At 46.9% G+C, this 127,643-nt stretch overlaps 1 protein-coding gene across 1 annotated transcript; it reads right to left on the reverse strand.

Annotated features, from left to right (window-relative positions):
• Positions 1-42,803: 42,803 nt before the first annotated feature.
• PHF8 (PHD finger protein 8) lies at positions 42,804-98,379 on the reverse strand. The gene is made up of 22 exons (XM_073540963.1): positions 98,171-98,379; positions 95,255-95,496; positions 94,910-94,995; positions 94,331-94,448; positions 83,765-83,925; positions 82,973-83,114; positions 82,587-82,773; positions 81,902-82,064; positions 81,734-81,821; positions 72,794-72,900; positions 71,530-71,621; positions 61,293-61,382; positions 60,975-61,205; positions 58,196-58,308; positions 57,788-57,978; positions 46,875-46,960; positions 46,669-46,796; positions 45,891-46,240; positions 45,702-45,797; positions 44,832-44,941; positions 44,464-44,737; positions 42,804-44,385 (listed from the first exon to the last, which is right to left on the reverse strand). Exons 2-22 carry the CDS (start codon positions 95,350-95,352, stop codon positions 44,294-44,296), a joined length of 3,003 nt encoding a protein of 1,000 aa, XP_073397064.1. The 5' UTR covers positions 95,353-95,496; positions 98,171-98,379; the 3' UTR covers positions 42,804-44,293.
• Between the last annotated feature and the right edge of the window lie 29,264 nt (positions 98,380-127,643).

Raw genomic sequence — 127,643 nt, forward strand, 5'->3', positions numbered from 1 at the left:
GCACCGGATGCAGAGCAGCAAGAAACTGTTTGACCCCATCGGTTGTGGGATCTAGTTTTGGTTAAGCCATGAAATTGGTTAGGAATTTGGTCTTGTAGGGCACTTGGAAGAAGTATGTGGCAGCTTGGCATCAGTGGCAGGAGCTTAAGAACACAGTAGGGGAACAAGTTTTGTTGGTTGACAGGGATTACATGTTACTTTATATGAAAAAAAGATATATTTTTGGCTTGTCAAGTGCTTCATTTTGGAAAAATTGGCATCATCGAGTGTCTTTCCAGATTTTGAGTAATTGAAGTTGCCATTTAAAGGGGTGTTGCACAACATTCAATCTTAATTATGCCACACAAATATTTTCAGTGAGCGAGGAGACATGGACTGTTCGTATGAGGACCTATAAACAAAAATTTATATAGCCAAGATGTAGTAAAACTGTAAATCTTTATTAGTCAGAATTAAGGAAAGCATGCATATAGCTATAATGAGCAAGGTAAGGTGACATACAGCAGGGGGAGATGTACAATTGTATACACATGTGACACCTAAAACCTGATATGTAAATGCCTTCGGGAGAAGTCTAAGTGTAAAATCTTATACATACAGTAGACAATAGAGTACCTGTGGTCATTTCCTCCTGCTTGTCTGGCGCCAGACCCCAACACGTGTTTCGGCACGTGGCCTTCGTCAGGAAAGGTGTGGCATCAGACCAACAGGAGGCACGTTAAATACTGCCCCACGCCAATAGAAGGGAGCCTCGTGTCAAGGGTATAACGCAGGTCATATGTGACTCATGCTGCTAGTCAATGTCGCTCACAGTCCATCCTCCACAGCGTCATCCGAGAGGTGGTCGGGTGACTCTTGCGTAACCGCAACTACGTACATGTGACTGAGCATATAATTGTGGTCCGGTCACGTGATGTGGCACAAGCTCAGATAGAGACACAGTGAACGAAAGGACCTGAATGCGAGGACTATGCATGCGCATAGACCGAAAACAGGCAAGGACCTATAGGTGGAAATACGCTATCATACAGGTTTTTATCCTAGACACAAGCAGGAATAGTTAAAACCAAGGGGCATAAGATTACAAAACATTAAGTGGTAAGTTAAGATATGCATGTATAGAAAGAATAATTTATACAAAAATCCCAATATTATAGTCCTTTAATATTTGTTGTCCAGAGAGGATTCAGCCTATATGGAGGTGTTATCAAAGAGGCGAAACTGCACAAATGAATATCCAAATTCCACAAGCAGTACTATGCAAACTATAAAAATGCAAAAGTTAAAGAATAGATTAAAAACAAGAAGTACCTACAGTGGGGAAAAAAAGTATTTAGTCAGTCAGCAATAGTGCAAGTTCCACCACTTAAAAAGATGAGAGGCGTCTGTAATTTACATCATAGGTAGACCTCAACTATGGGAGACAAACTGAGAAAAAAAAATCCAGAAAATCACATTGTCTGTTTTTTTTTCATTTTATTTGCATATTATGGTGGAAAATAAGTATTTGGTCAGAAACAAGCAATCAAGATTTCTGGCTCTCACAGACCTGTAACTTCTTCTTTAAGAGTCTCCTCTTTCCTCCACTCATTACCTGTAGTAATGGCACCTGTTTAAACTTGTTATCAGTATAAAAAGACACCTGTGCACACCCTCAAACAGTCTGACTCCAAACTCCACTATGGTGAAGACCAAAGAGCTGTCAAAGGACACCAGAAACAAAATTGTAGCCCTGCACCAGGCTGGGAAGACTGAATCTGCAATAGCCAACCAGCTTGCAGTGAAGAAATCAACTGTGGGAGCAATAATTAGAAAATGGAAGACATACAAGACCACTGATAATCTCCCTCGATCTGGTGCTCCACGCAAAATCCCACCCCGTGGGGTCAGAATGATCACAAGAACGGTGAGCAAAAATCCCAGAACCACGCGGGGGGACCTAGTGAATGAACTGCAGAGAGCTGGGACCAATGTAACAAGGCCTACCATAAGTAACACACTACGCCACCATGGACTCAGATCCTACAGTGCCAGACGTGTCCCACTGCTTAAGCCTGTACATGTCCGGGCCCGTCTGAAGTTTGCTAGAGAGCATTTGGATGATCCAGAGGAGTTTTGGGAGAATGTCCTATGGTCTGATGAAACCAAACTGGAACTGTTTGGTAGAAACACAACTTGTCGTGTTTGGAGGAAAAAGAATACTGAGTTGCATCCATCAAACACCATACCTACTGTAAAGCATGGTGGTGGAAACATCATGCTTTGGGGCTGTTTCTCTGCAAAGGGGCCAGGACGACTGATCCGGGTACATGAAAGAATGAATGGGGCCATGTATCGTGAGATTTTGAGTGCAAACCTCCTTCCATCAGCAAGGGCATTGAAGATGAAACGTGGCTGGGTCTTTCAACATGACAATGATCCAAAGCACACCGCCAGGGCAACGAAGGAGTGGCTTCGTAAGAAGCATTTCAAGGTCCTGGAGTGGCCTAGCCAGTCTCCAGATCTCAACCCTATAGAAAACCTTTGGAGGGAGTTGAAAGTCCGTGTTGCCAAGCGAAAAGCCAAAAACATCACTGCTCTAGAGGAGATCTGCATGGAGGAATGGGCCAACATACCAACAACAGTGTGTGGCAACATTGTGAAGACTTACAGAAAACGTTTGACCTCTGTCATTGCCAACAAAGGATATATCACAAAGTATTGAGATGAAATTTTGTTTCTGACCAAATACTTATTTTCCACCATAATATGCAAATAAAATGAAAAAAAAAACAGACAATGTGATTTTCTGGATTTTTTTTTCTCAGTTTGTCTCCCATAGTTGAGGTCTACCTATGATGTAATTTACAGACGCCTCTCATCTTTTTAAGTGGTGGAACTTGCACTATTGCTGACTGACTAAATACTTTTTTTCCCCACTGTATATGCTAATCTAAAACAAGAGTATTTAAAACCATACTAAGCATAATAATTGTAAGAGGTCAGGGGGTCAACGAAACTAGAGAAATGGTACAAAACTGCACACTTCATTTAAACCATTGGGGTGTACTGTATCCAGAGTCCAGATCCATTTACATTCTTTTTGTGACAGATGTTTAGTCGTGTTTCCCCCCACTGATGCCAGTAAATATGTGGTCAATGCATCTAACTTTTAAGAGTAAGGCATTGCAATCATGATAGCTCCAAAAATGTCTGGGTATAGGTTTGAAGGATTCAATGTTGCTTTTTCTGCCGTCATAATGTCATGAACGTGTTCCCGTACCTTATCTCTGAATTCGAGTGTGGTGAGGCCTACATATATTATTTTTTTGGACAAGGGCAATGACAGCACGCATTGAGCAGGTAATATTATGCGTAATAGCATGTCTTAGTTACGTCCATATTCTCCATTTCGTCCCTCCGGACAGCACCATGGAGGTAGTCCTCCCTTGACCTATAGCGGGACAGGATCATAGAGAGGTTAAAAGGCCCCTCCCACCTCCACCCGCCAGTGTTTTTCCTGTCCCAAAGGGGACGGTTGTATGACAGGTTGCTCCATGAGGAGTGAAGATGCAAGGTGAATGTTTGACGGGGCCCAGGGGGATCGGGCGGCTGGTCCAAACCTTCCCCCTGTCAAGTAGCCCGGGGCTGAAACCCTCCTGGGTGGGGGTCCCTCAGCCACAGAGACCAGGGCCAGGGGGATTGGGCGGCTGGTCCAAACCTTCCCCCTGTCAAGTAGCCCGGGGCTGAAACCCTCCTGGGTGGGGGTCCCTCAGCCACAGAGACCAGGGTGCGGACGAGGCCCCTGGGTAGAGCTGCTTCCTCTTGCAGTGGAGGCTCTCGGCTCCGACGCCGGCCTGCAAGCCACCGCTACTTCTGGAAATCATGTGGCGGAGAAGGTTGTTGCTCCTCCGGTGATGCCAGAGCAGGTCGGCGTGCGTTCCACGGTAGAACGCAGAAGTGCAGTACGAGACAGGCAACAGGCTGGATTCCTGGATCTTGTGGGGCACAGGAGAGGAAATCATCGGCAGTAATGCAGCTTTCCTGACGTGACACCGCTTCCCTCTATGGTGGGCTCTCGGCGTTACCAGCTCCCCCCGGTTTTCTAGCAGTTATGGAGCCAGCACAGAAAAGTGCACGGTGGAATGCTGTGTTGATGGCCTAGGCCTCTGGGCTGATGCTAGTCTCATGCCTTTGTGCCAAAGCTGCTCATGTGCTGAGGTATATTTTCACATATATGCAGCTAAGCCTTGTACCTCGGGGCTATAATAAGGCCATATGTCCAGGTTACAGCCCATGATTTGACTTAACTACTCCATCCATAGGAGGACACATGGAGTTAATGCAGCACAGTGTCTCCATGAAGACGGCCCTCAAGCTGCAGCTCAGTAATTACCTCCTTCGGGTAGGGTCAGTCTGACAGGTGAGATGTTCCATTCAGAGCGGAGGTTTATCCAGAACCCTGAGAGATTGCTCTCTTGGATGTAACTGGGGGCCTGGTCTCTTGTTTGGCACCTTCAAGCAGAGCCATAGTCTTTCTGTGCCTCTGAACTTCATATTGCATCATATTGCTTCTATGCATTATATGTAGTGCCTCTATGCTTTATATTGAGTGCCTCTATGCATTACATTGAGTGTCACAGTGCATCAGATAGCTTTTATGCATTATATTGAGTGCCTCTAAGCTTCCTATTGCATTATAGTGCTGCTATTATTATTATTATTATTATTATTTATTGTTATAGCGCCATTTATTCCATGGCGCTTTACATGTGAGGGGGGTATACATAAAAACAAGTACAATAGTCTTAAACAATACAAGTCATAACTGGTACAGGAGGAGAGAGGACCCTGCCCGCGAGGGCTCACAATCTTCAAGGGATGGGTGATAATACAGTAGGCGAGGGTAGAGCTGGTCGTGCAGCGGTTTGGTCGATCGGTGGTTACTGCAGGTTATAGGCTTGTCGGAAGAGGTGGGTCTTCAGGCTCTTTTTGAAGGTTTCGATGGTAGGTGAGAGTCTGATATGTTGTGGTAGAGAGTTCCAGAGTAGGGGAGATGCGCGAGAGAAATCTTGTATGCGATTGTGGGAAGAGGAGATAAGAGGGGAGTAGAGAAGGAGATCTTGTGAGGATCGGAGGTTGCGTGCAGGAAAGTACCGGGAGACGAGGTCACAGATGTATGGAGGAGACAAGTTGTGGATGGCTTTGTATGTCATGGTTAGGGTTTTGTAATGGAGTCTCTGGGCAATTGGGAGCCAGTGAAGGGATTGACAGAGGGGAGAAGCTGGGGAATAGCGGGGGGACAGGTGGATTAGTCGGGCAGCAGAGTTTAGAATAGATTGGAGGGGTGCGAGAGTGTTTGAGGGGAGGCCGCAGAGCATGAGGTTGCAGTAGTCAAGGCGAGAGATGATGAGGGCATGGACTAGGGTTTTTGCAGATTCTTGGGTGAGGAATGAACGGATGCGTGAAATATTTTTGAGTTGAAGTCGGCAGGAAGTGGAAAGGGTTTGGATATGTGGTTTGAAGGAGAGATCAGCATCAAGGATTACTCCGAGGCAGCGAGCTTGTGGGACTGGGGAGAGTGGGCAGTCATTTACTGTAATTGATAGGTTCGTAGGGGGGGTCACGTGAGATGGGGGAAAGATGATGAATTCTGTTTTGTCCATGTTGAGTTTCAGATATCTAGTGGAGAAGAAGGATGAAATAGTGGACAGACATTGAGGGATTCTGGTTAGTAGGGAGGTGATATCTGGTCCAGAGATGTAGATCTGTGTGTCATCAGCATAAAGATGATACTGAAAGCCATGAGATTCTATGAGCTGTCCCAGGCCAAAGGTGTAAATAGAGAACAGCAGGGGCCCTAGGACTGAACCTTGTGGGACTCCGACAGATAGGGGGCGAGGTGAGGAGGTGGTGTGTGAGTGGGAGACGCTGAATGTCCGGTCTGTTAGGTATGATGAGATCCAGGAGAGGGCCAAGTCTGTGATGCCGAGGGATGAGAGGGTCTGTAATAATAGGGAATGGTCCACTGTGTCAAAGGCAGCCGACAGGTCCAGGAGGAGGAGGACAGAGTAGTGTCGCTTGCTCTTGGCAGTTAAGAGGTCATTGGTGACCTTAGTAAGGGCAGTTTCAGTGGAGTGGTGTGACCGGAAGCCAGATTGTAAGCGGTCGAAGAGGGAGCAAGAAGAGAGATGGGAGGACAGTTCAAGGTAGACGTGTTGTTCCAGTAGCTTGGAGGCGTATGGGAGAAGTGATATAGGGCGATAGCTAGATACAGAGGATGGGTCAAGAGAGGGCTTTTTGAGGATAGGTGTGATGGAGGCATGTTTAAAGCTTGAGGGGAAAACACCAGTTGTTAGTGATAGGTTGAAGAGATGGGTTAGGGTTGGGATGAAGACTGTGGTGAGGTTTGGGATGAAGTGGGATGGGATCGGGTCGAGTGCACAGGTGGTGAGATGTGATCTTGAGAGTAGAGTGGAGAGTCGATCTTCTGTAATGGTGGAGAAGTTGGTTTTGAAGGTGGAGGGCTGGGAAGTCGGGAGGAAGGGCTCTGGGGGTTGTTGACCAAAACTGTCCCTGATGTTATCAATTTTCTGCTTGAAAAATGAGGCAAAGTCTTCAGCTGAGATGAGTGGGGAGGGAGGAGGTGCTGGGGGGCGGAGGAGAGAATTGAAGGTTTTGAATAACTGTTTAGGGTTGTGAGACAGGGAGGATATGAGAGATGAGAAGTAGGTTTGTTTAGCTGTGGCGAGTGTGGTCTTGAAAGTAGTGAGGGACTGTTTGAATGCGATGAAATGCTCGTTGGAGTGGGATCTTTTCCATCTGCGCTCAGCAGCCCTGGAAGCTCGCCTCAGCTCTTTGGTCAGGCTGGTGTGCCAGGGCTGTCTGTTGATTTTGCGAGTTTTGGTATGTGTAAGTGGGGCAGCGGATTCCAAAGCTACAGCTATTGTGGTGTTATATAGAGCGGCAGCGTCATCCGCATTGTGTAAGGAACTTATATCTGTAAGAGGGAGGAGGGATTCGGAGAATGAGTGTAGGTCAAGGTGTTTAAGATTCCTGCGAGGGTGTGAAAGTTTGTGGGGTGGGGATTGTAGACATGGAGTGAAGAGGGAAGAGAATGTGAGCAGGTTGTGGTCAGAGAGAGGAAGAGGTGAGTTAGAGAGGTTAGATAGGGAGCAGAGGCGGGTGAAGATGAGGTCCAGTGTGTGACCATCTTTGTGAGTGGCTGTAGAAGACCATTGAGTGAGGCCGAAGGAGGAAGTGAGAGATAGAAGTTTAGTGGCAGCTGAGAGGGAAGTGTCAATGGGGATGTTGAAGTCGCCCATGATGATAGTAGGGATGTCCGCGGAAAGGAAATGAAGTAACCAGGTGGTGAAGTGGTCAAAGAAGGTGGTGGCTGGCCCTGGGGGGCGGTAGATGACAGCCAGTTGGAGGTTGGAGGGGGAGTAGATGCGCACAGAGTGCACCTCAAAGGAAGGGAGGGTAACAGTGGGTGGCAGTGGGATTGGGGTGAAGGAGCAGGTATCTGACAGGAGAAAACCAACTCCTCCACCATGTTTGCTGCTGGGGCGGGGGGTGTGAGAAAGGTGGAAGCCGCCATACGAAAGTGCAGCAGGAGAGGCTGTGTCAGAAGGGGTGAGCCAGGTTTCGGTGATGGCGAGGAAGGAGAGTTTGGTAGTAACGAAAAGATCATGGATGTAGGAAAGCTTGTTGCAGACAGAGCGAGCGTTCCACAGAGCTCCTGTTAGTGGGACTGGGGAAGCGGGGGCTGGGTGAATGGGTATAAGGTTGGAGAGGTTACGGAAGGTTGTGATAGAGCGTGGATGGGAGGTAGAAATGACTGTGGGAATGTGGTGAGGAGGACCAGGATTTGGAGAGATATCACCAGCAGTGAGAAGGAGCAGAGAAAGTGTTAGCAGGTGGGAGCAGGAGAGGGCATGAGGGGGCTGTCTGTGTTTGGAGACAGAGGATTGTATGTTAAGGAACAGTTTTGAGGCGGAGGTGAGGTGGATGGGGAGGATTGAAGAAGAGATGAACAGTTCCTTACTAGGAGTAGGGATTAGGGGAATTAGCAGAAAGTGAAGGATTATTGGGGTGAAAGTGAAAACAAACAGAAACATTGTTTACAGTGACTGTGTCCAGTTACCTTCAGTTCCCTTCTGGTTCAATTCTGGTTTTAATTCTTAAATTAATCTTCACACTTCTAGCACACACTTATAGCAATCACAATGCAGACTGAAGTCTATGCAGACTTGTACTCTGCAATATATGTACAACTAAGTGCAGTCAGGTGTGAAGCAGAGAGGAGTGGTCTCTGCTCATCTTGGCCAGACAATTAAGAGTGGACCAGATGTATATGATCAAGCCAGAGTAAACAAGGTCATAAATAACACTGGGGTAAGCTGGGGTTAGCTGAAAGGCATACCATGTGAATGCTAGGTGCAGAGGCAAGTCTATGTGCAAAGCTGGGTGACGCACTGTGTGTCCTTCATAGACAGACAGCAGGAGAGCTGGGTGGATGGACATACCTGTCGGAAGAATAGAGATGCTTGTTAGAGTGCGATGGTGGCAGGTAGCAGGGCACAGTCTGTATTCATCCTTCTGGTTTTAATTCTTAAATTAATCTTCACACTTCTAGCACACACTTATAGCAATCACAATGCAGACTGAAGTCTATGCAGACTTGTACTCTGCAATATATGTACAACTAAGTGCAGTCAGGTGTGAAGCAGAGAGGAGTGGTCTCTGCTCATCTTGGCCAGACAATTAAGAGTGGACCAGATGTATATGATCAAGCCAGAGTAAACAAGGTCATAAATAACACTGGGGTAAGCTGGGGTTAGCTGAAAGGCATACCATGTGAATGCTAGGTGCAGAGGCAAGTCTATGTGCAAAGCTGGGTGACGCACTGTGTGTCCTTCATAGACAGACAGCAGGAGAGCTGGGTGGATGGACATACCATGTGAATGCTAGGTGCAGAGGCAAGTCTATGTGCAAAGCTGGGTGACGCACTGTGTGTCCTGTGCTATGCTTTATATTGAGTGCCTCTGTGCATCATATTGCATCATAGTGCCTCTATGCATTACATTGAGTGTCTCAGTGCATCATATTGCCTCTTTGCATTATATTGAGTGCCTCTATGCTTCATATAGCATTATAGTGCTTCTATGATTTATGTTGAGTGCCTTTATGCATCATATTGCTGCTTCATATGGCATTAAAGTGCTTCTATCCTTTATGCATCATATTGCTTCATGGTGCCTCTGCATCATATTGCATCATAGTGCTTCTATGGTTTATATTGAGTGCCTCTATGGATCAGATTGCTTCATGGTGCCTCTGCATTATATTGCATCATAGTGCATCATATGGCATCCATAGTGCCTTGGGGCATCATAGGGCAGCATAGTGCCTCTGTACAACATATTGTGTTATGAATGAGTCACCGAAGGAGGAAAAAACAAAAATGCAAGCTAAGTCCAGAAAACCGGAGAGGTTGGTAGCTATCGGATTGCAGACCCCTGATCCTATTCACACAACTAACAGTAGCCGTGGGGGGTTCCTACGGTGCCCTAGACCCCTCATTCACAGCCGGAGAACTAAATAAGCCTAAAGAAAGAAAGGGGAAATCTAAACTGCCCCAGAGCAGACCCCAAAGCAATAGACAGCCCCCAACATGTATTGTCGGTGAAAAGCAGATGAAAACACAAACACAGACAGAAAGACAGGTTGAGCAAACGATGGGGCCCAACTAACTAAATAGGAAAGGACAGAAAAGATGCTGACTGCAATCTGCAAAAATACTGCCAAAATAATGTCCAACACGTCTGATAGAAAAAAAAGGCCCTGAAGTCACTAGACTTCAAAAACACTATATCAGCACTCAGGTATATTCTGAAGACTGGGCAAAAGATCAACTTGACCAGAGACAAAAATGGAGCTCAGCCTGTACCAACAAGGGCAGGCAGAACACAAACACTAAGTAAACAGACAATATCTCATGGAAAAATAAGAGAGCAAATACTTAGCTTTCAGAAGACAGGTACTGAACTGGTTTGCAAGAGCTCAGAGCAGAAAGGATCTCCAGCACCCCTGTAGGACATCGGCTGCCTTATATCCACTCAGTGATTTCGGGTGTCCAATCAGGCTCCACCTGTTCAGATGACAGGTTCTTCCCAACCCAATCAATTTCACTACCTCTCTTCACCAGCAGAGGGCGTTCATCAGACATCAACGGTGAAGGGGAAAATGAACTCACAACAGTACCTCCCCCTTGAGGAGGGGTCACCGAACCCTCATCCACGCACCCAGGACGATCAGGATGGGCCCGATGAAAAGCACGAACCAATCTTTCGGCATGAATATCGGATGCAGGGACCCAAGAATTATCCTCCTGGCCATAACCCTTCCATTTAACCAAATACTGGAGTCTCCGTCTAGCCAGGCAAGAATCCAGTATCTTCTCAACCTCATATTCCACATTACCTTCCACCAATACAGGGTCAGGAGGTGCCACCATAGGAACTACTGGCTCAACAAACCTCTTTAACAGAGACTTATGAAACACGTTATGGATCTTAAATGTAACAGGAAGAGCCAATCGAGAGACAGGATTAAGAATCTCCAAAATCTTGTAAGGTCCAATAAATCTAGGTTTAAACTTTGGAGAATCCACCTTCATAGAGATATTCTTTGATGACAACCAAACCATATCACCCACCTTAAACTGGGGACCAATGGTCCTATGATGGTTGGAAAACCGCTGGGCCTTTTCCTGGGAGAGAGACAACCTATCCACCACTTGGTCCCAGATCTGGTGCATTCTCTCCACCACAGTGTCAACACCTGGGCAGGCAGAAGACTCCATCTGCCCTGAAGAGAATCGAGGTTGAAACCCAAAGTTACAAAAAAAAGGTGACATCAAAGTGGCAGAACTAGCTCTATTATTTAAAGCAAATTCGGCCAAGGGCAAAAATGAAACCCAATCATCCTGATCAGCAGAAATAAACATCTCTAATACGACTCCAAAGTCTGGTTTGTTCTCTCCGTCTGCCCATTGGTCTGAGGGTGAAACGCAGAGGAGAAGGACAAATGAATTCCCAGCTTGGAACAGAAAGTCCTCCAAAATCTAGAAATAAACTGAACTCCTCTGTCAGATACAATGTTCTCAGGAATCCCGTGCAACGAACCACCTGTTGCAAAAATAAGGGCACCAACTCTGAGGAAGATGGCAACTTAGGGAGTGGTACAAGATGGACCATCTTAGAGAATCTATCACAAATCACCCAAATAACAGTCATTCTCTGAGAGACAGGCATATCAGAGATAAAATCCATTGAAATATGGGTCCATGGCCTCCTGGGCACCGGCAAAGGCATCAGCAACCCACTAGAGAGAGAACAAGGTTTAGACCGGGAGCAAGTCCCACAGGACTGCACAAAACTCCTGACATCACGAGACAAGGCGGGCCACCAAAAAGACCGACTCACAAAATCTCTAGTACCAAAAATACCTGGATGACCAGCCAAAGCAGAGCAATGAACTTCAGACATCACTCTCTTCCTCCACTGGTCAGGAACATACAATTTTCCAATGGGACAACGCTCAGGTTTGTCCTCCTGAAACTCTTCCAGAGCACGTCTCAAATCGGGCGAGATGGCAGAAAGAACTACCCCCTCACCTAAGATGGTAGCAGGCTTGGTCACAACAGGAGAATCAGCAATGAAACTCCTAGAGAGGGCATCTGCCTTGACATTCTTAGTGCCCGGAAGAAAAGAGACTACAAAATCAAAATGTGTGAAAAACAAGGCCCACCTAGCCTGTCTAGGATTCAAGCGTTTGGCCGACTCCAGGTAAATCAAATTCTTGTGGTCAGTAAGGACCATGACTTGATGTTTAGCTCCCTCCAACCAATGTCTCCACTCCTCAAATGCCCATTTCATGGCTAACAGTTCCCGATTCCCCACATCATAGTTACGTTCAGATGGGGAGAACTTTCGGGAAAAGAAAGCAAAGGGATTCATCTTAGATGTTACCGGATCTTTTTGGGACAAAACAGCTCCTGCACCAATCTCAGAAGCGTCCACCTCTACCTGAAACGGGAGTGAGACATCAGGTTGCCGCAAAACCGGAGCAGAAGTGAACCTTCGCTTCAGCTCCTGAAAGGAAGAAACAGCCTCCAGAGACCAATTCACCACATCAGCACCCTTCTTAGTCAAATCAGTCAATGGTTTGGCAATACCAGAAAAATTAGCTATAAATTTACAATAAAAATTAGCAAAACCCAAAAATTTCTGGAGGGCCTTCAAAGAAGTGGGCTGAACCCAATCATAAATGGCCTGTACCTTGGCCGGGTCCATTTCAATAGTTGACGGAGACAAAATAAATCCCAAAAATGAAATCCTCTGTACCCCAAAAAGGCATTTAGATCCCTTGACGTACAGGGAATTCTCCCTCAAAATCCGGAACACAGTCCGAACATGTTCCACATGAGAGTCCCAATCCTTGGAAAAGATCAAAATATCATCCAGATAGATGATCAAAAATTTATCCACAAAGTCTCGGAAAATATCATTCATGAAGCACTGGAAGACAGAAGGGGCATTAGTGAGCCCAAAAGGCATCACCAGGTATTCAAAATGTCCCTCTGGAGTATTAAACGCCGTCTTCCATTCATCCCCATGCTTAATGCGAATAAGATTATACGCCCCCCTGAGGTCAAGCTTGGTAAACCAGCAAGCACCTTTAACTCTAGAGAATAGATCAGAAATCAGGGGTAACGGATACTGATATTTAACAGTAATTTTGTTGAGGGAACGATAGTCAATCCAAGGCCTTAATGAACCATCCTTCTTGGCCACGAAAAAAAAAACAGCACCTAAGGGTGAAGAGGATGGTCTAATATGACCCTTCTCCAACGACTCCTTAATATAGGATCGCATGGCCTTGTGCTCGTTTACAGATAAATTGAAAAGTCGACCCTTGGGAAATTTACACCCAGGGCTCAGCTCAATTGCACAGTCATAACTCCTATGAGGAGGCAAAGACGCAGACTCATTCTCACTAAATACATCATAAAAATCAGCCAAATAGTCAGGAACATCATGCGACTGGGGAGAGGTGGAGAAAACAGGAGCGTCACTAAGGGCACACCGACAACCCCAACTCACCACAGACACAGATTTCCAATCCAAAACTGGATTATGGATTTGTAACCAGGGAAACCCCAGAACAATGGTATCATGCAGATTATGCAACACCAAGAATCTGCAATTTTCTTGATGATCTGGGGCGACCCGCATTACCACCTGGGTCCAAAACTGAGGTTTATTCTTCGCCAAAGGAGTAGCATCAATACCCCTCAAAGGGATAGGCGTCCGCAGAGGTGTCATAGGAAATCCACAACGTTTAGCAAAATCCAAGTCCATCAGGTTCAGAGCTGCTCCCGAATCCACGAAAGCCTTAGCGGAAAATGTGGACAGGGAGCAGATCAGAGTAATTGCCAGAAGAAACTTAGGTTGAACACCGCCCACAGCAAATGTGTGTGCAAAATGTTTCTCTCGTTTAGGGCAGACAGAAATAATATGCGAGGCATCTCCACAGAAAAAACACATCTTATTACGCCTTCTGAACTCCTGACGTTGCGCCCTAGACAAAACTCTATCACATTGCATAGGTTCAGACATTTGTTCAACAGGTGGCAACACCTCTCGTGCAGTTTTGCGTTCGCGCAAACGCCGATCAACCTGAATGGCTAATGACATAGAATTGTCAAGACGAGAGGGAACAGGAAATCCCACCATAGTATCTTTTACGGTTTCTGACAAACCCTTCCGAAAGAGAGCTGCCAAGGCACCATCATTCCAAGTAGTAAGGACCGCCCACTTTTGGAATTTTTGACAGTACAACTCTGCAGAATCCTGACCCTGGCTCAATGCCAACAGGGCCTTTTCAGCCTGATCAATAGCATTAGGTTCATCATACAACAGCCCTAAGGCTTGAAAAAATGCATTCACATTAGCTAGAATAGGATCATCAGGTTTCAAAGAAAACGCCCAATCCTGAGGATCGCCGCGCAGCAAAGAGATGACAATTTTAACCTGCTGCACGGAGCTCCCTGATGAGTTAGGCTTCAAGGCAAAAAATAGTTTACAATTATTCTTAAAGTTCAAAGATTTAGACCGATCCCCAAAAAACACATCAGGAGTAGGGATCTTTGGTTCAGCAACATGTGAATGAGCAAGGTAGGCGGAAATTCCCCGCACTTCAGCAGCGAGCTGCTCCACACGATCAGAAAATTGCTTCATCTCCATTGAGAAGAAAAAAATTCCCCCTGCGGCCTCAAAGACATAGAGGAAAAAATATACACACAAAAAAAAAAAATTCTGACACTTTTTTTACAATTCTTTTCTGCTATTGAGTACCCTAGAATCTGCGGTAAGGCTGGTGATTCTGTTATGAATGAGTCACTGAAGGAGGAAAAAACAAAAATACAAGCTAAGTCCAGAAAACTGGTGAGGTTGGTAGCTATCGGATTGCAGAGCCCTGATCCTATTCACACAACTAACAGTAGCCGTGGGGGGTTCCTACGGTGCCCTAGACCCCTCATTCACAGCTGGAGAACTAAATAAGCCTAAAGAAAGAAAGGGGAAATCTAAACTGCCCCAGAGCAGACCCCAAAGCAATAGACAGCCCCCAACATGTATTGTCGGTGAAAAGCAGATGAAAACACAAACACAGACAGAAAGACAGGTTGAGCAAACGATGAGGCCCAACTAACTAAATAGGAAAGGACAGAAAAGATGCTGGCTGCAATCCGCAAAAATACTGCCAAAATAATGTCCAACACGTCTGATAGAAAAAAGGCCCTGAAGTCACTAGACTTCAAAAACACTATATCAGCACTCAGGTATATTCTGAAGACTGAGCAAAAGATCAACTTGACCAGAGACAAAAATGGAGCTCAGCCTGTACCAACAAGGGCAGGCAGAACACAAACACTAAGTAAACAGACAATATCTCATGGAAAAATAAGAGAGCAAATACTTAGCTTTCAGAAGACAGGTACTGAACTGGTTTGCAAGAGCTCAGAGCAGAAAGGATCACCAGCACCCCTGTAGGGCGTCGGCTGCCTTATATCCACTCAGTGATTCCGGGTGTCCAATCAGGCTACACCTGTTCAGATGACAGGTTCTTCCCAACCCAATCAATTTCACTACCTCTCTTCACCAGCAGAGGGAGTTCACCAGACATCAACGGTGAAGGGGAAAATGAACTCACAACAATATTGCATCAAAGTGCCTCTATGCATTATATTGAGTGCATCACGTTGCATCATATTGCAGCATAGTTACTCTATGCATCATATTGCATCATAGGGCTACATAGTGCCTTTGTGCATCATAATGCTTCACGGTGCCTTTCTGCATCATATTGCATCATTGCTTCATAGTGCCTTTGTGCATCATATTGCCTCTCTGCATCATATTGCTTCACAGTTCCTCTGCATCATATCGCCTCATAGTACATCATATTGCATCAGAGTGCCTCTAGGCATTATATTGAGTGCATCAGGTTGTACCATATGGCTGCATAGTGCCTCTGTGCATCATATTGTATCATTGTTCCTCTATGCATCATATTGCATCATAGTGCCTCTCTGCATCATATTGCATCATAGTGCTTCACAGTGCCTCTGCATCATATCATATCATAGTACATCAGATTGCATTATAGTGCCTCTAGGCATTATATTGAGTGCATCAGGTTGCACCATATGGCGTCATAGTGCCTCTATGCATCAGATGGCATCATAGGGCCTCTTCGCATTATATTGCATCATAGTGCCTCTGCATATTGAATCATAGTGCTTCACAGTGCCTCGGCATCATATTGCGTCAGAGAGCTTCACAGTGACGCTGCATCATATCGCATCATATTGCATCATAGTTCCTTTGTGCATCATATTGCACCATAGTGTTTCACAGTGCCTCTGTACCATATTGCATCATAGTGCTTCATAATGCCTCTGTGCATATTTGAATCATAGTGCTTCACAGTGCCTCCGCATCATATTGCATCATAGTGCTTCACAGTGACTCTGCATCATATTGCATCATATTACATCATATTGCATCATAGTACCTTTGTGCATTATATTCCATCAGAGTGCTTCATCGAGCCTTTGTGCATCATATTGCATCGGAGTGCTTCCTAGTGGCTTTATGCAGCATATTGCATCTTAGCGCTTCATAAGTGCCTTTTTTGCTTCATATGGCATCATAGTGCTTCATAGCGTCTCTATGCATCAGATTGCGTCATAATACTTTGGTGCATCAGATGGCATCATAGTGCTTTGGTGCCCCTGTGCCTCATGGTGTATCATTAGTGTTTCATAGTGCTTTATAGTACATCATGGTGCCTCAGTGCTTCATAGTACTTCGGGCGTTGTGGCTTTGTGCCTCTGGCTGGGGCCTCTGGCTTGGACCATCTGACTTGTGCATTGTTGCGTGTCCACACCCTGTATTGTTGGCCTACCACTTTACATTTTGTCTCTGGTCCAGAGTCCTTGAGTTTTGGACCCAGATCCAACTTCTGTTGCTTCATTCTTGGCATCCGGGATAGCCAAAAAAAAAAAAACACCTATGCTTGAATTGGCCTAGTATAATAGCATTTCTTCCATCTGGAACAGAGCTACTGCCTTGAGTCCTAAAGGCAAGTATCTTTCATAATTAGCTTTAAAGGGAGACATACATCTTTGGGTTCATCCTACAAGGAACATACTACTGTCCTGGGAGCAGTAAATCCCAGGAGGGGGAAGGACAGAATCCTTCCCAGCTCCACATACAGCAATCAGACTAGTTGCCTTGATCAACATCCAGTAGACAGATTCTTGTCACATAAGTCTGTTGTATTATGTTTACCAGGGACTGCATCACTGTCTTTGTACCTTGTGGCGAAACAGCAGCACTGTGTCAGGTGGCAGATGATCCCACACCCACTGTTCTTACAGCAGTCAGGGCTCCGAAGATAAAGAATCGTTAACCAGGACTCTTAAGGGCATGTCACACTAAGAGATATCGCTAGCAATATCGCTATAACTAGTGACGTTATAGCGATATTGCTAGCGATATCGCTGTGTCTGATACTTACCTACGACCGGCTCCCCCGCTGGTTATCGCTGATCGCGCGAGAACGTTCAGGACTGTTTCTCGTCGTCAGCTTCCTGCGGCGCTTCCTGCTATGAGGACGAGCGACGTGTGGAGCTGGGCGGGAGGACATAGGATCGCCTGGTGTGACAGGTAAGTAGCGACCCCCGTCCCCAGCGATGTCGCTAGTGAGATCTGCCTATGTGGCAGCTCACTAGCGACCACTTAGCGATGTACCAGCGATTCTGACCGCGTCATATCGCTGGTCGGGATCGCTGGTACATCGCTAAGTGTGACAGTACCTTTACAGTCCATAGTCCCATTGCCTCACAGTAGGTAATCCCCCTCTGTGATGGGGAGAAAACAACTCTCTCTAGCTATAGGGTATGGTTACTCCCACCATGGCAGTCTGGGTGTATAAATATCACTGAGAAGATTGCCTTTTAGGCTATGCGGGTATATATGTGTGTGGATATATAGATAGATAGATAGATAGATAAGTTGACTTATATATAACGTCTGGACTAATGACTCGTATAGAGGCAGTTTGAAATAATCTCTAGTATCAGAGGATTTTTACCAACAACCCCCCACCAACACCACTTTCATCGATTCCAGAGTCCAGTCTCCCTGTGTCTAACATACTGTAGGTAAAACAGGAGTGATGTTCCACGTTTCTGGGTCGCCCTCCCAGGGCTGCGGGGTGCTCGGTACCGGGCCGGTATCGGTGGGATGTGTCACAGCAGCGGTGACCCGGACCATGGCCCTGGGCGCCCAAGTAATGGTGACAGGTTAATGGTGAATAGTTTGTGACGCCACCTGTGGTGTTCGGCAAGGGAGGTGTTAAGCTGATGCTACAGACAGCTCCTCTGGGAGAGATGGTGTGGTGCAACAGTGATGGTATAGCCCTCCACAGGCAGGGCTGTTGTCCCAGGGCAGTGTAGATGTGGGGACACTTAGATGGTGTAGTGGATGTAGCAGTGCCAGGCGGACGGACGCAGGAAGGAATGGAGGACACCAGGGCATGTAGTTCCAACGCTTTACTCACAGTCTGTAGTGCCCGCTTCCGTGCCGTGTCCTCCGGGTCAGGGACTCAGTCAACCTCCAGGCAAGATGGAAAGCTCCCTTCCACACTCCGCCAACTTATGTGCCTTTTCTGAACATCTCCTCTATAGCGCCTTTAAGTGTGAAGATCTCCTAATACTGAGTTACACTGGAGTTCCTCCTGACAGATGTTCCCAAGAACTCTACTTGCACGGCAGACAGCTGTAGCCTGCTTCGGGGACTCTCTACTACTAAGTCCCGGCTCTCTATCCATGTTGCTGTTGTGCCCTCAAGTCTTAGATGGGAGTAGTGCATTTACAGCCCACTACTCCACCAGTGTCTGCTGCAGAACCATTAGTGTTCATACAACCTCGGGGACCGGGCCCCGGCCTTGCGCTTAGAACTTCTAGGCAGGGTTCTTCCTCTAACGCATGTCCTCTGTGTTCCCTTTTACGCCTACGTTCCATACTTGTCTTTCCCTTCTATGGAAGTTCAGGTTTCAGTTCTATGTCTTTCTCCTCCTTTCCTTTCCAGTGCTAGCTGGCTCAGGTCACTGAGGCAGCTGCAGCACCCATTCCTCCATCCCTTCTTCCAGGGATCTCCTTTCCTCACTCCTCTCTGAGTGACTTCCTCCCTTCGACTGACCTCCTGTCAGACAGACCTGTAATCCTAAACCATCCCTCTCTTTTATGTATCCTAAACTCCACCCGCCTCCCAGCACGTTTAGTGTTCCACATACCCCCCCGTTAAAAACAGCACGTCTGCGGGCTGCAAGGTAAACAAAGTTGACAGTACAGGAACATACAAAATTTTATAATGCTGAATAAACATTTCTTATATTATACTTCCCAATATGAGAGGCACTCATTCTTGAACGTTGCAAACAGTTTTAACTATCTAAAATTCTAAGTCAAAAAGTGCAATTTTTCATACTATACGTAATTCTAAGTGCTATTATCTGTTACTCACTATCACTTCAGTATTCTGCATCTCTCCATCTCTAGTACACATTTCTTTTCCCTTTCTAGTGCACATTTTCTACTTTCTTTCAAGTGACAACCGTGATACCTGGTTCACCATATACATATTCAAATCTCTCATCTCTATCAAAACATTTCTCATTCTATATAAAAGCTATCATAAAACACATTATCAAATACTTCAAATAAAAACTTTCAACAATAATTCTTGTAAGTACTGGACACCGCTCCCAGCCGGGATCTCTTGCAGTGTCCTTTGAGGTAGATGAAATCTTTGCAAAGTGTCTATATGTAGAACCAAGAGAGGGCACCTAAAGAGGTGCAACTATTTACAAGTAAGTTTTTGGATCACTCCAAGTTCATAATCGCTAGTTCACTAGGGAAGCTGCCAACAATACAGGGCAACACTGGGAAAACAAAACTAACCATGATGGTCAAAAATGGAACAAAAAGGCACAACGGTGCAAATAAACCCTCCTGGGTCACGAGAGTTACTGCAAATTTTGGTCCCCTCCTGGGGTTCTGCTACCAGATGAAATACTTTGGGTGTCTTCATCCTGCTGGATACTTGCTAGTCGCATGTACTCTGCTTCCCAAAGGGTGAGATAGGGACTGGTCGGGGTAATGGAAAGGGCCATGGAAACGCCCACTGCCTGCGGAGACGGCATGTCCGCTACCTCCGGTGGCACTTCTGCCGCTGTCGGAGACTCAGCCGGCGCTATCGCTGGTTCCTCGGAATCCGATTCTGCAGTGTCCATCGGGACCTCGGCGGGCAGCACAGTAACTTGGGGCTGCCGGCGGAGGTCAATTGGGCCATTTCTATTTGTGTGTTCCGTTCCCCAGACTAGGGTTAGGTCGGGAAAAGTGGTCATACCTTGTGCCTCCAGGCGAGGTTCCCGTCCCGGCACCTGGTAGTGGACAGTGACAGTCGCAACTCCCGGGGTTGTTGATGGGGTGGGCCGCAATTGGATCCGTGCGGGGGCAAGGCCCGTCTCGGCTGGGGTCGTCGGCGGAGGCTGGTGCAACAGCGCCCGGTCCAGACGGAGACGCGGTCCCGGCCCTCCGTTCTGCTCCAGAGCCCTCATATACCTCCTCCGGACGGGACTCACCCAATGGTAATACCGGTTGTAAGGTGGTGGCGGACGCTGCAGAGGATGTATCAGCGGTCGCAGCCTCCGCAGGGGCGGCCTGGGGCGAGTGGCTTCTCCTCCCCCCATTCTTCTGTCTTCTCTTTTCATCATGGCGTTCTGGCGTTCTTCTCCCTCCTCTCTCGGCCCCTTTCCCGCCACTGGCTTCTGCCCCTCCTTCTTGGGGCGGCGTCTTCATCCAGCGCCTCCATACCAAGCCAATATACGAACCCCTCAGGGGGTGGGCCATGTTGCTGTCACATAGTAATTAAGGCAGGGGAGGCCCAAGACTCTTCGCAGTCTTTTCCTAGGACTTCCCATCTCTTCACGCCCTTCTCCACGCCAGCGGCCATTTTTAATGTTCATTTCACAGTCTATTAAATTGGGTCTTCTGCACATTCTCACAAGTTTTAAGTCCAACAAATCTCAGGCACACAGAACCCGATGACATCGGGTCTCGTTATCCTGTTCGTGACGCCAAGTTGGGTCACCCTCCCAGGGCTGCGAAGTACTTGGTACCGGGCCGGTATCGGTGGGATGTGTCACAGCAGCTGTGACCCGGACCATGGCCCTGGGCGCCCAAGTAATGGTGATAGGTTAATGGTGAATAGTTCGTGACACCACCTGTGGTGTTTGGCAAGGGAGGTGTTAAGCCGATGCTGCAGACAGCTCCTCTGGGACAGATGGTGTGGTGCAGAAGTGATGGTATAGCCCTCCACAGGCAGGGTTGTTGTCCCAGGGCAGTGTAGATGTGGGGACACTTAGATGGTGTAGTGTCCGGCGCAGGGGATGTAGCAGTGCCAGGCGGACAGACGCAGGAAGGAATGGAGGACACCAGGGCATGTAGTTCCAATGCTTTACTCACAGTCTGTAGTGCCCGCTTCTGTGCCGTGTCCTCCGGGTCAGGGACTCAATCAACCTCCAGGCAAGATGGAAAGCTCCCTTCCATACTCCGCCAACTTATGTGCCTTTTCTGAACGTCTCCTCTATAGCGCCTTTAAAGGGGTTGTCCGGGCTTTTCACATAATCTCAGTACATATCTGGGCTGCAGAATTATGACAATAAGTAAATTACTTCTGTCAATAGTTTGCACGGTTTTCTAGATATTCTGAACAGAACGTCCAAGGGGGGGTGTTATGGCATTGAAATGAGAACTAGTCATAACCTCCTATTCTACTCCAAACATGCCCTCTATAGCGACAACCACACCCTCCATAGCTACAGGCCCTCCCCATCCACATGAAGAAGCCCTCAACACACAGTAACAAATCCTCCCCCTCTAGCAGCCTCACTGCAGAGAGCAGAGAGCTGCTCCTCCCCCAGACACACACTGAACAGTTATCTATGGAAAGTGAATCTAGTGAGGAGGAGGGAAAATCGTCCTGTATCCTGGGCCACTCCATGATTACAATACATAACTCTTTATCAGTAATTCCTTCCTTCACGGTCCCAGGCTGCTGGCAGCAGTGAGAACAGACTGTGTGATGGCCAGTGATGGGGGTCTGCAGCTTCTAATCTGCACAAGGGATGGCAGTCACTGATGTAATCTGTTATGTGACAAAGCCTCTGCTGTGTGAATGAGACAGCTCTGTGTCACTGATGTCTTCACACAGCAGCAAATTTGGTGCAGTGTATGTGGGAAGCTCCACCAAATTCCCAGCAAGCTCCTGTGACCAGCACCACCCACTGCCCACTCATTGACTGGCAGTAAACTGCACCAGCACTCATCTTTATCATTACTCCAGCATTGGAAAGAACACAGCAGTGATCCTGTATTTGTGAAAGCAGCACAATAAATACATACACCCCCCAACACTTCACACTGTTACAGCTGCTGATTGGACAGGCTGTTCCCATCAGTATTTGTGTCATTAGAGACACAGTGCTCACACATACACTGCACCAAATCTGCTGCTGCGTGAAGACATCAGTGACACAGAGCTGTCTCATTCACACAGCAGAGGCTTTGTCACAGAACAGATTACATCAGAGACTGCCATCCCCTGTGCAGATTAGAAGCTGCAGACCCCATCACTGGCCATCACACAGTCTGTTCTCACTGCTGCCAGCAGCCTGGGACAGTGAGGGAAGGAATTACTGATAATGAGTTATGTATTGTAATCATGGAGTGGCCCAGAATACAGGACGATTAGAACTTCTAGGCAGGGTTCTTCCCCTAACCCACGTCCTCTGTGTTCCCTTTTACTCCTACGTTCCGTACTTGTCTTTCCCTTCTATGGAAGCTCAGGTTTCAGTTCTACGTCTTTCTCCTTCTTTCCTTTCCTTTCCCGTGCCAGCTGGCTCAGATCACTGAGGCAGCTGCAGCACTGCTTCCTCCATCCCTTCTTCCAGGGATCTCCTTTCCTCACTCCTCTCTGAGTGACTTCCTCCCTCCGACTGACCTCCTGTCAGACTGACCTGTAATCCTAAACCATCCCGCTCTTTTATGTATCCTAAACTCCACCCGCCTCCCAGCACGTTTAGTGTTCCAAGCAGGGAACCACCAAAGGTGCTCTGCTTCTCTCTAAGCAAGGAGCCGCATTGTGGTTATGCTGAACTACTCTATTGTGTGGGGTGCGAGTGTTGGAGCGTGGTCAGGAGCCTCCAACTTACCTGGATGGTGGGGCACCACACCTTAGGAGAAGGTGCAGTACCTCTGTGGCGACCGAGCCTCAGGGGCGCCACATTTTCCTTTCCGTGCTTCTAATGAGAAGCCCGATGTTGGTAATGGCAGGAGATATTACCTGCCAGATAGCGTATTTCCTTAGTTTCTATAATATATAAAACCCTTACTTGGGGTTTAGACATCAAAGGATTCGGAATAGACATGATCTCCTGGATGAGTAATGTATGTGCATCCCAATGCTCTGCCATTATCCATGTACTAACTATTACTGGTTTGATCTTCCCGCAGACCAGGGTCTCTGTCTTGCAGGTTTCTTTGTACTATGGTAAGCTGATCTCTAACCAGGGCTTAACTTGAGCCCAGGAGGACCGATGAAGGAACAGTCTTTTGTTGTTAACCACATGCAGCGGAATACTGGTCTGTACAGTCCTCATGGTGTTGTGGCTGTGGCTATCACCATACTTTGCTGGGCAATAAGGTTTTTAAACCTATTCTGTGGCGGCGGTGTTTATAAGTATCTGTCACAACAACTATAATTCACTGCGGTTCATTATTGGTATTGGGATACAAGGGGTGTGTGTCACTCTGTTTCTGCTGCATACCTTGTTTACCACATTCATACTGAAATTGGCCATTATAGACATAGATCAGACACTCACTACGGTGTTTATCTTTGCGGATTTCTTTAGATATCTATATTTCTTTTGATCCTTCAGATCATTTCTATATCTGGCCTGGTTCTTGACTGGGAATTTGGTCCTTGGGTTTCTGTACCCACCCTGGGATCTTTTCTTTGGTATTCTCCATGGTGCTGTCCGGAGGGACGAAATGGAAAAAGGGAATTAGACCTACCTGTAATTCTGTTTCCAGTAGTCCCTCAGGACAGCACCCTTAATTTCCTCCCTTAAGTTTGTCTTTAGGCTTGCACGGGATTATTCTTCCGGAAGATCGTTTGTTCGTCAGGTCGCCATGGCTCGAGACTAAGATGAAGCTGTTAAATGGTCTCTTATATACGCGTTTGTAAGGGCGTGTGTATACCATTTCCATCCATCCTCGGTGGGAGGGGCCTTTTAACCTCTCTGTGATCCTGTCCCGCTATAGGTCAAGGGAGGACTACCTCCATGGTGCTGTCCTGAGGGACTACTGGAAACAGAATTACCGGTAGGTCTAATTCCCTTTTTTCCCCGTCTAGCTGTGATACTGGCATTACTTGATATATAGTGCTTAATGACTGGGTCCGTGTGCAAAATTGGCCAAAATGTCTCCATAATTTTCCTCATGTGAGGCCAATGTGAATGCTATTGAGTAGTGAACTTTTGTTCATATGTGTCTGACGTTAATTCTTGAATTGATGTTTGTGTATTCCTGAATGGCTGCTGTTTTCCTATATCTGCTCTTACAGTTTGTGTTGCTATATTTGAAGGACAGGGGCGCATGGTCATTGAACAATTGATGTTTGCTAATATTTTGACTACCTATTGTATATGTTCATGTTGCTTATTGACCTGCAAAACAGTGAATGACAAACTATGCATATTGATTAAATACTCAAAAAATGAGAGTTAACCTGATCTTACCTTCCTCCTGACATTGCTGATGGCCAGGAGGATAGCTGTGGGCATAAAATAAAATAAATCTCTATCCTTCCCACCATGGGCTCCATCAAGAGGAATACAGATTTGACATTCTCCAGGATGCCAGCTTAAGGGAGCATGGCTCTAGCTGGAGGAATACAGATCTGCTTCATTGACTATCACTGAACCCATGGAGAAGTTTGGAAAAGCCAGGATGGAACCCTCAGGTCACCTTCCCCATTGGAGACATTCAGAAAAGCTAGGTTGGGACAAACAGGTCACCTGGCCACATACCTCAATGGACTGTCGGCATCCTAATCTTGTCACCTCCTCTCTGTAGATACCAAACGTGTGGTGCCACTGGTAGGGGTATTCTGCTCTGGAAGCCCCAAAGTCACAGCTGCTCTAATCCCGGCAAGCCAGCAGAAGGTTGAGACTCTGTAATTTGCACCATCTTGGGTATTTGCTGGGACTGTTCTATATGTTATCTGTTGGTGGTTCAATAAGTTATTGCCACCCTGTTTTACCCTCACCCTGTGTTGTTTGAGTAATATTCTGCCCACGGGAAAGGAGTGCAGGCGTTAAGTGGGATGAGGCCTGGACCATGCGGTCTTTCTAAAGACAGCCAGGCAAGTGGACGAGATTGGATTGGGGTTAGCGGTATGCTCTGGAGCCGGGTATTGCCTTAATTTCAATTTCATACTGTTTTAGATTCACCACCTGATATTCTTGTGCTGCATGCAGGTGGCAATGATTTGGATTTTAGGGATTTGATCTGTGACATTAAGTGTGATTGCCTGAGACTCTTGTCATCCCATCCATGTTTGGTGCTTGTTTGGTCTAACATCGTAGTGCGCCTCACATGGAAACATTCGCAGTCAGTGGAAAGGAATAATAAGGCTCGTGTTAAAGGTAATCAGGAGGTGTCTTTTTAGTGTGAGGCTCACTGGGGTGATGTTACAGCATCATGAATAGGAAGCCCTTTGTCTGTGGTTTTTGAGGTTGGATGGAGTTCAATTAAACTCAATTGGTATAGATTTATGGGCTTTCACGCTAATGGAAGGTGTTGAGAAGGCTCTAGGTCAGGGGTGGGTTTCAAATTTTTAACAGGTTCTGTGTTTGTGTAGGAAAACCACACCCATTTTTAAGCCACAACCATTTACACACACCTTTTCCTTAAACATATACAAGTAGGGGCGCAGTCAAACAGTTGAAAAAAAATAAATTGGAATGAGATTAGAACAGTGCACATTCTGTCCAGCGGCTCTCCTGACCCGAGTGTGACAGCTGCATATATTTCTATGCAGCTGTCTCACTTGACTGACCGGCTGGCCAGGCTGTGCACTACATTCTGATATTAACAGTTCCCATCAAACACCAGATCACACATATAACCAGCAGCTTTTGTTCTGGCCAAAATAATTTTTAAGCTGATACCACGACACAGTAGACTCTTTCGGCTGGGCCCTACTCTACTCTAAGCTATTAAAAATAAATATATATTTATGTATTTTTCTTTAAGGAAATGAGTCACATTAACATTTTTTTTTAAACAACCATTAATACCACATATAAGGAACAAATACCGCCACACCATGACCAGACCACATATTACCACCATATAGTGACTGAATAATACCACATACAAGGAACAAATACCGCCAGAACACATATTACCACCACATAGTGACTGAATATTACCATATACAAGGAACAAATACCGCCACACCATGGCCAGACCACATATTACCACCAGATAGTGACTGAATACTACAATACTGATCATTAAATAAAAACACAAAACTAAGTGCAATTGTATACAGGAACTCTGTATTTACTGTCAGTGTACAGGTAACACACTGACTCACCAGTGACGTCTCTAGCTGAAGTCCTTCATCTTTGCTTTTCTTTTTTCATCCAGCACAGACCACCATCACTTCTTCCAGCCAGGACTTGTCTCTGCATAAAATAACAGTTACCTAGAGCACCACTTCCAGAGCACATTCCCCACTTTTTCCCTTTCTTCTACACTACATATCTGCATACAGATATGCACCCACCATTAATACATAATTGGTTATTATGCAACCCACCATTCCAAATATAAATTATAATACACCACTGTGCAACCACTAACTATAAATGCCACTTTCCCCATTTAATATATAAATTAATTAGCACCTGTACTCTTTCCCCAATTCATTACCAGGCACTTCAACCACAACGCCCCCCACAATGTACCTCCCGCTCTAAACATAACCTCGATTCATTATATTTACATGCCCCTCCCGCCTCAATTCATTGTCATGTCTTTCTCTCCCACCCTATATTCATTATCAACTGCTCTACCCCACATTCAATACATCACTTACTCCCCACACTCAAAATTCTTTATTTGTTCTCTAGATAGATCATTGGCTCTTCCCAGCCCCCACGTTCAATTCATCATTTACTCTCCTCACCCCCCACCTTCAATTAAATTGCTGTGCCCAGTCACTGACACTGAATTCATCATTTGCAGTGCCCCTTCATCATTTGCAGCCCCCTATCCCCCTTCCATCATGTGCAGTCCCCATTACCCACCCACTTCATTATGTGCAGTCTTTCTTACCCCCACTTCATCATGTGCAGCCCCACTCCCCCATCATCATGTGCAGTCATTCTTACCCCCACATCCTGTGAAGTCCCCTTTAATCCTCAATTCATCCTGTGCAGTCCCCCTTACCCCCCATCATGTACAGCCCCACTCCACCCACTCCATCATGCACAGCCCCACCCCCCCCCACTCCATCACGTGCAGCCCCACTCCATCACGTGCAGCCCCACTCCATCACGTGCAGCCCCATTCACCCCATCATCATGTACAGGCTCAGCCCCCGCACCCCTCTCCATCATGTACAGCCCCACTCCCCCCATTCCATCATGGACAGCCCCACTCCATCATGTACAGTGAGTGGCAGTACCGGATTGCGGCTCTGAATCTCACAGGTTCGGGGAACCAGCTGCTTTTTTAACAAGCGGTTCCATCGATCTGGGGAGAACCGGCTGAATCCCACCCCTGCTCTAGGTCTGTGACAGGGCTCGCATGCATAAGGAGTCATGCCTGCTTGCTGTGGCGGAAAAGGAGGGAGGTCTTGGAATATTGTGGATTGCAGAGAAGGACAAGGGAGAACACAGAAAACGGTAGGGTGACTCTCATGTGGTGCAATGTAATTACTAAAGTTATAAGTAGGTCCCTACTGGGCGTAGGTCTCAGCAGGACATCTGGTGTGGGCAACATGCAGCTGGGTACCCTGAGCTGGTGGTGTGGAGGAGATGTTGCTGCAATATGGAAAATTGTAACTTTTTCTTTGCACCCCCTCCTTTTTACGTGGTTATACTGTATGTTATTTTAATAAATGAGGCTGTTGTGGCCTTTGTACCTCCAATGTCACGCAGAGGTGTTTTATTTTAAGAGGTTAGCAAAGGGTTAATTTTGGGGCCTTATCTTTAAGGTTGGGCTGTTTAGTCATACAATTCCAGAGTCATGGAAAACCGCTTGTTCTGGGAATGGCATCTCTTGTTCCTGACTGACCAGTTGCTGAGCTGGAGAAACCTGCAGTGGCCTCTGGTCCATGGTACTGCTTACAGATGGGAAGTCGGAGTGCCTAGGACTTTCATGGCTTTCCTGACTGATACTTGTTGGCAGGATCAATCTTCTGACAACCAACAAATATCTTGTAAATTCTGTTATCCGATAATCAACATCCAGAATATGGTACTAAGATTATTTCACCTAGCTCTCTGCTTGAAGAAAGTTGGGAATTTCCCTCATTAATGATAAATCCATGTTTGTGAAGAACTTACAATATTATTCAAAGAAGAAACTGGAGTTCCTTAGAGGCGACTTTGATGAGCCAGTCGTTGAGGTAAGGGATAGTGAAGATGTCCTGGAGCCTGAGACTACAGCAATCTTCGTGAAGATGCCAGGGGCAACCGAAATAATGAATGGTAGCCATGTAAATTGGATACTTGATTCATGGGAATTCATACGAACCGCTAGTCTACTTCCTGTGGTCCGCAAGAACGGGAATGTGGAGATGGGTGTTGCGAAGGTTTTATGGCAGTGTCACGAACGGAGTATGGCTATTACAGGCGCAGGGGGGCTTATCTTGGTTATCCCACTGCTGGCACCATGTGATAAACACAGCATGCTTGCCTTGCCCTAACAATTTACCGCAGGGGGTTTATTTTGGTTATCCCACCACTGCCACACAATATGTTACAAGCTGCCGGGATTTATGTATATCCTTCTTTCCAGTTCCCCTTTGGAACTTGCAGCTCTCTGGCGCCCCACTTACTCACAGGTCAGTCAGGGAACTACACCTAGGATAATTAGTCGCCGGACGAGCTACTTGTTGTGCAATGGCTATTAGGCCTGATTGCAGTTAGGGAGTTATGAATGCTTTGGCTGCAGCCACCCAATCAGCTTATAAAACCCCTTCCGTCACTGCCAGCTAGCCCAACCAGCCAAAACACACTTTGCTGCCACCAGCTTCAGATTTCTCCAATTAATATTTAAAATTAATAGAGGGGTTTGAAACAAACCCGAATCAGTAGCGTAATTAGCTTATAGGCGCGTGAATTTGTCACAGAACAAGGAGGCAGAACTATTAAATTTTATAGTTTATTCCCAAAAGGTGGGCAGTGTGTACAGACTATAAAAAGGCTTTACGAAATGAGACAATTAAAATATGTACACTACGATTACAAATAAAATAAGGATTAAAACAGAAAATACACTTACATAATGCGTAGATCATTTCAGGCAGAAGCCGGCTGGGGGTGGAGCCAGACATCATAGTTCATGGATGAGGTCTTATGGCACAGCTCCTAAGCAGCAACTACCCGGGGGGGGGCTCAGTTGCAGACTTATAAGTCTGGCTTGTGACATCACCAAAAGGGGCTGGCTGGTGATGGTCCTCCCCTTTCTCAAAGTACAGATTTGTGTTCTGAACACTTATAACCATCAAAGCTGGGCTTGAGAACCTAGCAGAATATCGGCAGAACCATTATTAATCTTATATTGAAATTAGCTTTGTAATTACATCAAACACTAGCTTTTTACTCCGCTCGGTTCAGGAGAACGCCGTTTCTCTGGTTCTGTTGATGCCAGGATTTAGCAAGAACCACTGCAGTGAAGCCGGATCAGAGCATGTCCCAATATGTCAGTTTCATATTTCTGTCACGGACTGGGTCCGAGATACGGTCTCTTTAATATTTCCCACACTTATATATGACCACATGTGCTCAGAGAAAAGTCTTTCTACAAGCTAATTAACATTCCTTGCAGTGAGGAGGGGAGGGGGGAGACAGGAAAGAGCAGGTGTAGTGTTACAGAGAGCGTGTGTGCTGCTGAGGGGGAAGGAGCTCACACTGGGGCTTCACATTAGTCAGGCAGAGAGGAAGGGGGGTCAAGCTCCCACACTGGGCATAGCAGAGTTCAGTGTGAGAATAGCAGAGTCTTGACTGTTCCTGAAAATGTGATCATCAGGGGAATCTTACGTCATATTTTACATTACCATTACAGGCAGCCATAAAACTGTTTTGTTGTAGAACAGCAACAATGGAGCAGATAGTCTCTATCTAGAATTTCTTTTGTAGAAACTGGTTCAGATAGGTGAGAAAGATTATTAATCTCCATTTCCTCCAGGGCTTTGGAACAGCGAACGCTCCGTCAACAGTCCAGGGGAACATATACCAAAGTGGAACAGCCTCTAGGGCACCTTTTAGTGTGAATTCCTGAACAAGCTGGCGAACTACCATTTTTTCCCCCTGTATTTAGAAGAAATATGTTTGAAGGAGACTGAATTGGCTCTAGAAAGTAGTCCTTTTCTATGATAGTCATATGCTTGCGTCATTTCTATGTGGTGGATCAGGTGATAGAAAATTTTAATGATAATCCTCCCACAGGTGGTAATATGGCTTTGTTGTCATGACTAGACATGAGTAAATATCTTTGGCTCCCTCCTTATTCGGCAAGCTATAGCGCTTATCGAATAAGCTACAGAGGGAACCCGGATACCTGGAGCGCTCCTGATAATCAGCTGTTCAGCTCCGCAACTGCATGTGTCGCGGCTGCGTGACAGTCACAACACATACATGGAGAGCCAGTCTGTTGGGCTATAAATGCATGTGTTGTGACAGTGAAACAGCTGTGACACATGTAGTTGCGGAGCCGAATAGCTGATTATCGGGAGTGCTCCAGGTATCTTCGGTAAGCACTATAAAGGAAATGTTTCTCCCTCAGACAAATTTGCCTTCTTCCCATAAAATTTATTTTAAATCTTTAATATTATCTTCTAAATGAGGTATGAAAAGGTCTAGAAAATGGCTTCTTCATCTACGGAAAATATATATTCCTTTTTATATACAGCCCATTCACTATTTTTCTGAACATAAGTCTCCATCAAACCCCACCGCTCCCAAAACCAACACATATACTGTCTGGTGACTACCGCATGCAGCCTTTATCTACCCCCGCATTTCCTCAAGATGGCTGGACCATCATTGTAAATAAGTCCATTCTTTGTTTCACCCCAACCTCATTTTAGATTGTAAGCTCTTAAGGGCAGGGTCATTATTTTTGCTTTAATTATTGTACTAGTTGGCCCGTGCAAAACTTTCACACATTGGGGGCGCAGGCAATTTCAGAAAAAGCAAGCTGGTCAAATGTAAATGTATTTCATGAGCGCTGATGAACACAGACAGGTATTTATATATGTAGATTGGTAATACAATAAATTGGTTTGATAAGTAGAGGCCAAAAAATGTCTTCCGGTTGAGGTGCCTGTTATGAGCTCATTTTCTCCTTCACCTTTGATGTCCGATGAACTCCCTCTGCTGGTGAAAGGAGGTAGTGAAATTGATTTGGATGGGAAAAACCTGTCATCTGAACAGGTGGAGTGTGATTGGACATCCGGAATCTCTGAGTGGATATAAGGCTGCCGACGCCCTGCTGGGTTGCTGGTGATCCTCTCTGCTCTGAGCTCTGGCCTCCAGTTTAGTCCTGTCTACTAAAGCTAAGTTTTTGCTCTGCTATTGTTCCATGAGATTTTGTTTGGTTTACTTAGTGTTTGTGTTCAGCCAGCCCTGGTTGGGACTGGCTGAACTCCATTTTTGTCTCTGATCAGTTGATCTCTTTGCTCTGTTTTCAGAATATACCTGAGTGCTGATATAGTGATTTTGAAGTCTAGTGACTTCAGGACTTTTTCTATCAGACGTGTTGGATATTATTTTTTGGCAGGGTTTTTGCGTGATTGCAGACAGTTGCTTTTCTTTCCTGTCCTATCTAGTTAGTGAGGGCCCCATCGTTTGCTCAGCCTGTCTTTCTGTCTGTTTTCATCTGTTTTCACCGTCAATACATGTTGGGGGCTGTCTATTGCTTTGGGGTCTGCTCTGGGGCAGTTTAGATTTCCGCTTTCTTTCTTTAGGTTTATTTAGTTCTTCGGCTGTGAACGAGGTGTCTAGGACCACCGTAGGAACACCCCACGGCTACTGTTAGTTGTTGTGAATAGGATCAGTGGTCTGCAATCCGCTAGCTACCAACCTGTCTGGTTTTCTGGACTTAGCTTGTATTTTTGTTTTTTCCTCCTCCCGTGACTCATTCATAACAGGTGCCACCTGTAGGTCATTGTGTCTTTCTGCAGGTTTATGAATGAATGTTTAAACTGTATTTAGTGATAAAATCGTGAATGTGTGGTTTGTTTGGCTCTTTTCTTGCTGAAGGGAGCAAGTTTACCTTTTAAATGGAGTATCGTGTGTGTGGGACGAAGTAATCAGCAAAAAAGCATTGCATGCATACAAATATGTTTGCATATGTGACGCACCTGCAGTGAAGTGTGCAATCCTCCAATTTGCCTGAAATAGGCTGGGAAAGCTGGAAAGCCCCCCAAGGCAAATGTTTGGTTTTGTGATGTCTGAAAGCAGCTTTGTGGTAGTGTGCTTTGGGGTAGTGTGGTGCCACCTGCAGGTCATTATTCCTCACTGCAGGTTTATGAAAATTAATGTTTAAACTGTATTTTGTGATCAAATAGTGGATGTGTGGTTTGTTTGGCTATTTTCTTGCTGAAGGGGGCACGTTTATCTTTCAAATGGTGTATTATTTGTGTGTGTGGTTGGAGTATGAACGGAGATACAAAGTAATCACCGAAAAACAGTGTTTAGAAATAACAGGATAGATTCTCGTCTTATTATATTATCTACAAGTACTTCTCACTAAATTAGAATATCCTCAAAGTTAGTTTTTCAGTTCTTCAATACAAGAAGTAAAACTCCTATATTAATATATAGTCCTAACAAACAGAGTGATCTATTTCAAGTGTTTATTTCTGTTAATGTTGATGATTATGGCTTACAGCCAATGAAAACCCAAAACTCATTATCTCAGTAAATTAGAATACTTTATAACACCAGCTTGAAAAAATGATTTTAAAATCCAAAATGTTGGCCTCCTGAAATGTATGTTCAGTAAATGCACTCAATTCTTGGTCGGGCCGCCTTTTGCATCAATTATTGCATCAATGTGGCGTGGCATGGAGGCGATCAGCCTGTGGCTCTGCTGAGGAGTTATGGAAGCCCAGATTGCTTTGATAGCAGCCTTCAGCTCGTCTCAATTGTTGGGTCTGGTGTCTCTCATCTTCTTCTTGACAATACCTCATAGATTCTCTATGGAGTTAAGGTCAGGCGAGTTTGCTGGCCAATCAAGCACAGTGATACTGTTGTTTGTAAACCAGATATTAGTACTTTTGGCAGTGTGGACAGGTGCCAAGTCCTGCTGGAGAATGAAATTTCCATCTCCAAAAAGCTTGTCGGCAGAGGGTAGCATGAAGTGCTCTAAAATTTCATGGTAGACGGCTGTGCTGACTTTGGTCTTGATAACACACAGTGGACCTACACCAGCAGATGACATGGCTCCCCAAACTTCACACTAGACCTCAAGCAGCTTGGATTGTGGCCTCTCCACTCTTCCTCCAGACTCTGGGTCTTTGATTTCCAAATGAAATGCAGAATTTACTTTCATCTGAAAACAACACCTTGGACCACTGAGCAACAGTCCAGTTCTTTTTCTCCTTCGCCCAGGTAAGATGCTTCTGGTGTTGTCTATTGGTCATGAGTGGCTTGACACAAGGAGTGCGACACTTGTAGCCCATGTCCTGGATACTTCTGTCTGTGGTGGCTCTTGAAGCAATGACTCCAGCAGCAGTCCACTCTTTGTGAATCTCCCCAAATTTTTGAATGCTCTTTTCTTAATCCTTTCAAGGTCATGATGATCCCGGTTGCTTGTGCACCTCTTTCTACAACACTTTTTCCATTGAATATAATGGTACTGTACACCGCCGGAGAATCTGCTGCAGATCCGCAACAGAATTCGCAAAATGTGCATAGACCCTAAGGGACCTTTTTAAACAGTTAGGAAGCCTTTGCAGGTGTTTTTGTTAATTATTCAAATCTACTGAGATAATGAATTTTGGGTTTTCATTGTCTTGAAGCCATAATCATCAACATTAACAGAAATAATCACTCTGTAATGACTCTATATGAGTTTCACTTTTTGTATTGAATAACTGAAATAAATTAACTTTTTGATGATATCATTTTGTGAGAAGCACCTGTAGCTACAGCAAGGTCAATTTTTGGTTGAAACTCCTATTCTGCCACCTCGTCGGGGTCTAGCTTGTAGAGTGCTTTCTATCTGGCACCTTGGTCAGGTCTCCTGTCAGTCTTTAGCCATTTATTCTGTTCGCATTCTTTCAGAACCGGGTATCTTTAGATAATTTTCACTCTATTTAAGGGGAAATAAGCAAAACAATGTTTCTTTTGGCTTATTTTAACCCCTTCATGACCGGAGCTTTTTTCAGTTTTGCATTTTCATTTTTCGCTCCCCTTCTTTCCAGAGCCATATCTAATTTTTCCATCAATATGGCCATGTGAGGGCTGATTTTTTTTTTTTTGTGGCACGAGTTGTACTTTTGAATGACATCATTGGATTTAACAGGTCGTGTACTCGATAATGGGAAAAAAATTTCCAAGTGCGGTGAAATTGCATAAAAGTGCAATCCCACACTTGTATTTTGTTTGTCTTTTTTTGCTAAATTCACTAAATGCTAAAACTGACCTGCTATTATGATTCTCCAGGTCATTACGAGTGTTCATAGACACCAAACATGTCTACGTTCTTTTTTTATCTAGTCTTGAGGCCATGAGATCCACATCCGGGGTCCCTCAACGAAGACAAATCTGCTGAAAGATTTCCAGATGAAGAGATCACTTCCCCGAGGCAATGTCTTGGTGACTGAGAAAATCTGCCTCCCAATTTTCCAAGCCCGGGATGTGGCTTGCTGAGATGGGCGAATGGTTGGTCTCGGCCCCATAGAAGATGTAACTCACTTTGTGCATGGCCATCCTGTCCCGGGTTCCTCCCTGGTGATTGATATACGCTACAACCGTGGTGTTGTCGGATTGAGACCCGATGGGATGAGGTGGAAACTCCGTAGAGCTAATGTGATTGTTCGTGTCACCAAATGTTAATGGGGAGACATGACTCTCGGGTTGACCAATGACCCTGTGCCGTGTGGAGACGAGAGACCGCACCCCAGCTGAGACTTGTGTCAGTGGTTACTACCAACCATCTTAGTGGGGGTAAAGACCTCCCTTGATTCAGGGAGGACCTCAGTGTCCACCACCTGAGGGCTTGCCTGTCCCACAGGGACAGAGGAATCCGACGATCCGGGGAGAACGGGTTCTCGTTCCAAGCTAACAGCAACGTATATTGTAAAGGACGGAGGTGAAATGGTGGAAAACGGAACTGCTTCCATCTCTGTCACCATCCTTCCGAGAACTCCCATGGTGAAACGGATGGAGTGAGAAACTGGTCGAAAAAGAGACCACGCTGCTTGTTCCTCACGGGCTGGACCCTTGATGAGCAGGTCCGTACGTGCCGTAAGATTCTACTTGACCACCTCCACTATTTCAGTGGGACTTAGGGACCTCATCCTGGAGCTCTTAGAGTTCACTCTCACACACAACTTTTTTGTGTTCAAGGGATCCTTCTATCTACAGCTCCAGGGGACTGCCATGGGTGCGGCCTTTGCGCCGTCCTATGCCAACCTCTTCCTGGGGCTGTGGGAGAGGGATCTCTTCCTGTCTGACAGGGAGGGGTTGATTGAGCGTGTCCCTTTATGGGCGCGCGCTACATCGACGATATCTTCTTTGTTTTTCAGGGCAGTTACATCGACCTCCTGCAATTTATATCCACTTTGAATAGTAATGATCTAAATATTAAGCTTACATTGACTTGGGATCCAGATAAAATCAACTTCTTGGATGTTTCCGTTAAAAAGGATACAGAAGGAATAATTCAGACTGATATCTACCGTAAGGAGACGTCGACTAACACCTTACTACATGCCTCATCTTGTCATCCGCATCTCTTTATTAAAGCTATCCCTGTGGGACAGTTCTTACGACTCCGTCGTATTTGTTCCACTAATGTAGATTTTGAGAATCGTGCCAATGAATTAAAAACTCGGTTTCTATCACGTGGATACAGTAAACGGAGTGTAAAAAAGGCCTATCAACGTGCTAAACATGTAACTCGTAATGAGCTGCTCTACAGGGATCGCAATAAATCCAAGGGGAATGATGTTGTCCGATTCATCACTTCTTTTCATCCCCAACATGGAATGATGCGTGATGCGATGAGGAGGGCTTGGCCCATCCTTATGGTGGATCCCATTCTGAAGAAATTTCTCCCGGAGTATCCGTCCATCACCTTTAGAAGGGCTAGGAATCTCCGTGATCAATTGGTGGCTAGTCATTATGTTGATCATCCAGTACATACATTTCTGGATGACCTTCCGATCAGACATGGATGTTTTCCTTGCGGCAGATGTATAGCCTGCCCTAATATCGAACGGAGTACCTCATTTACTAACTTTGATGGTACCAGGACATTTTCCATTAAGCAACGTATATCTTGTACCACTCGGTACGTGATATATTATGCCACCTGTCCGTGTGGGCTCATTTACATGGGCATGACCACACGGCAGTTGAAGGTACGCACAAGGGAGCATGTCCTGGGTATACTGGCTGCTGCCACTTGTACTGATGATTCAAGCCTGAAGACGTTACCCAGGCACTTCAAGGAGTTCCATCAGTGCAATGCTACACTCCTTAGAGTAACGGGTATTGATGCTCTTAACATCAATATAAGGGGTGGTAAACTGTCTAATCGGTTGGCTAGGTTAGAAACCAGATGGATCTGGACTCTAGGTACCGTCTATCCAAGTGGATTAAATGAAAATATTTCTTATGCCCCATACTTATAATCCATCTTGGTGGACATTTATGTGAGTATTGTGGTCTTGCGTTTTATTAATATATAATCTTTTTATATTTTTTAGTAACTTGAACATGACACGTTGCCTTTTGAAAAAGTGGAAGGTGTCCGAGGGTTCTCTGGAATCACAAAAGCTGCTTCACGGATTGATCCACGACGATGTTTTTGGATTCCTTGTGTGTTTTTTTGTTTTTTGTTCTATATATGCATATGGGGCAGTGTATACCTACCCATGATGAGTGATGGGTTGGTGCTATTCATATTGGTATATAATCTATATGCATCTATATGTATTTTGTATTTTGCTTATTTTTTTATTATTTTGTATTCTGTGTAGTGTTTTGTACATATTGTTTTATTATTCCCACATATATATATATATATATATTTGTGTGCATTTTTGTATTTTCCCATATACACTCACTGGCCACTTTATTAGGTACACCTGTCCAACTGTGTGTTAAGACTTAATTTCTAATCAGCCAATCACATGGCGGCAACTCAGTGCATTTAGGCATGTAGACATGGTCAAGACAATCTCCTGCAGTTCAAACCGAGCATCAGTATGGGGAAGAAAGGTGATTTGAGTGCCTTTGAACGTGGCATGATTGTTGGTGCCAGAAGGGCTGGTCTGAGAATTTCAGAAACTGCTGATCTACTGGGATTTTCACGCACAACCATCTCTAGGGTTTACAGAGAATGGTCCGAAAAAGAAAAAAAATCCAGTGAGCGGCAGTTCTGTGGCCGGAAATGCCATGTTGATGCCAGAGGTCAGAGGAGAATGGGCAGACTGGTTCGAGCTGATAGAAAGGCAACAGTGACTCAAATTGCCACCCGTTACAACCAAGGTAGGCAGAAGAGCATCTCTGAACGCACAGTGCGTCGAACTTTGAGGCAGATGGGCTACAGCAGCAGAAGACCACACTGGGTACCACTCCTCTCAGCTAAGAACAGGAAACTGAGGCTACAATTTGCACAAGCTCATCGAAATTGGACAGTAGAAGATTGGAAAAACGTTGCCTGGTCTGATGAGTCTCGATTTCTGCTGCGACATTCGGATGGTAGGGTCAGAATTTGGCGTAAACAACATGAAAGCATGGATCCATCCTGCCTTGTATCAACGGTTCAGGCTGGTGGTGGTGGTGTCATGGTGTGGGGAATTTTTTCTTGGCACTCTTTGGGCCCCTTGGTACCAATTGAGCATCGTTGCAACGCCACAGCCTACCTGAGTATTGTTGCTGACCATGTCCATCCCTTTATGACCACAATGTACCCAACATCTGATGGCTACTTTCAGCAGGATAATGCGCCATGTCATAAAGCTCGAATCATCTCAGATTGGTTTCTTGAACATGACAATGAGTTTACTGTACTCAAATGGCCTCCTCAGTCACCAGATCTCAAGCCAATAGAGCATCTTTGGGATGTGGTGGAACGGGAGATTCGCATCAGGGATGTGCAGCCGACAAATCTGCGCCAACTGTGTGATGCCATCATGTCAATATGGTCCAAAATCTCTGAGGAATGCTTCCAGCACCTTGTTGAATCTCTGCCACGAAGAATTGAGGCAGTTCTGAAGGCAAAAGGGGGTCCAACCCCTTACTAGCATGGTGTACCTAATAAAGTGGCCAGTGAGTGTATGTGTAGTTCTATGGGGTATTTTTCGATGCCCTTTTGGTGCTTTGGCATGAGTAGATGTGATTTAAATTTCCCATTTCATTATGGCTATATTTATATATGGATATAGTGCATTTGTATATTATGCACGGGATAATGAATCCTGTCTAAATTGTGAGTCCTTTTAGCTCCAATCTTGACAATAGTAATTTACATGTTACCATATGTTATAGATGTGGCCTATTTATGAATATGTGGAATTTATTCATTCAGTTCCATATATTATGCCAGGCTCTGTAGTTTTATGCCACTCTTTAGCACTGATTATTATGCAGTGCATAGATGGTATATTTCATCAATTGATGCACCGTTGTCTTGCCCTTACCCTTGCCCCTTTTAGACATGGCGGCCCTGGCCCGACGCTGTCTGCGCGCATGCACTGTGTCCGTTGTGCGGTCATCTGTGTTCCCTGCTTGGCGCGCTGGATCACGTGGGCCCGCGTGTTTCCGGTGACGCCGCAGCATGGAACCGGCTGATGCAGGGCGGGCACATCGTGCGCGCAGACGGCCTCTGGCGGGCGCGCTATATAAACTCGGTGGTCGCGCCTCTTTCCACGCCCCCTGAGGAAGGAGTCCTTTGGCTCCGAAACGCGCGTCGGGGACTGGATCGACCCCACTGCCACCACTGTTTCCAGGTACACGAATGTAGCTATTAGCTATTTCATTTGCGATGCTCTTTGAGCATCGGTTAAGTTACAATGTATGTTTCTAACTATCAGGGAACTTTGCAGTCTATAGAAGGGCAGTAGCACTTGCTACATGGTGATGTTTCCTTAATACTCCTTGCTATAAGATCATTATTTTTCTATGTGTCTCTGACTTATTATCAGTATCTTGTAACTATTTCATCATTGCTGCTTCCTGGTGCTGTGTTTGCAGTGTGGCTGGTCCTATGACCACTTTATGTCCGTATTTGCTGTTCCTCTCTATCAATACACTGTATGTCCATATTATATATATGTTTTTTTAAACATTATTCAATAAAATATTACATTTTATGGATCTTTTGACTGCTGGTTCTCTTTGGGTTGTTTCTATCAAATGTGCAGTTTTTCCCATACTGTTCAGATTATTATGTGGATGATGATATAAAATATATATTATTGATCATTCTTTATGGCCATTATAATCATTGATTATCTGGCCTCCACATGAATATGTCTATTACCCATTTATTCTAGCAGAAGTAACAGACATGGCCCCCGAGATTAAAATTGCGCGTCTCGTTAGGAGCGAGAGGCGCCAAGAGGAGGGGGGTGGCGGCAATAGCGCGGGCGGCGCTATTGAAATTGCGGCCTAGTAGGCCGGAAAAGCAGGGGGCTCAATTTTTGGCCTACCCGCGGTAGGCGTTGGGGGCGGCGCTATTGAAATTGCGGCCTAGCAGGCCGGGGACTAAATTTCTGGGGCCATCTGAAAATGCTGAGCGCGCGGGGGGCCTGGTGCGCCACTGCTGACGCTGTCAGCGCTTCTCCCGGAGGCAGGACCCGACCCCATACCTCAACTCCAGTGCCCAAGTCAGCGCCGAAGTCCATTCTTCTTATCCTCCTGGGCTGATGTAGCAGCGCTGGAGTTCTTGAATGGGGGAATGCTCGATCAGTCCTCCCTCTGGGCAGGGGGACGGAGAGCTTAAAGAGGTATGCTCAATCGGTCCTCCCTCTGGGTAGAGGGACGGAGAGCTCTGGGGCTGATTCAGGGCATCCGAAAAAGCGCTTTTCAGGTCCTTCTCCATGCACTCCTGTGCGATCTTGTTGCGCTTGCCCTCTATCTGTTCCACTATCATGGGAACCATCGTCAGAGGAATCAGCCCCGTTCGTCGCAGGAAAGGTACGTGAAGGATTACTCCACATGCTTGCCTGTTGTTGGTTCGGGGGGGAGCGGGCCGTAGAAAGGAACCGTCGCCCCCTTCACTCCATTAATTAAAAAATAACAATTTACAGAAAATTCAAAAATAAAATAAAAACGGTGGGGTCTGAAACCAGACCAAAGTGCCTCCTACAGACACTAAGCAAGAACTGGGGAATTCCCAGCCAGCAAGAGGGTGTATACTGCAGGGGAGGAGTTAACTTTTTTCTGTGTTTACTTAGTGTCGTCCTAGTGGCCTGCAGCATAACACCCACTGTCTCTGTGTCCCCCAATGAGGTGTAGGAGAAAAACTAATTCTGGCGTTTTTAATTTTTTTGTGCTATGCCGTTTAGCGATCAGGTTAATCTTTTTTTTATTGATCGGGCGCTTCTGAATGCGGCGATATTATTTTGAGTGGGGCGAAAAGAGGGTGATTTAAACTTTTATTTTTAAAACTATTTTTCTTTAACTTTTGGCATGCTTCAGTAGCCTCTATGGGAGGCTAGAAGCTGCCACAATTTGATTGGCTCTGCTACATAGAGGCGATGCTCAGATCGCCTCTATGTAGCAGAATTACTGTATTGCAATGAGCACCGACCACTGGGTGGCACTGATAGCAATCCAGCATCAACAACCATAGAGGTCTCAAGGAGACCTCTGGTTGTTATGCCGACGAACCAATGACCCCTGATCACGTGACGGGAGTCAGAGGTGCGTGTATTTCCGGCCCGATGGCCTGAAGCGCTCGTTAAATGCCGCTGTCAGTTTGACAGCGGCATTTAACTAGTTAATACCTGCGGGCGGATCGCAATTCCGCTCGCAGCTATTGCGGGCACGTCAGCTGTTCAAAACAGAAAAAAGACGACTGAGGGGTGATCTACCATGTATAAGTATATAAGGGGACAATACAAATATCTCTCCGAGGATCTGTTTATACCAAGGAAGCTGACGGTCACAAGGGGGCATTCTCTGCGTCTGGAAAAGAGAAGGTTTTTCCACCAACACAGAAGAGGATTCTTTACCGTTAGGGCAGTGAGAATCTGGAAATCCTTGCCTGAGGAGGTGGTGATGGCAAACTCAGTCGAGGGGTTCAAGAGAAGCCTGGATGTCTTCCTGGAGCATAACAATATTGTATCTTACAGTGATTAGGTTCTTTAGAAGAACGTAGATCTGGGGCTTTATTCTGACAGAACATAGGCTGAACTGGATGGACAAATGTCTTTTTTCGGCCTTGCTAAGGCCGGTTTCACATTTGCGCTTCAGGGCGCAGCGACGGCCTGCGCACGGCCGCCGCTAAGCCCCGCCCCCTGCCACGCCTCTGCCGGTAGCTCCGCCTCCGGGTGCATGACGCTGCATGCGTCCCCTATTTTTATCACTGAGGACGCAGGCCGTACGCAGTATGCGTTTGGCGGCGCCTGCGTCCTTTTGACGGTGCGCCGAGCGCAACCAAATTGCAACAGGTTGCGTTTGGCGCTGGTCGGCGTACCGTCAAAAGGACGCAGGCGCCGCAAAAACGCATGCTGCGCACGGCCTGCGTCCTCAGTGATGAAGATAGGGGACGCATGCAGCGTCATGCACCCGGAGGCGGAGCTACCAGCGGCGACGTGGCAGGGGGCGGGGCTTAGCGGCAGCCGTGCGCAGGCCGTCGCTGCGCCCTGAAGCGCAAATGTGAAACCGGCCTTACTATGTCCTCTATGCTGTGGCCACAAGCCCTTGGGACTACAGAGACAGTGATGTTGGCTGAGCTCCAGCCTTTCCTTAAGCCCAATGAGAGTGAATGGCATATTACAACCAACCCGGCCATTTCCATACTTCTCCATAGAGACAGATATTCCCATCATAGCCATTCTTGGTTAAAGTGGCAATATTCCTTTAAGTCTTTATTCATTATAAGCAGCCTGTAATAATGTGTGAATTTGAACTAACAGTCACAAGTTTTTCACCCTCTATACATTGGGAGCACAATACCCAGCCGATCTTAGGTCTTGGGAGACAAACCAAGAACCATCATATATGCCTATGAAACTGATCATTTGTGGCAGGAGACCCGAGGCCTGGCTGGGTATTATGGTCTTAAGCATGAAGCGTGAAAAACTGATGTGTGATCTGATGGTCACATTATACAGAGAAAGATTAGCCATCTGAATAATGCATTAAAGGGATATGCCTACATCAGTTTTTCATGGCCTGAACCCAAACCACACTAGCTGGCCTGGCCGTGGGTCTCCTGACACAAACTATCAGGGTCATAGTAATATGTGAGGGCGATTAGTTTGTCTCGGGAAACCCACAATCAGTTGAAAATTGTGGCCTGACTATGGAGCATGAAAAACTGATGTGTGAATGTGCACTTAGATTTGCAGAAGGATTTATTCTATTATAACCTGGTAAAAAAAAAAAAAAAGATAAAACATAAGAAACATATCTTCCGGCAGCTGTATCCATTTATCGCTACTGAAGAGGGAAACCAGACTGTCTAAAAAAATATATAAATTACAAGTAGTAAACGGAAACCTGAACATAGGAAACGCTTCTCACACAGCTGCCTGACCATACGAAGCCAATGCGCAAACACGGTGACAGGTTATTCTCACATTCGCAAGGGGGAAAATGATCTGGGAGTTGTTGTTTATCATTATGTACTGTAAAAAAAAAAAATATAAAAACTACTAAAACCTCTTTTACCGCATATCTGGTGAAGTCTTACTATTATTGTGTCATCTTCCTGAGCCATTCATGTGTAAAACGTGGACAAATGATGGAGGCTCTAGTGTTAAAGGGGAATTCAGATGTCACATGCTTCTGGCCTGGCCATATGAGATGCGAATACCCCTTATATCTATTTTGCAGATAGGAAAAGTGCAGTCGGTACCACAAACTTGTTCATCGTATTCGTGCTGCAATATCAGATCCTGACCTGTGTACTGAAGGGAGGCAAAGCTGCTGCGCCGAGTGCTTCACCCGCTGCAAAAATCACAAGTGACCTTTCTGGGCCGGAGCAGACGTGCTGCACTAACCGGCATAACCTAAGTTACCGCACTGCAAACATCACCATAAGCTGTTATTGGTTGAGAAAAAAAATGAATGCTGTGTAAAAACAAACAAAAAAAAAAAACGAAAAAACAACTTTCTGAGCTTGTGTACAATCCCTAAAGTTCGGAGTGTGGTAAGTTGGTAACAAAACTAATGTGCTGTCTGATAGTCATTATTACAGCTTCTATATAAAAGGGAGGAAAAAAAGTCTATGTATAAGGAAGGCAGGATGATGTGGAGAGATCAGAACTGCTGAAATCTTGAAGAAGTCCAGGGTCTACTATCCTCCAGAGCTTTCAGGTAAGAAGCAGCGATGCTCCAATATTCATTCTTACAACCGCCAGTACAAGTGCTCAGTACAACATCAGATTACAAAACTTAAAAACATGATTTTAGTGCTTTCAGGAGGAAGGGAAGCAGCTGAGGGGTTAGTAGAGATAGATAGTTCATGTTCTATCCCCTTGGTTAAGATAGATGTCTCCATGTCCTTTTAAGGAAACTTGGGGGGATAAACTCAACACAAAGGCCATGGAGCAAGTTGAGGAGAGGTCTGCACACGCTACCTGATCTGCAATCCATGTGTAAATGTCTGAACATGACCCACATGGAAGAAGAAAGCCCACACAAGGGCTGAGGACGACTCTACATCCAACCGTTTTGTAATGTAAGCATCTAGCTCTCGGGGGGGGGGGTCTTTGTCCAGCCTGCCTTTTTGGTTTGTTTCTCTGTAAACCATTTCATGTTTATATGCAGTTTTTTAAAAAATAAGTGTTGAACACAGCCAAATGGAGAGGCAGTACTTCATTCTCTTAGGGCTTTGTCCCATGGCCCTACAAAAAGTCTAATCCACCAGGGGGGTCAAGCAAGAGTGTAGGACAGAAGGTCACAGCAGGAGCAGCTTTCCATTCCTGTGGATTTTTAGGATCTTTCCCAAACGCTGCTTTGCAGTTGCCAAGCCTTTCTTGGGCCTCTTCCCTGAAAATAGAAATAAATGTAACTTGCACTGAATCATCATCACAACTGATGTTCTACAAGAGAAACCAGTTTCCTTACCCTGAACTATTTGACTTGATGGAGAGGTAGCAGAAAGCCGCCGGTGAGAGAGGAAGACGCCAGGTGCCATAGGGGTAGTGCCTCGGTTGACTTGAGCCATGCCAAATATATTGGGTCCTGCTGTGTATTCGTGATCCACGAGGCTGCCAGAGAAGACCTCAATCTGTGGTTCTGGCGGAGGGGGCTCTGGTTCAGATGGAAGAACTAGCAGTTCAGGTTCACTTGGCAGCTTCTTCTTAGTCAACACTTTTTTCTTGTGAGATTTCTGTTGCTCCTGTGTCATAGAAGAAGGTGTAAGTAATATAATAACCATTGCTGCTGACAATGTCCAGGTTATAGCATTTCAGATTTTTTTTTTGTTCATTTACCTGCTGAGAAAGTCTTGCTGCAGCCACCGCTAACCCTGTCTCCACCGAGGCCACCCGCGTCCCCTCTCGAATCGGACGGACCTGTTTAGGAAGTGTTGGAGTGACCCGTGCTGAAAAAAAGAACTAGTTAATGTCCTCTGGATCAGGTATTGTATATACATGTAATCTGCAGAAATAGCTATATGCTGGTAACATTAGTCTGCTCCCTATTAAACACATAAGAAATGTATGTGCAGACAGCCCAGGTCACTGGTACGGCCTCTAACATGTAGGAAGCAGATTTTGCTGTGGATTTGATCACGAGTTCATACTCCCTGCCATTTGTCTATTAGGCCTCATTCGGACATCAGTTTTTCCTGGATTGAACTTGTACCTATAGAGCTGTTCACATCTATGTGTTTTTTTATCGACAGAGTGGTCCGCACCAAAACAAGGAGATGTGTCCAATTTTATCAGTCATAGATCACACTGGCCAATACACACATGCGAAAACATAAAAAAAAAAAGTTGAAAACATTCTCTACCGATCAAATGTTCATGTTTGATAGGAGAATCTTAAGAAAACTTCTCAAAAAAAAGATAAAATTGAAACAAATATAAGAAACTGAGAATCTGATCCAAAATACTGGTGGAAATGGGTCAGTTTTTTGAGTACAAGAAAAATCACTGATGTCTGAATTATGCCTTCTTGCTATCCTACCAAATGAGTGTAGCATTTAGATGACAGATGTAAGGTGTACAAACTATTATCATGCACACTCATCATTTTTACAAAATTTTTTTGCCTTTGATGCCTGGATATCTCCGGACCACAAGCCAACTGCTGCACATAAGCAACCATAACCAGACCTGTCACAATCACACATATACCTTTTGGGTTCCAAGGAGCATCGTCTGTCTGTTTCTTTTTCTTGGGACGTGACCTCAGGGCTGGGTCGTCATCATCTGACTCCAGAGAAGGATAAACTGTAGGATTACAGCAGTATAAATGTAATGTAAGTAACTGTGTACAGCACTAAATTGCATGATGACTTGCGTGTATAACAAATGTGCACTTACTATATTCAGAGTCTTTGAAACATGCCCCCAAGGTTTCCTGCTCATCCGTACTGTCATCGTCATCCTCACTGTCCATGCTGCGATGTGCTGGTCGTCTTACTGGCCTTTTCCCTGGCCGGAGTATAACTTTACTGTTTCCTGTTCCTCCGCTGGTACCATTGCTCCCTGCTTTGTTACTCCCTGCAGCTTTTCCGCCGCCTTGAGGTATACTTCCTGAAGCACCACTCTCCTGTCCCGCAGCCCACCAAGCCTGCAGACTGGAGGGTGTACAGGAGGAGGAGGCTTGCAGATTTGCCATGCAGAGCATGCCCTGGATTGCTTCTTGGGTGCTTGGAGATGCAGGAGCTTCACTGTGCAGTAAGGGGGAAAACAAACAGGATCCACTACTAGTTATTATAGGGAGAAGGGGGGGATTACATGTCTATATATTCTGAATTGGTCTAAATATATCGGCCAGCTTTAAAGGGAGTTTTCTCACCATGGAAATTGACCGCATAGTACTAGAGCATGCCATCTTTGTATGGACTGCATAGCCTGTCACCGTTCAGCTTTGTATGAGATGGCAGTATTGCCCTATTCAATTGACTGTAGTTGTTACATTTCCATGCACAGTGGGTGGTGCCACTGAGCAGGTTAAAGACTGAAGAGAGGGTCCCAAACCCCTAATCACAATGTTATGACATATTTGTAATATTAGAAAATGGGAATACTCCTTTAAAAGGCAGTATGTAAGTATAGGTAACTAGAATTAAATGGCAGCTGAATACAATAGCCTTACTCGATCTCGGCGTAGTCTGGGCCTCCGACTTGTCGACTGGCCTTCAGAAGGTCCAATATTCCTCCGCTGCTAGCGCCAAGTTGGTCTCCGTCAGCTTCTCCCATCTCCTCGTCTGTGGTGTAATCCTCCTAGTACATGAAAACATTTTCAGACTAAGAATATTACACACACAACATGTTTCTAATACGAAGCAGTATCTCACTTACCTCCACGTCAAACTCCAGCTCCCCGGGCTCCCGCACCCGATTGGGGTCTGAACATGGCTTTGCTCTTGGTAGTTTTCGAGGGAACTCTGCCAAAAAAAAATAAAGGATTGTACAGGCTTAGATTAAAGGGTCTCCTTTCTAGATCATATGGTACAATGGCTAAGCTGTAATAGGATATTGCCCATGGACGGGAATGGTCTCTGGGATGGTGGGAGCCAAGAAGTTACTAATGCTAATTCCCACGGCATCATTACATATGGAGTGAGCACGTCTCGTAGACTGTGAGCCCTCACGGGCAGGGTCTTCTCTCCTCCTGTACCAGTCACTGACTCATTTTGTTCCAAGGTTACTGTACTTGTTTTTATGATAAATTGAAAACAGGAGGGCACCACTAAATTAGAAATAGGGGATACACCTGTGATCAGTACGGACAACACTGTAAAATAAGTAGAAGAAAGCTACTGATCACTAACACAGGGATCACCACAAAAAATTACAATTTTTATTGCAGAAAAAACACACCATGTATAATAGCATTAAAAAGTCATACAATGACATACCAAAAAACACACAAGGCCCATAATAGGGCCAACAAAGCTTACCCTAGAACATGAGAGCTAATGCATAGGTACAGGACATAATACATGTGACATATGCAGCAGTATTAAACGCAGGGTCATATAGTCCAAAGCTGTTCCTAAGGAAATAGAAATAAATACACCTAAACAGATTAGGCCAAAGAAAATGCCAATAAAAATGGCCTAAAAGAGATGGAAATGTATGAAAAAACAATGCATGTTAGCACCCTGCACAACTGTGCCATGTAGGAGCCGTACCTGAAAAACACTCAATGAGGCAGGAGAATGCCAATACCTATAAATGAGGTCATGACCGACGCATACACCAAAGAGGGCTGCAGGTAAATCCTGCCTAAATCATCTAAGAGTGGTATCGCTCACATGTGGGGGAGCGTTTGGAGTGCCCGACGCGTGTCGCCACCGCAAGGTGGCTTCGTCAGGGGCTGGAGAGTCAGTCTGCAAAATACTATTTAAATATGTTCAATAATTATTGACAATAAGATACAGCCGCAGCGATACAGTGGGGCAAAAAAGTATTTAGTCAGTCAGCAATAGTGCAAGTTCCACCACTTAAAAAGATGAGAGGCGTCTGTAATTTACATCATAGGTAGACCTGAACTTTGGGAGACAAACTGAGAAAAAAAAATCCAGAAAATCACATTGTCTGTTTTTTTTTCATTTTATTTGCATATTATGGTGGAAAATAAGTATTTGGTCAGAAACAAAATTTCATCTCAATACTTTGTGATATATCCTTTGTTGGCAATGACAGAGGTCAAACGTTTTCTGTAAGTCTTCACAAGGTTGCCACACACTGTTGTTGGTATGTTGGCCCATTCCTCCATGCAGATCTCCTCTAGAGCAGTGATGTTTTTGGCTTTTCGCTTGGCAACACGGACTTTCAACTCCCTCCAAAGGTTTTCTATAGGGTTGAGATCTGGAGACTGGCTAGGCCACTCCAGGACCTTGAAATGCTTCTTACGAAGCCACTCCTTCGTTTCCCTGGCGGTGTGCTTTGGATCATTGTCATGTTGAAAGACCCAGCCACGTTTCATATTCAATGCCCTTGCTGATGGAAGGAGGTTTGCACTCAAAATCTCACGATACATGGCCCCATTCATTCTTTCATGTACCCGGATCAGTCGTCCTGGCCCCTTTGCAGAGAAACAGCCCCAAAGCATGATGTTTCCACCACCATGCTTTACAGTAGGTATGGTGTTTGATGGATGCAACTCAGTATTCTTTTTCCTCCAAACACGACAAGTTGTGTTTCCACCAAACAGTTCCAGTTTGGTTTCATCAGACCATAGGACATTCTCCCAAAACTCCTCTGGACCATCCAAATGCTCTCTAGCAAACTTCAGATGGGCCCGGACATGTACAGGCTTAAGCAGTGGGACACGTCTGGCACTGCAGGATCTGAGTCCATGGTGGCGTAGTGTGTTACTTATGGTAGGCCTTGTTACATTGGTCCCAGCTCTCTGCAGTTCATTCACTAGGTCCCCCCGCGTGGTTCTGGGATTTTTGCTCACCGTTCTTGTGATCATTCTGACCCCACGGGGTGGGATTTTGCGTGGAGCACCAGATCGAGGGAGATTATCAGTGGTCTTGTATGTCTTCCATTTTCTAATTATTGCTCCCACAGTTGATTTCTTCACTCCAAGCTGGTTGGCTATTGCAGATTCAGTCTTCCCAGCCTGGTGCAGGGCTACAATTTTGTTTCTGGTGTCCTTTGACAGCTCTTTGGTCTTCACCATAGTGGAGTTTGGAGTCAGACTGTTTGAGGGTGTGCACAGGTGTCTTTTTATACTGATAACAAGTTTAAACAGGTGCCATTACTACAGGTAATGAGTGGAGGAAAGAGGAGACTCTTAAAGAAGAAGTTACAGGTCTGTGAGAGCCAGAAATCTTGATTGCTTGTTTCTGACCAAATACTTATTTTCCACCATAATATGCAAATAAAATGAAAAAAAAACAGACAATGTGATTTTCTGGATTTTTTTTTCTCAGTTTGTCTCCCATAGTTGAGGTCTACCTATGATGTAAATTACAGACGCCTCTCATCTTTTTAAGTGGTGGAACTTGCACTATTGCTGACTGACTAAATACTTTTTTTCCCCACTGTATACCTGTGAGAAGCGCATTAAACATGGAGGCCAGGAGGCGCAGTCACGCCAGAGGAAGAGGGGTAGTCCCGGGAAAGATTTCCTGGTTAGAGTAGTGTGACGTATCAGATTCCTACTGCGCAAGCGCAGGGGGATGCATCACCTTACAGAGAAGGCAGTCCAGATCATTACACGCAGCTGGAACTAATTGCTTTTTCCTATTGATCACACGTCAGTCCAGACGGAGCTCCGAGGTCTGCGGTCTACATTTGGTGAGCTGGCTTTTGTTTGTTTTTAAGTCCAGATCATAGCGTCCCCAGAAAGGGGAGGAATGAGAAAGCATGTTTGCACAAGGAATAGAGGCGCGGTATACAAATCAAAATAGCTCTCTATGTCACCCACCATCCGTACTGCGCACGTGCAAAAAAGGCTAGGTCTAACAATGGCATATCATGATTGTAGCACTATATCATTGTGCCGACGCACAATAGGCAGCAATACAGATTTGAATTATTATGTAATATACCCAAAACGGGGAAAAGGCGCAATTCCCTAAGAAATAAAGGCGCAAATAACAGGATTTTTGGGTTGCTTACCGTAAAATCTGTTTCTCGGAGCCTTCATTGGGGGACACGGAGACCTTGGGTGTATGCTGCTGCCACTAGGAGGCTGACACTATGCACAAAAAAAGGTTAGCTCCTCCTCCGCAGTGTACACCCCACCGACCGGCAGAGAATTCCTCAGTTAGTGAGAAAGCAGTAGGAGAAGTAACAGAATAGGTTGACAACATAAACAACTCAACTGTAACCATTCAACCAAAGTAAGAACAGGAGCTGTGAAACATGGGAGGGTGCTGTGTCCCCCAATGAAGGCTCCGAGAAACAGATTTTACGGTAAGCAACCCAAAAATCCTGTTTTCTCGTTCGCCTTATTGGGGGACACAGAGACCTTGGGACGTCCCAAAGCAGTCCCTGGGGTGGGAAACAAACTTCCATCAGGCCAGCGGACTCACCACCGCTTCCTGCAGAATCCGTCTACCTAGGCTGGCGTCCGCCGAAGCGTAGGTGTGGACTCTGTAGAATTTCACAAACGTGTGAACCGATGACCATGTTGCAGCTTTGCAAAGCTGCAGTGCGGAAGCTCTGTGGCGCACCGCCCAGGAGGCACCCACTGCTCGAGTAGAGTGGGCCCTGATACTCGGAGGGGCTCCGCGACGCTTAACACGGTAGGCTTCCAGGATAGCCGATCTGATCCAGCGAGCAATGGTGGCTTTTGACGCCGGGTGACCTTTCCGCGCTCCATCAGGGATAATAAAAAGAGACTCTGTCTTTCGCAGGGAAGTCGTCCTAGACAGATAGACTCTTACCGCCCTAACCAGGTCCAGCTTGTTCAAGGACCGCTCTCGGGGATGAGTTGGATTCGGACAAAGGGACGGTAGCACGATATCCTCGTTGAGGTGAAACGAGGACACCACCTTCGGAAGGATCGAGGGCGGAGGCCGCAGAACTACCTTATCCTGGTGGAGAACCAGAAAGGGAGAGCGGCACGAAAGAGCTGCCAATTCCGACACGCGCCGGACGGAGGTGATGGCCACCAGAAAGGCTACCTTCCAAGAAAGGAGAGAAAGGGAAATATCCCTGAGGGGTTCAAAGGGCGGACCTTGCAGAACCTCAAGAACCAGATTAAGATCCCATGGATCCACGGGCGCCCGGTACGGCGGGACCGTGTGAGCCACGCCCTGAAGAAAGGTCTTAACCTGAGGACGGGAAGCCAACGTTTTCTGAAACAGAATGGACAGCGCCGAAACTTGACCCTTCAGGGAACTGAGGGCAAGCCCCGCATCCAATCCTGCCTGAAGAAACGCTAGGACTGAAGGGAGCGAAAAGGACATGGGCGCGACGTCATTGGTCTCACACCAAGTGAAATAGGCCTTCCAAGTACGGTAGTAAATCTTGGAAGATGATGGCTTTCTGGCTCGGATCATGGTCTGAATTACGTGGTCGGAAAATCCTGCTCGTTTCAGAACCTCGGTCTCAACAGCCACGCCGTTAAATTGAGCGGCCGAGAATTGGGGTGGCAAATCGGACCCTGAGACAGCAGATCTGTTCTGTCTGGAAGCTTCCAGGGGGCGTCCACGAGAAGGTTGACAATGTCCGCGAACCAAGACCTTCTGGGCCAATTCGGGGCGATGAGAATGACCGGAAGTCCTTCTGCCTTGATCTTCTTCAACAGCTTGGGAAGAAGAGGCAGAGGAGGGAACAGGTAGGGAAGTTCGAACTGGGACCAAGGAACGGCCAGGGCGTCGGCGCCCACTGCCAGAGGGTCCCGAGACCTGGACACGAATTGTGGGACTTTCCTGTTGAGGCGAGACGCCATGAGGTCTACATCCGGGGTTCCCCACCGAAGGCAGAGCAGATGAAACACTTCCGGATGTAGGGACCATTCTCCCGCCGCGAGACCCTCGCGGCTGAGAAAATCGGCGGCCCAGTTGTCTACGCCGGGAATGTGAACCGCGGAAATTGTCGGAACGGAAATCTCCGTCCAACGAAGAATCTTGGACACCTCCGCCAGGGCTGAAACACTCCGTGTTCCCCCTTGGCGGTTGACATATGCCACCGCTGTGGCGTTGTCTGTCTGAATCCGTACCGGCAGTCCCTTGAGGAGCCTTTCCCAGTGGACCAGAGCAAGATGGATCGCTCGAATCTCCAGAACGTTGATTGGTAGCGCTGATTCCCGATCCGACCATCGACCCTGAACAGTGTGGTTGCGGAACACAGCACCCCAACCGAGGAGACTGGCATCCGTGGTTACTATCTGCCAGTGAATGGGAAGGAAGGATCGACCCGATAGAATGAGAGGTGACGACAACCACCAGTTGAGAGACCGCTTGATCCGGTAAGAAAGATGGACAGGGCGATCCAGGGACCGAGGCGACCTGTTCCACTTCGACAGAATGGCCTGCTGGAGAGGCCTGGCGTGAAATTGGGCAAAGGGAACTGCCTCTATCGCCGCGACCATCTTTCCCAGGACCCTCATGGCTGTACGGAGGGATGGGAATCGCGAGGTCTGCAGCGATCGTACTTCCTGCTGCAGAGAGAGAATCTTTTCTTGTGGGAGAAAGACCCTTGACCGACGAGTGTCGAACAGAAGACCTAGAAAGACCAGGCATTGGGTAGGAACCAGACAGGACTTTTTCCTGTTGACGATCCACCCGAAATTGGAAAGAGTGTCCAGGACGATTGACAAACTTTGGTGAGCCTGTTGGAATGAGGGAGCCTTGATCAGAATATCGTCTAGGTACGGGAAAAGAACGAGGCCTCTGACTCTCAACAAAGCCATCAACGCAGCCATGATCTTCGTGAAGACTCTGGGAGCGGTGGCAAGACCGAAGGGCAGTGCGACAAACTGGTAGTGGTGCTGTCGAATCGCAAAGCGCAGGAACTTTTGATGTCCGGAGAAAATTGGAACATGTAAATAGGCATCTTGGATGTCTATTGAGCACATGAATTCCTGCTCCTCCATGGAGGCGATGACCGAGCGAAGCGACTCCATGTGGAAGTGGCAAAGGCGGACCCTCTTGTTGAGCAGCTTGAGATCCAAGATGGGTCGAACTGCGCCGTCTTTTTTCGGCACTACAAACAGGTTCGAGTAGAACCCCGTGAAGCTCTCCGATTCGGGAACGGGCACAATCACCCCGGAACTGAGGAGAGCAGCGATAGCTGTAGAGAACCCCGGGATCAAGGCTGGATCCTTTGGAGGCCGGGATTCGAAGAAACGATCCCGTGGGAGAGAGACGAACTCTATCTTGTATCCTGAGGATACGACCTCCCTGACCCAGGCGTCCTCCACGGCGGCCAGCCAAACGTCCCTGAAGGAAACAAGTCGACCTCCCAATTGGAAAGGCCCCTCGCGTGCCCGATGATAGTCATGCTGAAGTAGACCGTCCAGATCTAGATCTGAACGGTCTGCCCTGGGAGGAGTGGGGTCGCCAGGAAGGAGTGGGTCTGAAGGAAACTTTCTTTCTCTCCTGGCGAGCCTGCGGTCTCTGTTGGCTGGAGGAGTTGTCCGCCGTATTGAAACGGCGGAAAGTCCGAAAGGGTCGAAACTGACGCCTTAGTGGGGGTCTGCAAGGCTTGGACTGAGGGAGGAGTGAACTCGTGCCTCCGGTGGCGTCCTTAATAATCTGGTCCAATTGGGACCCAAAGAGGCGCACCCCCTGAAAGGGCAGGTTAGTGAGGGACTTTTTTGAAGACAAGTCCGCTTGCCATGCCTTTAGCCAAATTGTACGTCGAATTGCAATAACGTTGCTTGACGCCTGAACTGCACAGGATGCAGCATCCAAGGAAGCGGAGAGAAGATAGTCCCCAGCATGGGAGATCTGATTGGCGAGATTGGCCAAATACTCCGGTTGCGCCTTATCTAAGATGCCCTGCCGAAGGTCGTCTGCCCACGTGGTTATGGTCTTTGCTGTCCAGGATGAAGCAAAGATTGGACACACCGCCGCTGAAGCCGCTTCAAAGGCAGACTTCGCCAGGGATTCTACAATCCTGTCATTAGAATCCTTTAGGGACGCCACGCCTGAAAGCGGGAGAACCGTGTTATTGGATAGCCTGGACACGGGCGGATCGACCGAGGGAGAGGCCGACCAGTTGTCCGTGAGCTCTTTAGCAAATGGGTAGAGTATGCCGAGACGTTTTCCTCTTTGAAAGCGTCTGGTCGGATCCTCTCTTTCCTTGGTAAAAATTTTCCCAAACTGGGAATGGAAAGGAAAAACCCTGGAGGGAGTTTCTGCCCGTCTGAACGAAACCTCCTGATCTGAGGATTTCGCAGGGGAGTCAGCAATATCGAAGGTATGATGGATCGCAGCAATGAGGTCCTGCACTGTGACCTTCATGCTTGCATCCTGGTCTGAATCCAGCTCTAAAATCCCCTCAGATGACCTGTCCGAAAGCGCTTCTCCTGACTCGGGAGAGGAGGCCCGAGAGGGAGGCTGGTGAGAAGGGCTATGCGGTGAGATGGGACTAGGAGAGGATTCCGGCTGGGAATCTTGCCTGGGTCTTTTGCGACTACCGCTGGCTGATTCAGATGGAACAATTTGGGACCTGCTTGGCCCTGCTGAAGAGTCCAGGGGCAACTTATCAAGAACGGCCACCAGGGACTGAGACACCCTGGTGAGGTCTGCCACTGATTGAGATAGCGAGGAGGCCCAGCCAGGCATGGGGGGCTCACTCTCACTTGGGGCCGAAGATGGCTCCTGGACGGCGTCAGGCTGAATTGGATTGCTACAATCCAGGCAGAGGGGAGTGGACTGGCCTGAGGGAAGTTTGCGATTGCACGAAGAACATGCAAAGTACTTGACTAAAGTGCAGGGGGGGGGGTAGAGCGGGTACGATCAGACTTAGACATAGTGAAAAGCTGAGGTAATGCCGGAAGGTTGGGGGACAGAGGGCGGAGAAGGGTCAGTCTGCAGTGCAGAGCTACTCACGGTCCGGTGTCCCCAGAAGCGATGCTCTGCGACCTGTCAGTGGATGCAGGTCAGAGCGAAATCCGGCCGACAGCCCTCCTGACAAAAAACCAGCTGGAGAAGATGATGTCCAGTGAGGAGTTGGTGCCCGGCTAACAGGCTGGGAAAATGGCGCCGTCCTGAGAAAAAGCGCGCCTTAGGAGAGGAGGAAGGGCGGAGCACCACGGAGGGTTAATGATTTACCGCCCTCTAGCCAATGACAGGCTGGGCAGGTGAAGGACAGGCGGTGGGAGGGCCTGGGAAGAGCGGGAGAGAAGCCCGCTTAGAAGAAAGGGGCGGGGGGCGTGGCCGCGACGCAGCGGTAGGCCCGAACTGAAGCCGGGGCCTAAATTAGTTGCGGCGGCCGCCTGTCAGCAGGGGGCGGCGCGGAGGTCCGAAAAAGAGGGACGCCGCAGACGCAAGTCGCTCCCAATAGGGAAAAAAAAAAAAAAACCCTGTGCTCCCTGTCCCCAGAAAGGGGGGGGGGGGTGCCCGGCAACATTGAGCTGCCTATAGCCTTGTGGCGACTGCGAGCGACCGCAGCGCCTACAACCGGGGTCCCCTGTGCCATTGAAGAGGTGACCGTCGGGAATGGGCAGCCAGGAAAATAAATATGAAGCCGGGGCCTAATACTCACCCATCCACGATCCATTACCTGTCTGAAGAAGTCTTTGCGTCTCATCCAACCGACAGGCTCTGGTAGGCGAGTGGGAGGGAGACTGGCGACAAGGACCCCTGGAGTCGCTGGCACGTCTTGGTGTCGGCGTCCGTCTGGCTGGTCCTGCCGCGGAGAACTGCAAGGATACGGGGTGGCAGTACACGCCGTACTTGCAGACTCCATGTGGGAGTACAGATGTGACTTTTCACTCTGTATCCCTCCGTAGAACCTGAAAAGGAACGACGCACGACGAGGTAGATATGGGTCTAATAAAAGACCCGTGTCCACCTCCTACTGACACTAAGCTAAACTGAGGAATTCTCTGCCGGTCGGTGGGGTGTACACTGCGGAGGAGAAGCTAACCTTTTTTTGTGCATAGTGTCAGCCTCCTAGTGGCAGCAGCATACACCCAAGGTCTCTGTGTCCCCCTATAAGGCGAACGAGAAATAGCAATATGAACAATCCTTATATGACCCATAGTCCACACTGAGCAGGCGCAAAAAGAGCACTGATCTAGTAGTGAAATATCATAATCAGAGAATAATATATCATTTTGTCATTGCGCCGACACATAGAGAACATTGATAATGTCACCAATGTTGGAACATCATTGTAAATAGGTGTTGAACATACAATGACGCGATCGCAACATGTGCATGGATACAGGGTAACATCTGCAGGGAAACTAAACCCCACAGTCTGTACACGCAAGGGGTGAACAATACGATAGCCTAAATGACACATGAAACTGGCGACAGCACATGTCATGTTATTCATATACACACTTATGGAGGCAAACCAGCATAAGATAAAGTATCATTATGAGATCTATCCCCAATATACAGACAATGGTCACCCCGTAAAAAACACATCAAATACCTACTGTGCAATTGGGGATAGATCTCTATCGTATTTTCCCCGTTTTGGGTATATTACATAATAATTCAAACCTGTATTGCTGCCTATTGTGCGTCGGCACAATGATATAGTGCTACAATCATGATATGCCATTGTTAGACCTAGCCTTTTTTGCGCGTGCGCAGTACAGACGGTGGGTGACATAGAGAGCTATTTTGATTTGTATACCGTGCCTCTATTCCTTGTGCAAACATGCTTTCTCATTCCTCCCCTTTCTGGGGACGCTATGATCTGGACCGCCTTCTCTGTAAGGTGATGCATCCCCCTGCGCTTGCGCAGTAGGAATCTGATACATCACACTACTCTAACCAGGAAATGATTCCCGGGACTACCCCTCTTCCTCTGGCGTGACTGCGCCTCCTGGCCTCCATGTTTAATTCGCTTCTCACAGGTATATCGCTGCGGCTGTATCTTATTATCAATAATTATTGAACATATTTAAATAGTATTTTGCAGACTGACTCTCCAGCCCCTGACAAAGCCACCTTGCGGTGGCGACACGCGTCGGGCACTCCACAAGCTCCCCCACATGTGAGCGATACCACTCTTAGATGATTTAGGCAGGATTTATCTGCAGCCCTCTTTGGTGTATGCATCGGTCATGACCTCATTTATAGGTACTGGAATTCTCCTGCCTCATTGAGTGTTTTTCAGGTACGGCTCCTACATGGCACAGTTGTGTAGGGTGCTAACATGCATTGTTTTTTCATACATTTCCATCACTTTTAGGCCTTTTTTATTGGCCTAATCTGTTTAGGTGTATTTATTTCTATTTCCTTAGGAACAGCTTTGGACTATATGACCCTGCGTTTAATAGTGCTGCATATGTCACATGTATTATGTCCTGTACCTATGCATTAGCTCTCATGTTCTAGGGTGAGCTTTGTTGGCCCTATTATGGGCCTTGTGTGTTTTTTGGTATGTCTTTGTATGACTTTTTAATGCTTTTATACATGGTGTGTTTTTTCTGCAATAAAAATTGTAATTTTTTGTGGTGATCCCTGTGTTAGTGATCAGTAGCTTTCTTCTACTTATTCTACAGTGTACTTGTTTTTATTACGTATACTACCTTTCACATGAAGAGCACTATGGAATAAATAGTGCTCTAATGATAAAAATCAAGCAGTCTGAGATAGGCATTGGGTACACACTATGAAGCTTTCTCTTCGGAGGTGGCAACTTCCTCTCTTTACGAGGTGTCTCATCAATTTGAAGGTCATCTTCAGAGTCCATGAAGAAAGGGTCACTGGGTGAAAGTTCGGGATCCAGAGATTCACTTTTAGGGGTTTTTAAGGTAGTTCCCTGATGCCTACTACCTGCTCCTACACGGATCTTTTTACCACTAGAATAAAAAAAATTACAAATTACAATGAGCAGGTTAACAAAATATCTTGTAAAATTAGATCAAAGACTATCCAGTAACTACAACTCCCAACATGGCCTCTCAGCTGATGGAGCTGCTTCAGCTACACAGAAAATTGGTTGCTATAAGTGACTCGTATATCACACCAGTCCTTTCACATTGAAACTTCATAGGATTATCAGGAAAATTCACCAACCTCATATTTGTACCATTGGCCAGGACCAGACGCAGATTACTCTCAGTCAATTCTGAATCCAGTAAGCAGCCATCAGGCTTTTCATCAAGGTCATCCATGAGGTCATCATCTTCCTAAAAGTTTGGAATGAATCACATTTAGGCTTTGGTTTCTTGTAGAAGCAGATCCATCACATAATGGACCCTACCAATTTACAATTGGGTCAAACCAAAGCAGAAGTTGGAGACAGCAAATAGAGACCCCTCTTATAAGCTAGTGTCACACTGATGAAAAATGAAAGGGAACCCGACAACCGATTCATGCTGCTCAGACTACGGGCCGCATAAATCAGAGCTGTGTGTGGTCATTTCAGGCAGATAAGTTTTACACTGAAGGGTTTCAGTGAAAATATACTATAGCCGACCGGGGACCATGCTTCTCAGGTGACTAAACCAAGGCAGCAGCTTCTCCACGTCATAGTCCGCTTGAATGACTGATTTCTCCCTACATGTGTGTGTGTGCAGATCTGTCACTCAAGGGGCGCAGAGCAAGGATAATCCATCAGGGTCCAGCTGCAGACTAGTCACTCGAACGTCATGGTCTCTTGGCTGGCTTTTAAACACATTTTCTGTGAAATGCAGGGTTTCGGAGAAAAATATGCCTGACCATGCCCCCTTAATAGTAAAGTGTTCTCCCCTGATAATACACTTCTTCAGCTAGAAAATGGAATGACAAGATCTGAGTCAACAGGTCCTAACAGCCGGAGTGTGCAGCTGACAGTATATGTAACCACACAGAAGTGTGGAGCCACTTACTCCCTTTAATATTTACAGAATTGCACTGTGTAATGTTTCTTCAGTACTTATTTAGGCAGCACATTCCAGCTGGAAGCAACTGTGGACTCGGGTCATGTGACCCTTATGACATCATAGGCCCTTCTGCACTTCTATGTTGCTGCTTGCTTATGATTGGTCACTGTCATACAGGAGTCAGAAGTACACGCCCCAGGCAAAAAATATCTTAAAGGGGTATTCCCATCTCCAAGATCCTATCCTAATATGTAGTAGGTATAATAATAATAATATTAGCATATATCTTCAATTAGAAATGTACTATAGTTTTTCTGATTCATTTTCTCTTTCCTATTGCAGAACCTTAGGTATCCATGGTTACGACCACTAGCTAACTAACTTCACTATATGAGTGGTCATAACCATGGACACCTAAGGTCCTGCAATGCCTGCACATGAGGAAAGAATTAGAAAAACTTTATTATGTTTCTAATTGGAGGTATCTGTGATTATTATATTTATATTATATTTAATTATATTATTTTTTACTCCTTCTACATATTGAGATGTTGAAGATGAGAATAGAGGGATTTTTGATAATTACTGTAAGTTCTTTCTTGGAGCCTTCATTGGGGGACACAGATAACCATGGGTGCAGTCTACTGTCGATAGAAGGCGCTGACACTAGGCAAAAGAAAAAATAGCTCCTCCCCAGCAGTATACACCCACCAACAGGCACTAGGCTACTCAGTTGGTAATAAAGCAGTAGGAGAAGCAACCAGAAGCTCAGCATATGTAACAACTCAAAACAACGGCACATAGGCCAACAACTGTACAAACAATCGGGGAGGGTGCTGTGTCCCCCCAATGAAGGCTCCAAAAAAAGAGATTTTACGGTAACTACCAAAAATCCCTCTTTCTTTATTGCAGGCACCACCCTTCGAACCCCTTAAAGAAGTTCCACTCTGCATTCTGTCACAGAAAGTGGCTTTTCTAGTGGCAATCACCTCGTTACGCAGAGTGTCGGAATTGTCAGCACTTTCCTGCAGACGGCCTTTCCTAGCCTTTCACCAGGACAAGGTGGTTCTCCGAACGGTACCATCCTTCCTTCCGAATGTTGTGTCCACCTTCCACGTAAATGAGGAAATCTCACTGCCATCCCTTTGTCCGGTTCCGGTTCATAGAGTGGAGAAGGCTCTGCATACGCTTGACCTCGTCAGAGCATTGCGGATTTACATATCCAGGACTGCACCCTTCCAGAAGTCTGATTCCCTCTTCATTCTTCCGGAAGGCGGTCGCAAGGGACTGCCGGCTTCCAAGGCTACCCTTGCCAGGAAGATCAAGTCCACCATACATGAGGCCTACCGACTCAAAAGCAGAGTTGGTAAAAACCGACCCGAATCGTGTCTCTGGGGTCTCGGCTACCCCCGGCAGCCGAGACCCTGGAGTAAATCCGACTCTGGGGGGAGCTAATTACTCGTGAATTAACGGCACTGTGGTTTAAGTACCCATAACTACCGCCGTTAAAAGGCATATCGGCGGTCATTAAGGTGTTAATAAAACACAACAGGGTACCTGAAAAGGAAAAAACTGCAGCTCTGGGGTCAAATCCAGGTCCTCCTCCTACAGACACTAAGCTTAAACTGAGTAGCCTAGTGCCTGTCGGTGGGTGTATACTGCTGGGGAGGAGCTATTTTTTCCTTTTGCTTAGTGTCAGCGCCTCCTAGCGACAGCAGCATATACCCATGGTAATCTGTGTCCCTCAATAAAGTGATAAAGAAACCCCTTTAACAACTAAAGTTAAAATATTTGACTGCAAATATCTTTGCAACTGAGAGATGAAATAAAAAAAAAAAAACAAAGAAAAACCTTTTAGGTTCTCTTTTATGGTACATGTACATGTCAAATCCACAGGAAATCTGTTTTACATGTATGAAACCTTGCGAAAAGGGTAAAAAATTGTGGATTTTTGCATTTTAATTATAGATATATTGGAATAAAAAGCTTACCATTTCTTCCTTGGGGATCAAGGTCTTCCCATGGATGTCAGACAGCTCAGGGCTCATTTCATCTCCCTGATGATTTCTTCCTACTTTCCTTAATAGTTCCATGGTTTTAAGACCTTTCTTCTTGGAGTTCTTGGCCAGCAGTGACATGACAGGAGAGGATATGCCAGTGACGGGACTCCGGGTCATGCCGAGCAGATTGCCAGTTTTCTCAATGTTTTGGTGGAAGATGTCCTGCAGGGGAAAGGTCAGCGTTTCACATGACTGTTGCATTGTATGAAGTTATATACATGGGGGGAGATGTAAACAAGAAAACTTCACCTCCATGAGTTTGACTTCACGATCCAAATCCTTTATGAGCTGCACAGTAATGATGGTCTCTGGAATCTCCTCCTCGTGATCCATAATTGCCTGCAAAATAAACCCAAGTGAGATGGAGACAGAAACTCCGGACGCGTGGAAGATTTCATTACTAGATTTAGTGTCTGGGATGAGAAGGGTCTTGATTTTTTTCCCTTTGAAAAAGGAATATTCATTTCCATTATATAAATGCTCTGGCCGCAGCCACCGAATTAGCTTATAAAATCCCTTTCTGTCACAGCCAAGCAGTACCCGGGGTCCAGATCACATGTTGTTGCCACCAGCTACGATTCACTTAATCAATGAGTTAATTAAGAGGGTCCGTAGCAAACCCCCAAATTAGTAGCAATTATCTTAAAGGCACGTGTACGTTCGTTCTTAGGGCCCCGTCACACATAGCGACTCACCAGCGATCCAGACAACGATATCAACTTTTTCTCTTTGGGGATGATTATTACCTACAGTTGCGGGGTACCGCCATGGGGTCCAATGTGGCCCCAACTTATGCTAACATCTATATGGCGGTATTCGAGGACCGGTATGTGTACAATTCCACCTACTGGTGCCATGTCCGGGCCTGGTGGCGCTACATCGACGACATTTTCTGTATATGGGATGGTAGTCTGGAGGACCTTCTTGATTTTCAAAATGAATTGAACAATGTATTCTCTGAGCTGAAGTTTACATTGACCTACTCTTATGATCAGGTCCAATTTTTGGACACGCTGGTCTACAAGAAAGATGAGTCTCTGTATACCGATCTTTTTGTAAAAGAGGCAGATAGGAATAGTCTTTTGGTGTATGATAGCAATCACCCAAGACGGATGGTGGAGTCACTTCCATGGAGTCAGATGTTACGTGTACGGAGGATTGTCAAAGAGGATGATAAGTTGGATCTGAGATTGGACCAGATGTGTACAAAATTTGTCAATAGGGGTTACCCGATGGATCGAGTTAATTCTTATAGAGTTAAGGCTCAAAATATATCGGTAGAGGATTCTAGCCGTAAGCGAATTAAAGGGCCTATGAGACGTGTTCCTTTTGTCTCAACATATTGCCCAGTTAGTGGCAGGATTGGAGGCATCCTGAATAATCATTGGAGCCTCTTACAAAAGGGTCTGCCTCATATCAGAATTTGTGGACAGGCCATTGCTTTCATATAGACGTGGACACAATCTCAAAGATAGATTGGTAAGGTCAGATATTGGTTCATCAAAAGTCAACGTACAAAGGACAATATGTCCTCCTAAGATGGGCAATTTCCCATGTTTGGGATCTGCCTGTTGTGGCAATATGTTAAAAGGTGATAGTTTCAATCATCCTCGAACCGGAAAAAAGTTTTCTATTAAAGAGAGGTATACGTGTTCGTCAAGTTTTGTGATCTACTTGATTTTGTGCCCATGTGGGCTTATGTATATAGGAGAGACCACCATGGAGATTAGGGCCCGCATTAGTAAACATAAGAGTACAATTAGGACTAAACTTGTGGAGTTGCCGATTCCCAAGCATTTTTTAGAGTGTAGACATTCAGTGAACCTGTTACGATTTAGAGTGATAGATGAGGTTCCTGTATTGAGACGTGGGGGAGATAGGGTTAAGATGTTGAAGAAAAAGGAGTTGAGATGGATATCGATTCTTGATACTTTGCAACCAAGGGGTTTGAACTTGGATTACAATTTACATACTTGTGCCACCTAAACCCTCACTTTGTGTCATTATTCTTTGTTGTGGGTATATTCTTATCTATGTGGCCTTTATGGTCTTTTAATTATATGTTTTTTTATGTTTTAGTGTTCATAGGTGATACATTTGGATGGAGTGGAGGACACGGGGACTGAACAGTCCTGAATTACGAAGAGGATGTTGTCCTTTGTGGATTTTTGTCGTTATTTCTTGCCTGCCATTCCCCGTGCCCTCTTTCCTTTTTTCTTTTCCTTTTTTTCTTTTTTGTAATTATCCCAGTTTTGCTCCTTATATAATGTGCAACGTATGTGAATTTCGTAAAGTATGGAATATTATTAAAGCTACTATGGATATGGTTCCTTGATTCCAAAAGTCTCGTATAGGCTGCGTTTTTCTTTTTTGGGAGCATTTTGGCCCATCTGTGTGGACTCATTTATTCAAGTGTGGTATTACACTTGTTTTCGTTTATCAGCGCATGCGCGGGCTTGTGAGGGAGTGTGGTGTGTGATCGCGTGCTCTGGGCCTCTGCGCGTGCGCGGTCCTCCACCGGTAGACGGTTCGTGTGGCTGATCCCTTGCATGGCACCGCGCATGCGCGGTGCTCTGTGATGGAGACGTCACGTGACCGGGCCTGCGGGGATGGGCGGTGCGCGCGCCGTGACCTGGTGGTGCGCGTAATTAGACTGCGCTCCTGATACAACCTGGCTCGGGCTGATGTTGTCATATGGGGAGAGGGAACTCTGCCGATATAGGGGTTTGTGAGTCCTCATATGATTGGTCCATTGGGGTTGGCGCCACTATTATGTGATTAGGAATTGGCGGTTTATATATGGATATGTATTACTGCAAGTGATTGGTGCATTATTTCTATGGATACCTTTGATGCATCACGATCACTGGTGGGCTGATTTGGGGATCGTTGTTTATATATGAAATGCTTTCTCGTTCGCCTTATTGGGGGACACAGAGACCATGGGTGTATGCTGCTGCCACTAGGAGGCTGACACTATGCACAAAAAAAGGTTAGCTCCTCCTCCGCAGTGTACACCCCACCGACCGGCAGGAAGTTCCTCAGTTTAGCTTAGTGTCAGTAGGAGGTGGACACGGGTCTTTTATTAGACCCCTATCTACCTCGTCGTGCGTCGTTCCTTTACAGGTTTCGGAGGGATACGGCGTGAACAGTCACATCCGTACTCCCACAAAGAGACTATGAGTACGGCGTGTACTGCCACCCCGTATCCTCATAGGTCTCCGCGGCAGGACCAGGAGCCTCGCACAGGTGCGTGCCAGCTATACGGACGGTCCTTGCCCCCCGCCTCCCACCATCTCGCCTACCAGAGCCTGACGGTTGGACGAGGCGTGGATTCCATAAAGACGACAGACAGCGTGGGATTCTCAGGTACCTTTATTGTGGCCCCTGGCCTGGGTGAGTATGCGGTCTAGCGGTCCCCCGGCGTTTTCATCCTAAGGCGGTCGCCAGGGGACCACGGTAGGGCCTGCGCGCCCGCTTCTCCCCACGGTCGCCGCATCCATGAAGGCCCCTTTTCTTTCGGGCCTTGTTCTGCGCCCCCCCACCGTTTCTTCTTCATCCCGGCAGGGGTATACAGGGGTCGGGCTGTGGGAAGCAGGGACGTGGCCCGGTGTTGCGGCGCGTCTTCCGCGCCGACCCCCTGCTGACAGGCGGCCGGCGCTATTAATTTAGGCCCCAGCTTCATCTCGGGCCTACCGCTGCGTCGCGGCCACGCCCCCTGCCCCTTTCTTCTAAGCGGGCTTCTCTCCCGCCCGTCCTAGGCCTTCCCAGCCCCCTTGCCTCACACCAGCCTGCTATTGGACAGCGGGCGGTGCTAAGGGGATCTCTGCGGCGAGCTCCGCCCTTCTTCTCCCTCTGGCAGCGCGCCCTTTCCCTGGTGGTCGCCATCTTCTCAGCCTGCCAGCCGGACCTCATTCCCTGCCGGATTTCGGTCGCTGGGCCTTTTTTTCAGCCGGATTGGCCTGGCCTCATCCTGCAGCCAGATCAGAGAGCGTCGCCCTTGGGGACACCGGACCGTGAGTAGCTCTGCACCTGCAGACTGACACCCTTCTCTGCCTTCTGTCCCCCAACCGTCCGGCACTGCCTCTCTTTTCACTATGTCCAACGCTAAGTCTGATCGTACCCGCTCTGCGTCCAGCCCGACGCCGCTCAGGAGCCATCCATAGCCCCAGGGGCGAGTGAGCCCCCCATGCCGGGTTGGGCCTCCTCTCAATCACAGTCAGTGGCAGACCTCATCAAGGTGTCTCAGTCCCTAGTAGCCGTTCTGGACAAGTTGCCCTTGGGAGCTTCGGCGGGACCCAGCACGTCTCAGGACGTCCCATCTGAGCCAGCCAGCGGCAGTCGCAAGAGGCCCAGGCAGGACCTCCAGGCGGAGTCCTCCCCTCGTCCTACCTCACCCCATAGTCCCCAGCAGTCTCCCTCTCGGGCATCCTCCCCCGAGTCAGGCGAAGCGCTTTCGGAATCGGAAGGGGTCTTAGAGCTGGATTCGGACCAGGATGCGAACATGAAGGTTACGGTGCAAAACCTCATTGCCGCGATTCACCATACCTTTGACATCGCTGACGCCCCTGCGAAATCCTCAGATCAGGAGGTTTCATCCAGACGGGCGGAAACACCATCCAGGGTGTTTCCCTTCCATTCTGAGTTTGGAAAGATTTTTACAAAGGAGAGAGAAGATCCGACCAGACGCTTTCAAAGAGGAAAGCGTCTCGGCGTGCTGTACCCGTTTGCTAAAGAGCTCACGGACAACTGGGCCGCTTCTCCCTCGGTGGACCCTCCCGTGTCCAGACTTTCTAATAATACGGTCCTTCCGCTGTCAGGTGTGGCGTCGCTAAAAGATTCTAATGATAGGATCATAGAATCTCTAGCAAAATCTGCCTTCGAAGCGGCATCAGCAGTGGTATGTCCAGTCTTTGTTTCTTCTTGGGCAGCAAAGGCCATATCCACTTGGGCAGATGACCTTCGGCAGGGCATTCTGGATAAGGCACGACCAGAGCATTTGGCCGATCTCGCCAATCAGATTTCCCATGCGGGGGATTATCTGCTTTCTGCCTCCTTGGATGCCGCATCTTGCGCAGTTCAGGCGTCAAGTAACATCGTGGCAATCCGACGTACAATTTGGCTCAAGGCCTGGCAGGCGGACTTGTCCTCTAAAAAGTCTCTGACCAATCTGCCTTTTCAGGGAGTGCGTCTCTTCGGATCACAATTGGATCAGATTATTAAGGACGCTACCGGAGGTACGAGTTCTCTTCTCCCCTCCAAGCCTCGCAGACCTCCTCCAAGGCGTCAGTTTCGTCCCTGTCGGACTTTCCGCCGTTTCAATGCGGCGGAAAACCCTTCCAACCAGCAAAGGCCACAGGCACGTCAGGAAAGAAAGAAGGTTTCCTTCAGGCCCACTCCGTCCTGGCGGTCCCACTCTTCCCAGGGAAGACCGTCCAGATCTAGATCTGGACGGTCTACGTCCGCATGACTACCATCGGTCTCCCGTGGGTCCCTTCCAATTGGGAGGTCGACTTCTCTTCTTCAGCGACGTCTGGCTCGCCTCAGTAGAGGACGCTTGGGTCAGAGAGGTTGTATCAACAGGATACAAAATAGAGTTCATTTCTCTTCCACGGGATCGTTTCTTACATTCCCGTCCGCCGAGGGATCCGGCCTTGATCCCGGGGTTCGGTTCGGCCATCGCCTCTCTTCTCAGTTCCGGGGTGATTGTGCCCATTCCCGAATCGGAACGCTTCACAGGGTTTTATTCAAACCTGTTTGTGGTGCCGAAAAAGGACGGGACAGTTCGACCCATCTTGGATCTCAAGTTACTCAACAAGAGAGTTCGCCTTCGCCACTCCGGATGGAGTCAGTTCACTCGGTAATTGCTTCCATGGAGGAGCAGGAATTCATGGGTTCCATAGACATCCAAGATGCCTATCTACATGTGCCCATATTTCCCGGACATCAGAAGTTCCTGCGGTTTGCGATTCTTCACGAACATTACCAGTTCGTCGCGCTTCCTTTCGGGCTCGCCACCGCTCCCAGAGTCTTCACGAAAATTATGGCGGCGTTGATGGCCTTGTTGAGGATCAGAGGTCTCGTTCTTTTTCCGTACCTCAACGATATCCTGATCAAGGCCCCCTCCTTTCAACAGGCCCGCCTAAGTGTGGCGATCGTTCTAGACACCCTGTCCAGTTTTGGGTGGATCGTCAACCGGGAAAAGTCCTGTCTGGTCCCTACTCAACGCCTTGTGTTTCTGGGCCTTCTGTTCGACACTAGTCGGTCAAGGGTATTTCTCCCACAAGACAAGATTCTTTCCCTGCAGCAGGGCGTGCGATCATTACAGATCACACGATTTCCATCCCTCAGGTCAGCCATGAGGGTCCTGGGGAAGATGGTGGCGGCGATAGAGGCAGTTCCCTTTGCCCAATTTCACGCCAGGCCACTCCAGCAGGCCATTTTGTCCAGGTGGAACAGGTCGGCTCTGTCTCTGGATCGTCCGGTTCGCCTTTCCTGCCGGATCAGGCGGTCTCTCAACTGGTGGTTGACGTCTCCCCTCATTCTCTTGGGGCGGTCTTTTCCCATTCACTGGCAGATTGTCACTACGGACGCCAGCCTCATCGGCTGGGGTGCAGTGTTCCGCAATCACACTGTTCAGGGTCTATGGTCGACTCAGGAATCAGCTCTGCAGATCAATGTCCTAGAGATACGGGCGATCCATCTAGCTCTCGTCCACTGGGAAAGGCGCCTCAAGGGCCTGCCTGTCAGGATTCAGACAGACAATGCCACAGCGGTGGCGTATATCAACCGCCAAGGGGGGACACGGAGTGTCTCAGCCCTGGCGGAAGTGTCCAGAATTCTTCAATGGGCAGAGACCTTTGTTCCAACGATTTCCGCGGTTCACATTCCCGGCGTGGACAACTGGGCCGCCGATTTCCTCAGCCGCGAGGGTCTCGCGGCAGGGTAATGGTCCCTACATCCGGAGGTGTTTCATCTGCTCTGCCGTCAGTGGGGAACCCCGGATGTAGACCTCATGGCATCTCGCCTCAACAGGAAAGTCCCACAATTCGTGTCCAGGTCTCGGGACCCTCTGGCAGTGGGCGCCGACACTCTGGCCGTCCCTTGGTCACAGTTCGTGCTCCCCTACCTGTTCCCTCCTCTGCCTCTTCTTCCCAAGTTGTTGAAGAAAATCGAAGCAGAGGGGATTCCAGTCATCCTCATCGCCCCGAATTGGCCCAGAAGGTCTTGATTCGCAGACATTGTCAACCTTCTCGCGGACGCCCCCTGGAAGCTTCCCGACGGGCAGATCTGCTGTCTCAAGGCCCGATTTGCCACCCCAATTCTCGGTCGCTCAATTTAACGGCGTGGCTGTTGAGACCGAGGTTTTGAGACGGGCAGGATTCTCTGATCGGGTAATTCATACCATGATCCGCGCCAGAAAGCCTTCTTCTTCGAAGATCTATTACCGTACTTGGAAAGCCTATTACTCCTGGTGTGAGGCCAATGACATCGCGCCCTTGGTTTTTTCGCTCCCTTCTATTCTGGCGTTTCTTCAGGCAGGGCTGGATGCGGGGCTTGCTCTCAGTTCCTTGAAGGGTCAAGTTTCGGCACTGTCCATTTTATTTCAGAAAACGCTGGCCTCCCGGCCCCAGGTCAAAACCTTCCTCCAGGGTGTGGCTCACACGGTTCCTCCGTACCGAGCTCCCGTGGATCCTTGGGATCTTAATTTGGTTCTTCAGGTGCTGCAGGGTCCTCCTTTTGAACCTCTCAGGGACGTTTCCCTTTCCCTCCTTTCTTGGAAAGTGGCCTTTCTGGTGGCCATTACCTCCATCCGGCGCGTGTCGGAATTAGCGGTACTTTCTTGCCGCTCTCCTTTTTTGGTCCTTCATAAGGACAAGGTAGTTCTGCGGCCTCCGCCCTCTTTTCTTCCGAAGGTGGTATCTTCGTTTCACCTCAATGAGGACATTGTTCTGCCATCCTTCTGCCCGAGCCCAGCTCACCCTCGGGAGCGGTCTTTGGACAAGCTGGACCTAGTCAGGGCATTGAGAGTCTATCTAGCCCGGACGACTTCCTTGCGGAAGTCAGACTCTCTGTTCATCACCCAGCCTCAAAGGCCACTATTGCGCGCTGGATCAGATCGGCAATTTTGGAGGCATACCGGGTCAAGCATCGCTTGGCCCCTCCAGGGATCAGAGCGCACTCTACCCGGGCGGTGGGTGCCTCCTGGGCGGTGCGCCACAGAGTTTCCGCGCTGCAGATTTGCAATGCTGCAACGTGGTCATCGGTTCACACCTTTGTGAAATTCTACAGGGTCCACACCTACGCTTCGGCGGACGCCAGCCTAGGTAGAAGGATTCTGCAGGCTGCGGTGGCGAGTCCTCTGGCCTGATGGAAGTTTGTTTCCCACCCCAGGGACTGCTTTGGGACGTCCCATGGTCTCTGTGTCCCCCAATAAGGCGAACGAGAAAACAGGATTTTTTGGGTTGCTTACCGTAAAATCTGTTTCTCGGAGCCTTCATTGGGGGACACAGCACCCTCCCATGTTCTACAACTCCTGTTCTTATGTTTGTCGGTTTGTTACAGTTGAGTTGTTTGTTCTGCTTTCAATCTATTCTGTTACTTCTCCTACTGCTTTCTCACTAACTGAGGAACTTCCTGCCGGTCGGTGGGGTGTACACTGCGGAGGAGGAGCTAACCTTTTTTTGTGCATAGTGTCAGCCTCCTAGTGGCAGCAGCATACACCCATGGTCTCTGTGTCCCCCAATGAAGGTTCCGAGAAACAGATTTTACGGTAAGCAACCCAAAAAATCCTGTTTTTGTAATATTTCTAATATGAATATGACCATTATTGTTAACGACTAGATAAACTGTGCTATTGAATATATATGTATTTGATGGATGTATTTATATGTATTTTATGTATGGATTTTCTGTGATGGGTGTTACCTAAATGGTGATTGGCTGTGCCACACTATAAAAGGCCACCATTTGTGCTGTTATGTTATACTTGAAAAAGGCCACAATATGGCCGAAACGTTGTAATTTGATACAATTTTTCACCCAGACCGGATGCTGTTCCTCTTCCTTATAACGATATCAACTTGTCAGGATCGCTGGTGAGTTGCTACATGATCGCCGGTGAGCTGTCAAACAGACTGCTTCACCAGCGATCAGCACCAGCGACGCCGAGCGCGTGGCGTCGCTGTGTTCTTTGGTTACCAGCGCGCTGATGCAGCGCGCTGGTAACTAAGGTACACATCGGGTTTCTAAGCATCGCCCGGTGCTTAGAAACCCTGCGTTTACCTTAGTTACCAGAGCGCTGATCGCTGGTCTCCCGCCTGTGAGCGATGCTGCGTGGCCAGCGGGAGACCAGCGATCAAAAAAATGTCCTGGCTATTCCAGGACGATCAGCGATAATCGGCAGGGGGGCCGGTTGCTGGTCAGCGTCACACACAGCGATCTCGCTGGTGAGATCGCTGTTGCGTCACAAAACTTGTGAATCAGCAGCGATCTCGCTAGCGAGATCGCTATATGTGACGGGGGCTTTAGAGCATGAAGGCAGACTAATAAATTTTACAATTTATTCCTCAAAAGGGGGGGTAGTGATTACACAGATAAAAGATGTTACAAAGTTGAGACAGTAGGTATGTACAATGCAAATATAAAATAAATGGGATTAACATAGAAAATCAACACTTACAGTAGCTTAATGGTCTTTAGGCTAGCCATGTGGTGGGGGGAGGGGCAGCAGCCACACGTCGCCCTGCATCTGGGGGGTCCTTCTGGCATCAAACCTCCCACTCGAATCAAAGTCATTTTATGTGTAAGTGTGCGTGTGTAGCCCATTCACTATCTCCATCCCCCACCTTCTCAAGATGGCTGGACCATCATTATAAATACATCATTGTAAATACACACCTGTACTTTGTATCTTCCCCACCTCATTGTAGATTGTAAGCTCTCACGAACAGGGTCATCTTATTTTACTTTAATTATTGTATTGTTAACGTTGTTACTTATGACTTGTGTTTTGAAACTGTAAAGCGTTGCGGAATATGTTGGTGCTATATAAAGATTATTATTATTATTATTTCCAAGGTCTGTGCCTTGTAGTGATGGGCGAGCAGCATCATTGCTCGGGTGGTCTCCGAGTATTTTGGCGTGCTCAGAGATTTAGTTTTCGTTGTCTCAGCTGCATGATTTGCAACTTGTAGACAGGCTCAATACATGTGGGAATTCCCTAACAAACAGGCATTCCACACATGTATTCAAGCTGTCTAGCAGTTGCAAATAATGCAGCTGAGGCAACAAAAATTAAACCTCCGAGCACACCAAAATACTCGGCGACCACCCAAGCGAGTATACTCGCTCATCACTAGTGCCTTGTATTGCAGTATTCAAGTGAGTGGTTCTGAGCTGCAGTACCAGACGTAGCCTACAGGAGAGGTGGCGCTGTTTGAAAATCTTAGATAATACCTTTAACAGCTATATAAATAAAGAGCACCTCCTTCTTGGTCCAAGCTTTGAATGCCGTGTTCAGGGCCTTGGCTCCATGCAGTAAATAAGATGCTGGGTGTCTTCTGTTCTCTCTTAGACCTGAATACATAAAGTTATGGTAAGGATGAAAGTTAGAAAAACATATGCTTCACAAATATCTCATTCTTTAACGCCACAATTAAAAGGGAACCTGTCACCATATTTGACCAATATGAGATAATGCCACCACCTAACAGGGCTGATATACAGAATTCCACAGTGCTATATATCTGCCCCCAACCCGACCTGCAAGACAAGAAAAAGACCTTTTAATATACTCGTCTTTAGGGTGGTCTAGTCTGTTTTTGGTCCGGGGCCTCCCCCGTCTTTTTACGATGCCGTCCTCCTTCTTGGTTCATGTGGATGACGCATCCCTACATCATCCACACAGTCTCCTCGGCATCACACTCCTGCACATGTGTACTTCACTGCCCTGATGAGGGCAGAGCAAAGTACTGCAGTGCGTGTGACCTGGCACAGGTCAAAGAGCCCCGGCACCTGCGCACTGCAGTACTTTACTCTACCCTAGTCAGGGCAGAGAAGTACGCCTGCGCAGGAGCGTGAGGCCGAGGAGACTGTGTGGATGACATAGGGACGCATCATCCACACGGAAAGAGATGTGGAATGGCATCGCAAAAAGAAGGGAGGCGTTGGACCAAGACTGGCGACAGCCCTTGGACCGGACCGCCCCGCAGGCGAGTAAAATAAAAGGTCTTTTTCTTGTCTTGCAGGTCGGGTTGTGGGCAGATATACAGCATTACAGAATGCTGTATTTCAAATTGGTCAAACCTGATGACAAGTTCCCTTTTAAATAGGCCTGTCATATCCACATTGAGAGCTGAGAAATGCTGCTGCATGCCAGATATGTAGGTCTTATTACACACCACCCCGTCATTGTTGTGCCATCTGAGATGTCTGTTTTGTCATTTTTGAATTTTTTAAGGATCATCCTATAAAAATGTTCTAATTTTTAAATAAGCCCTGTGAGTGAGCTGGATCCACTTCTATTTTTCCTAATGCCAGATATGATGCCAGGCATGAAGGTCGCTGAGCCTTCAGACAGGTGTGCTGCTCCCATTCCAGGACATACACCCAATACCTGCTGCGTGTTAGATGGGAGCACCGCATCGGTCCAGTCTGTTGAGTAGCAGCGAACTTCAATACCAAAATGGAGACTTCTCATAGAACGACAAAGGGGGGAATGACTAGAAACAATGAGGTCAAATACTCGCCTCTAAAGGTATCCAGTAAATGCTTCCCAACGTACCAACAAATAGACTCAAAATTTGGAAACTTAAAAAGGTCGGCCGTACTCAGCCTCTTCTCAATTTCATAAGCTCTGTGGAATTAGAAAAAAAATAAAAGATTATGGGCTATAAAAAAAACTATTAAATTATGGCTACATCATCAAATTGTATTTAAAACTACAGAAAACTGTCAGATAGCGCAATGTGTCAGACACTGTATTGGAAGCGAAGACACCGACATACAGTGGGGCAAAAAAGTATTTAGTCAGTCAGCAATAGTGCAAGTTCCACCACTTAAAAAGATGAGAGGCGTCTGTAATTTACATCATAGGTAGACCTCAACTATGGGAGACAAACTGAGAAAAAAAAATCCAGAAAATCACATTGTCTGTTTTTTTTTCATTTTATTTGCATATTATGGTGGAAAAAGGAGATTTTTGTGTACTCACCGTAAAATCTCTTTCTCTTAGCCTTTAATTGGGGGACACAGAACCGTGGGTGTTATGCTGCTGTCCACTAGGAGGCGACACTATGCATAATCTGAAAAAGATTAACTTTGGCTCCTCCTCTGCAGTATACACCCCTGGACGGCGTCAGCCTTCTCCAGTTTTGTGCAAAAGCATTAGGAGGAATATACCAGAAACATAACCATGCCTGTAAGAAGGCTACCATAAATGAGCTCAAACAATATGAGAACCCAGCTCAAACAATATGAGAACCCAAATGTAACAACGGCCCGCAAAGGCAACAGGGTGGGAGCTGTGTCCCCCAATTAAAGGCTAAGAGAAAGAGATTTTACGGTGAGTACACAAAAATCTCCTTTACTCTGTCGCCTCATTGGGGGACACAGAACCGTGGGACATCCCAAAGCAGTCCCTGGGTGGGAAGCAGTGGACGAATATTGTACTGACAGTTCCCTAAATTTGGGGTACTGCCGCCTGCAGGACCCGTCTACCCAGGCTCGCATACCCTGAGGACTGGGTATGCACTCTGTAGTGTTTTGTAAATGTGTGCAGGCCAGTCCAAGTGGCTGTCTTACACACTTGATGTGCCGAGGCTTGATGCTGAATGGCCCAAGAGGCCCCTACCGCCCGCGTAGAGTGAGCCGTGATACCGGCCGGAAGAGCAGAATTGTTAAGGCGGTAAGCTTCTTGAATGGTGGACTTGATCCACCTAGCAAGGCTGGCGTTGAAAGCCGGTAGGCCCTTGCGAACGCCTTCTGGAAGAAGGAAAAGTGAATTAGACTTCCGGAAGGGAGCAGTCCTAGACACGTAAATACGCAATGCCCTGACAAAGTCTAGCGTATGCAGAGCCTTCTCCACTCTATGAACGGGAACCGGGCAAAGAGATGGTAATGAGATTTTCTCATTGAGGTGGAAGGTGGACACAACCTTCGGAAGGAAGGATGGCACTGTACGGAGAACCACCTTGTCCTGATGAAAAACCAGGAAGGGTTGTCTGCAGGAAAGAGCTGAAAGTTCGGACACCCTGCGTAGCGAGGTGATTGCCACCAGGAAAAACCACTTCCTGTGATAGAAAGCGGAGTGAGACCTCCTTTAGGGGTTCAAAAGGAGGTGACTGTAGTGCTGTCAAGACCAGGTTGAGGTCCCACGTCTCCGACGGATGTTTGTAGGGGGGAACCAATCGAGAAACCCCTTGGAGAAAAGTCTTCACTTGCGGATTGTTAGCAAAATGCCTCTGAAAGAGCACTGAAAGCGCTGACACCTGGCTCTTAAGCGAGCCCAGGGATAGCCCGGCGTCCAGGCCTGACTGAAGGAAACCGAGGACCTTTGGAAGAGAATAGGGGAGTGGGATATGCCCACGAAATTCGCACCATGTGAAGAAAGCCTTCCAGGTACGATAGTAAGTTTTGGCTGAAGTTGGCTTTCGAGCCCTGATCATGGTTTTAACAACGTCCGATGAAAAAACCTGCTCGGGTCAAAAACCAGGTCTCAATGGCCACGCCGTCAGATTGAGAGCCCCTGATTTCTGGTGGAAGAACAGGCCTTGTGACAGAAGTTCGGGACGTGTGGGGAGACGCCAGGGAGCGTCTGCTGTGAGTTGCACTACGTCGGCGTACCATGTACGCCTGGGCCAGTCTGGTGTGAATAGGATGGTGGGGAACACCCTCTTGTTTGATCTTCCTCAGGACTCTGGAAATCAGGGGAAGGGGTGGAAAAATGTACAGAAGCTGGAACTGGGTCCAGTCCTGAACCAGGGCATCTGCTCCGAGCGACTGCGGATCGCACGTCCTGGCCATGAAATTGGGAACTTTGGCATTGAGATGGGATGCCATCAGAACCACGTCCGGGGTCCCCCAACAATGGCAGATCTGATGGAAAACTTCGGGATGGAGAGACCACTCCCCCGAGTCCATTCCTTGACGGATGAGATAGTCGGCTTCCCAGTTGTCCACACCCGGAATGTGGACCGCAGAGAGTACCGACCTCGCATCCTCCGCCCAGTGTAGGATACGTGTTACTTCGTTCATCGCCTGGATGCTGCGGGTGCCGCCTTGAGGGTTCACGTATGCCACCGCCGTGGCATTGTCCGACTGCACTCTGATATGAGAGTCTGCTAGCAAGTGATGGAAGGCTTTCAATGCCAGGAAGATGGCCCGAATTTCCAAGATGTTGATGGGCATGGTCACTTCCATTGGTGACCACTTGCCTTGCGCTCTGTGATGTAGGTGTACCGCGCTCCAACCTGTAAGGCTTGCGCCGGTGGTCAAAACCTTTCAGTGACCGGAGAGAAAAGGATTTTCCCATTGCAAGCGAGGTTGGCTGGAGCCACCAGTGCAGGAACCTCCTGGTTTTCGCTGATAACCGGAACTCTCTCTTGAGGGAGAACAGATTCCTGTCCCAGGACTTGAGGATGGGGTCTGAGGTGAATCTGGGCAAATGGTACCGCCTCCATTGCCGCTGCCATCCTGCCCAGTCCGCTTATGGCATACCGGAGAGATCGGGGGAAACCGCGGAGGAGAGTGTGAACTCCCAAACGGAGGGCCAGTGCCTTGTCCCTGGGGAGGATCACCAGACCCCTGGAGATGTCAAATAGCATCCCCAGGAAGGTCAGAGACTGACTTGGGGTAGTCGAGGACTTCTGTAAATTGACTAACCATCCCAGGCGACTCAGAGTGTCGATCGTGATTGAGACTTTGACCTCGCAGTCCTTGAAGGTGGGGGCCTTGATGAGGAGGTCGTCCAGGTATGGAACGACTACTATGCCTCTGGAGTGCAGAACATCCATGGTAGCTGCCATGTCCTTTGTAAATGTTCTGGGAGCCGTGGCGAGACCAAACGGGAGGGCCACAAACTGGTAATGGTCTTGGTTGATTGCGAGTTTGAGAAATCTCTGATGGGCGAAGCAATCGGTATATGCAGGTATGCGTCCTGTATGTCTATGGAGGCGAGATATTCTCCTTCCTCCATGGACGCAACGATTGACCGGAGGGATTCCATGCGAAGGTGACGAACTCGAACATACTTATTCAGTTGCTTGAGGTCTAGTATGGGTCGGACGCTGCCTCCCTTTTTGGGCACCACGAACAGGTTGGAGTAGAACCCTCGTAAGCGCTCGTCTGCTGGAACCGGTATTATGACTCCTGCTTGCAGGAGGGATGAAACCGCTTGATGGAAGGCTCGAGCTTTGAGTGGAGGTTTTGGAGGAACAGAGAAAAAACCTGTGCGGTGGGCTGGTAGTAAACTCGATTTTGTATCCTGAAGACACTATTTCCTTGACCCACCTGTCTTCTGTAATAGGCAGCCAGACCTGCTGAAAGAGTAGCAGTCGTCCGCCTACAAGTGGGGTGTTTTCCGGAGGGGATGAGTAATGATGAATGAAAAGTCTGAGCTTTCCCTCCCTTGGATTTTGCCTGGCTTTCCTTTAGACTGCCAGTTTCTGTCCGGCCTCTGTGCCGCCCGTGTGTTGTCCCTGAGAGGGGAACTGTTATGACTAGCCTGAAGAATTCCGAAAGGAACGGAAACGAGATTGATTACGTCTTTTAAACGTGCGTTTTGGTTTCAGCTGAGGGAGGGAAGTACTTTTACCCCCGGTAGCATTGGATATCATTGCATTCAGCTTTCCACCGAAAGGACGGCCCCTGAAGTACGGGATATTTGTTAGGGACTTTTTTAAGGCCGCATCCGCCTTCCATTGTCTTAGCCAGAGAATATGCCGGATTGTGATGGCATTTGATGCTATTTCCGCTACCCCTCTTGCAGAATCCAACGCTGCATGGACCATGTAATCTGTCACTACTGCAATTTGCACCGCCTGGTCCGCCAGCTGAGGATTTGAAGCTTGGAGGCCCTGTTGTAATAGATCAGCCCAGGCCATAATGGCCTTGGCTGCCCAAACTGAAGCAAATGCAGGAGCTAAAGAGGCACCTGCCGCCTCGAAGATTGAACGAGCCATGCGTTCTACCTGTCTGCTGCGTCCTTGAGGGTTGAGCTGTCAGGCAGCGAGAGAAGTGTTTGTGCTGTCAGCCTAGAAACTGGAGGATCCACTTTAGGCGGATCTGTCCAATCCTTAGTGTCCTTCTGTGGGAAGGGGTACTTTGCTTTCAAGTATTTGCGATTGGCGTTTTCTCAGGCTGCGAAAAATGCTTAGAAAGTATTTTTTTTTTTTTTTTTTTTTGAAATTCCGGGTGATCAAGAAAGACCTCAGATGGTTTCTGAACACTTTCAAAGGAAATCTTGTGTTCTGGTACTTCAGGGGTTGGATCAGAAAAGTCTAGCACCCGAAGGATGGAAGAGATTATATCCTCAACTAGCGCAGCATTGTTAGGGGGACAAGGGAGCAGAGCGTTCCTTGTTTCGTTATCTGAGTTGGAGTCACATATGCCCTCTGAGTCTTGTGTGGTCTGGGATCGTTGTGGAGATCCACATTGTCTCTCTGTATCAGGGGACGGTCTCGGTGACCTGTAGCCACTGTCTCTCCCTGGAGGGGGACGACCTAGTGCTATGTGAGGACGCAGATGAACGCGACCTGTGGGTCCGCTTACGTCTCGAACTGTCGTAAGCGGCCTGTTCCTGATACCGGACGTCACTTTGCTGGGTAACGTTCATAGTCGAGACATGACCCTGCAGAGCCTGCAGTAGTGAGGAGGTCAGGTTATCTATAGACTTTGTTATAGACTGCGACATCTGAGTCGCCCATTCTGGCGCAGTAGCGGCCGCAGAAGCGTTGCTGTTCTTTGGGTACAGTCCCAGCAGTGCGGGTACGTGCTGCCGCTGGGGAGAGTGGCCTTGCAGGCTGTGCAGACTGCGCAAAAGCAGTCTTGCCTGGTCCTTTTTTGAGCCCGACATAGTAACTATTCGCAGAGGCCCTACAGGTGTATCTACGCAGAGGAAAGGAGGGGTAGGGGAGCGTTATAGGTTACAGGAACTCACAGCTGAGTACAAAGGACCCAGCTGTGATCTTACCCCACCGGTGCTCCCCCTAGGTCCAGCGCTGGTAAATCCTCTTGTGCCCCCCAGAGACTGCTGTGCTGCCTTCAGTTTCTTCAGGTGCAGCAAGATGGCCACCGGATTCTGAGGTGGAGGGGGAAGGGGGCGGAGAGCTGAAAAGGGCGCGCGGAGCTATGTAAAAGCGCCCCTTCCTGTCTCGATCCGCCCCTTCTATGACACTGTAGTGTCATTTTTCGTCATCCGGGGGCGGGCCGGGGGGGCGGGAATAAGGCGGCGACTTCGGCTAGGCCGAAGCCGCGGCCTAAATTTGATAGCTCATGCCCAGAAGGGCTCCAGGACGGCGCGGTTGTCCGGGGGAGGGTCGGATTCCAACCAGACCCCCCCGGATTGAACGGTAGGCTAGCGGTGGGGACATGAGCGCCACCTGGGCCCTGTGGGGGGTCCCTTTGAGGCGCTATGCAGCTGGTGCTGCCGCAGAGACAGGGGTGCCGGGAGCCCTGTCTCTGACAAGTGCCATGCCTGCCTGCACCTTCCCCGATCCAAACAGGAGCCCGCAGCTGGGCTGGGGTCCCTGGACATGTAAGTGGCCGAATGGTGCTTGGTACAGGCCCTACCTGCGGTGTCTCGACCTAATGCCCCACAGAGGGGGATTAGGGAGGGTGCTGCTGTCACCGTCAGGGGGATTCGTCCTACCCTTGACCTCAACCCAGAGCCCAAGGAAACTGGGGAAGGAGGGGGGGTTCTCGACTTCGAACCAGTACCTGAGGGACTGGGGAAGGAGCGACATGGGGAAGAGCCATCTCGACCTCAACCGGGTACCCCTTAATAGGGGACCGAGGAGGGAGCCATGCCGGGGGTCTCACTGGAGACCCGCTTTTCTTCATCTGTAATCCGTTGAAAAAAATTAAGGATAAAAACGGAAGAGAGAAAAAAATCTTAGGTGTGCCTCCTTGCGACACTAAGCAAAAACTGGAGAAGGCTGACGCCGTCCAGGGGTGTATACTGCAGAGGAGAAGCCAAAGTTAATCTTTTTCAGATTATGCATAGTGTCGCCTCCTAGTGGACAGCAGCATAACACCCACGGTTCTGTGTCCCCCAATAAGGCGACAGAGTAATAAGTATTTGGTCAGAAACAAGCAATCAAGATTTCTGGCTCTCACAGACCTGTAACTTCTTCTTTAAGAGTCTCCTCTTTCCTCCACTCATTACCTGTAGTAATGGCACCTGTTTAAACTTGTTATCAGTATAAAAAGACACCTGTGCACACCCTCAAACAGTCTGACTCCAAACTCCACTATGGTGAAGACCAAAGAGCTGTCAAAGGACACCAGAAACAAAATTGTAGCCCTGCACCAGGCTGGGAAGACTGAATCTGCAATAGCCAACCAGCTTGGAGTGAAGAAATCAACTGTGGGAGCAATAATTAGAAAATGGAAGACATACAAGACCACTGATAATCTCCCTCGATCTGGTGCTCCACGCAAAATCCCACCCCGTGGGGTCAGAATGATCACAAGAACGGTGAGCAAAAATCCCAGAACCACGCGGGGGGACCTAGTGAATGAACTGCAGAGTGCTGGGACCAATGTAACAAGGCCTACCATAAGTAACACACTACGCCACCATGGACTCAGATCATGCAGTGCCAGACGTGTCCCACTGCTTAAGCCTGTACATGTCCGGGCCCGTCTGAAGTTTGCTAGAGAGCATTTGGATGATCCAGAGGAGTTTTGGGAGAATGTCCTATGGTCTGATGAAACCAAACTGGAACTGTTTGGTAGAAACACAACTTGTCGTGTTTGGAGGAAAAAGAATACTGAGTTGCATCCATCAAACACCATACCTACTGTAAAGCATGGTGGTGGAAACATCATGCTTTGGGGCTGTTTCTCTGCAAAGGGGCCAGGACGACTGATCCGGGTACATGAAAGAATGAATGGGGCCATGTATCGTGAGATTTTGAGTGCAAACCTCCTTCCATCAGCAAGGGCATTGAAGATGAAACGTGGCTGGGTCTTTCAACATGACAATGATCCAAAGCACACCGCCAGGGCAACGAAGGAGTGGCTTCGTAAGAAGCATTTCAAGGTCCTGGAGTGGCCTAGCCAGTCTCCAGATCTCAACCCTATAGAAAACCTTTGGAGGGAGTTGAAAGTCCGTGTTGCCAAGCGAAAAGCCAAAAACATCACTGCTCTAGAGGAGATCTGCATGGAGGAATGGGCCAACATACCAGCAACAGTGTGTGGCAACCTTGTGAAGACTTACAGAAAACGTTTGACCTCTGTGATTGCCAACAAAGGATATATCACAAAGTATTGAGATGAAATTTTGTTTCTGACCAAATACTTATTTTCCACCATAATATGCAAATAAAATGAAAAAAATACAGACAATGTGATTTTCTGGATTTTTTTTTCTCAGTTTGTCTCCCATAGTTGAGGTCTACCTATGATGTAAATTAGACGCCTCTCATCTTTTTAAGTGGTGGAACTTGCACTATTGCTGACTGACTAAATACTTTTTTGCCCCACAGTATATTGACCTTAAAAGGGTAACATGGCTCTGATGAACCTCAGATCAGGAGATGACAAGGCTGGTCGCATCTTAAAGCTATCTGCCGACTCTAAAGCCCCCGTTACACATATTGATATCGCTATCAATATCGCTGTAACGTCACCGATTTTGTGACGTAGCAGCGATATTGCTAGCGATATCGCTACATGTGAAACTTACCTCCGACCGGCTCCCCCGCTGTCTGTCGCTGGTCACGCGAGAAGGTCCTGGATCATTTCACGTCGGCCACTTCCTGCTGGGCTTCCTGTGGCGCAGACGCGTGACGCGTGGAAGCGGGCGGAGGACGTCAGGATCGCCGCGTCTGACAGGTAAGTAGCGACCCCTGCTATGTCGCTGGTGAAATCTGCCTGTGTGGCAGCTCACTAGCGACCACTTAGCGATGCACCAGCGATCCATATCGTTGTCGGAATCGCTGGTGAATCGCTAAGTGTAACGGTACCCTAATGCTTAGGACAGGTGGGCCATACCTGCTGTTTGCACACACTAGGTGGCAGATCTCAGTGGATGTGATGTCACAGGACCCGCTTACCTCCCGATGTGGCAAGGAGCTCAGGTGGACTACCTACTGAAGGGGGTTGTCCGATGAAAACAAGTTCACAACTATCCACAGGATCAGTGGGGGTCCATACATTGGGAACCTTCTAGATTGGCAGAACAGGGCACCTTATCCCCAAATGCACATGCTCAACCGCCGCTCCATTCAATCATAATGGGGCTGTTGGACTTGGCTTTTTCCGGCAGCCCCATAAAGAACAAATGGAGCAATTGCCATCTGACCTGTTTTATTTAATATTGGAGGAAAAGAGTTCCACAATCTAGTGATCAGTATTGATCCCACAGGTCGGACACCCACCAATCGGCGAGATAGTAAATATCCTATGGATAATCCCTTTGAGTGGACATAAGTCTGTGCGCAACAGCGATGTTCCTGCCCTCTTACCTGAGCTGCATGGCAATGTTCAGACTATGCAGAAAGTTTCCTCCAAAAGCTAAACAGTCGACGGGAGTGAGCACAGCATGGATCCACCCTGTGAGGAGCATACATAACCTGAAATACATACTCAGCATCTGGGTGCAGTACCTAATACTTCAGTAACAACATGGTCACCTGTGGGGATGAAGAGCGTCTGCCCCTGTTTCACTGGACACCGGTAACACTTATCGACTTGATCGCCAAAGAACATTTCATTCTGGTTTGAGGAGCTGCTCCAACACTCAAACAAGGCCAGGTTAGTCTTTGTGGGTTGTATCAGGTAGAAAATCTTTTCTCCCTACAGAGAAAAAAAACAAAGAAAGGACATTATGGCCACAAATCACAGCACCAGGAAGTGCAGGGTCACATCAACAACTGAATGTCTTTTATACACTGCTTCAGCAAGTACATCTGCCCAAAAAGCCAATCCCAGGACTAATGCTTTCCAGCTGTTGCAAATCTACTACTCCTATATAGCATGCTGAATGAGCTGTGAATGACCTGGCACATCCATACATTCCACAGACAGTCCATTGATTTCAATGGGTGCAATGTAATGCTTTATTTTTTCCTGTGGTGGCGCTATTGGGCTCTAACACAGATTACTCCTGCTGAATTATTAAAGAACCCTTAAAAAAAAAAAAAAAAGAGAGAATCCCTTTAAGTTTGGGACACTCAACCTGATATAGTGAGATGTAAATAAAAAAAAAAAAAGCTTCTGACAATTAGAAGCGCTTGTCCATGCCCAGGGGTCGTTTAGAAGACTGGCAGCACTAGCATTATTGGCACAGCAGGGGTATGGGCTGAGTGACATTTTTACCTTTAACACGTGGTACCAGACAGAGGTGCCCCCAAAGTCTATGTGGAAATCTGTATAACTGTCCTTGACGCCCATCAGGCAGTATTTCTGAACATTCGGTCTCTCAAATACACTTTGCTCGGGCCACAAGTTTTCAACCCAGGAAAGTCTGCGGACAATTTTTGGAGTTTCCACAAGGTTCGATAACCTATAGAAAAGATGCAAGTGATAAGACCAAGAAATACGACTTATGGAGAGAAGAATAAGGTGGACTGTATTATGACTAGTGCAGAGCCACTAGAGGTGGAGAAGCAGGACATGGAGTCAAAGACCACCAAAGTGGGAATGCCAGGGTCGTGCTCCAACGTTCAGACCCTGCTCTCTTTAATGTCAGTCACATTAGTCACCTCGTCTCAGAAAACTCCAAGCTGATAACATTCAGCACCTTCTCCCTTTTGGGGCTATTGTAATATTTCACAAAATCCTTCAGCTTCATCTTCATGTCGGCTTGTCTCGTCACGTCAATTACATCTATCTCCTTTTCCCCCCCTGAAAAAAACAGAAAAGTAGATTTGCAAGAGGTATTCTGCTCAGTGAGCAGGAGAGGGTCCCATTCATGAGCGGTAGTCTCTAGTATAACCTATGGGAGATACAGAGACAGTCTAGTATTGGAGCCCCCATCACTGCTAATGGGGGACATGGTGTCTCTGTTCTCCACATCAAACAATCCCGTTCAATACAATTCACAGTCAGCTAAGAGGTGGACCACAGTTCCGTTTTTTGACGTCCGTCAAAATCCGCCGTTTTGCAAAAAAAAACAAAAACGTATTCGCCATTTTTTTTGGCGGATCCGTTTTTTCCCAGAGAATTTTAGCGGATACGTCCAAAAAAACGGATCCGGTAGCATCCGTTTGTGGCAAAACGGAAACGGATCTGTTTTTTCACACTTTGGCAGACGCCAAAAAACGGAAATGTGAAACAAGCCTAAGGCTGTAATATGAAAAAGGCCAATGTCACACATCCGACTTTCATGGTCTGAGTATGATCAGACTGTCCATATGTCTCCTGACCCCAAAATAAACAGCTTCTTAGATATGTTGAGTTCAGGTCAGGAGACCAGCAGCCGGGTCTGGACACTGCAGTCCGTCCTTGGACCATGAGTGTCGGATGTTTAAAATCAATCTATGACGCTAACTCACCGACATAATATTCCACATCATTCACTGCAAAGGACAGAGGGGGAAGGGTCATTCCCAGCCCATCTTTTTTCAGAACAAGGATGGGGACACTGAAGCTGTTCTCTTCCAAGTACTCCACGGTTAGCTGAGCTCCCTGCGGCTTCAGGATCACTTCATCTGCACTGGATATATAGTAAAAAAAAAAAAAAAATACAGTCCAAATTAAGATGACCGAAAAAGTTATTGAACTGATTCACATTGCATATAAATAAATACCAATCTATCTAAAGGGACCATAGGCTGACACCCCTGCACAGGCATCAGTGGTGTGCCACTGAGTCTCAGGTAATGCTTTACTATTTCACACACTTTCTCGATGGTACTTTCACGTCTTTGCATTGGTATACAGCCTTCTTAGACTACGTTATTATATCCTTTGACCTGGTGTGACTATTTGTTCTGGTCATATGTATGGGTTTATGACATTGCACATATGCACTTGCACTTTTGTGTGAAATGATTTACAGCTTTCAAGCCTGATTTTTACCCTGAGTCATTCTTGTGGTTCCACCTTCTGGCTTACCACTGTCACATCTCTTTATATTTCTAGTCACATGTTTTTATTATTGTTATTTTCTTCAATAAAGCTTTACATTTTTTTTATCTATTGAATTCTTTTGGCGCTTTTTTCTTTTTATGATATCAATGCACTGAATTCTACTTACTCTGCACCTCTATACTGATCTTGTGATCTGTGTTTCTAATTGGGTGCTAACCTTGTTATAGGTTGTATCAGTAATATAGGGATTTTGTGTACTCACCGTAAAAGCCTTTTCTCCGAAACGCTCATTGATCTGATCCCAGCATCCACCACTAGGGAGAGCGTCCTGCACACAGTCAAATGTATGAATCGTGTGCACTTAGCTCCCCCTAGTGGCTGTTATAGATAATATTGTGGCTACAGCCTATATCAGGGGGTGGGCAAATAATTTCCCCAAGTGGCCACAAAAGATCGTTACTTTGATGAAGGGCCAAACTTAATTCCGCTCAATATAAAGCAATAAAAATCTATAATAATAAATGCCCTAAGCAGCTTCCGGTTGTAACAACTTCCGTCCAGTTGTAACCGGTGACGTCACCGCATACCTCTTTCCATGTTAACCCTCAACACACACACTCCTCTCACCTTTCACCATCTCCACTCACTCTTTCACTCCACATACGACCCTTTCTCTCACTCCGTCTCTCATACTCACGCCGTCATCGCCGCTGCTCCACGATCCCCGACATCTTCTTCCGCCGGCGCCATCCTGGATCCAGATGTCCTCCACGCCGGTGACATGTTCTTGCGGCGACGCCATTTTGGATCGGCGAAATCCCGCGATAGTCAAGATGGCGTCGCCGCAAGAACATGTCGCCGGCGTGGAGGACGTCGGGATCCAAAATGGCGTCGGCGAAATCTCGCGAGATTTCGCCGACGCCATTTTGGATCCCGACGGCATCCACGCCAGCGACATGTTCCTGCGGCGACGCTATTTTGGATCGGCGAAATCCCGCGATACTCAAGATTGCGTCGCCGCAAGAACATGTCGCCGGTGAGGACGACGTCGGGATCCAACATGGCGTCGGCGAAAACTCGCGAGATTTCGCCGACGCCATTTTGGATCCTGACGTCTTCCACGCCGGCGACATGTTCTTCCGGCGACGCCATCTTTAGTATCGCGGGATTTCACGATACTCAAGATGGCGTCGCCGCAAGAACATGTCGCCGGCGTGGACAACGTCTGGATCCAGGATGGCGCCGGCGGAAGAAGATGTCGGGGATCGTGAAGCAGCCGCGATGACGGCGTGAGTATGAGAGACGGAGTGAGAGAAGGGGTCGTATGTGGAGTGAAAGAGTGAGTGGAGATGGTGAAAGGTGAGAGGAGTGTGTGTGTTGAGGGTTAACATGGCAAGAGGTGTGATGCTATCGCATCCTCCCGATGCGATAGCATCGGGCCATAATCTAGTAAATATAATATTGAGCAAATTTATGTCTGCTGACTCCACTGCTGCTAATACATGCAACCATAGGGATTATTGTATCATGTATTCTTACCTGAAGCGGCTGATCAACACCAAATAATTCACTGTTTTTATAAAATTTATAAATCAGGAGTAAATCATATGCTACTGTTATTCAACATTAAGGATATATTTATCTTAAGTATGATGCCCCACGACCCCCCTACAGTATAATGCCCTCAAAGTATGATTCGACCACAACCCCCCAGTATGATGCACCCAAAATATGATGACCTCACAACCCCCAAACAGTATGATGCCCCCATAACACCCCCACAGAATGATGTCCCCAAAGTATGATGCCACAACCCCCCACACAGTATGATGCTTCAAGCCCCCACAGTATGTTAGCCCCACAAACTCCTGACCCACATTACAATGACCACATAGCCCCACCTCACAGTATGATGTTCACACAGACACCCCCACCCCACAGTGTAGAGGGCTCATCCTTATTCTCATTTGCACATGGAAACATGAGAAGCAATGAATCTTTGAAAAATTCTGGAGAACGGGAGAAGTCCCAGAACACTGGAAAAGGGAAAATGTTGTCCCTATCTTCAAAAAAGGAAAGAAGACAAAGCCAGGAAATCACAGGCCAGTGAGCCTTACCTCTATACCAGGAAAGATCTTTGAACAAATTATTAAACAACATGTATGTAAGTACTTGGATAAGAATACAGTAATTAAAGAGAGCCTGCATGGGTTTGTAGCAAACAAGTCATGCCAGACTAATCTAATTTCCTTCTATGATGGAATCACTGACTGGGTGGATCAAGGAAATGCGGTAGATATAGTACATCTTAACTTCAGCAAAGCATTTGATAAAGTATCTCATACTAACCTTATTGAAAAAATGACCAAGTATGGGATTGACAAGGCTACGGTTAGGTGGATTCATAACCGGTTCAGTGATTGTACTCAGAGAGTGGTAATAAATGGTTGCACATCCAATTGGAAGAGTGTTTCAAGTGGAGTACAAGGCTCTGTCCTAGCCTCAGTGTTGTTCAAACTTTTTATAAAGGATCTAAATAAGGGAGCTGAAGGTAAACTAATCAAATGTGCAGACTATGCAAAGCTAGGAGGGATAGCTAACACTAGAGAAGACAGAGAATAAAAATCAGAAAGCTCTAGAGAAGCGGGAACAATCGGCAGCGACTAATAGAATGGAATATATACAGTAACAGGGAGAAATGCAAGATTCTACATGTGAGTAAAAAAAAAAAAATTACATCTACAGAATTGTGAGGAATAGAACTAAGAAACAGCAAGTGTGAAAAATACCTCGGTATACTAATATATCACAGACTGCACATGAGTCAACAGTGTGATACAGCAGGAAAAAAAGGCAAACACTTCTAGGCTGTATTAAAAGAAGCAGAGAGTCTAGATCACGTGAAGTCATTATCCTGCTCTACACTTCCTTTGTGAGGACTCATCTGGAAAACTGTGCCCAGTTCTGGGCACCACATTTTGAAAAAGACATTAAAAATTAGGGGAAATTCAGAGAAGAGCTACCAGGATGGAGAGCGGTCCGCAAAGTATGTCCTACGAGGAAAGATTAAAGGATCTGGGAATGCTTAGCTTGCAAAAAAGAAGGCTAAAAGGAGACTTAACAGCTGTCTACAAATATCTGAAGGGCTGTCATAGTGTAGAGGGATCATTATTCTCACTTGCACATAGAAACACGAGAAGCAATGGAATGAAACTGAGAGGGAGAAGATAAAAAAGGAGATTTTTGTGTACTCACCGTAAAATCTCTTTCTCTTAGCCTCTAATTGGGGGACACAGAACCATGGGTGTTATGCTGCTGTCCACTAGGAGGCGACACTATGCATAATCTGAAAAAGATTAACTTTGGCTCCTCCTCTGCAGTATACACCCCTGGATGGCGTCAGCCTTCTCCAGTTTTGTGCATAAGCATTAGGAGGAACGTAACAGAAATAATAGAACCATGCCTGTAAGAAGGCTACTATGTACGAGCTCAAAGAACAATATGAGAACTCAACTGTAACAACGGCCCATAAGGGCAACAGGGTGGGAGCGGTGTCCCCCAATTAGAGGCTAAGAGAAAGAGATTTTACGGTGAGTACACAAAAATCTCCTTTACTCTGTTGCCTCATTGGGGGACACAGAACCATGGGACGTCCCAAAGCAGTCCCTGGGTGGGAAGCAATGGACGAATATTGTGCTAGCAGGTCCCTAAACTTGGGGCACTGCCGCCTGCAGAACCCGTCCACCCAGGCTCGTATCCGCTGAGGACTGGGTATGAACACTATAGTGTTTCGTAAACGTGTGTAGGCTAGTCCAAGTGGCTGCCTTTCACACTTGTTGTGCCGAAGCCTGGTGCCGAATGGCCCAGGAGGCCCCTACTGCCCCCGTAGAGTGTGCCGTGATACCGGCCGGAAGAGAATTGTTAAGTCGGTAAGCCTCTTGTATGGTGGACTTGATCCACCTGGCAAGGGTAGCTTTGGAAGCCGGCAGACCTTTGCGAACGCCTTACGGAAGGAAAAGGGAATCAGACTTCCGGAAGGGCGCAGTCCTAGACACGTATATACGCAATGCCCTGACGAGGTCAAGCGTATGCAGAGCCTTCTCCACTCTATGAACCGGAACCGGGCAAAGTGATGGCAGTGAAATTTCTTCATTGAGGTGGAAGGTGGACACAACCTTCGGAAGGAAGGATGGTACTGTATGGAGAACCATCTTGTCCTGGTGAAAAGCTAGGAAAGGCCGTCTGCAGGAGAGTACTGACAATTCAGACACGCTGCGCAGCGAGGTGATTGCCACCAGAAAAAACACTTTATGTGACAGGACGCGGAGTGGGACTTCTTTAAGGGGTTCGAAAGGTGGTGCCTGTAATGCTGTCAGGACCAGGTTGAGATCCCATGTTTCCAGTGGGCGTCTGTAGGGGGGAACCAATCGGGAAACTCCCTGGAGAAAAGTCCTTACTTGCGGCTTGTTAGCAATATGCCTTTGGAAAAGCACTGAAAGCGCTGACACCTGGCTCTTAAGCGAGCCTAGGGATAGCCTGGCGTCCAGGCCAGATTGAAGAAAACCAAGTACCTTCGGGAGGGAATAAGGGAGTGGGACCTGTCCACGGGATTCGCACCAGGTAAAGAAAGCTCTCCAGGTACGATAATAAATCTTGGCGGAGGCTGGCTTTCTTGCCCTTATCATGGTTGTGATGACGTCTGGTGAGAGCCCTGCTTGGGTTAGAACCCAGGTTTCAAGAGCCACGCTGTCAAATTGAGAGCCCGAGTTCAGATGGTAGAACGGACCTTGTGACAGAAAGTCGTGACTGTTGGGGAGACGCCAGGGGGCGTCTGCTGTAAGTTGTATGACGGTGGCGTACTATGTACGTCTGGGCCAGTCCGGTGCGATTAGGATGGTTGGAACTCCCTCTTGTTTGATCTTCCTCACGACTATGGAGATCAGGGGGAGGGGTGGAAAGATGTACAGAAGCTGGAACTGGGTCCAGTCCTGCACCAGGGGATCCACTCCGAGTGACCATGGGTCGCGTGTCCTGGCCATGAAATTGGAGACCTTGGCATTGAAATGGGATGCCATTAGGTCCACGTCCGGGGTCCCCCAGTGATGGCAGATCTGGTGAAAAATTTCGGGATGGAGAGATCACTCCCCCGCGTCCATTCCTTGTCTGCTGAGGAAGTCGGCTTCCCATTTGTCCACACCCGGAATGTGGACCGCTGAGAGTACCGACCTCGTCTCTTCCGCCCAGTGGAGGATATGTGCCACTTCTCTCATCGCCTGGGCACTGCGGGTCCCGCCTTGGTGATTCACATATGCCACCTCCGTGGCATTGTCCGACTGTATCCTTATGTGAGAGGCTGCCAGCAAGCGATGAAAGGCTCTCAGTGCCAGGAAGATGGCCCGAATTTTCAGAATATTGATGGGCAAGGTCGCTTCCGCTGGTGATCACTTGCCTTGTGCCCTGTGATGTAGGTGCACCGCACCCCAACCTGTCAGGCTTGCATCGGTGGTCAGGACCTTCCAGTGACCTGGGAGAAAAGATTTTCCTCTTGCAAGCGAAGTTGGCTTGAGCCACCAGTGTAGGGACCTCCTGGTTGACGATGTCAACCGGAATTCCCTGTCGAGGGAGAAGAGATTCCTGTCCCAAGACTTGTGGATGGCAAGTTGAAGAGGCCTGAGGTGAAACTGGGCAAATGGTACCGCCTCCATTGCTGCTGCCATCCTGCCGAGGACTCTCATGGCAAACCGGAGAGATCGGGGAGGATTGCGGAGGAGTATGCGAACTCCCAGACGGAGAGTCAGAGTCTTGTCCCTGGGTAGGAGCACCAGACCCATAGAAGTGTTGAATAGCATCCCCAGGAAGGTCAGGGCCTGACTCGGGGTAGTCGATGACTTTTGTAGGTTGACTAACCAGCCTAGGCGACTCAGAGTGTCGATTGTGATTGAGACACTGTCCTCGCAGTCCTTGAAGGTGGAAGCCTTGATGAGGTGGTCGTCCAGGTATGGAATGACTACAATGCTTCTGGAGTGTAGAACGTCCATGGTAGCTGCCATGACCTTGGTAAACGTTCTTGGAGCCGTGGCAAGCCCGAACGGGAGAGCCACGAACTGGTAGTGGTCCTGGTTGATCGCGAACCTGAGAAACCGTTGATGGGCGGAAGCAATTGGTATGTGCAGGTATGCGTCTTGTATATCTATGGAGGCGAGATATTCTCTCTGCTCCATGGACGCAATGATGGACCGAAGGGACTCCATGCGAAAATGACGGACCCGTACATATTTGTTGAGCTGTTTTAGGTCTAGTATAGGCCGGACACTGCCTCCTTTCTTGGGGACTACGAATAGATTGGAGTAGAACCCTCAGAAGCGGTCGTTCACAGGAACCGGTACTATGACTCCTGCTTGAAGGAGGAGACCGCTTGGAACAACCGGTTCGGTGGACTGGAAGTGAACTCTATCTTGTATCCGGAAGACACTATTTCCCTGACCCACCTGTCTTCTGAAATAGGCAGCCAGACTTGCTGAAAGAGTAGAAGTTGCCCGCCTACTGGTGGGGTGTCTTCCGGAGTTCGTGAGTCATGATGAAGCAAAGTTCTGAGGTTTTCCTCCCTTGGGTTTCGCTTGGACTGCTTTCAACTGCCAGGTCCTGTCCGACCTCTGCACAGCCCGTGGGATGTCCCTACATGGAGAGCGGTTATGATTTTGTGCTGGGGGCGAGAAGGACCAGCCCGAAGAATTCCGAAAGGATCGGAATCGTGTTTGGTTACGCCGTTTGAACGTGCGTTTAGGATTCAGCTGAGGGAGAGAGGTACTCTTTCCCCCCGTGGCGTGGGATATCATTGTGTCCAGCTTTTCACCAAAAAGCCGTCCACTAAGGTACGGGAGATGCGTGAGGGACTTCTTTGAGGCCGCATCCGCTTTCCATTCCCGCAGCCAGAGGATACGCCGGATCGTGATGGCGTTTGCTGCTATCCCCGCTACACCTCTTGCAGAGTCCAGGGCTGCATGAAGAATGTAATCTGCTACAACTGCTATTTGAACCGCTTGGTCCGAAAGCCCGGGATTTGAAGCTTGAAGACCATCTTGCAATGCTTTGGCCCAAGCAAGAATGGCCTTGGCCGCCCAAACTGAAACAAACGCGGGGGCCAGGGAGGCCCCTGCCGCTTCGAAAACTGAAGGAGCCATGCGTTCTACCTGCTGGTCTGCTGCGTCCCTGAGGGTTGAGCTATCTGGCAGTGAGAGTAGGGTCTGTGCTGCTAGCCTAGAGACTGGGGGGTCCACTTCGGGTGGGTCTGTCCACCCCTTGGTGTCCTTCTGTGGGAAGGGGTACCTTGCTTCCAAATATTTGCGATTGGCAAATTTCTTTTCAGGCTGCGAGAACTGCTTAGTAAGTATCGTCTGAAACTCCGGGTGATTAGGGAAGACCTTAGGTGGCTTCAGGACACTTTCAAAGCAAATTTTGTGTTCTGGGGCTTCCGGGGTTGGATCAGAAATTTCCAGCACCCGATGGATGGAAGAGACTATGTCCTCAACTACTGTAGCCCTGTAGTGCTAGGGGGACAAGGTACCGCAGACCTCTCCGTTTCGTTGTCTGAGTCGGAGTCACAGATGCCTTCCGAATCCTGCGTGTCACTAAGGCGATCCCTGATGGGCAAAGTGGAGTGGAGGTCTGCTGTGGTCGGAGATCGCTGTGGGGATCTGCGTTGTCTGTCTCTGGTAGGGGACGGTCTAGGTGACCTGGAATCACGGTGTCTCTCCCTGGAGGGAGATGACCGTGTGCTATGGGATGACGCAGATGACCGCGACCTGTGGGTTCGCTTACGTCTGTGTCGGAAACGGCATGTTCCCAAGACAAGCTATCCTTTTGCTGGGTAACGTTCATAGCCGAGACATGCCCCTGCAGAGCCTGCAGCAGTGTGGAGGTTAGATTATCTATGGACTGTGTCATAGACTGCGACATCTGAGCAGCCCATTCCGGCGTGGTAGCCGACGCTGAAGCATTGGTAGGGGCTTCCTGGGGTTCTGACCCAGTGTTTTGGATGCAATCCCAGCAATGCGGGTACGTGCTACCACTGGGGAGAGTGGTTTTGCAGGCTGTGCAGAATGCATAAAAACAGTCCTGCCTGGTTCTCTTTCTCGAGCCCGGCATAGTGCAGAGGCTGGCTATCAGGGACCCTACATGGGTGACTACGCAGAGGAGCCTATAGGAGAGCCTTATAGGTGATATGGATTCACAGCTGAGTAAAGAGAACCCAGCTGTGATCTTACCCCACCAGTGTGCCCCTAGGTCCAGCGCCGACAAATCACAGTCCTGTGCCCCCCGGAGACTGCTGACGCTGCTGTGGGCGTCCTGTCAGAGATGGCTTGCGGCAAAGATGGCCACCGGGACGCTGAGGAGAAGAAGGGGGCAGAGAGCTGAAAAGGGCGCGCAGGGCTGTGTAAAAACGCGCCCTTTCTGCCTCGATCCGCCCCTTCTATGACACTATAGAGTCATAATCGTCATCCTGGAGGCGGCGGGGCTTCAGCTAGGCCGAAGCCACGGTCTAAATTAGAAGCCTGATGCCCAGAAGGGCTCCAGGGTGGCGCGGATGTCCGGGAGGGGGTCGGATCTGAACCAGACTCCCCGGATTGAGAGACAGAGTAGCGGTGTGGCCAGCAGCGATAGCGGTGTCCGTATGGGGGTCCCCCTGAGGCGCTATGGAGCCGGTGCTGCCGCAGAGACAGGGGCGCAGGGAGCCCTGTCTCTGTATGTGCCATGTCTGCTTGCACTCTTCCCCGGCCCCAACAGGAGCCCGCAGCGGGGCTGGGGTCCCCGGCTGTTTAAGCTGCAGAATGCTGCCTTATATAGACCGTACCAGAGGCGTCTCAACTTAATGCCCCCAGAGGGGGATTAAGGAGGCTGCGTCTGTCACCATCAGGGGTCTTCATCCTCGCCTCGACCTCAACCCAGACCCCAAAGAGGTTGGGGAAGGAGGGGGGATCTCGACTTCGAACCAGTACCCGAGGGACTGGGGAAGGAGCGACATGGGGAATGACCATCTCCACTTCAACTGGACACCCCATAATAGGGGGCCAAGGAAGGAGCCATGCCGGGAGTCTCGCTAGAGACCCACTTTTCTTCATCTGTAATCCGTCGAAGAATAAAAATCTTCAGGTGTGCCTCCTTGCGACACTAAGCAAAAACTGGAGAAGGCTGACGCCGTCCAGGGGTGTTTACTGCAGAGGAGGAGCCAAAGTTAATCTTTTTCAAATTATGCATAGAGTCGCCTCCTAGTGGACAGCAGCATAACACCCATGGTTCTGTGTCCCCCAATGAGGCGACAGAGTAATTAGATATTAGAAAAAACTTTTTGACCGTGAAAGTGATCAATGAGTGTAACAGACTGCCACGAGAGGCGGAAGTCTTCAAACAGAGGCTGGACAGACATCTGTCTAAGATGGTTTAATGAATCTTGCATTGAGCAGGGGTCTGCACATGATGACACTGGAGGTCTCTTCCAACTCTAACATTCCCCTGCACGTACACCACATGATACCCCAATGCCCCCAACACAGCATGTTTAAACCCCACATACAGTATTATTGCTTCCGCAGGCTCCACAAAATATGAAAGCCCTACAGTTTCCCACACAGTATGATGCCTGAGAATGCAAATACTATTGAAATAAAGATGCACGGAAAAGGAGGGGTGGGAGGGATCCAGTATGGTGCGGGACCTGGCCCAATGTTTCCAGCTATTTAGCTCTCCTGGTAAAATAGGCCCAGCAGGAATAGCCAAAGGGCCACAGCTTTCCCAGGTCTGATCTACATCTTCTGCACGTGGACGTATAGAGCAGTGTATCCACGAGACACATTCTGAATGACAACAGTATTATGTCTCATATGACTGCAGTACAGAAATGGGGCAACTGGGAGAATGGAAAGCATTGCCCTTCCCCCATACAAAGCGTAAAGCAGTGGCTTAATAGGATGAGATCTTCTGTGTCCTGTATTACCGAACCCCTCACATCCTCAACAACATGTCTGGCTTACCTTGGAAAGTTCCTACTTCTCAATTCCTTGATGAAGTTGGCGCTTCCAGTTTGTACGAGTTTTCCCACTTCCTTGCTCACACAAGGATCTTGCTTTGAAGTCCCTCGTCTTTTCTTCACTGAATTAACGGAAGATTGCAGCGTTAACATGAGAGTGAAAGACTGCACAAATCTGCAGCTTTGCATTCTGGGAATTAAAGTGCGTGCGTCCCCCTGGTGGGGGACTTACACAAGAGTCTATGTGGCCTTCTAGAGGTCTGAGAAATTGAACTTTTATCCCATATGCTAATGAAGTCACAAGTGCCTAGTGGGCGAGCCTAGGCCCAATCTGAAAAGCGCTCAGGCTTTTGAATGTGACGACCCAGTATAAAACCCCAAGTGCAAAAGATTTTGGAGCTTCACATAGTGTTGAACAATGGAGCAGTCAAATCAGACCTAGACTGGTGCAGGGATGAACAAGGAAAATTTGAGCACTTGCCCCTTGCCTGGCACTACTATTAAAAGGCAGAGGAGCCGTTAAAAGCATCCCCCCCCCATGTGCCACAGGTGAGCACCTCACCAGGTAAGGAAAAGTACTTACTGACTGACGGACCATGAGTGATCTGGCAATTCGGGCAATGATACAAGTCAATATCGGATGCATTTTCCTCCTCGACACCAACACAGCTGTGAAAAGGAGAGGAGGATGTTAGCCATAGTGTGACTCGGAGCCTCCCTGCACATCAGCCATATAGAGCGGGGTCAGCTTCAATATAGCAATCCCCGACTTTACCAAGGGTCTGAATAATATGTCAAATTCCTCCCAGCCCCCCTGCAGATTGTCAGGAGACCACCACTGCTATCCAGAGAGTTTCCAACAATGGCATCTTAAGGAATTGTCAACCAAACAAGTCATGTCCCTTTAAGAAGGCAAAGCACAACCTACCTGCCGTGGAACCAGTCTTGGCAGACATCGCATTCGATCATGAAGCGGGTCACATCATAGGGCAGACGGCACAAGCAGTAGACTGGCACAGACGCCATCCTGCGAGGGTCACTGCACACAGGGGTTAGGAGCTTCCTCTTAATATGTCCTCAGTCGGTGACTGACATATGGACGATCCGAGGGATTCTGTAATCTGCTGCTACCAGTAATGGTTCTCATGAAAGGAAGATTGAGGAGGAACCCTGCAGAGAGAAGACAAAGGATGCCTTTTAATGAATCCACTAATAAAAGCGCAATAGCGATTGCAATAGGGACGCCGAAGCAACCGCGTTGTGAAAGCCGTTAAAATATAAACGCTGTAGTGACTCACACTGGAACGTTTAAGCCAAACCGGTTAACATCCAATATGCATGGGAACAAAGTGTTGAATGAGGCGTTCCAGCGTTGTCTTTTATAGCTTTTTTGTCAGATACATTTCGCACATTGTCAGCGCTGTAAAGACCAATAGGGAAGAGGAGGCGTGGCCGGTAAGTCACGCCTGTGTCGCTGAGCCATGCGTCGTTATTGACGTCGCTCATCGTTTTTAAGCTTCAAACACAACGATAATTACTGGACAGCGGGACGTCAGCGATGGAAAAATGTACCTGCACATTCGAGCACGATCAGCGATAGCCGACGGGGGGTCCGGTCGCTGCTACCTTTCACACTTAACGAGATCGCTAGCGTGATCGCTGTCGCGTCACAATATCGGTGACGCTTGAGCGATATCACTAGCTATCTCGCTTAGTGTAAAACCCCCTTTACTCTACATCCATGGCCACTAAAGGGGTCCTAATAGATCACAGCATGTTTTGGAGGCACACAGGTACAGCACTGGATTGGCATCATAAGGACACTATTATAGAGAACCTTGGTTGGCATGATATCGGCACCTTAACAGCAGCTCAGACACTACAAGGGTATGTGCACAGATGTATATCAGGTCAACTCCGAAGCCCACCTGTACAAAGCGCTAAAAGCGAAGAAAAGAATGATCATTTGCTCTAAAATGGAAAAACCACTCACTGGGCACAAGTTCAGGCTTCGAAATAGGTTAGAAGAAGTGAGCGGTCCATTCTTCAGCCACTCGCTATTGTATTCATAATGGAAAAAATATATATATATATATCGTGGTTAAAACACCACCAGCTTTCTCTGGAAGGGTCTTCCTCTTGCAAAATAAGGTGGGTATGCCGACATCTAAAAGACGCTGTGTGCACATACTCTTATGGAGGCATTGGTACCATGTGAAAACTAAAGCATTGACATCATACATGGCAAGCATTAGTATAGGGGCAACATGGTTGGCATCATGTAAGGCAGGCATTAATATAGGGGCACCTTAGTTGGCATCACATAGCAGTCACTGGTATAGGAGCACCATGGTTGGCATCACAAGACAGGAACTAGTATATGGCACCATGGTTGGCATCACAAGGCAGGAACTATTATAGTGGCACCATGGTTGGCATTACATGCAGAAACTAGTATAATGGCACCACGGTTGGCTACACAAGGTAGGAACTAGTACAGTTGCACCATGTTTGGCATCACATGGCAGTAACTAGTATAGGAATACCGTGGTTGGCATCACATGTCAGTCAATAGTATAAGGGCACCATGGATGGCATCACATGAAAGGAACTAGTATATGGCACCATGGTTGGCATCACAAGGCAGGAACTATTATAAGGGCACCATGGTCGGCACTACATAGCAGGAACTAATATAAGGACACCATGGTTAGCATCACATGGTAGGCACTAGTATAAGGGCACCATTGTTGGCATTACATAGCAGAAACTAGTGTAAGGGCACCATGGTTGGCACAACATAGCATGCACTAGTATAAGGGCACCATCGTTGGTACTAGTATAATGGCACCAAGGTTGGCATCACATAGCAGGCATTAGAATAAGGGTACCATGGTTGGCATCACATGGCAGGAACTAGTATAGTGGCACCATGGTTGGCATCACATGGCAGGAACTAGTATAGTGGCACCATGGTTGGCATCAAATGGCAGGAACTGGTATGGTGGCACCATGGTTGGCATCACATGGCAAGAAATAGTATAGTGGCACTATGGTTGGCATCACATGGCAGGAACTAGTATAGTGGCACCATGGTTGGCATCACATGGCAAGAAATAGTATAGTGGCACTATGGTTGGCATCACATGGCAGGAACTAGTATAGTGGCACCATGGTTGGCATCACATGGCAGGAACTGGTATAGTGGCACCATGGTGGGCATCACATGGCAAGTAGTAGTATAGTGGCACCATGGTTGGCATCACATGGTAGGAAGTAGTATAGTGGCACCATGGTTGGCATCACATGGCAGGATGTAGTATAGTGGCACCATGGTTGGCATCACATGGCAGGCATTAAAGCAACATGGTTGGCATCACATGGCAGGCAATAGTATAGGGACAAGGGCAGAACATGATTCTTTATGATGGGCTAGGCAAGGGGGCATGACATGAGCACACAGACAATCGTTACCATGGGTAATATGGCAGATTAGTATAAAGGGACTGCAGCTCCACAGGGGCATAGATGTGCCAGTCCGACCATCAGACACTTAGTAGGGGCACTGGGGCTGCATCACTAGACAGGGGCTCATAGGTGATGGAGCATGTAACGATGGGGTGATGATGATAGTGACAACAATGATGATGGTGGTGATCTCTCTGCTGGCTGTGATTATGACGATAACAGTGATGACAATGTTGGGGGTGATGACTTCTCCGCCGGCTGTGACGTGTTACCACAGGAGCAGTGCACAAGTTGCGCTATGGAGGCTCACGACTTCCCAGCAGTCGCTCTTTTCCCAGCCGCTGTGTGCTGCGTAGGGCCAGGCCGTGGGTTTTACCTGAGGCCGAGGCCTGTGCGGCGCCCCTGCTCCAGCGGAGGTCAGAGCCGTGCGCTCCGGAGACAAACGGCCGGAGGAGCGGGAGTGCTGCAGCCGGTCAGGGGCTGAGCTGAGAGCGGTAAAACCGCGGCATTTGTGGCGGAGGGGACTTGGGCCTTCGCGACGCCATTAACTTGCTAGCTCCGCCCAGACTCAACATCAGAGCTTAGCGACCTGTGCACATCAATAAAGTTTATTGAAACTCCGCCGTCCGCTGGGCGCCATATTGGTGGTGGCAGAACATTAGTTATTGATACTGGCTGGCGCACATGTTACTCCGTAGGAACAAGTGTAGGGCAGTGCCCATGGAGATGATGATGATATTTGCTTCTCATTAACAGAAAATACATTTTCCCCACTTGTTTATTAACCCCTTCACTACCAAGGGTGGTTTGCACGTTAACTACCGGGCCAATTTTTACAATTCTGACCACTGTCCCTTTATGAGGTCATAACTCTGGAACGCTTTCATGGATCCTGGTGATTCTGACATTGTTTTCTCGTGACATATTGTACTTCATGTTAGTGGTAAAATTGCATTCAAATAACTTGCGTTTATTTGTGAAAAAAACGGAAATTTGGCGAAAATTTTGAAAATTTCGCAATTTTCCAACTTTGAATTTTTATGCCCTTAAATCACAGCGATACGGCACACAAAAAACTTAATACATAACATTTCCCACATGTTTACTTTACATCAGCACAATTTTGCAACCAAAATTTTTTTTTGCTAGGAAGTTATAAGGGTTAAAAATTGACCAGCGATTTCTCATTTTTGCAACACCATTTTATTTTTAGGGACCACTTCACATTTGAAGCCACTTTGAGGGGTCTATATGATAGAAAATACCCAAAAGTGACACCATTCTAAAAACTGCACCCCTCAAGGTGCTTAAAACCACATTCAAGAAGTTTATTAACCCTTTAGGTGAGTCACAGGAATTTTTTGAATATTAAAAAAAAAATGAACATTTAACTTTTTTTCACAAAAAAAATACTTCAGGTTCAATTTTCTTTATTTTACCAAGGGTAACAGGAGAAATTGGACTGCAAAAGTTATTGTGCAATTTGTCCTGACTACGCTGATACCTGATATGTGGGGGGGAACCACTGTTTCGGCGCATGGCAGAGCTCAGAATGGAAGGAGCGCCGTTTGACTTTTTCAATGCAAAATTGGCTGGAATTCAGATCGGACGCCATGTCACGTTTGGCGAGCCCCTGATGTACCTAAACAGTGGAAACCCCCCCAAGTGACCCCATTTTGGAAACTAGACCCCCCAAGGAACTTATCTAGATATGTGGTGAGAACTTTGAACCCACAAGGGCTTCACAGAAGTTTATAACGTACAGCGGTACAATTAAAAAATCATATTTTTTCCACAAAAATGATCTTTTCACCCACAATTTTTATTTTTCCAAGGGTAACAGGACCCTAAAAGTTATTGTGCAATTTGTCCTGAGTACGCTGATACCCCATATGTGGGTGTAAATGACTATTTGGGCGCATAGCAGAGCTCGGAAGGGAAGCAGCGCCATTTGACGTTTTTGGCTAGAATTGAGATCGGACACCATGTCGCGATTGGAAAACCCCTGATGTACCAAAACAGTGGAAACCCCCCACAAATGACACCATTTTGGAATCTAGACCCCCCAAGGAACTTATCTAGATGTGTGGTGAGAACTTTGAACCCCCAAGGGCTTCACAGAAGTTTATAACGTACAGCAGTACAATTAAAAAATCATATTTTTTCCACAAAAATGATCTTTTCACCCTCAATACTTATTTTTCCAAAAGTAACAGGACCCTAAAAGATATTGTGCAATTTATCCTGAGTACGCTGATACCCCACATGTGGGTGTAAACCACTATTTGGGCGTATGGCAGAGCTCGGAAGGGAAGCAGCGCCATTTGACGTTTTTGGCTGGAATTGAGATCGGACACCATGTCGCATTAGGAAAGCCCCTGATGTACCAAAACAGTAGAAACCCCCCACAAATGACACCATTTTGGAAACTAGACCCCCCAAGGAACTTATCTAGATGTGTGGTGAGCACTTTGAACCCCCCAGTGCTTCACTGAAGTTTATAACGTCCGGGCGTGAAAATAAAAAAATCGTATTTTTTCCACAAACATGATCTTTTAGTCCCCATTTTTTTATTTTCCCAAGGGTAACAGGAGAAATTGGACCCCAAAAGTTGTTGTCCAATTTGTCCTGAGTACGCTGATACCTCATATGTGGGAGAAAACTACTGTATGGGCACACGTCGGGGCTTGGAAGGGAAGTAGTGACGTTTTGGAATGCAGACTTTGATGGAATGGTCTGCGGGTGTCATGTTGCGTTTGGAGAGCCCCTGATGTACCTAAACAGTGGAAACCCCCCACAAGTGACCCCATTTTGGAAACTAGACCCCCTAATGAACTTATCTAGATGTGTGGTGAGCACTTTGAACCCCCCAGTGCTTCACAGAAGTTTATAACGACCGGGCGTGAAAATAAAAAAATCGTATTTTTTCCACAAACATGATCTTTTAGTCCCCATTTTTTTATTTTCCCAAGGGTAACAGGAGAAATTGGACCCCAAAAGTTGTTGTCCAATTTGTCCTGAGTACGCTGATACCTCATATGTGGGAGAAAACTACTGTATGGGCACACGTCGGGGCTCGGAAGGGAAGTACTGACGTTTTGGAATGCAGACTTTGATGGAATGGTCTGCGGGTGTCATGTTGCGTTTGGAGAGCCCCTGATGTACCTAAACAGTGGAAACCCCCCACAAGTGACCCCATTTTGGAAACTAGACCCCCTAATGAACTTATCTAGATGTGTGGTGAGCACTTTGAACCCCCCAGTGCTTCACAGAAGTTTATAACGACCGGGCGTGAAAATAAAAATATCGTATTTTTTCAACAAACATCATCTTTTAGTCCCCATTTTTTTTATTTTCCCAAGGGTAACAGGAGAAATTGGACCCCAAAAGTTGTTGTCCAATTTGTCCTGAGTACGCTGATATCTCATATGTGGGAGAAAACTACTGTATGGGCACACGTCGGGGCTCGGAAGGGAAGTAGTGACGTTTTGGAATGCAGACTTTGATGGATTGGTATGCGGGTGTCATGTGCGTTTGGAGAGCCCCTGATGTACCTAAACTATTGAAACTCCCCACAAGTGACCCCATTTTGGAAACTAGACCCCCCATGGAGCTTATCTAGATGTGTGGAGAGCACTTTGAACCCCCAAGTGCTTCACAGAAGTTTATAACGCCTGGGCGTGAAAATAAAAAAAACATTTTTTTCCGCAAAATTATATTTTTGCCCCCAATTTTTTATTTTCCTAAGGGTAACAGGAGAAATTGGACCCCAAAAGTTGTTTTGTAATTTGTCCTGAGTAGGCTGATACCCTACATGTGAGGGTAAAACACTGTTTGGGCACATGGCAGAGCCTGGAAGGGAAGGAGCACCATTTGACTTTTTCAACGCAGAATTGGCTGGAATTGAGATCAGACGCCATGTTGCCTTTGGAGAGCACCTGATGTGCCCAAACAGTGGAAACCCCCAATTATAACTCCAACCCTAACCTCAACACACCCCTAACCCTAATCTGAGCCCTAGCCCTAACCCTATCCCTAACCCTAACCCTAGCCCTAACCCTAGCCCTAACCCTAACCCTAACCCTAACCCTAGCCCTAACCCTAACCCTAGCCCTAACCCTACCCTAACCCTAACCCTAGCGGGAAAATGGAAATAAATACATTTTCTTTTAGTTTTATTATTTTTCTCTAACTAAGGGGGTGATAACGGGGGGTTTGATTTACGATTTATGGCGGTTTTTATGTTTGGCGGCTGTCGCACGCTAAAAGACGCTTTTTATTGTAAAAATAGTTTTTGCATCACCACATATTGTGAACTATAATTTTTCCATATTTTGACCCACCGAGTCATGTGAGGTCTTATTTTTTGCGGGACGAGTTGACGTTTTTATTGGTACCATTTTCGGGCACGTGACATTTTTTGATCGCTTTTTATTCCGATTTTTGGGATGCAGAATGAACAAAAACCAGCTTTTCATGAATTTCTTTTGGGGGGTGCGTTTACACCATTCCGCGTGCGGTAAAATTGATAACGCGTTTTTATTCTTCGGGTCAGTACGGTTACAGCGATACCTCATTTAGGTCGTTTTTTTATGTTTTGTCGGTTTTTTGCAATGAAAACAATTTTATATAAAAAATAATTATTTTTGTATCGCTTTATTCTGCGAGCTATAACTTTTTTATTTTTTCGCTGATGATGCTGTATGGCGGCTCGTTTTTTGCGGGACAAGATGACGTTTTCAGCGGTACCATGGATATTTATATGCGTCTTTTTGATCGCGCGTTATTGCACTTTTTGTTCGGTGGTATGATAATAAATCATTATTTTTTGCTTCGTTTTTTATTTTTATTTTTTAAGGGGTTCGCTAAAGGGGTTAACTAATGGGACAGTTTTATAGGGCAGGTCATTACGGACGCGGCGATACCAAATATGTGTACTTTTATTGTTTTGTTTTTTTTTTATTTTCAAAAAATGGATTTATTGGGGAATATTTTTTTTTTTTTAACTAATTTATTTAGCGATTTTTTTTAAATTATTTTTAACACTTTTTTTTTTTTTTTTTTTACTTTATTACCTTGTCCCAGGTGGGACATCACTGTCCTGTGACAGATCGCTGATCTGTCACATCACAGATCACTGTGACAGATCAGCGATCTGTCACAGGCACTGCTGCAGACTTCCTCATGCCTGCGCTTTGCAGGCACTGAGGAAGCCAGCTTCCTCAGGCCCCCGAAGGCCCCCGTCGCCATCTTGGATTCGGGGGCCTGGAGGAAGGGAGTCCCCCGCAGCAGCGCTGCACATTGCGCTGCCGTGGGGGGCTCAGGGAAGCACGGAGGGAGCCCCCTCCCTGCCGATGCTTCCCTTTAACCCCCGGTACACCGCGATCGCGTTTGATCGCGGTGTGCAAGGGGTTAACGTGTCAGGGGCGGTCCGTGACCGCCCCTGACACATTGTGCCGGGTGTCAGCTATGATAATTAGCTGACACTCGGCCGCGATCAGCGGCGCTCACCACGTGGGCGCCGCTGATCGCGATGACGTAATATTCCGTCCATGGTAATTAGGTCCATGGTCACATGGACGGAATATTACGTCAATTGTAGGTAAGGGGTTAATGAGAACTTATCATCTATGAGCGCGATGTGAAGGGTTAAATAACATTGGGCCACAAATCTCATATTGCAAACAGAAAGTGATGCTGCACCTCAAAATAAATCAAGGACAGCCTGGTTCCAAACATTTCAGGGCACAAAAGTCATCAGACGGTTTTAGGGACTGGAGTAAGGAACTGGGTTTACAAAGAGTTACTGGCCTTACACCGTAGTAATCCCCCGTTTGTGCCCCTACACAGTGGTTGGGATCTTCTCATCCAGGAGATGCCATCTGGTGTTACCCATCGGGCCCCAGCGCCTCAGACGATCAGCGGTGCACGTCTCTACTGAATCAACTCTGCGGCATCGGTACCAGCTCTGCTTCATGTATATCTCATCACTCGTTATCTCAGCTCTTCTCATTAGTATTGCCTTCATCATCTCGGCTCATCAAAGGTGTCAGGTGCCTACATACTAATAACAAGACAATGCATACAGTGGCATGTAAAAAGGCTGGGGACCAATTACTGTTAGGCTGTGTGCACACGTTGCATTTTTTAAGCGTTTTTGCCACTTTTTTTTGCGCAGCGGAAATGTTTAAAAATCGCTTTTAACCTCTTTACCCCCAAGGGTGGTTTGCACATTCATGGCCAATTTTTACAATTCTGACGACTGTCCCTTTATGAGGTAATAACTCTGGAACGCTTCCATGGATCCCGGTGATTCTGACATTGTTTTCTCGTGACATATTGTACTTCATGTTAGTGGTAAAATTTCATTCAAATAACTTGCGTTTATTTGTGAAAAAAATGGAAATTTGGAGAAAATATTTAAAATTTTGCAATTTTTCAACTTTGAATTTTTATGCCCTTAAATCACAGAGATACGGCACACAAAAAACTTAATAAATAACATTTCCCACATGTTTACATCAGCACAATTTTAGAACCAAATTTTTTTTTGTTAGGAAGTTATGAGGATTAAAAATTGACCAGCGAGGGGCGTGGCATGGCGAGCGAGGAGTGAGGACGCATGTAAGAGAGCTCCCGCTCCAGCACCGGTGACCGACCCGAACAGAGCCCAGAATACTTACCCCACCTTCTGATGTCGGCTAGGAGGACCAGGGGGAATACGTCCGCGGGCCCCTCAGCACCCGACAGCACTCCCAGAGGCATTTCCCGCTACCTTGTAGGAGCGGGAAGAAGGAAGGCCGCGGGCGCCATGACAGGTGTGGAGACCGGAGCGCAGCAGGCCCCGCCGCCACCAGGAAGTAAGGCGCAGGCGGGAGGAGAGAAAACTGGTGAGACGGCAGCCGGAGGGGGACCCCGTGGAGGGAAAGGGGGCACATCCACGGGGGCCCAGCAGGCAGCGAGGCTATCTCCTCCTAATAAATCCTCTGGGGCCCAGGAGATCCGTCAATCACAGGGGCACCACGCGGACGGTCCCGCGCAGATACAGGCCGGCGGATCAGATAAGAACCCCGGGGGGATGAGTGCAAAACCCCCCGTGTCACAGAGAGGCGGCAGTGTCCCCCCAGACGTTGACATTGCCACTACAGCTGTCCCTGCAGACCCTATGATGATGGACACCGCAGCATCAGATATACAAAATAATGTAACCCGCCGACTAGACGCACTCCTGACACCGCAACACAGGAGATCATTCTCCTCCACGACAGGGTGCTCCGTGACACCCATGGGAGCTGATTTCAGCCTATTATACAATAAGATAAAAGATATCCCGACGAAGCAGGATATGGAGCAGTACATTGCTCGTCTGGAATGCTCCTATAAGGCTGAACTTTCCGTATTAAGAGATGATATCCAACAATGTGGTGAGAAAGTGGAATCTCATGACCAGCTTATGGCCTCCCTAACCGAAAGAATGGAGGCTCAGGAAACTGCCACAGCCGCACAAGCAAGACAGTTGCAAACTCTAGCTGAAATGCTGGACGATTCCGAGAATAGGGGACGCAGAAACAATATAAGAATAAGGGGATTGCCTGAGACTATATCCCCCCAAGAGTTGAACACCACTTTGAGAGATATCTTTAACTCGGTACTAGATAGGCCTCAGGATGCCCAACTGGAACTGGATCGTGCCCACAGGTCCCTGGGCCCGCGTCCCGGCGAGCAAGATCCACCAAGAGATGTGATATGCCGGGTTCACAAGTACCAACTTAAAGATGCGATCATGGGAGCAGCCAGGAAAGCAAAATCTATGAACCACTTGGGATCTCGTATACAGCTCTTCGCAGATTTGTCCAGATGGACACTACAGAGACGCAGAGCTCTCCGCCCCCTCTTAGACGAACTACAACGACGAGGCCTTCCCTATACTTGGGGATTTCCATTCTGCCTTCGGGTTCGGAAGGGAGGTAGAGTGCATTGTTTGAGTCATCCTGGCGGAGTTCCGGCGTTCTCAGCTGCCTTGGATCTAACGGAGGTGGATATACCTGACTGGCCACCCCTGCCTTCATACTATGGACTTCAAGGTCTCCAAAGAGGCCAGATCCCTTAGCAGCAACGTCGTCGCAGGGGTCGGCCCAACGGTCCAGGGCACATGCATCCTGTAGACGACGAGGCTGGATAGTATGCCTTGTCCTAAATTGCAGGTGGCCCTGCGGTGTTATGTTTTGAGAGTTAACTTACAGTCTAGTAGGTTATACTGGTTTGTTGTTTAAAAGCGAAGTATTTATAATACTATCAGTGCTGTCGATATTGAAAATAGTTGAGAATTGGGGCATGTTTCACTAGCCTATAATTAGCTGTTACACGTATATTCTCTATCTGTTCAGTTCCCGTTATAAAGGGAATACGATGGTTAAATCATTGCAGGGTCGGGAACCGGGGGAGTAGGTGTCTCCAACTCCTCTTTTTGCTATACACTTAACCCCCGGAGGCGCTGGGTTGCCATCGAGGCACGCAGCTGTTATATTTTACCTCCAACAGGTATTCCTGGAGTGTGCTTACTTACACTCGTATAGTTAAAAATTCTATTTCTTTGTCTCCTTTCTCTTTTTCCTTTTTCTAACCTCTCGTCTACTTTCTTTGTTAATACCCACTCCCTTCACTAGCTCTCCCTCCCTCATCAACAACGGGCGTAGGACTCCGGAGCCGATCCATCTTGTTAGCCGTAGCCTGCATCCTTGGCCTCACGCTGCAGATACAATGTCGGGTAAGAACACTGTACAAAAGATAACACTGGGCTCTTTGAATACTAGAGGCTTTAATACTCCGCAGAAGCGGTCACATATTTTATATGGCATGCATAAGAAAAGAGTAAATATAGTAATCCTACAAGAGACACATTTTAAAGTCGGACACATCCCTAATATTCACGACAGACATTACACGACCTGGTTTCATAGTGCTAACCCGGATTCACGCTCCCGCGGGGTCTCCATAGCGCTCCATAAATCCCTCCAGCATACCATATTGGACACATTGGTTGATGCGGAGGGCAGATACGTGCTTTTGAAAATTCAAATTTTTTCAACCACATATACTATAGCGGGTTGGTACGCTCCCGGCAGGGACCAAATACGAGCTGCTAGATCTTTCCTGAAGATCGTGGCTGAGTTTGCCGAGGGGGTGGTCATACTGGGAGGTGACTTTAACATGACTCTTAACCCGACTCTAGACTCCACGGCAGCGAGGTCATATCTTTCATATCGCCAGCTATCCTCACTGAAAAGGGATCTCCAGGATTTGCGACTCACTGATGTCTGGAGACTTTGTAATCCCACTGAAAGAGACTACACGTTCTTTTCCACACCGCACAACTCTTATGGGAGGATTGATTTCTTTCTCCTTAGCCACTGTGCATTGGCCTGGAACCCGAGACCTTCTATCGGGAGTTTTCTATGGTCGGATCATGCTCCAGTGTTTCTGGACATTAGCCCTCCTGACTCGGGGCAGCGGCAGTGGACATGGAGATTGAACGATAATCTTTTAAAAGATAATACTTGTGCGGCCGACATCAAGTCTACCATAGCGGACTTCTTACAAGACCATGCACACGACACTACTGCCATCCCTGTTAAATGGGAGGCCCTTAAATGTGTTCTCAGAGGGGTCCTCATTAAGCATGGATCTCGCTTGAAACGAATAAAAAGTAAAGAGATTACAGACTTGACAGAAAAGATATTGACGTTAGAGACGAAGCATAAAACGGACAAGGACACGGAAACGCTGATTGACTTGATCAAATACAGAGACGATCTGAAGTCCCTACTGAATGAGAAATACCGACACCACAGAAATCGCTTTAAAAGTATATTATACGGTCAAGCTAACAAATGTGGACGTCTACTGGCCAGGTTCTTACATCCGCGTAACCAGACTACATATATCTCTTCTCTCCAGCAAAAGGGGGGTCGAGCGACGTCGAACCCGACAGAAATTTTGGACATAATGAGGCATTACTATCATACATTATATAATATTGGTGGAGATTGTTCCCCTCAGTCACCTTTGGATCCTCAACCAAGCATAGAATCGTATATTCACGACACCGCTCTTCCCACACTGGCCACGGATTTAACCATCCCGTTGGATTCGGACTTTACGACAGAGGAGATTGTTGAAGTCATCCAAAACACTCCGGCTGGTAAAAGCCCGGGACCGGATGGGTTTTCCCCTCATTTCTATAAGATGTTTCAGGAACAACTTAGCCCTATTATGACGGGGGTATTTAACTCCATCACAGCTGAGTCCCCGTTTGCCCCACAGTCTTTAGAGGCTTTTATTACGGTGTTGCCAAAGCCGGGCAGGGACCCTAAATTAGTAACAAATTATCGCCCAATATCTCTCATCAATGTTGATGTAAAATTAAACGCCAAAATACTGGCTAATCGTCTGGCTCCCCTCTTGCCCCCGGTAATACATTCAGATCAGGTGGGGTTTGTGCGAGGAAGGGAGGCGAGGGACGGCATAAGTAAGACTCTCAACTTGACTGCCTATGCTAAATCGAAATGTAAACCGTTGGCTGTACTGTCGATGGATGCGGAGAAAGCCTTCGACCGTGTGCACTGGGGCTTCATGTTTTCGGCCCTGCGACAGCTGGGCCTAGGGAACCGTTTTCTGCATAGGGTCGCAGCCCTATACTCTGGCCCGTCGGCCAGGGTCAAGGTAAATGGAGCAATGTCGGGCTCTATGACCATTGGGAATGGGACCAGGCAGGGATGCCCTTTGTCGCCCCTTCTCTATGCGATAGTTATGGAGCACTTAGCAGTGGCGATCAGGAAGAAACCTAGTGTACACGGTCTATGGGTGTACGATATTCAGTATAAAGTCTCTCTTTATGTGGATGACCTCTTAGTGTATATATCCCAGCCACACATAACCCTTCCATCATTGATGGAGGAGTTTCAAAAATACGGAGAGGTCAGTAACTTCAAGATTAACTTTCAGAAAACTGAAGCCCTAAATATATCCCTAGGACAGGCTGAACTTATAAGACTTATGGGAAATTTCCCCTTCCGGTGGAAGACTGGGGCCATTCAATATTTAGGCATTCAAATCCCTACTGACACTACCGACTTATATAAATTAAATTATGTGCCTTTGTTGGAGTCGACTCTGAAACGGTTGAGGGAATACGGACGGAAGACCATCTCATGGTTTGGTAGGATGAATTCATTTAAAATGGACATTCTTCCAAGGTTCTTATATCTATTCCAGGCGGTCCCGATAGTGCCGCCGAAGACATTCTTTCAGACCATTAGATCTGCGTTAATACGCTTTGTCTGGCAGACATCTAAACCTCGTCTTAAATATTCTATTCTAACCGCCCCGAAACCCAGAGGTGGAGCGGGCCTCCCTGACTTGGAACTCTATCACAGAGCTTCCCTACTTGCACGTCTGTTTGACTGGCAGTTCGGTCATCATTCTAAACAATGGGTACAATTGGAACAGGTATCTTTCGGCATCCCATTGCGTCATCTCCCGTGGATCAGACGAACTGAACAGGTTGCAAATGACTATAAGGGACCAACAGGTTTCTTGACTCGAGAAGTTCTACGGGTCTGGAGTCGGGTTAAACATAAACAGAAACTGATCAGTAATTTGAACCCACTGTCACCGATATTTGGTAATCCGGGCTTTCCCCCAGGGTGTCACAGAGACCAATTTTTGGGTTGGCACAGGAGTTCTGACTTACGATTGGGACAGACACTAATGGACGGAAAATTTCCGACATGGGACGCCTTACGGGAAAAGTTCCCAGGTAGGACACTCTCCTGGTTGGAGTATAACCAGTTGCGATCGTTTATACGGGGACGTTTGGCCGACTGTACTTCTCGCCCTCCCATGACGCGGTTGGAAGCTCTCTTACAAATGCAAGACCCTCCCTCACATTTGATTTCCTTTTTATATAAGGAACTTCACTCAGGGGATTTGGAAGGGGTTCCAAGTTACATCCGCGCATGGGAGGAAGAGATGGGATGCAAGTTCTCGAAGGAGGACCTTGATAAAGCTTTTCTTTATACACATAAAATGTCTCCGGCCGGGGGCGCTCAAGAGAGAAATTACAAGATACTGACTAGGTGGTATCTGTCCCCCCGTTAGATTGAAGTCCATCTTCCCGACATTGGATGATACATGCTGGCGATGTGCAATGGAGAGAGGCACGCTATACCACATATGGTGGCAATGCCCTGCTATACGACCCTTTTGGGAGGGGGTTTTTCGGGCATACCAGGAGATCTCTGGGAAATGTGTCCTTCCCTCCCCACAAATTGCCATTTTATCAATTCTTCCGGGTTCCATATCAACACAAAAGAAGAGCCTTCTCCGGTTTTGTATTACTGCAGCAAGGATGGTGATCCCGCGCTACTGGCGTACAACGACAAAGCCAACTATAGCAGAGTGGTTATCAGAGTTTATAGACATTTTTCGTATGGAGGAGTTGATGGCTGAATTGGAGGGAGATAATTCTCGCTTGATTCGAACATGGCAGCCCTGGATAGTGTTCAGGGAGACGCCTGGACTACTTCGGTTAACTGAAAATATTTCTTAGAGACCGGCTCAGAGATCCGTAACCCATCCCTCGGTCCCCCCCTCCCCTCCCTGTGAGTTATCCTTTTCTTTCTGTTTCCTTACCCTATCTCTTTGATACTTGTAATACACCCTCACAGGTTATGGGTAAAATGTTGGCGAATCCGGTATGGCTTGGTGTATAACCATGTATAATACTGTATCTTGTACCTTATGTCTTGTTTGTTATATGTTAAAATCTTTTAACTTCTTCAACAAAAAAGATTCAACATAAAAATTGACCAGCGATTTCTCATTTCTACAACACCATTTTATTTTTAGGGACCACATCACATTTGAAGTCACTTTGAGGGGTCTATATGATAGAAAATACCCAAAAGTGACACCATTCTAAAAACTGTACTCCTCAAGGTGCTCAAAACCAGATTCAAGAAGTTTATTAACCCTTTAGGTGCGTCACAGGAATTTTTTGAATGTTTAAAAACAATGAACATTTAACTTTTTTTCACAAAAAAATTACTTCAGGTCCAATTTTTTTTATTTTACCAAGGGTAACAGGAGATATTGGACCATAAAAGTTATTGTGCAATATGTCCTGAGTACGCTGATACCTGATATGTGGGGGAACCACTGTTTCTGCGCATGGCAGAGCTCGGAAGGGAAGGAGCGTCGTTTGATTTTTTCAACACAAAATTGGCTGAAATTGAGATCGGACGCCATGCCACATTTGGAGAGCCCCTGATGTGCCTAAACAGTGGAAATCCCCCACAAGTGACCCCATTTTGGAAACTATACCCCCAAGGAACTTATCTAGATATGTGGTGAGAACTTTGAACCCCCAAGGGCTTCACAGAAGTTTATAACGTACAATTAAAAAATCTTCTTTTCCACAAAAATGATCATTTCACCCCCAATTTTTATCTTCCCAAGGGTAAAAGGACCCCAAAAGTTATTGTGCAATTTATCCTCAGTACACTGATACCCCATATGTGGGGGTAAACAACTATTTGGGCGCATGGCAGAGCTCGGAAGGGAAGCAGCGTCATTTGCCTATTTTGTCTGGAATTGAGATCGGATGCCATGTCGCGTTTGGAAAGCTCCTGATGTGCCTAAACAGTGGAAACCCCAACAAATGATACCATTTTGAAACTAGACCCCCCAAGGAACTTATCTAGATGTGTGGTGCGCACTTTGAACCCCCAAGGGCTTTACAGAAGTTTATAACGCCTGGGAGTGAAAATAAAAAAATATTTTTTCCACAAACATGATCTTTTAGTCCCCAATTTTTTTTATTTTCCCAAGGGTAACAGGAGAAATTGGACTCCAAAAGTTGTCCAATTTGTTCTGAGTACGCTGATATTGCATATGTGGGAGAAAACTACTGTATGGGCACACGTTGGGGCTCGGAAGGGAAGTAGTGACGTTTTGGAATGCAGACTTTGATGGAATGGTCTGTGGGTGTCATGTCGCGTTTGGAGAGCCTCTGATGTGCCTAAACTGTTGAAACCCCCCACAAGTGACCCCATTTTGGAAACTAGACCCCCAAGGAACTTATCTAGATGTGTGGTGCGCACTTTGAACCCCCAAGGGCTTCACAGAAGTTTATAACGCCTGGGCGTGAAAATAAAAAAATATTTTTTCCACAAACATGATCTTTTAGTCCCCAATTTTCTTTATTTTCCCAAGGGTAACAGGAGAAATTGGATTCCAAAAGTTGTCCAATTTGTCCTGAGTACGCTGATATTGCATATGTGGGAGAAAACTACTATATGGGCACACGTTGGGGCTCGGAAGGGAAGTAGTGACGTTTTGGAATGCAGACTTTGATGGAATGGTCTGTGGGTGTCATGTCGCGTTTGGAGAGCCTCTGATGTGCCTAAACTGTTGAAACCCAACACAAGTGACCCCATTTTGGAAACTAGACCCCCAAGGAACTTATCTAGATGTGTGATGAGCACTTTGAACCCCCATGTGCTTCACAGAAGTTTATAACGTAGAGCCATAAAAATAAAAAAATCATATTTTTTCCACAAAAAAGATATTTTTGCCCCCAATTTTTTATTTCCCCAAGGGTAACAGGAGAAATTGGACCCCAAAAGTTGTGCAATTTGTCTTGGGTAGGCTGATACCCCATATGTGGGGATAAACCAATGTTTGAGCGCATGGCAGAGCTTGGAAAGGAAGGAGCACCGTTTGACTTTTTCAACGCAGAATTGGCTGGAATTGAGATTAGACACCATGTTGCATTTGGAGAGCGCCTGATGTGCCTAAACAATGGAAACCCCCAATTCTAACTCCAACCCTAACCCCAACACACCACTAACCCTAATCTCAGCCATAACCCTAACCTTAGCCCTAACCCTAGCCCTAATGGGAAAATGGAAATAAATACATTTTTTTTTAATTTATTATTTTTCCCTAACTAAGGGGGTGATAAAGGGGGGTTTGATTTACTATTTATGGCGGTTTTTATTTTTGGCAGCTGTCATACGCTAAAAGACGCTTTTATTGCAAAAATAGTTTTTGCATCACCACATTTTGAGAGCCATAATTTTTCCATATTTTGATCCACCGAGTCATGTGAGGTGTTATTTTTTGTGGGACAGGTTGTCATTTTTATTGGTACCATTTTAGGGCACGTGACTTTTTTTATCGCTCTGTATTCCGATTTTTGGGACGCAGAATGAGCAAAAACCTGCTTTTCATGAATTTCTTTTGGGGGGTGCGTTTACACCGTTCCGCGTGTGGTAAAATTGATAAAGCGATTTTATTCTTCGGGTCAGTACGGTTACAGCGATACCTCATTTATGTCATTTTTTTATGTTTTGGCGCTTTTATGCAATGAAAACAATTTTATATAAAAAATAATTATTTTTGCATCGCTTTATTCTGCGAGCTATAACTTTTTTATTTTTCTGCTGATGACGCTATATGGCGGCTCGTTTTTTGCGGGACAAGGTAACGTTTTCAGTGATACATGTTTATTTATATACGTCTTTTTGATTGCGTGTTATTGCACTTTTTGTTCGGCGGTATGATGATAAAGCATTGTTTTTTGCTTTGTTTTCTATTTTTTAAGGGGTTCACTAAAGGGGTTAACTATTGGGACAGTTTTATAGGGCGGGTCGTTACAGACGTGGCAATACTAAATATGTGTACTTTTATTGTTTTGTTTTTCTTCAAAAAAATGAATTTATTAGGGAATATATATATTTTTTTTATTTATTTAGGGATTCTTTATAAATTATCTTTACACGTAATTTTTTTCTTTTTTTACCTTATTTTATTGTCCCGGGGGGGGAACATCACTGTCTAGTGTCAGATCGCTGATCTGACACTTTGCACAGCACTATGTCAGATCAGGCTTTCTCAGAGCAGGCACTGAGGACGCCACCTCCCTGCAGGCCCCCTGGATCCAAGATGGCCGCGGGGGCCTTCGGGAGAAGGGAAGGAGACCCTCGGAGCAGCGCAGCACATTGCGCTGCTCCGGGGGTCTCAGGGAAGCACGCGGGGAGCCCCCTCTCTGCACAATGCTTCCCTAATCCCCGGTGTGCCATGGGTTAATGTGACGGGGGCAGTCCGTGACCGCCCCTGACTCATAATGCCGGGTGTCAGCTGTGATAATCAGCTGACGCCTGGCCGCGATCAGCGGCGCTCGCCCGTGTACAGAGCATACCACAGCTCCTGGGCAGGGGAGGAAGCAAAAGACAATACTGACAGAGGATACATTTTGTGAGGTAAAATATTTTGTAAAAACAGTCAGTGAAATATTTTACCTCACAAAATGAATCCACTGTGATCCCCTGCTGTAATGTCAGTATTGTCTTTTGCTTCCTCACCTGCCCAGGAGATGTGGTATGCTCCGTACACGGTCCTAAACAGTCAATTTTTAAAATGAACTTTTGTTCGTGGCAAAACCCCTTTAATGTGACCGGCTTCCTCTGCCTGTAGACACGTCGAGCATCTGCTGCCGGGATCAGCTGAATGATTCACTGCACCTGCGTGTAATTCGCGCAGGCGCAGTAAATCAGACCGCCACCGTCTTTGTGCAGATAGCGGAGGTCACATTAAAACTGCGCATGCGCTCCTTCTGTACAAAGATGGCGGCAGTTAGAGAATCATTTGGCTGATCCCGGCAGCAGCGTGTTAGCGACGGTGATCCGCTGGTAGTACCACGCAAGAGGCTGCATGAGTGTGAGTAAGTATGTGTGTGGTGAGTACGGCGTATAGAGTGTGTGTGTGTGTGTGTTGCAACGGTGTTCCGCTGGTGATACTCCGCAATAGGTTGGTACCAGCAGCAGTTTCCATCTTGAGACACCCATCACTTGGGTGTCCCAATATGGCGTTTGGTGAACTTCCTCTGCTTGGAATTCTGGGATACGGTGACATCTGGACAGAACAGGAAATGAAAACATTACAAGGCATTTATATAAATAGATATTTTCATATTTTACATTTTAAAATGTACAAAAAGTAAAATGGGTCATTGCAAAAGTTTGGTTACCCTGCCTAGTTAGTAACTGGTAACCTTTTGAAAGTGTCACAGCTCGTAAACGCTTTTTGTAGCCAGAGAAGGGTCTTTCAATACTTGTTTCAGGGATTTTCATCCAGTCTTCATTGAAATATTCTTCCAGTTCTGTAAGATTCCTAGGTCGTCTTGCATCCGCTGCTATTTTGAGAATTATCAGATTATCAATGATGTTCAGATCATGGCACTGTGAGGGCCATTGTAAAACCTTCAGCTTGCTCCTTTTGAGATCATCTATTGTAGATATTGACGTGTGTTTAGGATCATTATCCATTTGTAGAAGCCATCCCCTTTTCATCTTCAGCTTTTTGCAGCTGGTGTTATGTTTGCACCAAGAATTTGTTGAAATTTCATTGAATACATTCTTCCCTCTACCTGTGAAATGATTCCTGTGCCATTGGCTTCAACACAACAGCAAAGCATGATTTATCCACCCCCATGCTTAATGGATGGTGAGATGTTCTTTTCCGGAAATTCTCTGCCCTTTTTTCTCCTCACATACCTTTGATCATTGTAGCCAAAGAGTTCTATTTTAACCTCATCGGTCCACAGGACTTGTTTCCAAAATGCATCAGGCTTGTTTAGATGTTCTTTTGCATACTTCTGACATTGACTTTTATGGTGAGGACACAGGAGAGATTTTCTTCTGACGACAGTAGAACAATGTACCACAAGTCCAGAGTCTGCTAAATCTTTCTGAAGGTCTTGTGCAGTCAAGCATTCTGATTTGCCTCTCTGGCAATCCAAAAAGCAGCTCTCACTGAAATTTTGCTTGGTCTTCCAGACCTTATCTTGACCTCCACTGTTCCTGATAACTGCTGTTTCTTAATAACTGAGCAAATGGCAAATTGAAAATGCTTTGCAATCTTCTTATAGCCTTCTCCTGCTTTGTGGGCTGCCGCCATTTTCATTTTCAGAGTGCTAGGCAGCTGCTTAGAAGAACCCATGACTGTAGTTTTTTGGGCATAAGGTTAGAGGCTGAGTTTTTATAAAGCTGGGAAAGTTGCATCACTTGACCTTTCCTAACGATGATAGTGAACAAGCCATAACCCTAACAGGCTAATTAAGGTCTTAAACCTTGCACAAAGTTATCCGACCCAACAAATCTCCAAGGGTGCCCAAACATTTACATTTTCCTTTTTGTAATTTTGAAAATGTAAAAGCTAAAAAAAAAATAAATTATTATATATACAGTATATATATATATATATATATATATATATATATATATATATATACATATAAACATATTGCCAAAAATACATACAAAGCAAATGTGTCATCTTTAACTTTAGGCCTTTTAGATATAAATTCATATTCAACTTGCTTAACTGTTCACAATAACAGTAATTTTGACCAGGGGTGTCCAGACTTTTACATGCCGCTGTGCAGTGCTGTGCAAATTAATTGGGACAAAGCATTTTTTTAAGTAAAATCGTAAGTTGGTTACTAGTCAGTGATTCAAACCAGTTCTAACTGCTTTGAACAGGCACTCACACCTGTTCAAAGCTGATAAAACTGGCTTGAATCATTGACTGGCAACCAACTTATGATTTTTCTTAAAAAAAAATGCTTTGTCCCAATTAATTTGCACAGCACTGTATATAGGATATTTCCTAAGAACTAATGTTATAGTGTCATATAGAAAAATTGTAAAATCTATAAAGACATCTCCGGAGAGGGTACATATCTGTTAGGGACGGCGGAACGCACCAAATAATAAATAATAGTAAGTGCGTTTGCCGCCCGGGGTCCACCTTGCAGAAGGTGTTACGCTGCTGCTAGGTAATGGCAGACGCACAATATGGCGGTATAACACACGCGGGTTGAACGTCACCCGGAGTGCGCTGGGCAGTCTCTGTTACTTCACAGAGGCGCCGAGGCGTTAAATACAAAGACCGAGCCTGTTGACCTCACAGGACTCAGTGGAATGCACGCACGGTATATGGTCACAGGACTAAGACCCAAGACACAGGGTCAGCGTCCCTCTAGACCTACCGTGCGTGTGGCGTCGCAACCGCGGACGCCAACAAGTACTGCTGACTGCAGCGCGGCGACAGACACTGCTGCTGTACGACAATGCCCGGTAGCTGGCACACTGTCGGACGCTAGTACTGTGGATGATATGCACTGTGGCCTGAAGCTTGCCACTGACTGGCGCTGACTCTATCACTAGTTCCCTATCCACACACGTAATATCAGAGGGAGGGGAATCTTAATGAGTCATTTTTCAAGTCCATGCATCTGTCATCATTCACACAGGTAGCAACTAGAGTCTATATTAGCGCATGGCCGAGCGACCATGCGAACCTTTTATAGCCGGGACCTTCCAGAAGCTTCCAGATCCCTGAGATGGACCAATCAGATCTGGAGCAGGACCTGTGCATGTGACTCCCAATCTCCAATGGGAGATCATCTCGTGAGCATGCTCAGTGGAGCGACGGAAGGACTTAGCCTCTAGAGTGGCTTGCTGCTGAGCAGCCTGTATTGCCATTGCTGGCCCAGAGGTGGCAGCAACAGCCAGACCCACAGAGCAGGTCCGAGCAGAGCGTCGGGAACGACATGGCTGCTGAGCAAGCTCCTCTGTGGTCGATGGAGAATGGGAGACCGCTGAATGCAAGGCTCTGTATTCCTGCTGTGCCGCTGCAGGAACCCGACGCTTAACACATATCACCCTCACATTGAACATATGGGATTCATTATAACTGGAAAAGTGGGAAAGAGCTGACACTTCAACTACCATTGAAGTAGGACCTCCTAGCGTTATCAAGCAATTACAACAGGGGATCTGCTGAGAGCCAGCCACCAAGTCTAGGATTTGTATACTCAGAGGTGGGGGAAGAATAATTCCTGAGGCAGGGGCTTCCTTTGTTCAAATAAATTATCTCTGCACTCAGGAGCCGGTCAGTCATGAATATTGGGGTTGCATAGATCTGATATTCATGGGAGATATATTTTTGGCGTAGTAGCAAAGGGATGATCATAACGAATTCCCTCATATCACCATAAGGCCAGTCTAACACCTCCAACTTAATATCCGATCAGACGGAGGATGCTATTCATGTCATGATTCATCTGTATAGAAAAGTAAAATCGTGATGGTAAACATGACAACAATATCTTCACCTGAGACCTCCAGGGGCAAAGATAGCATGAAAGTTGAGGAACTCATAATCTTCTAAAGATCTAGCACATCACATGACTAGCCACCATATGAGCTCACCAAGGGCAGGTATGTGGGTGTAACCTTGATCTCATAAAAAATCAGAGTTTGGGTTTTTGTCATTTTTCAGTTCTGGGAGACGCAGTGATCTGTGGTTCTGTCCATTGCTCTAAGGAGTGCTTCCATCCGCTAAGCTCTGAGACATTTCAGTGACACAGGTTTGGTACTTTTTCTCCCTTTTATTTTATGTGATTGTATATACCATATTGTTTTGTTCCCATTTTGTAACATCTTTGTATATTTTTTTGTAAACATTGCCTACTTTTCCAGATTAAATATTTAAAATTGAATAGCTCCGTTCCTCTTACTCTGTAAACTGTAACTTTGTTGCCGGCGTCCCTGTATGATTCCCCTTGCCCCCTTCTATGCAGGGACTTCGGTATACTCACCACCCCGGCCACACGGCGTACTCCTTGCTTTCTTCCTGTTCCAAGTCCTGGCAAAGAGGCAATGGGCATATAGTAAAATGCCCTCAGGCATTTTGTTTAAACGGCACCCTCCAAAAATAGGGAGGTGCGAAGCAACACATTGAGTCATTAGGTAGTGTGGTGTTCTATCAGTGAATTTGTTAAATCCCCTGGTCGTGGTGTGGCCAGTGTCCTGAACCCAAAGTCTCTGATCCTGGTGTGGCTAGTCATGAACCCAAAGACCCTGATCCTTGTACAGCCAGTCCTGAACATATATTCATTGCCTCCGGACTGCTACAACCAGTCTCCGAACACTGAAGCCACATTGGTGGCATCTGAACCGTGAAGCAGCTTTGGCGATGCCTCAATCAGTCCAGTCTCTCCGTGTCAGGAACAATTCTGCCTGGGAATCTTGAACCTAGTAGTCTGAATGGACTGTGTCTGTAACCGTTCTTCAGATGATCCAGAATTTTGTAGTCTGAAAGGAAGCAGAGTCCATATCGGTGTCTGCGTACCTGACCCCTGCAGTTGCAGTACCGGAGACTGCCTAGTAGTATCTGGCGGCTACCTGCAGCCAAGCCTGACTACATCATCAGGAGCTCCAGTAAACACCTGGTAGCCGCTTTGCTACGCCCCTCCTAGGTAAGCCCAGCTCCGTGACACAGTGGGTGTGCAAAACCACGTGCAACACCTGTGTGCGTAACATAAACCGCACCTTTAACAGGTGTCCAATAGGCCGATATAAACAATTGGTGGTGGCAGCTAGTAGCTCCTTTTGTTAATGTGGAGTTGGCAGTGATCGTGTCGGGGTATAAATATATAAAAGAAATCTGAGGGCACCACAAAATACTAGGGATCACTAGCCCCACACTTAAAACACGACTATGTTAATACTCAAGAAAAAAGTGTGTACAAAAAATAGCCAGGATCACCATGAATAAATTTAAAATATTAGAAACAATACATTTTATTAAAGCATGATTACACAGGATCACACAAACAAGGTACAGACCACATGTTAAACACAATTAAAAAAACCATTGAAGGTATAAACCATAACACCCGAAGGACCGGTTAGGTACCTTGCAGCTATCTCCACTGTGTGCACCAGATGTATCAAAAATAACGCAACACTGAACAAATGACAATCAGCCAATAGTGTAAATGAAGTAAATTACCCCCAAACAGACAAAATATTGACTCTTTCCCGTGAGGAAGCCACGCTTAGTGGCGATACGCGTGGGGTTCCTCTCTCCACACACCATGCTGTGACTGGGTATCTGTATCTCCGCATCCACCTACAGGTTTTTTTGCTGCCTTCTTCTTTTACCCCTAAATGGCTTTTTACCATATTCTATAGTCCTTATATTTAAACCTATAGCTCAACTGACCCCTCTATTTAGGGTCTTTTGCATTTGCTCTGTTGGGGTTCTCTAAGTGCAGCTTTAGCCACTGGACTTGAATATTTTGTCTGTTTTTGGGGTAATTTACTTCATTTACACTATTGGCTGATTGTCATTTGTTCAATGTTGCGTTATTTTTGATACTTATCCGAAAAAAACATGTACAATCTTTATTTCAATAGAAAAACACCTTCCTCTGGGCGTTTTTGCAGAAACGTGCGTTGGGGCTGGCACCATCACCCACGGGAGGTAATGTGTATTTGCACTTTTCTATTTTGCTGAAATCATTTATGGATTTCGAGTGGTTATACCACGACCACATGGGTTTTCTTATACTAGTGTGAGTTTAGCAGTGTATACAGTTGTGGCCAAAAGTATTGACACCCCTGCAATTCTGTCAGATAACACTCAGTTTCTTCCTGAAAATGATTGCAAACACAAATTCTTTGGTATTATCTTCATTTAATTTGTCTTACATGAAAAGACACAAAAATAATTGTCCTAAAGCCAAATTGGATATAATTCCACACCAAACATAAAAAAAAAGGGTGGACAAAAGTATTGGCACTGTTCGAAAAATCATGTGATGCTTCTCTAATTTGTGTAATTAACAGCATCTGTAACTTACCTGTGGCACCTAACAGGTGTTGGCAATAACTAAATCACACTTGCAGCCAGTTGACATGGATTAAAATTGACTCAACCTCTGTCCTGTGTCCTTGTGTGTACCACATTGTGCATGGAGAAAAGAAAGAAGACCAAAGAACTGTCTGAGGACTTGAGAAACCAAATTGTGAGGAAGCATGAGCAATCTCAAGGCTACAAGTCCATCTCCAAAGACCTGAATGTTCCTGTGTCTACCGTGCGCAGTGTCATCAAGAAGTTTAAAGCCCATGGCACTGTGGCTAACCTCCCTAGATGTGGACGGAAAAGAAATATTGACAAGAGATTTCAACGCAAGATTGTGCGGATGTTGGATAAAGAACCTCGACTAACATCCAAACAAGTTCAAGCTGCCCTGCAGTCCGAGGGTACAACAGTGTCAACCCGTACTATCCGTCGGTGTCTGAATGAAAAGGGACTGTATGGTAGGAGACCCAGGAAGATCCCACTTCTTACCCCGAGACATAAAAAAGCCAGGCTGGAGTTTGCCAAAACTTACCTGAAAAAGCCTAAAACGTTTTGGACGAATGTTCTCTGGTCAGATGAGACAAAAGTAGAGCTTTTTGGGCAAAGGCATCAACATAGAGTTTACAGGAGAAAAAAAGAGGCATGAAAAGAACACGGTCCCTACAGTCAAACATGGCGGAGGTTCCCTGATGTTTTGGGGTTGCTTTGCTGCCTCTGGCACTGGACTGCTTGACCGTGTGCATGGCATCATGAAGTCAGAAGACTACCAACAAATTTTGTAGCATAATGTAGGGCCTAGTGTGAGAGAGCTGGGTCTCCCTCAGAGGTCATGGGTCTTCCAGCAGGACAATGACCCAAAACACACTTCAAAAAGCACTAGAAAATGGTTTGAGAGAAAGCACTGGAGACTTCTAAGGTGGCCAGCAATGAGTCCAGACCTGAATCCCATAGAACACCTGTGGAGAGATCTAAAAATGGCAGTTTGGAGAAGGCACCCTTCAAATATCAGGGACCTGGAGCAGTTTGCCAATGAAGAATGGTCTAAAATTCCAGCAGAGCATTGTAAGAAACTCATTGATGGTTACCGGAAGCGGTTGGTCGCAGTTATTTTGGCTAAAGGTTGTGCAACCAAGTATTAGGCTGAGGGTGCCAATACTTTTGTCTGGCCCATTTTTGGAGCTTTGTGTGAAATGATCAATATTTTGCTTTTTGCTTCATTCTCTTTTGTGTTTTTTTCATTTAAGACAAATTAAATGAAGATAATAATACCAAAGAATTTGTGTTTGCAATCATTTTCAGGAAGAAACTGAGTATTATCTGACAGAATTGCAGGGGTGTCAAAACGTTTGGCCACAACTGTATAGTATGGGCAACCTCCTCATGGCTGTATAGTGGGTAGAGGTGCCTTTTTGTGGTTTCCCACTTTTTAAAGCCTTGTCTGTTTTTTTTAATTTTTTATGTATGTTTTTCTATTGAGATAAAGATTATATGTCTCTTTTTGTAATCTTGGTTTCTGTGTACATGTTTTTTTCGGTTAATGATTTATTGTACGAAACCTAGTAATATGTCCACAACTATATGCGGCACTATAAGATCTGAGAGTTTTATTTGCTGGGTTGAGTGCCTCAAATTTTTGATTACAACTAATTTGTGTTATTTTTGATACGTCTGGTGCACACAGTGGAAATAGCTGGCAAGGTACCTAACCGGTCCTTCAGCTGTTATGGTTTATACCTTCAATGGTTTTTTTTTAATTGTTTTTAGCATGTGGTCTGTACCGTGTTTGTGTGATCCTGTGTAATCATGCTTTAATTAAATGTATTGTTTCTAATATTTAAAATGTATTCATGGTGATCATGGCCATTTTTTGTGCACACTTCTTTTTTCTTGAGTATTAATGGGGTATATATATATTCCATGCTTTGGAATCGGAGGTGCATATACCGTCCGCTGTTCCCCAATAACCTACCTAGTAATGGAAGCAGCTGTGTCCTGCCCCATCACTCGTTAGTCATTTGCACAATTGTCTTGATTGGAGCCATCGGAGTTGCGTCTCCTGACATATAGTAATAATTAACTCCACAGGCTGCATATTTCCGTTTCCTGGCAAAACTTGGCAACAATTGCGGAGGGAATTAGTTATGGGCTTCATTTATCCCTGATGAGCCTTTAATTAGCTAGATAGATAAGACTTTATAATCCACCATTTATAGTATTACTAAACCAGATTCAATGTACTTGACCCTATTAGATGCTTATTTTTTCCCCCTTTTTTATTATGGACTAGTAGAACAAGATATCAGTATAACAAGATTTTCAATCATATTTCTCTGTCGCTTCATTGGGGGACACAGGAAGATAATAAAAATATGACATAGCAATGAAAACTTCTTGCGTTACCATAAACAAAATGGCTGATCAGGACCAACATAAGATGAAGCTGATGCCTTACAAAAGACAATATAGGTAATGGCAATGTTTCTGGCAGTGAAAGAACTAATCATAAGAAAAACCTTCACTGGATACAGAATGCTTCTATAAAGACAATAATAAAAACTAAAGCAGAAAAAGGTAAAAAAAAGGGGGAAGAGTGGGAGTGCCAAGGAAAAAAGGCAGAAAAGGGAGGGAAGTAAGGCAAGGAGGATACCAAGAGCATTACAGAGTATATTCTCACAGCACCAACCCAGGTCCGGCCAAGGCTAGAGACATCTCTCTGCATTCCCACCAAACCTGGACCACTGCGCCATTTCTTGTTCACAGTGCCAGCATGTTTCTGGGATGGAAGGGAAAATACCATGTAACTTTGATGGGCAGTGGTACCATCTTGTGATAATTTTGTCATTTTTTCCTGAGCTCTGCCGGCGACAGACAGTTTATGAGTGAATAAAAAAACCTTTCTCCTAATCTGATACAGAAATTATCACACCCAGTTCCCGTTCCCAGATTTTCGTGGACCCTGAGGGCGAAAGGATCTCAGTGACCCCTTTAACACATACCACAATTCTACCAACAACTTAGTGGGAACAAACCACTCAATATTTTACATTATATTAGAATATTCACAGCGTAACATGTAAACCTTCTCAAATGAGGTGAATAAACCAAGACCAAAAAATCCAAAATATTTGGAAATTTTTAAAAATGCTTTATTATTGCTTCTTTTTAAAAAAAAAAAAAAAAAAACAGGAAAAAAGAGTCCGGCAAACAATAGACAAAATATAGTACCATAAGGGAATAGCGTTTTACATAATAGATACAAGGGCCATAATATGTGAAAAACAATCATACATAATCCTATTAATAATTAATATAAAGTGCAATAGCAGTCACTGAAAAATCTGGGATAAAGTGCATAATAAATGTAAACAGGATTATAAAAACCAGTGGTAAAGGGCCCAAGAATCTCCAGCTCCAACGCACATTTCGCCTGATGTGGCTTTCTCTTATAATCCTGATTACATTTCCTGAGAACATCAAGTAGACTCAGACAATAGAACATGAATGGAACCGGAATGGCGCACTTGAAGGCGAAATTAATATTGAATTTTCCGTTGTCTTAAGGCCTCTTGTAGTGGTTTCCGAGCCCTCCGCTTCTGCAGCATGTGATGTGAAAGGTCCGACATAAGTTGAACAGGAATATCCTGGTATAGGATAGAGTCCATCTTCCCAGCCTTGATTAATGTTCTTATTCAGCTTGTATCTATGAACCCTACATAAGGCATCACGTAGTTTTGTGGTGTCGGTAGGTCTAAGGATCTATGAATCTGTCCAACTCTAATGCAGTATCAGGAAGAACTTAAGATTGAGTTAAGCAAATGACATAGGACCTCATCCAGATCATGATGTTCTACAATTTCAGGAAGCCCCCAAATCCTTATATCGTTACGTCTTCCCATTGATGTCTGTCAGATTTTCAAGCTGATACGAGTAGAAATAGCATGTTCATGCACATTCAGTTTTTGGGTAGTAGAAGCCATTTGTATTTCTGTGGATATCACTCTCTCTAGCTGTTGCTTATTGACTCTTATGAAAGTAGTCTCTACTTTACAGGAAGACTCCAATCTGGAAACATGTCCTCTCTTGTTGAAGTGGCTCTTATAAGTGCGGTAAGATCTTCCCATGACCTTTCATGTTGTGAAGATGTTTCATGTGGGTCTCCTGCTATATACCCAGGAGAGAAAAGGAGATTTTTGTGTACTCACCGTAAAATCTCTTTCTCTTAGCCTTTAATTGGGGGACACAGAACCGTGGGTGTTATGCTGCTGTCCACTAGGAGGCAACACTATGCATAATCTGAAAAAGATTAACTTTGGCTCCTCCTCTGCAGTATACACCCCTGGACGGCATCAGCCTTCTCCAGTTTTGTGCAAAAGCATTAGGAAGAATATACCAGAAACATAACCATGCCTGTAAGAAGGCTACTATAAACAAGCTCAAACAACAATATGAGAACCCAACCGTAACAATGGCCCGCAAGGGCAACAGGGTGGGAGCTGTGTCCCCCAATTAAAGGCTAAGAGAAAGAGATTTTACGGTGAGTACACAAAAATCTCCTTTACTCTGTCGCCTAATTGGGGGACACAGAACCGTGGGACGTCCCAAAGCAGTCCCTGGGTGGGAAGCAGAGGACGAATATTGTGCTGACAGTCCCCTAGATTTGGGGTACTGCCGCCTGCAGGACCCGTCTACCCAGGCTCGCATCCGCTGAGGACTGGGTATGCACTCTATAGTGTTTTGTAAATGTGTGCAGGCTAGTCCAAGTGGCTGCCTTACACACTTGATGTGCCGAGGCTTGATGCCGAATGGCCCAAGAGGCCCCTACCGCCCGCGAAGAGTGTGCCGTGATACCGGCCGGAAGAGAATTGTTAAGGCGGTAAGCCTCTTGTATGGTGGACTTGATCCACCTAGCAAGGGTGGCCTTGGAAGCCGGTAGGCCCTTGCGAACGCCTTCTGGAAGAAGGAAAAGTGAATCAGACTTCCGGAAGGTCAAGCGTATGCAGAGCCTTCTCCACTCTATGAACGGGAACCAGGCAAAGAGATGGTAGTGAGATTTCCTCATTGAGGTGGATGCTGGACACAACCTTCGGAAGGAAGGATGGGACTTTACGGAGAACCACCTTGTCCTGATGGAAAACCAGTGTGACATCGGTGGCCGTGGCCGCCAACGTCCCATCTGCGGCGGCACCCACCGCAGCCTCCCCTCACCTGCGTGCCTCCGTCCGACCGCGCGCCCGCTCTGTCTTCCTTCCTGCTGCAACTATTCGTGCCGGTCTTAGGTCGCGGGCGTGCGCCCGCCCGTCCTCTTCATCCAATGGTGGGCGTCGCTAGGGGCAGGGTCTGGGGCGCACTTCTGGGTACTAAGGTATTTCAGGCGTCTTCACTATGAGGAAGACGCCTGGTGATTGTGGGGAATTCACGCACTACTTTGGCCTGTATTCTACCCTGCTGCGCTACCTGTTGTCTCCCAGTTCTTGGGCTCTTGCCGCTTTCCTGGTCTGTCCCCATTTCTCCTTGTCTCCCGGGCTCCCCCGGCCTGTCACCTGCCATACTTCCTCCTGGTCATTTCCCTCTTGGTTTCCCTGTCATTACCCGCCTGTATATATATATATTTCTCCCTGGGGCTCTCATCTGCTCTCTCTCGCCTTCGGTGCATTCTCCTGCTGCCTCTATGTATATAACTGCCTGGTTCCTCTCCTCTTAGTTGGTCTTTGGGTAGGGAACCTGGTCTCTGTCAGCTTTTCCGGTCCTACCTCTTGCCTTGCTTGTCCTACGAGCCGTCCCTCTTGGTACCGGCTGTCGCGGTTCTGTCCTCTGTGGTCTTGCCCCTAACGATCCCTGAATAGGGGTCGGTCATCACCTGGCACGCTCTAACCAGGGGCTCCAGATCCGCGACCCAGAGGGTCCACTCTCGGATGTAGTCCGCCCTGAGCATCACAGTATCACCAGGCCATGGATCCCGCCGGTGCCGCAGCCGCTACGCAGAAGGAACTGCTTTTCTTACGAGAAAATCAGACCCGGATAATGTCCTTCATGAAATCTATGGACACCCGGCTTTCCGCCTTGCAGACCTCTGACCCTGGGCATGCTCCTCTCCTAGCCAGCCTCCAGCAGGAGCTCGCGCAGCAGCGCAATGCTCAATCCCACATCCTGGGTTACATGGCGTCCGTAGATGATCGATTGCTTGCTCTGCAATCCTCTGCGGCCGCCTCAACTCCTCCCCGGGACGTAGTTTCATCCCCACCTCCCCGTCTGGGAAAACCTCCCAGGTATAGCGGGGATCCTAAGTTTTGTCAGGGTTTTCTAAATCAGTGCAGACTGCACTTTGAGCTAGCACCCCAGCAGTCCCCTACTAACCGCGCCAAGGTGGCGTTCATAGTGTCCCATCTCGAGGGCGAGGCTCTGGCCTGGGTGAATCCGTTGTGGGAGAGGGATGACCCCGTAGTTTCCAGCATCCAGAATTTCCTGGAAGTATTTCGCAAGGTGTTCGATGAACCTGGTCGCTTAGCGTCTACTACGGAGGCTCTTTTTAACCTCCGCCAGGGTCCCCTTACCGTGGGGCAATACGCCAAGCGCTTTCGGACTCTGTCTCCAGAGCTGGGATGGAACAATGAGGCCTCTCAAGTAAGATCAAGGACGAGCTTGCCGGGCGAGACACTCCCACCACCCTGGAGGATCTCATTTCTCTGGCCACTCGTATTGATCTGCGGTTTCTGGAACGCGCTCGAGATTCGGTAGGGAGAGAAGGCCCTTTAGGCTGTACCAGGCTCCTGTTCCGCACCTCCTATTAGCACCGCTCCCGAGCCCATGCAGATAGATCGTGTCAGGCTGTCTGAGCAGCGGCGCAGGGAGAGGATGACCAATGGACTCTGTCTGTACTGCGGAGGGGCCAACCACTTTGTGCGCACCTGTCCAGAGAGGCGTATGTGGACTCGGGTGCGGCTGGTTATTTCATCCGCCAGGAAGAGGTTGATAAACTCCGGATCCCGGTAATCATACTAAGAAACCCACGTGCAATTTCCTCCGTCGATGGCAAACCTCTACCCGAACTCATCACCACGGTTACTGCCGAA

The sequence above is a fragment of the Dendrobates tinctorius genome, unplaced genomic scaffold (assembly GCF_039654945.1).
Source record: "Dendrobates tinctorius isolate UK_male_01 unplaced genomic scaffold, ASM3965494v1 ptg000120l, whole genome shotgun sequence".
NCBI classification, from domain to species: Eukaryota; Metazoa; Chordata; class Amphibia; order Anura; family Dendrobatidae; genus Dendrobates; species Dendrobates tinctorius.

Coding starts and splice junctions, on each gene's coding strand:
- PHF8 (XM_073540963.1), bottom strand. CDS start 95,352: ATGGCGTCTGTGCCAGTCTACTGCTTGTGCCGTCTGCCCTATGATGTG. Junction 83,926..94,330: donor AGAAGTAGGAACTTTCCAAG/GTAAGCCAGACA, acceptor CTATATATCCAG/TGCAGATGAAGTGATCCTGA. Junction 44,386..44,463: donor ATCAAGTCAAATAGTTCAGG/GTAAGGAAACTG, acceptor TTCTATTTTCAG/GGAAGAGGCCCAAGAAAGGC.